General features: G+C 36.7%; 11 protein-coding genes and 2 long non-coding RNA genes across 21 annotated transcripts; 3 read left to right on the plus strand and 10 right to left on the minus strand.

Moving 5' to 3' along the window:
• The first annotated feature begins 6,795 nt into the window (after positions 1-6,795).
• On the plus strand, positions 6,796-16,944 carry LOC113038761 (LIM/homeobox protein Lhx5-like). The gene is made up of 5 exons (XM_026196401.1): positions 6,796-7,217; positions 9,329-9,552; positions 11,738-12,015; positions 14,889-15,054; positions 15,994-16,944. Exons 1-5 carry the CDS (start codon positions 7,045-7,047, stop codon positions 16,356-16,358), a joined length of 1,206 nt encoding a protein of 401 aa, XP_026052186.1. The 5' UTR covers positions 6,796-7,044; the 3' UTR covers positions 16,359-16,944.
• A 4,748-nt stretch (positions 16,945-21,692) lies between these two features.
• On the minus strand, positions 21,693-36,918 carry LOC113038762 (soluble lamin-associated protein of 75 kDa). Its single transcript, XM_026196402.1, has 13 exons — positions 36,589-36,918; positions 31,220-31,356; positions 30,649-30,748; positions 30,412-30,497; positions 29,451-29,622; positions 28,354-28,533; positions 28,031-28,153; positions 27,774-27,868; positions 27,361-27,403; positions 27,137-27,254; positions 26,010-26,169; positions 25,609-25,773; positions 21,693-24,069 (listed from the first exon to the last, which is right to left on the minus strand). Exons 2-13 carry the CDS (start codon positions 31,352-31,354, stop codon positions 23,137-23,139), a joined length of 2,310 nt encoding a protein of 769 aa, XP_026052187.1. The 5' UTR covers positions 31,355-31,356; positions 36,589-36,918; the 3' UTR covers positions 21,693-23,136.
• A 614-nt stretch (positions 36,919-37,532) lies between these two features.
• Positions 37,533-46,114, minus strand: LOC113038763 (beta-1,3-galactosyl-O-glycosyl-glycoprotein beta-1,6-N-acetylglucosaminyltransferase 4-like). Of its 2 annotated transcripts, none has more exons than XM_026196404.1 (3): positions 46,071-46,114; positions 41,260-41,347; positions 37,533-39,265 (listed from the first exon to the last, which is right to left on the minus strand). In XM_026196404.1, exon 3 carries the CDS (start codon positions 39,262-39,264, stop codon positions 38,005-38,007), a length of 1,260 nt encoding a protein of 419 aa, XP_026052189.1. In that variant the 5' UTR covers position 39,265; positions 41,260-41,347; positions 46,071-46,114; the 3' UTR covers positions 37,533-38,004. The 2 variants fall into 2 exon arrangements, with proteins under 2 accessions (XP_026052189.1, XP_026052188.1); XM_026196403.1 differs by lacking the exon at positions 46,071-46,114 and adding an exon at positions 41,838-43,183.
• A 935-nt stretch (positions 46,115-47,049) lies between these two features.
• Positions 47,050-48,463, plus strand: LOC113039209 (uncharacterized). Its single transcript, XR_003274900.1, has 3 exons — positions 47,050-47,106; positions 47,877-48,050; positions 48,185-48,463. It is a non-coding gene; the product is annotated as an uncharacterized LOC113039209 (long non-coding RNA).
• Positions 48,464-50,113: 1,650 nt separating this feature from the next.
• LOC113038766 (uncharacterized) lies at positions 50,114-52,177 on the plus strand. Of its 4 annotated transcripts, none has more exons than XR_003274814.1 (5): positions 50,114-50,414; positions 50,916-50,989; positions 51,111-51,431; positions 51,555-51,660; positions 51,778-52,177. It is a non-coding gene; the product is annotated as an uncharacterized LOC113038766 (long non-coding RNA). The 4 variants fall into 4 exon arrangements; XR_003274816.1 differs by having other exon boundaries at positions 50,116-50,414; positions 51,111-51,180; XR_003274815.1 differs by lacking the exon at positions 51,555-51,660 and having other exon boundaries at positions 50,116-50,414.
• A 2,177-nt stretch (positions 52,178-54,354) lies between these two features.
• LOC113038765 (beta-1,3-galactosyl-O-glycosyl-glycoprotein beta-1,6-N-acetylglucosaminyltransferase 4-like) lies at positions 54,355-61,872 on the minus strand. 4 transcript variants are annotated; one of them, XM_026196407.1, is made up of 4 exons: positions 61,403-61,869; positions 60,726-60,810; positions 59,600-60,638; positions 54,355-58,473 (listed from the first exon to the last, which is right to left on the minus strand). In XM_026196407.1, the coding sequence occupies exons 3-4, from the start codon at positions 60,635-60,637 to the stop codon at positions 58,300-58,302; spliced, it is 1,212 nt and encodes a 403-aa protein (XP_026052192.1). In that variant the 5' UTR covers position 60,638; positions 60,726-60,810; positions 61,403-61,869; the 3' UTR covers positions 54,355-58,299. The 4 variants fall into 4 exon arrangements, with proteins under 4 accessions (XP_026052192.1, XP_026052194.1, XP_026052191.1 ...); XM_026196409.1 differs by lacking the exon at positions 54,355-58,473 and having other exon boundaries at positions 59,027-59,734; positions 59,840-60,638; positions 61,403-61,872; XM_026196406.1 differs by lacking the exon at positions 54,355-58,473 and having other exon boundaries at positions 59,027-60,638; positions 60,726-60,765; positions 61,403-61,867.
• A 6,758-nt stretch (positions 61,873-68,630) lies between these two features.
• On the minus strand, positions 68,631-70,243 carry LOC113038772 (progonadoliberin IIA-like). The gene is made up of 4 exons (XM_026196415.1): positions 69,779-70,243; positions 69,560-69,699; positions 69,054-69,137; positions 68,631-68,920 (listed from the first exon to the last, which is right to left on the minus strand). Exons 2-4 carry the CDS (start codon positions 69,695-69,697, stop codon positions 68,882-68,884), a joined length of 261 nt encoding a protein of 86 aa, XP_026052200.1. The 5' UTR covers positions 69,698-69,699; positions 69,779-70,243; the 3' UTR covers positions 68,631-68,881.
• A 1,429-nt stretch (positions 70,244-71,672) lies between these two features.
• LOC113038767 (receptor-type tyrosine-protein phosphatase alpha-like) lies at positions 71,673-95,188 on the minus strand. Its single transcript, XM_026196410.1, has 23 exons — positions 94,809-95,188; positions 84,087-84,133; positions 83,036-83,123; positions 82,009-82,374; positions 81,834-81,848; positions 81,287-81,371; positions 80,949-81,022; positions 80,461-80,597; positions 80,197-80,287; positions 79,971-80,047; positions 79,710-79,746; positions 79,518-79,615; positions 79,212-79,331; positions 78,460-78,626; positions 77,523-77,658; positions 77,283-77,432; positions 77,071-77,164; positions 76,451-76,527; positions 75,599-75,733; positions 75,293-75,418; positions 75,046-75,197; positions 74,065-74,200; positions 71,673-73,804 (listed from the first exon to the last, which is right to left on the minus strand). The coding sequence occupies exons 2-23, from the start codon at positions 84,105-84,107 to the stop codon at positions 73,730-73,732; spliced, it is 2,457 nt and encodes an 818-aa protein (XP_026052195.1). The 5' UTR covers positions 84,108-84,133; positions 94,809-95,188; the 3' UTR covers positions 71,673-73,729.
• Positions 95,189-96,125: 937 nt separating this feature from the next.
• LOC113038769 (isocitrate dehydrogenase [NAD] subunit beta, mitochondrial-like) lies at positions 96,126-103,758 on the minus strand. 2 transcript variants are annotated; one of them, XM_026196413.1, is made up of 11 exons: positions 103,621-103,758; positions 102,780-102,953; positions 102,264-102,384; positions 102,079-102,139; positions 101,854-101,986; positions 100,927-101,060; positions 100,746-100,848; positions 100,505-100,651; positions 100,275-100,369; positions 99,859-99,919; positions 96,126-96,450 (listed from the first exon to the last, which is right to left on the minus strand). In XM_026196413.1, exons 1-11 carry the CDS (start codon positions 103,660-103,662, stop codon positions 96,373-96,375), a joined length of 1,149 nt encoding a protein of 382 aa, XP_026052198.1. In that variant the 5' UTR covers positions 103,663-103,758; the 3' UTR covers positions 96,126-96,372. The 2 variants fall into 2 exon arrangements, with proteins under 2 accessions (XP_026052198.1, XP_026052197.1); XM_026196412.1 differs by lacking the exon at positions 96,126-96,450 and adding an exon at positions 97,331-98,413.
• A 112-nt stretch (positions 103,759-103,870) lies between these two features.
• p2rx4a (purinergic receptor P2X, ligand-gated ion channel, 4a) lies at positions 103,871-107,906 on the minus strand. The gene is made up of 12 exons (XM_026196411.1): positions 107,439-107,906; positions 107,192-107,339; positions 106,247-106,318; positions 105,927-105,999; positions 105,711-105,807; positions 105,453-105,533; positions 105,225-105,366; positions 104,982-105,118; positions 104,803-104,896; positions 104,639-104,704; positions 104,295-104,390; positions 103,871-104,100 (listed from the first exon to the last, which is right to left on the minus strand). Exons 1-12 carry the CDS (start codon positions 107,576-107,578, stop codon positions 104,080-104,082), a joined length of 1,167 nt encoding a protein of 388 aa, XP_026052196.1. The 5' UTR covers positions 107,579-107,906; the 3' UTR covers positions 103,871-104,079.
• A 454-nt stretch (positions 107,907-108,360) lies between these two features.
• LOC113038770 (glutathione S-transferase theta-3) lies at positions 108,361-110,863 on the minus strand. Its single transcript, XM_026196414.1, has 5 exons — positions 110,629-110,863; positions 110,159-110,246; positions 109,607-109,757; positions 109,212-109,388; positions 108,361-109,095 (listed from the first exon to the last, which is right to left on the minus strand). The coding sequence occupies exons 1-5, from the start codon at positions 110,738-110,740 to the stop codon at positions 108,895-108,897; spliced, it is 729 nt and encodes a 242-aa protein (XP_026052199.1). The 5' UTR covers positions 110,741-110,863; the 3' UTR covers positions 108,361-108,894.
• An 813-nt stretch (positions 110,864-111,676) lies between these two features.
• LOC113038774 (D-dopachrome decarboxylase-A-like) lies at positions 111,677-112,817 on the minus strand. The gene is made up of 3 exons (XM_026196417.1): positions 112,638-112,817; positions 112,388-112,563; positions 111,677-112,308 (listed from the first exon to the last, which is right to left on the minus strand). Exons 1-3 carry the CDS (start codon positions 112,743-112,745, stop codon positions 112,236-112,238), a joined length of 357 nt encoding a protein of 118 aa, XP_026052202.1. The 5' UTR covers positions 112,746-112,817; the 3' UTR covers positions 111,677-112,235.
• Positions 112,818-113,303: 486 nt separating this feature from the next.
• Positions 113,304-115,683, minus strand: LOC113038773 (coiled-coil-helix-coiled-coil-helix domain-containing protein 10, mitochondrial-like). Its single transcript, XM_026196416.1, has 4 exons — positions 115,472-115,683; positions 114,733-114,964; positions 113,700-113,841; positions 113,304-113,499 (listed from the first exon to the last, which is right to left on the minus strand). The coding sequence occupies exons 1-4, from the start codon at positions 115,513-115,515 to the stop codon at positions 113,480-113,482; spliced, it is 438 nt and encodes a 145-aa protein (XP_026052201.1). The 5' UTR covers positions 115,516-115,683; the 3' UTR covers positions 113,304-113,479.
• Between the last annotated feature and the right edge of the window lie 6,793 nt (positions 115,684-122,476).

Here is a 122,476-nt window from a genome sequence, read left to right on the forward strand (position 1 = left end):
TCACTATAATAGAGTAAATCCTAATAATATATTATATATATTTATTATATCAGTCAGTATTTTGTAAAAATAAACTGATATGTTTGAATAGCCATCAATGGACAAAGAGGTTCACTGCAGCTGGATGGTGCATTAAATGTTCATATATGATGTCAACACAAACACAAAGTACTTTTCTATGTCTATAACATAGATTTATAAAAAAAAAAAAACATAAGATGAAGCATGTAATACTGAATTGTTTAAAATAGCGGTCTGTGGGTGGCAAACTTCAGGGGGTCCACCTATTATAGTTTGCTTTCCAATCAATTTTGTGAAGAAAAAAAAAGTGTTTGTTAAAACATAATATTCAACTAACTTCAACCAAACCCTAGAAGCTGGAGTTCAGCTTAGTAGCTCATTGTTCCTCGCACATAATTTTAATTGCTTTTTTTTTAACTCGTGTCACACAGAACAGATCTTACAAGGTGTCATTTTCTTCTTGTTGTTATTTTTTTATTTGCAGTTGTTGGTGATTTTTTTTCCCATCATCTCACTCTTCTTATTCCTTCTCTGTATGTCATCCTGCCATCCTCTTCCTCTGTCTCTCACCCTACTCCTCTCCATCATGCTAAGCAGTCAGAGCCATTTAACTAAATGCACCTTCAGTCAGTCCATTAGTGTGTTATGGGGGTGGGTTGGGGCTCTGGCCGTGGTGTCTGACCCCCCCAACCTGCTCTGATTAATGGAGTATATGAGGGCAGAGGCAGAGCGCCCCCCTCCTCTCCACTCATTACCTCATTAAGATGGACCAAAGGCTGCAGGTAATCTCTCTCATCATGCCTCAGTGACAGGGTCTGTACCCTATACACACACACAAACACACACATGCTACAGGCATGCAATTCAAATACTCTTATAAACACACGCACACTACTTCAATATAACTGCCACTATGCTTTATAATCATATTAATTGATTTGGATAACACTTCTGTTCAAGCATTTGATATTGGTAAGTTTTTTTTAAAGAAATACTTTAATTCAACAAGTATGCATTAATTTGATTAGAAGTGACATTAAAGACATTCCCTTATATATATATATATATATATATATATATATATATATATATATATATATATATATATATATATATATATAGTTAAAAGAAGTGCTTCTTTTAATATTTATATTCATCTGAATACTGAAACAAATGTATCATGGTTTCCATAAAAACATTAAGCAGCACAGCTATATCCAACATTCATAAGAATTTTTTCTTGAGCACCAAATAAGCTGAATTCTGAAGGACTCAGGAGTAACAGCTGCTGAAAACTTAAGATTAAATTAAATTTTAAAATATATTCCAATACATTCAAAGAAGACATTTTTTAACTTAATACTATTCACAATATTGCTGTTTTTACTGCATTTTTTATCAAATACAAAGCAAACCCTGTTTCTCAGAAATTCTGCTAAACTTCTTATATATTATTGCACAGAAAAAAAGAATGTAATATGGCTTTTATATGACATGAAGATGACTACATGATAACAATTTTAATATTTGGGTGAACTATTTCTCTTAAATACAGGTATATGCATTGTAAAATGGCTTATTTGCATAATTTATGATGCTTACATTACAAAGTCATTAAATTCATTATTATTAATATGCATTCTTAAGCTGAAACATTTAGATGAACTCTGAACTTTAGCTTCTAAAATGTTGCATTGTTTTCATCATTTATATATAATGCATATTTTTAAAAAAATGAATTGCCGGACCTTCTGTGAGAAGACATTTTACCCACTTTAAACCGTCAATCATGGTCATAACAACTGACAGCTCAATTGCATTTCTGACCAACTGGTTTCCACCAAAACTGTCTGGTGGCTTTTAATATGTTTCTTGACGTTTCAGTGGCTGTGAGAGTGTTGGAAGTGTGAATGTCTGAGTGTATTTATACTCATCAGGACAGGGGTCTTGCATTGGTGTTCTGATGGTAGTTTGGGTGTAAATGGAGAGAGCTTTGATTAGAACAGGTAAGTGAGATGGACAGGTCTGTCGATAAAAGGCTCTGTGAGAATGCAAGTGTGTGTTTGAGTGTGTCTGCACCTATTCCACTCAGATGGATCAGCTCTTCTTCAAAGTCTTTCTCCACAGAAACACAGCCTCATATGCATTCACATGTTTTTCTATGTGAAAATTAGCACGCATGTGCATGCCTGTAAGAGCTGGGCCCCCCTTCACCACCCCACCCTGTGGTGTCCGGCTGTGTGACGGCTCCCCTGACAGGCAGCAGTAATGCCCTCTCTGATCTCTGTGAAATTGCCGGGCTGCTTTCAGCAGCTGAGGACTCGCTAGAGACAAACCGCCTTTTAATTCCCAGCGCCAGAGGTGAGAGAGAGGGAGGCCCCTGGGACAGCTACCAATCAACCATCCATCACACTGACCGACCCCCATAACCGCATCCCGGCTCGCAGGCCCCTCCAGGCCTACCCCAGCCATGCTGCCTCAGCCCTGGGGAGTCATGTACCCCTTTGGTGGATGGATACAGGAGGGGGGGGGGGGCTGGGGGTTCACAAATCGGAATGCTTGAGATGCCTGTTCACCTCTTCTCCCTTTTCCTACCTTTCAAGACTAATGGCACTTTGGGCAGAGAGTGTGTCTGTCTGCCTGTCTGCCTGTGTGTGTGGTGGACTGGGTGGATTGTGGTGCAGCATAGAAAACATGCTGAGATGGCTTGGCCCCTCCAGGCTAGTTCTGGCAGTGAATGAAGGTTTGTGCAGGGGAAGTGGAGGTGTGCCACTCACTGCAATGTCTCCAGGGAGATGTGTTTTGAGTGGAGCTCATTTCAAAGTGTGTACGTTCGTGTCTATCGTGTCCCTTTGTCTATTTACATGTATGCCTTTCCTTCTGTGCATCTTCTGCTTTGCATACGTTTGAATACTTTGAATATTATTTTAGTATTTAATAATTAATTTTGTTATTAAGAATATTAATATTTAAAATAATATCATTTAGAACATTCAATGCATTTTCAGAATGAAAAATTATTTCTTTTTTTGGAATATATGCTCTTAAAATTTAAGGTTCCAGTGTCAGAAGAATGGTTTTGGTCCACAGAGTACCAGCTTTGAATGATTCTTTAAAAAAAAAAACACACACACACTTTTTCTTAGTATGAAGAACATTTATTTAATCTGAAGAACATTCTATGGATGTTTAAAGTTCTTCAAGGAGCCATTGATGCTAATAAATAACTTTTAATTTTAAGAGTCCCTGGTATTTATAAAATTCATCCTGAGAAATGTGCATTTATTTTCTTTCTCCTTCTGTGTGTATTCATTCATGCAATGTGTGTATATGTGGAGATGTCCACTAAATAAAGCATGCACATATTAGGCCCTCTAAACTCTTCTGTCTGTAAATAACACAAAGAACACTGAGGCGTTTTATCTACCATGCATGTATTCATGTCCTACTTATGCAAAACTTGAGAGATCACAGTTGAATGATATCTTTGATAGACACCCAAAGCCTTTGAGACCAATATAATAAGGACATTTGCCTTTAAATGAATCAAATAGGCTCTGCTCTTCCAGTTTATAGAGCTTTGCAAAGCTTGTTGCATTTAACTAAGTGTAAGTGCATTAAATATGTAATTTGTTCTTTGCTTCTTTTATACATGTTATATGCCAATATGCATTGACAGCAAAATTTGTAGATTTGATGCTGATCGTCAAAATACTAATCATTTAAAGTAATTATGTTGACATTGAATTGAACAGTAATGAAACAGGCTTTTTGTGTAGAGTTTTCTGATTCTGTCTCTTAGATTTTAATGATTTAGGTGAATGTAAAGTTCAAAATGAGAGAGAAGTAAATACAAGAATCACTATCCACTCATTGAATAATCCATAATAACTATTTTTCTTAACTTGGGGTCTGGTGTTGAATGATTAAGGTCTTAGTGTATCTTAAAGAGGATTAAATGAATGGCTTACCAGATGTTTAGGAGAGTGGATAATGTGTTAATATGTAATAATATTTCATAATTACAGTCAACTAGTGTTCATATATATAGGTCTGTTTTTCCCGCATTATTTTTTCATACATAAATGTACACAATGTTTACAGCGTTTCCAAATGTTGCGGTTATTCTCAGAACGCATATTCCATTGATGCAAGCCAACATAAGCCACATTTCCAGAGGTAGCTATAGAAACAATGCATTTATAAACTTTTCCTTATGATCGGTTTTAGGCGGTACATGAATAAACTCATTGCATTTCATTTAATTATAAATTTACATATATGGTTTATTAGCTTATCAAAAAAAAAAAAAGACAAATTGCGATCTGAAGTAATATTAATGAACTTAAATTTAAGCAAAAAAGTATTTAAAAACTTATAAATATCCAAATATGTATATAATATCCAGCCCTCCTGAAGTCATTGTATAATTCACACACTGAGTCACTGCGAGCACAAATCCCTCCCGCTGTTTTCAGCACCCTGGACAGTTCCTGTATCTGCACAGGTGCTTCTGCACGTTCCACTAGCTTTTGTTTGCTAGGACCTTTTCTCTTAATCTTCATAGCACTGTAGCCTATTGATTACACATGGAAGAATAGGCTCTCAATAACAGTTTCTAGTCCCAAATGTTAGCTTTCCCATACATCAAATCATCGTATATAATGAAAGAGGGAAGGGAGTTGTTCACATAGTTGTGGGTGCATATGTGTATACGCACAAGCTGTGGGCTGATTCGCTATTTAACCAAAAAGACTCGACAAGGTTAGGCCAGCCTGTTAATGGCTCTTCTGTCAGGGCGATTGTAAACAGATGGCACCTTTAATTTTAGCATTTAGCTATTTAAAAATATGCAAATGACTGGAAGTAGCCCAGGCGTGCATTTCACTCATATTTGCTTATTCGCGGAGGGTAACGTCAGGGGGGAAACTGAGGATTTCTTAAATGGGGAGTCAACAAAACAATACTTAGTGAGAAAATAAATAGCGTGCATCGCGAAGGGATTAGAAATGTAAGCGAAGCCAAACTCGCTGCCGTTGTTGCCTGCCAAGAACAGCGGGGGTCCCGAAACTCGCCCTTGGCTCTCCTTTTTTTCCAGCATGCAGCCCACCGGCATCCCCTGACTCCAAATATTACCAAACGCTATTTAGTCACTGCTTAAGCCTTGCATGTTGTAAAAGGATTATTAATTTCAGGAGATAGATAGATAGATAGATAGATAGATAGATAGATAGATAGATAGATAGATAGATAGATAGATAGATAGATAGATAGATAGATAGATAGATAGATAGATAGATAGATAGATAGATAGATAGATAGATAGATAGATATAGATTTTGTGTGAAACCCATTTATAGAAAGTTTACAACAACAACAATAATAATAATAATAATAATAATAATAATTATTATTATTATTATTATTATTATTATTATTATATTTTGTTTTGTTGTTTTAAATAGTCCCAGAGATGTTATTTAACATTGGGCAATGGGTTGGTTAAGGTGTTTGCGTTCTAATCATATACACTAACACAACTGTAAACTACGTGCTATTGTTTACAGAGAGGGAAGCAGGTAGACAGACCACGGGTGACCTGATCCGGATTTATTCCAGTGAACAGACATGTCTGGCTTTAAGAAACCGTGAAAACACAGCTCTCCGACAATGGGCCGCAATGATATTACTGCACAATATGTAACGATAATGCTTAATCAAATGTGGGCAATCATATAATTGCCTAATAATAAAAATAAAAATAAATCGTACGCTGATATTTTAGTTGTTTTACTTTAAGTGATGAAATAGGGAATTCCGTGTGGACATACACGCAGCAGTATAGCTACCTGCAAAAAAAAAAAAATTAAAGGTTTACATTTTAACAATAGGTCTATATGATATGGAAGTATTTTCCGCTTAATGATAAAAAGCTCCTGAAGTTTGTGAATTCAGTCTCTAATGCACTCGAATAAATTGGAGTGTACGTAATGTTTGCATTTCCTCGGCTAACAAAATGATTACCTGGGTAAATATTTAAAATCCTTTCGATTTGAGGCTACTTTGTCAAACCGCTGGGCGATCCGGTACTCTCTATTGATGCGAGCCAGTATCTTAATCCAGTGAATTTCCCTGTAAATAGCTTTATGCATGAGAAAAGAACGGGATCCCCCACCGCGCGCACAGATCACTCCTTCAGAATTAAGACGCAGCGATGTCTATTTGGATTTTCTACACTTATTTTCCTTAGACATCATGCAAAAGACGTGCAAACTTAACGTCTATAAATCTGTCTCTATTTATCGATCATTCTAACAATTATTTACCTTGAGGTTGCCATTTAGATTTAAGTCTCAAATGCTGCATAAATGACACAGAAATAAATGGAGTCACTATCGTCTTAATAAAAACCATCTCAAAAGTCTATGAAGAAATCGAACAGCGTTTTCTAGTCCAAATGTGCTGTCCAAGATCCAAGTCTGGTGAGGCCAAATACGCAAGCCTTCTAAATAAATACACATAGCACACATTTTCTGATTTTACTGGTCGAGTCCAAATTCGGTAAGAAGATAAAAATAGGACGTCGAAGAAATGATTAGCCTAGCTTTACCACCCTCAGCCTTTATAGACGTTTTTACCAAACCCAAGGTAGAACTTTGGTAGGAATCTGAGAGTACCAATATTTAAACCCGTTGCCATGGCAACGTGTCCGCGATTGGCCACCGCGGCGTAAGTACAAGGAAAACGTCATCAAAACCTGAACGCGGATGCGAGAGGCTCCCGCGAACTGGAACAGAGTGATGCAAAAAGTGTCGGTGAGGTGAGTGGACACGCAGGTGGATCAAGGGCACAGAAACAAACTAGGAGGACAACTTGGAGAAGCCTTTTTGTTAGCAAACTATCTGCAACGAATACATTTATTTTCTGATTCTGTGGATTTCTGGATGCCCACAGGTATAATGCATAACAATCACGTCCGGAGTGTTTACCTCTAGGTCGGCTCTCGGTCCCCTCCAGGGCGGAATGATGGTGCACTGCGCGGGGTGCGAGAGGCCCATTCTCGATCGGTTCCTCTTGAACGTTCTCGACCGCGCATGGCACGCCAAGTGTGTCCAGTGCTGCGAGTGTAATTGCAACCTGACCGAGAAATGTTTCTCCAGGGACGGAAAGCTCTATTGCAAAATGGACTTTTTCAGGTAAGAAGCTGCTTGCGTTTGGGCTGCCTCACCTCGTCAAACTTCTGGACTAATCCTCATTTGAAGAATGTCGTGTAGGATTTACCTACCCTTGTTTTCTTCTTATGTGGAGGAGGCTCATTTTGTGGATTAACCTGTCTAAAATGTGTAATGTACTGTTAAACCTTTGATCCTCCGTCGTTCATTAATAGCTTTTGATTGATGAGCCATTCATTGCTTATTGTATTCACACGCTTTCGACGTGAGGATTCCTCTTGATGACATTTGTGCACACGATTGTGGGAAAAATATCTGTTAGTAAAGTAATTGTAACCAGAAACACTTGATTATTTTGCGCATTATTATTATGCATTAGAATCCTGCATGGTAGGCCATATATTGGATAACTATTATAACTACTGAACAAAACGTACTGCAAAACTTGTTTTTATTTTCCACATTTATCCAGAAATATAAACGAAAATTTCAGCGACAATTATTTATTTTTAACACACAGGAAATATATCATTTAAATCCAGTTAACCTCTAAACTGATAACTAAAATAGCCAAGATAATTTAAATGTATGGTTAATAATTCAGAAACGATTTAATAAAATAAGGGTTTAAAAATAACTTTATTAGTCTCGGTGAAATATTCTAAACAGCAGTCTAGCCTAATTCCATAACAAAAATAAATGTATTTAAATAAATAAAAAATAAATCATCAATAAAATATGCACTAAATTCCTAGAAGATTAGAACCCAAACAAGTCTGTTTCAAAACACTTGTGTTGCGTACCTTTAATGGTATTGTTTTAGTCTCAGAACAGGCCGAGTATTTTCTTAATATTAGTGCTTAATATCGCTAAATGTGTTCTGTCAGGGTTTCTTCTAGTTTACATTTCTCTGAGCTATTTAATGTCATCCTGTGTTTAAGCTTTCATATGTGCCATTGTTATCCCAAACGGCCTTGACCATCTCGTTCTATGGGGCCCATCCAGCTCTGCGCTTGAATGTGAAGCCATTAGTGGGGCGAAACAGTAATCACCCGTAATGCGTCCATTTGTTGTGTAAGTAGTGTTATGGCCTTTCACTGGGAGAGATGCATTTGAAAAGCGCGAGAGCGACTCGATACCATAACAAATGGGGGAAGAGTTAGTACATTAGTGTTAAAATAAACCCGCGGGGAGAAACAGAAGGGAGTAGTGCGCTTGGCGTACCTCACAGCCAAGACCGGCCTGTATACCTGGTCTTTCTCGTCTCATTGTCATTGAAATACGTACTGAACAAACTACACGGACTGTATTATTTCTCCCTCTGCTTCGAGGGAAATAAAAACTGTAGGCGCAGATGAACAAATCAGAAAAAAGAAAAACAACCTGTAATTGGCGAATTATCTCTCAATTCATAGAGGATGAATGTATAAATCTAAGAAATTCAGGTTTTGTATTTGTAGATGCGTATATAAATACAAAAACTTAGTTCCATTTTTATTTTAACGACAACTCTCACTCATGCCAAGTTATTAATATTACAGGTGAACTGACTAGCGTTTATTTAATCCTTAGGTTTTGGTATCTTGTCTAACCCCACAATATCACTGACTTTTTCTTGAGTCTAATGCCAAATTCCTTCAGAATTATGGCATGGTTTATTAACATGCTTATGTCGGTTATAAATATTACATATATATATATATATATTTATTTCCACATAAACGATTTAGAATTATTTAGAAAAAATATAGCCTACATTATTATCTCATAATAATACTTTTCAAATCACTGTCAGCTGACACAGTGAGTGAAAATCGTGTGCGTGCTCCACCAGCATTGCAGTAATGTTAGTGACATAATATGACAATTTTCAAGATATACAAAATTGACAATTTACTTATTGCATGCACATACTACACGAAAGATATACAATTACTTTGAATGGAAAAAAATTGCAGAATTTTTTTGACATTCAGTATGATCCTTTACATTGTGTTTGTGTGTGTGTGTGTGTGTGTGTGTGTGTGTGTGTATGTATGTATATATATATATATATATATATATAAATATATATATTTTTTTAATATTATATATATTAATATTTTTCTGCATTTCATCTCTGTGTCCCTCTGCAGGCGTTTTGGTACGAAATGCGCGGGCTGCTTGCAGGGCATTTCGCCCAGCGACCTCGTGAGAAGAGCGCGCAGCAAGGTGTTCCATCTGAACTGTTTCACGTGCATGGTGTGCAACAAACAGCTGTCCACGGGCGAGGAGCTCTACGTCATTGACGAAAACAAATTTGTGTGTAAAGAGGACTTCATGAGCGCGAGCGCTATCAAAGAGGTCAATTTAAACTCAGGTGAGCACGACGACTGGAGCTGTGCGTTTAATTGTGTGATTGTGTTTGTGTGTGTATGTGTGTGAGAGAGAGAGAGAGAGAGAGAGAGAGAGAGAGAGAGAGAGAGAGAGAGAGAGAGAGACAGAGAGAGACAGAGAGGGAGAAGATTTCCATCTCTCTGAAAGAGTCTGACTCAGTTGTGTGAATTATGGATCAATAACTTTGCGCTCATTTTTTACCTGAATCTATTAAAATATTTCAAAATTGCATTGAAACTGTATTTCATATAAAATGACTTCAATAACATGATTCAAGTTTCGAAATTAATTTAGATTACTATTTTTTTTATTTTATTTTTTTGTATAAAGTATAAGCAAAAACGTCAGAAATCTCTGAAAAATAAGTTTAGCTCAAGTAGTTAGTCATTTGTCTGTCGTTATTGTTTTTTTAAAAAGCATTGAAGCAATTATTATTAAAACCTGATTAATAGTTATATTGATGTCAATATGGAATAACCAGCATGCAGGAATCCATTTTGTTGTCATGTCATATAAAATCTATAAAATAGAGAGAACACCTTTAGACCATCATAACTGTGGCAAGATCATTACATTAATTTTGATGTATAACGTGAAATGCTTAAAACTCAAAATGAATGAAGAAGCGAGAATTTTTGAGATTAACGATTAAGTGTCCAATAACAATATTTTAGGCTAGACATTTTTAATTGATGGTTGCACCATATGACATTATTCATTAAGTAACATATTTTAGATTTTTGTACACAACTGTAGGCCTTTGTTTTTGTTTTTAACCAACGAGAATGCAGACAATTATATATTTTATATAGATATTAATATTTCATAAAATGAATATATTCGTCCTATTAACATTCAGGAAAGCGAATTTAATTTTTCATTTAAATTAATCAATAGGCATACACATTTTCAATTTTTATTTTTTATTTTTGTATATAGGCTATTTTAATGTGTCGTGTTTGTTTGTCGTTTAATCATTATATAATATTATCACGTGCTCTATCTTTCCTATAATGTAAATGCACATTAACCGAGCCTGTGTGTTGTTTTCTAATGTAAAACCCATTCAAAGAAAACAACTAGCCCGATTCAGAGGTGTGTTTGGTTCACTATTTGCGCGTGTCCCCGTGACTGTGATGCTCACGAGTGTTCAGAATCATGGACAGGCTGTTTGTTTCCCAACACAAGATGACATCATTATCGCCTCCACTTGTGGGTCAGTGCTAGTCCAATTAATTTAACAGCGACTGAGTGTTTCGTCCAGTAGCTTTAAAAGGGACGTACAACACTCAGATTCATCAACGCTACAAATGGTCTTTTGAAAACTGTGGCGTGCTATTTTTTACAGTAATCTTGATTTGAATGACTTGTATAAATGCATATTTGCAAGAAAATAAATAAATAAAACAGAATATACAGTCAAGGCCACTATAAGGAGAAATATCCCTGTTTTTTAATTGATCATGCAAAAACAGTTACATTTGAGCTAAATTAAGCTCGTTCTTGTATTTTTAAGAATAACTTGTTTCATAATTCTAGTAAAAAAAAGAAAATACAGGCCTGAAAAAAAGAGTCAATTTTTATATATTGCAAGACGAGGGTTTAGTGTTGTCCATCTATGGAGAAGTGTCCATAACTCATTCTCTTGAGTCCATGCGTTCTTGTCAGATAAACGTCTGTATAGTCGTCTATCCGCGCTTCTCAGACAATGACAAGCTGTTATCAAGCACAGCAGCCTGTCCCAAGAGACGACCAGACTTAATTCCTCCGATATTTTGCAGAAGTGATTCACGTTTAGAACCGTTTTTTTTTTTTTTTTTTTGGTCCGTCATATTAAAGCAAGAGGGCCCGAATATTTGATGATCATGAGTGAAACCCACAATCAGTTTCACAATAATTTTTACACCCAAAATGTAATATTACAGGCCTATCAAATTGAATCGGTTTAGAAATGTGTAAATTAGTGTCTATAGAACCCAGTAGGCCAACATTTAGCGCTCATTAATATATTCACAAAACACATTATAAGATGTGACAATGCACATTTTTACAGGCCTACTACTTAGAGATCTATCTCAAGAGGATGGTTATCGTATATTACACTAAAACACTAAAATATTTTGCAATGAGTCTAATATGTTTCTCGTTGGTCCTTCGTCATACTCAAGTGTCATCATGTACGGACCGGAGTTTATCGCCCGATCTTCCGGATCCGATCCAGGACGACACGAAGGAGACGGACAATTCCACATCCTCAGATAAGGACACTAACAACAACGAGAACGAGGAGCAAAACTCGTGCACGAAGCGGCGGGGCCCACGCACCACCATCAAGGCCAAACAGCTCGAGACTCTGAAAGCCGCGTTCGTGGCGACGCCGAAGCCCACGCGACACATCCGCGAGCAGCTCGCGCAGGAGACAGGCCTCAACATGCGAGTCATACAGGTAATACATTTGGACACATTCATTTATTTAGGCCATTTTTAGTTTGATTTTATCTAGGCCATTTTATATCTACATTTCCGTCAGACAATGAAAGCATTCGCCACAAACTAAATTCATTATTTTGGTCATTTATTTTACACAGTTAAAGAGTACTACTACTGTCATATAGCTCAGTCACGTGTCTATTAGAATACATTTTTTTTAATGTAGACTATTTCTCCAAAGTTTTAATTAATCAGTTGTATTGTACAAAAGCTTGGTTTGACAAGGTTGACATTTGAAGATCATGCCCTACTCAACAAACCTTACAAAATATAAAGTGAAAAAGGGAGACAGGTTTAAATTGTTCAGGAAGTTCATCTAAAGGAATTGTACACCAGTTAATAAAAGAAATATAATACACTTACTTGGTTTGTCATATTTGTAGGGGTGTAATGTTCTGGTACATATAAATTATGATAAAATACAAATATCGTCTGGGATTTTCTCAGTTGTAAAACAGTTAATTAAAGTTGTTAACAGATTTTTATCAGGTAGCAAGACAATGTCAGGCACATGATATGCTTGTCAGTTCCTGCTGAGAAAATATGAATGTGAAAGACAATCTGTTCTGACAGCAGTTACAGCCAAAGGTTTCCATTAACTATAAGAACTTTCGGTTTTTAAAATGCTCAAATAATTGAAGAGGTGAAGTTTAACTGAAAAGGTGTTGGCTGACGAACACAACCATGCTGTAAAGTTCAGGGAAAGGTTAACACGATTAGTGAGAACGAGAGTTTTCACCAGTTATCAGTGAAGCATAAAAGTATTTAATTCTGAAACATTTAGTAATTTTGATAAATCATCAAAATATTAATTACAAGGATAACTTGAATATAAATAAATAAAAAAATATAACGGATTTATCATCAGGAAATCCATATAAAAGTAAATTAGTAAAAGGATCTTGATTCTTGATCTCTGATGACTAAAGTTATCCTGGGTTACATCTGTGAACTCAAGCACACAGCTCATCTTCAAGTTTCACTGTCATCATCAAGAAATCGCAACCCTCTCTGAATCCCAGCAAGGCTCAATGCTTTGCTTCTGAGCCAAAATGGAGACAGCCTTTGCCACACGTCCCCGTTCATTTGTTATGTGTTAAATGTGGATTGCGCTCTGCGCGGGGAGCCCTCCGGAGCCATGCCGGTTCGGCAGCATGTGTGTGTAATCCCTAAGCAACGCTCACTCAGGAGGAGGCAAAACATTTCCATAAAAATGTACCAAACAGTTAGCCGATTGTTCTCAATAAGCAGGTGTTGCCTTTGCTGAGCATGGAGAGGAATGCTTAAGTGGTTTTAGGTAGAGAACATGTTTTGTCTCTCTAATATAGTCTCTCTCACTCTCTTTTTCTCTTTCGTACATGGCAGGATTGTGCCTCCAGAGCAGACTAACTGTTGTTAGCATATATTATGCAGTGGCAATGCAGATTCAGGCATGAATGTGTTACATTGTACCATCATGCATAAAAATGTCATCTTACGGTAGACATTTTCACATCATCCTCTGCTCTTTGTTCCTGTGTAAGCAGTTTATATGTCAACAGTGTGAAAAACGGCCCTCGCAGTGTTTGTTGAAGCACACGTCTCTGGTTCTTTTGACTAAAAGGTTATATTTGAGTTCCACCAGCACAGTGGTATGTCAGATTGCCTTGTTCTTACTAAAAGATTGAAACAATGTTCGACAGTGATGAGTCTGATATTGCATCAGTCACACACTGTTATATCAGGTCTATTTGTAATGAGCTGGCGGTGCCGTGATCAAACGATACTTGTCAGCACCGCAGTGTCTCAGAAATTATGTGCGTGCGTGCGTGCACTAAGATGAGGGACTGGTGAAATCATCCCAGCATATTAATTTTCGCAGGAATATAAATCTTGACAGTCTATTGCATTGTAGTTCGGTAATCTGACAAGACTTATTTAACAAACCGGGCAGGATCAGTTATTAGGTGTTAGTTTCTTTCATTAATGGGTTGAGCTGCAATATAAACATGAAACAAGAGAACATTTGTTCATGCATGTATACACACACACACCTATAGTGTGTGTGATTTTGGTGGTCATAAGGAGGCTAACTTTGGTAAATGTACTAAACATAAACATAAATATAAACATAAACGTAATATACTAAACATACTGCATTTATCCTCTTGGTATTTAGTTAATTTGGTCAAATTATTATATATATATATATATATATATATATATATATATATATATATATATATATATATATATATATATATATATATATATATATATCAAAGCTTAGAAAGTACAGTGGCATTATTTAGATGAACACTGACTAGTAAAATTTGCTGTTCATTTCCCTCATTAAGTTGTTTAAGTGTTTCTTCAAGCAGATGTGCTGCTATTACCATTAAATCGACAGGAGTGTTGCTTGTACATCACTATGAGTATTATTTTCCTCCTGAAATGGATGAAAAAAGTTCAACCCTAAAGGAAAAATTTAATGAAATAAGAAAAAGTCAACTTCATTTCGTTCCAAGGCTGCATAAGATTTGAAGATATTTCGAAAAAATTTTTAAAAAAAAGTCACAGGGTCAAAGTTCTTTTGTGAAGAAACAAAGTCTCTCTAACAAAAACATAAGACGAGTCATGATGAAAGTAAACATCTTGTTTAGTTGTTTTATGTGGTGTTATTACTCACACCACTCACCTAAACCAACAGGTCACCTTGGACAAATGTAGAAAATCAGCCGTTTTCTAATTGTACAATAATGGGAAATGTATAAACATGTGAGGTGCATCTCCTCTCACTTACCTCTTTGTTGTAATTACATGGTGTATAATTGTGGCTTTGCCTTGTAGGTGTGGTTTCAAAATCGGCGGTCTAAAGAACGTAGAATGAAGCAGCTCAGCGCTCTCGGTGCTCGAAGACACGCTTTCTTCAGGGGACCACGCAGAATGAGGCCACTGGGAGGAAGACTAGAGGACCCTGACATAATGGGCCCTGGAGGATACAGCTACTATGGAGGTACATAAACACAAAGAATGTTCTTTTTGTCAAAACACACATTTACACAAAACTACATGAGCTGTCTTTCACACACACACACACACACACATATACCCTGTATCTTCAAGGCTTTCCTTTTACCTTGAAAGCACAAAGATTTTTACAAGCAGTTTCTCTTTGTGCTTCAGAATCACCCTTTTTGAAGTTGTTAACTTTATATTTATATTAAGTTTTGTGTTAAAGATTTACCACAGAATCCAAAAAAACACAGAATCTATCACTCGGCGAGCAAGTGGCGTTTCTTTATAGTAAAATGTCTTTTGATGATTGATTAGCACATTAAAGTATCACAACTGCAGGAAAAAAAATAATGGAATTGGGGAGGAATGTTAATGACTTTCTGTAGCACTAATTATATAGGCCAACCGCAAAGGTATGATGGAGCGAGAGGATGGATACGAGAGTAAAAATGAAGAAACATGCCTCTGCACTCGATTTCCACGTTTATTTATATCCTCTTTCCTCACCTTTCATTAGAGTATTTTCCATTCATTAGCACGGTCTTTGTTACATTCTCCTAATAAATTTGGTCGTAGCCAAACTATTCTGACACATTGTCTTGGAGAATGAGGAAAAACATGAAATTGGGAATCAAATAAAAGTATTACTCATTGGGAGTTAATTAAATGTCATTCATACTTATTTTTTAAAATGGTAAACAAAACAGAATGGAGTGTGTTACAAGAATATACCCTTTCAGTTTTTCTACTTTAAAATTTAACATGTAATTCAAGGTGTTGTCAGTTTGTTTTAATTCTTTGTAAAATTGGATAGCAATCTAACTGCTTCTATACCATTTTTTAATGTACTTACTTAAGCCCCAAAATGTATGCTAAAAAGCATGTTTTCTTTTAAATATCAGAAGCATTACTAATTTTTCTCTGTTTTTCTCTTCAGAATACCAAGGTGACTACTACGGGCCAGTGGTCAACTACGATTTTTTCCCTCATGGACCCCCTTCCTCACAGGCACAGTCTCCAGCGGAGTCACCTTACCTCCTCAGCTCGGGTTCAGGAGCTCTGGAGGGTGGCCCGGTCTCCGCTCACCATCCCTCAGATGACCAAAGGTTCACGGACATGATTTCCCACGCAGATACCCCCAGTCCTGAGCCAGGCATGACCGGACCTCTCCATCCCAATCCACAGGGGGAGGGTGGCTTCACAGGTGGTCCGAGTCCATCCTTCCCCCTGGTCAACAACACCAGTTACAGCGGCCCCATGTCTCATCCTGGTCAAGAGTTGGGGGAGAACACTGTTTGGTAGGACAGAGAGCTGGGAAAGATTCTGAACTATGGACACCAGAGGGAATTCCACCCTAAACTTGTCTGCCTTAGTGCTATAGGTTACTGAGGGAAGGTTTATTGGCTGGTCATGGACCAGAACAACCAATATATGGACCTGAAAGGTGGAAAGACATCATGCAAATGACCTTTTCTTGCGGTTTAGTTTCTACTGTCAAAGGGTGTGTATTGTCAGAGGTTGGTCTTGACCAATCACATTGGTTTGATTCCGTTTATATGGTTTCCTGAGTTCAATATTACGATTGCGACAATAACGCAGATGTTCGTCCAAGGGGTTTTCTACTGCTTTGACTTACTGATTAGTAAAAGCTGTCAAAATGCGTTTGATGATCAGAAGCGAGCAGCTAGTACTTAAAGGTAACACCATTTTCATCATTTCGTTGGCTTTAGTTTCTTCTTTTTCTGAGATTCTGAGACTCAATTTGTTCAAATGAAGAAAAATATATATTATTATTTTCTGTCTTACAACTGGTCCATTTGTAACATTTGGTTCATTCATTCATTAACTGTTGAATTGTTTCATTAAACATTTCGATGAACACTCGGTATACCTGTGTTCTGATGAATCTATGCCTGCCAAAACCCACTTTGTGCTAATCAAATATCTGATACATAATTTGACTTAAGTTCACTGAATCAAAAATGATTACATGTTTCAGAGGGGGAAAAGTTATTTTTAGTTGAAGTAGAACTGTTAACCCTACTATGGTCAAACTGACAATTTGCAGTCCAACAACTAACCTTAAATAACCAACAAGCTAATTGCATTTTCTAATAGAAGTGATATTAAATTCTACACAGAAATATTGATGTTAAGTTGCTGTAACTCTCTGTTAAAGCTACCAGGGTTAAAATGACCCTCACACAGCAAAGAAGGGTTAACTAAACATTATGTTGACTATGAGACCTAAATGATGTTGGGTTTAAAAACACCTTATGCACAATAACGCTTAGCATTCAGTATGTCCTAAAGCTGCATATACATATAAACTTTTGGTTGTTTCAGGAAGTAGTTTGTCAGTACGCGTTTAGCATTTTAACTATGACAATTTGTATATTAATTAAAGTTCCATGACATCACCCCTAGCTTTCGTGACATCACACAAGAGGAAGTTGCCACTTCAAAAGAGGACAAAATCAGTAACTATGGATTTTTTATCTCTTCAGTATTCACACTTAAAAACAAACATATGCACCTGCAGCACATGGAGACATCTGCCTAACCCAAATCACTCCCATCCCCCATCTTATACATAGAGGCCTTTGCCCACACAGTGATCTGTCACTGAGAAGCTCGCAGAAACGCCTGACGAGCCCGTGCGTTGTTCAACTTCATTTAACCTTCGCTTTAGTACCTTGCTTTGAAAAAAATCTTTTAATGGAAATGATTTTCAAAAGAACACTGAAGCCATAATGAAGAATCTCCTTTAACAGCTGAGGTCTCTCTTCTCAATGGGGGGAAACAAAAGGACGGGACAGGCAACATCTGTGACTTACCACTGCACCCTGAACAGCCTCCAGACTGAAAACAAGCGCCATCTGATGGGCTAGTGTAGAAAAACAATAGTCTAGACAAACATCACCTGGACATGGGGGGCATAATTTTGTAAGTATTTAATTATCTAGTATTTACACTAAAGAGGAATATAGAAACTGACACTATAATTTTTAGGTTTTAAGGATTCAAGGTACTCAAAATATATAGTATCTAATCTGTTACATTTCATTTAAATTCTTAAGACATCCCATTGTTTGCCAATTGTTGTTAAACCAAATTTTTCATGTTAAAATGTTAAATCTCAAATTTATCATAACCAAATGAGCACTCATATTAAAGGTTCATTGAAACTTAATTGTATTTATTATTTTTTACCGTTAATAAAAATGATTTAACATGAACAAAAAAAGAAACTGATATTTGTTATGTAAAAAAAAGTTATCTAATTTAATATTTAATCAGTACATTTTATAAACACAAATAATATAAATTTCAAATTTAGTACTACTAGGTCTTTTAGCACAGCATTCAACCAATTTAACATAACAAAATAAATAAATCTCATAGTCCACCAAACAAAAATAAATAACACAAAATAAAACAAATCACAGACGTCACTAAACAAACAAAACAAAAACTAAAAACCTAAGAGCTGACCAAATCTATGAGCTGACCAAACAAGATGAATCGCCAAAATCACTGAACAAACTAAACCACCAAGGAAAATTCACCAAATGTCACAACACACAGTACTAAATTAATCTTAAGAGACCACCAAACAAAACAGTCAAGTTACTGAACAAAACACATCAAACAAAAATTCATAGAGAAATTATAACAAGACAAACTTTCAAACAAATCAACAAAGAAATACCACTAAACAAAACAAAAATACACATACACACACACACACACACACACACACACACACACACACACAAAAAGAGATCTTAGCTGCTGATACTGATGCTAGGTCTGCCATGAGATGGGGACAACCTGAAACATTGTCCCAGAAAAAAAAAAAAAAATTATATATATATATATATATATATATATATATATATATATATATATATATATTTTTTTTTTTTTTAAATCCAATTAATAAATTCTTGAAGCCCCATATGGGTGCTTCCAAAGTGAGGATATAATGTCTGATTTTTCATACATTCCTGTAAATCCATTCAAACTTATCTGCAAAGTTTTCTCTCTCTTACATTGGTGTTGACAGCCATCACATTCAAACAACAAACATGCATTTCACATGTATCTGCTTTCATGCCCAACATGTTTTCAAGGTTATGACTCTTATTACTCATGCATTTAGAGACTTGTAGGTCCCCCTCCTTCCCCATTCCTTGTCTCAGTGGGCTCAGGTGGGCCTGCAGAGGACCACGCAGGCCCCCAATTTTCCCCCTGACTGGTTTTAACATAAGGGGTAATGTGAGAGGAGCAGGCACGGGCTCTTCCACACCATCTCCTCCCCCAGAGGGAGACTCTGAGCCGGGCTAGATCCCGCATGCAGCCCCTCCTGCCGTGGAGAACGTGGTCTTCAGGGCCACCATACCATTACTGCTTGCCATATCCCTGTATTATTTACTTCTCCTCCTTCTCTCTGTTTGCTCCCTGGAGCCTGCCGGCACCATCGCTCGTTCGGCGAGGTAGAATAGAGGTCTTTATCTCCGGGAGGTGAGGACGAGAAGGCAAGGAGCTCGGGGACTGAAAATGTGTCCATATACACATACAAACCGGAGCTTCATGGGCACACTTTTACATCTCCGAAAAAATCTTTACACTTTTATTACCCAAATATATCCGATGTCTTGGTTCTGTGAGCGCGCACACACACACACAGAGAGAGAAAGAGAGAGCAAGGTCCATTATCACACGTGCCTTTTTGTAATGGATTTCCTTGTTTTGCTTCAGTGAAAGGGAAGAGGAGGTGGTGGAGGGGAGAGAAGCCTTCTGTTGTTGTTATAAATCACCTGCTCGTTCTCTCACACCTCTCTCCCTCCCGTGCTATCCCACAATGCCCCCTTCCACCCGGCACACAATCAGCCCCACAGCACAGGAACCCCCTAGAAAGTCTCTTTCACTGCAGAGCCTCTCAGCATCCCTCTTCACTTCGGTTTGCTTACTCTTCAGCCTAGGTTTTATGGTTGTTCTCATCACCTTTTCGTTTCTCTTTAGATATTACATTTATATTTGCAAATTTTCTTTTTGATTTCAGACTCTCTGAAGGTCAAATGTTTAAGCGCAATCGTAAAGTTTTATTCGAACAAACTTGAATATAGCTGAGGAAATAAAACAATTCAAATTAGTTTTTGCTTTAAACAAATTTGTCAATCAATTATTGATTGTGGGCTTTGTTTTTCCAGATGGAAAATTACAATTTAGATTTGTTCTTGTGTATTTTTAGTTCAGCTCAAAATGTCCCAATTGCACATTATAAACCTGTTTGGTAGAACTATTTTAAGAGTTGCTTTTTTTTTAAGAGCACTGTTTTCTATTCTGTGCATATAGTATATACAATAGTGATATTAAATGGTTGTAAAAGTGTCTGGTTACAGTTTATCTATTATTTCAGCTGTTAAGTTGCTGCTACTATGCATTTTACTAGTATTATACTCAAAATTAAATATATGTAAATATTTTAATACATAAAAATACAATTAAAATACTTTTTTATTAAATGAATTATTTTGTAAAAAAAAAAGAAACAAGAAAAATAAAATATAAATAAATAATACATAGTATTATTATTAATAATAAATAGTTTAAAGTGATTTAATTTTTGAATACTATTATGTTTATTTTTATTTTTTTAATATTGATGCAAATATAAAATATACTCTATATTTATACCCTGTAATGCATCATTACACAATAATATAAACATAGCTGAATAAATACCTTTTCATGTTAAATTACGTTTTTTTCTTTCTCCAGAGGTTTTACAGTTTTAACACATTTTCCTTTCCCCACAGCAGCCTAAATTCTCTGCTCAAGCGTGGCCAAACCATCCAGAATCCTCTGTAACCTCTCACCCCCACCTGCTCAAACCTCCTGCGTTGTCACCTCTCTTATCACCTCTCACAATCTGCCTCCCCTCTCCTCTCCTAAACACTTCCTCATGCGCCCAGACTCTCCTCGCTGTAGCCTGGGGCCGGGAAATCCTATTAGCCTTTACCATGGGAGAGAGCAGGAGACACATCATTAATTACACACACAAACCCACTCCTGACAGTGCCAAGCTTAATCAGCCAGGACCATAAAACACACACACACACACACAGACAGAGAGACCAGCTAGTGCACCCACACCACAAATACACAGATGTACATGCAGGTACACACACACTTGCAATTGGTTTGCAAAAACCATGAACAATTCTAAATGTGCGAAATACACATAAATAGGCATCTTTGTTTGGTTTCCATCTATTTCCTTGAAAACCTATCAAAATATTCTCTTTTAAGGTTAGCAGTTGCACACATATAGTCAATGAAAAGCAAAATTCAAAAGATGTAGAAATTGACTAAAATTAGCTAAAATGGATAAAAGCTGGAAGAACAAGGTTGGGTAAGGCAGAAAAAGCCAGCTGGGTGGCTTTTGTTAGAAACACAAAAGAGGCGGCACATGCACTCTCTGACACACCTTGCTTAGCAAATGATTGGCACCGAAATATCATTCAACCCAGCTGTAGAAAATCACTCCGTCTGATCCATATGTGTATGTTTACACAGCTCAGAGCATTAATATACACATTCATGTAAAAAAAAACTGATGAGGACATGGAATATGCAAGAAATTTATTTATTTACTACAGGAAAAGCACAGTTTGAGAAAACTACTCCAGAAAAATATTGCTCAAACACCTAAAATAAGTAAATAAAGTTTAAAGCACTCAAAAATGTCTACTTTTATTTGATTTTCTGTCAACAAAAAGCACGAACTTTGACTCCTTTCAGTTGAGAGAAAATCTGGAAGAATACACATATAAAAGGTCATTTCTGAAGTTCTTTTCCATATTTTCACCTGATATAAAAATGCAAGCCACTGACCTCAGGTGTCAACAATAAGATAACGGCGAAGACAAACAACAGTCTTGAAAGAGTGTTAACAGATTCCCGCAATGGCTTTTTTAACATCCAAGTGCGCCCTCATGTGGTCACCCACATTAAAACTCTAAAACTTAAACGTGAGCAATTTATTTCACAGTTTTAACAAAATACTATTAGACCATATATATGCGTTATTTAATAACATGTAGGTTTTTGGGGGTTGGGGTGTATGGGGTAAAACAAAGATACGCAGAACGAAAAATGTCAACGAGACAAACCATGAGAAAAATGCTAATGGGCGTCAACACGAGTCTTAATATTAAACTACTTAAGGCCGTGATTATAAAGATTAACCACTCATATTTTATGAACTAGTTTTCATCTTAATATATAATCTAGAGTTGGTATTTAAAATAAGACATTTAGATATTTAAACGCAAATCTGTTTTGGATGCTAAACGCCATATATATAATTAACCATACATTAGCCTTCGTGTAAACTTTATATTAACCTGCACTTTTCTCAGGTATAAACATACTTGCATATTTATGTGTGAATACATGTATATGAACGTGTATATGTATGGGCGTGCACAGCAATGCCTTAATTCACGTAATTTTGAGAATAAATTTAATAAACTATCATCTGAAAAGTTGTTACAAATGTGAAAGGACCTCCTTAAAACCTTATTGTGTGAGGTCAAACAAAATCGAAAACAAAGCATTTGTGAGAACAAAATCTGAAATGATAATGGTGAAACTGGATCCACAGCAGCACTCCCAATATAAGATTTTCACATTGTAAATTTGCAAGCTTTAAGCTGCTTTTTTATAAGCAGTTTAAGCTGCATTTAATAAGCATCAGGTAAATCAAAAGTAAAGGAGATTAAAATCACAGTTATAATTGTGAGCAGTCAGCATTGTTATCAAGCACTGTGCTTATGAAATACTGCCCTTTTTTCTTTCTTTTTTTAGTTGTAAAACAAAACCTGAACCAAAACCAAAAACTAGATGTTGTAAACACCGCCTGTTATTAACCCTAACCCAAGTATAAAAGACAATCAATACTTTCTAGTACAGATCGTGGTATATATGTGTACCAAGTAGTGCCTACTAACTTAACATACTATGTTTTTTTGAATGGAGTGTACTGGACCGTCATGAAGAATGTATGAAATCAGTTTTTACTGCGTCTTTTTGCTTTAGTGGGTGTAGACTGGATCACTTTGGTTTTCCTCCGCAAAACTCTCCTGTCAATCACAGGTGGCGGCTCCTCTTCTCCCGAATTGTGTTCGGCAGCTTCATCTTCCTCTGTGCTCCTCTTCTCTTCTTCAGTGCTTTTGACCTTTTCTTCCTCCTCCTCCTCCTCCTCCTCTTCTTCATCATCATCATCAAAATCCTCATCCAGCACCTGTATGACCACTGCTTTGGTCAGTCTACTGGATGTGCGCTTGGGTGTTGGCGGGACGGGTTTGATCCTGCCTCCTCGAAGAACTCGAACCCCAGGAGGAGAATCGTGAGTTTCGACTGAGCTTTTCCCCTCATAATCGTCATCATCATCATCATCCTCAGTGGTGGCAGTGTCCTCTTCATCTTTTTCATCCGTCTCAGCTAAATTCTCTTCCCCTGGCTCTTCTTTTTCAGAGTCCTCTGTTGCAGGTTGGCTTTCCTCGGTCTCAGGTGGCTCATCGGAGGCAGTCTCATCTTGTTGGTTCAGAGCTGGCTCCTCTGTCTCCATAATTACTTCTTCTTCACTTGCTCCACTAGGAGAAGCAGATGTCTCCTCCTCTGGAGCTTCTTGCTCAGGATGAGATGTTTCCTTTACTGCATCACTATCCTGCACAGAGGAAACACACTCAACCAGGTCGGCTGGAATGACTGGCGCCTCAGGAACAGCTGGTGGATGATCAGTGTCTTCAGTTTCCTCAACTACTGAAGCTACATCCTCAATTGCAGAAGCTACTTCCTCCTCCTGTTCCTGCTGCACTTCCTCTTCCTCCTCAACTGGAGAAGAAACTTCTGCATCTGCATCCTGTTTCTCCTCTGTAACAAGTTCTTGGTCGATCTGCTCCAATACTTCAGACTCTTCAGGGGTGTTAATAATGTCATCCTTAACAAGACAAACCAGATAAGGGTTCTGTTTAGGTCTAGTGAAATTGATGCTCTTAATTAAAAAAGAAACACTAGATGATGACGATGCATTCAATTTTTCCTAAAATTTCCCAAGTATTCAGGAAGAGATTGGATAATTTTGTGAGTAGGGTTTGAAATTGTATTGCTCATGTTTGCACCTCAGCTCAATATACTGACCGCTATGCCACAGATTGTTTTATTTTGTTAAAATGTTCATTTTTATTTTGGGAGCATGGTTGATGAATTTATTATTATTATATTATATATACACAATACTGTTCAAAAGTTTGAGTTCAGTACAATTTTTTTATGTAAAAAACAAAACAAAAAAACATTTACAATTTTACAAAATTCTATTTTAAATAAATGCTCTCATTTTGAACTCTTCTTGAGCTAAAAGAATCCTGAAAAGGTTTCCTCAAAATATTTGAAGGATTATGTGACACTGAAGACTGGAGTAATGGATGCTTGTTATTAAGTTTAGCCAACACACGAATAAATTACATTTTTAAATATTTTACAACAGAAAACGGTTATATTCAATTGTTAACATATTTCACACTAATACTGTTTTTACAGTATTTTCTCAAATAAATATGCAGTCTTGGTGAGCATAAGATACATTCTTGAAAAAAAATAAATAAATTACATTGTATACAGATTGCTCAAATCATGTAACAGTACAACCTTGACCTTAAAGGATTAGTTCACCCTAAAATGAAAATTAGCCCATAAATTACCCTCAAGTCATCCTCGGTGTATATGACTTTCTTCTTTCAGGTGAATCCAGTCAGAGTTATATTAAAAATTGTCAGTAAAGTACCCAGTATTTATACTCAAAATGAATCAAACCTAAGCTCAAAATGGAATATTCACATTTTTTGAGATACTGAATTTTAACCATCATAATTAAAACTAAAAAAAACTCTTGAAATATTTCAGTTTGTGTGCAATGAATCTAGAATATAAGAAAGTTTGCTGTTTTTTAATTAAATTACAAAAAATAAAGACCTTTTCCATGATAATCAAATTTTTTGAGATGCACCGGTAAGCATGGAAACTTTGCTTCCTTTGCTCCTGTTAACAGACGTCGGTTTTCACGAGACTCACCAGCAAATGCGCAAAGCTGACCTCTTACGTTATCTGTCTGGAACGGCTTCCATGTACAACAGTGAGCGCAAGCTACATTAAAGTGATTATTACGTTTTAAATATGGTTATTTTTATTACAAAAACGCAACCATTCATTAAAAGAGGATTTTGGTTCAGCCCCCGGAGCCGTGTAAGACACTTTTTTTTTTTTATTAAGGATGGGCCCCCTTTATTTCACTTCTTTTGGACTGAAGCACTGCAACACCTGCTGAGTGCCATGAAACCGAAAGATCAAAGACAAGTTTTAATATAACTCCGACTGGATTCTTCTGAAAGAAGAAAGTCATACACACCAAGGATGAAATTGAGGTCAATCAATCAATTTTTGATTGAACTAACCCTTTAACCTAAGCTTAATAGGTTACCTGTGCTTCTCCCTCTGCCTCCATCTCCTCAGCAGTGCCATTTTGAATGACAGGTTCAGACTCTAGAGGGAGCTCTTGGGTGGCCTGTGCATCCTCTGTTGTGACTGCTGACCCCTCATTCTCTTCTTCTTGACTGTCAGTCACTTCTCCCTTGACTTCCGCCACCTTCACAGAGAAACAGAGAATTCAATACCTGATTTGGGTTTGGGTTCACACATATTTGCATGTGTGAGCTGACATAAAATTTGCACCTCTGGCTCACAGAACATACTGTTTTATGAACCACAAACATGATTTGCATTGGCAACTGTTGTAAGCCAACTTGTCTTGCCTCATATTAAACCAGTGATGAAATAGTGTACCAGATAAGACAACCAACAAAAGAGGCTATGGTCCCTCACCAGAATTACTGTGTCTGCAGGGGCCTCACTGGATATAGCCTCCTCCACCTGGACAGAGGGTGCTGCTCCATCTTCTCCACCTCCACTTTCTCCATCCATGTGTTCTTTAGTCTCTGGCACAACAGCATCAGGTTCTGTCTCTGTTTCTGGTTCAACCACTCTAAATTCAATATACAGGTAATAAAATGACAAAGAACACAAAGTAATTTGGTCTTTTTAGAATTATACAGTACATTTTATGGCACAACAGTTTTCATAATTCATAAGAAGAAACTGCACACTATATCTGCAAAATTATGATTTTTATGCTGTGGCACCCGGGGAGCTGTTGCGGGTTTGGTGCCTTTCTCAAGGACACCTCAGTCGTGGTTTTGCTGGCCCGAGACTCGAACCCACAACCTTAGGGTTAGGAGCCAAACTCTCTAACCACTAGGCCGCAACTTCCCCACAAATTTTCAGCAAAGCTTTAAATTCCCGCTTTGCCATCATAGGATTGTTTAAAAATAAATTATAATAAATTGTTTAAATATATTTTATACAAAAAAAGAAATTATATATTACAATGTTAACATTTCACTATATTGATTATCAACTAAAACAGCCTGTGTGCATGAGACTTAATTGAAATAATTTAACATAACATTTTTTTGAATTTTTTTTTTTTTTTTACATTATTTAACATTATATAACATAAAGTTATTTAACATTATATTAACAGCATCTTAGACCCTAGAATGGTAGTGTAAATTATTTAATAATCTAGGTTTAATGTAAATAATTTTTACATGTACTAATACAAAACTATTTAAATTTGCATAATTTGTCATTAGTTGATGTATTATAAAAAATACGAATCTATAATAAATGACAATTCTTTAAATGTTTCTATGTGGTTTCTAGAGTTTTTTATTCCTAAGATATGGTTTGGTCCCCAAACAGTTTGGGTCTATGGGATTTTTTCCAGTCAGTTTACTATCAGACCCATGGTGGAGGGTCATTTTAAGAGCCCATCTGCTTCATTATGAGATTACATTTTATCTGAGTGGCACACGAATAAATCACCATTAATGTAATCTTAAGGATAACCTCTGAAAGCAACCAGTCATTGATGAGGAATTTTTAGAGACCTGTTGATTTTTTCAGGTCGGTTCTCCTCAGCACTCTCTTCAGGTTCTTCCCGTGGCCTTTTCTTTTGTCTGCGTTCGCTGCTCCGGGTACGTGTGGAAATGGGCAATTCACTAATTTCTACAGCGGGATGAAGAAAAAAAGAAAAGGCTTTAACACCAACTTAAAATGCCTGCATTGGCAGAAAAGGGTGTTTTAGAATGATAAATTGAGCACAAATCCAAACCTTCGGTCACATTGAGATGTTTGTTGACTACCACCATATCCTCCTGTAAAACCAAAATGAAACCAATTCACTCCACTCAGTCAAAGGATCAGATTCTAGAAATACCTTCATATACAGACATCTCATATTCAGAAAAAAAAAATGAAGCAGACATGTGCAGATCTTCCTATTTCCCAAATAAACTAGTCTGTGGTTTGTCTGACTACAGAAGCCCTGTATACTAGTTTCATATCCACCAGAAACTATTTAAATGTGTTTCTTATACTGAAGCTAAACACAAACCTTCAGTTGAGTAACAGATACTCATTTAGGTGTCTCTAAATTCATCCCCTTTAGCTCAACTGCTATTAAAGCTAAAAAAAACACTAAGGAAAACATCTAGATATACTACATAAGGATAGGATCAAATTTACCGTGATGTCCAGGCAGCTGTCCTCAGTCATCTCCACCTCATTAACCCCAACCTCTCCGTTTTTGCTTTCTTCTGCTGCCCATGAACTGTGGTTGCCTGTATGGAGATGGACACAACAAATCTAAACTTTAAATCAAGTAAAGATGTGAAACTGAGCTGGCAGTGTGATACCACTTGCAGCGAACAATGAGATATACTGGTAAAAGCAATCCCACAACTGTTAGGAGTTTCAAGAGGGCCAGTGGCAGTGGCACTTACATTGTAGTGTCATGGAGCCAAGTTTGCTTGCCACTTTCACTTTCTGGTAGGGACCTCCAACTCCTTCCACCTCCCACAGCAGGTCCACATCGGCCGGGTATCTGCTCAGGTACTGTCTGCATACTGGAGCATTTTTTTTTTTTAAATGACTCTTTATATACATTTAGTAAAACATTAAAGAAATGTAGCTATTTATATTTATTTACAATCTAATTGCATAACATATATATTAAAAGTAAACAATTCATTAAATATATAGAGTATAAAGTTACAAACTAATAAAGTGGCATTTAAAACTACAAAAAAAACTCAAGATTTCTGACCCTTTTGCATTGCTGGTGTTAAAGGGTATTTCAAGCCCAGTTCGTCATCTTTAAAGGAGTCCACAAAGTCCTCCAACATCTGCAAGCCATGGCCATTCCCACGGTGATCTTTCCGCACAAAAATAGAGTCCATGACAGGAAGTAGGTAGCACTGGCTCACAAAGCTATTACACAAGCTACCTGTAAGAGAGAATAAACACATGTCTGGTGCAAAATCACTGCATGTTACATCTACAATTCTATCAAAAATATAGTTTATCTTCAACAGTGACAGTTATTTTCATGAACAGTTCAAATTATATTGGATAATAATATTATTATAATAATTATTAACTAATAACAGTGATGATGATGATCATCATCATCATATCCAGGATAATTACCTTCAGAAAATTATAACTCTTCCACTAAATAATTCTGAGAAGGCAAAATGACATAGAAAGCCACATTTTTGAGATAAAAATTCAGATTTATTATTTACAAAACAGTCATAAATATGACATTCAAAACTGAGATACTTAGTCATAATAATGAGATCAAAATTAGTCAGATCTATGTCATAGTTAAAAAGTCTAAATTATGAGACAGAAGTATGATAACAAATGTCTGAATAACAGTCAGAATTACAACATAGCAAGTCATAATTATAACAAAACAAATCCTAATTTTAATGAGGTACCACTTCTCTTTTCAAATTTTTCATTATAATTATGACTTTGTGTTATAATTGACTGATAATATATCATATATACTATAATTTATCAAAGCATGTATTTGTTCCAATGCAGAAATTAGCTTCTATAGGTTACAGCTTCCAAGATCAATCAATCCTTACTTTATATAATAATAAAAATAATAATATGTTAATAGATTTTTAATAATAATTAATTAATAGCCCAAGTTCTTTATTACTAAGCCACAACACAGAAGCTTGTGAGATTGCCTTCTTATAAACAAGACAAGGGCTAGTTGCATATCTCACTCATGCTTTAATGAAGACACTGTAGATTATTTAATGAAGTAAACTTGATTATACATTGGGCAGAAAGAGCAATGCATCTACAGCACTGCCAGACTCACCAAGGAGAAGGACTGACCTTTAGATTTGACCGAGTAGAAGCCCACCGCCTCTCCATTGTTCCAGAGGATTTTGGCAAAGACGTCTTCTCCGTGGCAGAGGAACGGCACCTCATTAGAACCCATTTCCACCGTCCGGTAAATGATGCGGTTTAGCACATACAAGACAATCCTCTCGCCCACAGACCTGACCTGCCCAAATACAATTATTCACAAAACAGATTAAATTGTTTTCTAAACTGGCCCAAGGAAATCAATTTATGTTTTGATAATCACAGGTAAAAAATAAAAATAAAAAAAAAGATTTGGAAAATAAATAGGGGAAATCATCTTTAATGCCAAAAAGAAACAGGTACAATATAAAGCAACAGTCAAGTTCTAAAGATGATATTCCTGCAGAGGAAATCCAGACTGGATAATACAGGATATTAAAACATATGGAGTGTGTTACGCTCCGCAATACAGTGGAATGAGCAAATGCAAGCGTAAAGATAACGTGGGTGCATGGTGCACTTTTACATGAGTGAGAAAAAGAATGGTTGTGTACATTTAAAAATATTTCTAAATATTTTCTAAAGCAAGCCTATGTATGCAAAGCGTGGAACCTGAGAAAAAAAAAAAAACCTCTCACTGATCAGCCACAAACTACTGCTTGTTTGCAATTATTTGTTTGGCCAAACCACTACATTTCATTGTTCAAACATCACTTTTGTTTCCTCCTCTCTCTCTCTATAATTAAACATTCACACACATACTGAAATACATTTTATATATCTAAAAAACAAAAAAACAAAAACACACAAGATCATCGTAGGAGTGCTTGAGAACATTTCCAAGTCCTCAACAAGGCACCAAAGAAAATGCCAGATTTCTGCTTTTTATTGACTTGGCAAAGAAGAGACATTCTGAATAGATGCGGTTCAAAGTCATTTCATTAAAAAAGTTAAATGGATAACCTTTCCAAAAAAAATGAAAGCTTACCTTTACAAGGCCTTCTCTTGCAGTATTTGACGTTCTGAGAATATCTTCCACTGCGTACCATTGATCAGCCAAGAACAATGCCACAGCTAGAATAAAAAAGGGAGGCAAAGCGGAATAAGAGTAAATAAGATGATAAAAAATATGACTTTCTTAGAAGTTTATCCACTATGTTATTGTCAAAAAAAAGCCATTTATGAGGTTATTGTGATGGGTAAAAGGGGATGGAAAGCGGGCTACCTGTGAACTGGTCCTCAGGAGCAAACAGAGCCAGGACTTTGTGTTTAAGATTGGCTCCATAAAGAGGAACAAACCCAACATTGGCAGGACTGATCCGGATCTAAAAGAGCCAGAACAGGATTCTTAAAGGAATATTACAGGCTACAATTTAATTGTTGGTTTAGGCACAATGGAAGTGAATAAGGCCAGTTTTTAAAGGGTTTAAATGGGAAAAAAAAAATAATTAAAAAGCACTTACATATTTTATTTTTAGTAAAACCTAGGTTCTACAAAGTATAATTTGAGCTGTAGAATTGTTCTCAACACATTATGGTCATTTTAGGAGATACATTATATATGCCAAATTATAAAACTGGATAGGCCTATAACATTGCACAGTTTTCGGTATGATCTGATCTGATCTGATATTCTCCACATTATCTGAGCTCTGTTCTCTGTTGTGTGTGTGTGTGTTCTTGTTTATGCTACATTGTGGGGACCAAAGACTGGGTTAGGGGATAAGAAAAATATAGAAGTCTATGGAAAACCCCACAATTCACAGAACGTGTGTGTGTGTGTGTGTGTGTGTTACCTTTGTCGTGTTGGGCAGGGTAAGGTATTGTGTGTTATCTGGGTTGCTGTAGAGCAGTTTGTTCATGTAGCTCTGGGCTGAACTTTCCAAGTCCTCATGTCTGCCAGACACCAATACATCTACAGGGAACTCCATCCCTGCAGTGGTCAGAGGTCACAAAAATGACAACTTCAATGCACTGTCATAAGAATTCAATTTTTCTTTCTGTTTATACTTATTTATTGTTATTACTCTTGTCAAATTTGATCAGAATTCATTCATGACTCATTTCTTTCAAAATGCTTTTTGTGTGCAAGCAAATGAACAAACTGATGAGTGAAAATGCACAAAGTAAATCCTTGCTAATGTTTGTTTTATTTAAACCAAGAGCAACAATATATCGCTTGCTATTGCTTCTTAGTTCTTACGTCATCTTTGCATGACCAAACATCTTTTTAATATCATCAGCATCTGAAACAAAACAACCCACATCATTAATTACTCAAACTCATGTCGTTGCAAACCCGTAAGATCTTCGTTCATCTTTGGAACACAAATTAAGATATTTTTTGATGATATCTGAGAGCTTTCTGACTCGCCATAGATGGCAACACAACTGACACGTTCAAGGCCCAGAAAGGTAGTAATGACATTATTAAAAGAGTCCATGTGACATCAGTGGTTCAACTGTAATTTTTAAGGATGCATCAATGTGATACTCAGTATTGGCTTAGATACTGACAGTCTGCCGGATCAGGTATCGATCAGATAAGATTGATCTAAATCCAATATTGTGCGTTAACTGTTCTGTGTTTTTATATTATACTGTCCCAAAAAAGGAAAAAAATCATTGTAAAGCACCATAAAGTTTTTGTGAACTGTCTTTCAAGTGTTCTGAAGCCACACCATAGTTTAATTTGAGGTACAGATGAATATTTAAGTCAAGTTCACATAAATTTTTTTTTTTTTTTAATTGACTCTTAAAAATCTGTTTGGGTACAGAAAATGTTTATAGTCATAAGGTATGTTTACACATTTCTAGGTGTGCATGACCCAAGATCTCTATTAATTAACTAGATATTGGAGCCAAGGTTTTGCTTCATTAAAACTCAACACTTTAATGAGAAAATGGTTCTCATACTAACTCAAAAGTCCCTGCACATGCAATTTATATACATATTATAGACAAACAAAGCTGAGACAAAACTCAAATTCATAAATACACATTCTCTTTTCGAACAGTGCAGACACTATCCTGAACATCACAGTTGGCTGCTGTCCATCCTCAGCTGGCCTCAATGAATCCCCTACTGTCAACAACTATCTGTGTCATGCTGACAATCAGACCGAACAGTAGCACACACACAAATGCTTGCTCACATATACACACAGCCAAGCTTCACTGCTTTAACATATCTAAAAATGCTGGAATGGGTGAAGGGGTCCAACAGATTACCACTTTTTAGTGTCCAGGGGCCAGGTTTTTGTTGTTGTTGTTTTTTGAGGGGGATTTTAACAAAAACTAATCATTAAAAGTTTAAAATCCTTCAAAACTGTTATTATACTATGTAAGTGATGTGATCTTTCAAACGGAATCTATTGATGGCTGCCGTTGAAATTATGACTGCTAACACTGCATTGTTCTTGCCTTGTTAAATTGTTCTAGATTCTACAGCTGTGTATTTCAAGGACTAGGCACACACAAGAAATCAATATTACGTCTGTCCATGCAAGCACACCCACACAGTCATACACAAGAGCCGTGAGCCACAAAAACCCAATCAGCCACCAAAACCCCCATGACATCCTGCATTCTTCTACTTGGGATGCATGATCTCTTTAAATGCACACAGGACCTGAGGCTCAGAGTGGCCTGCAAACTAGAAATCAACTTAGATTTGGTGCAGAATGCACAAGAACATTTACATTTTTTTGCTATTCTAATTTACATTATTGGTGAAGAAATTTCACTCAACATCTAAAAATACAACTATGGCAGTTGAGAGATTTATTTGTAGCCTATAAACACTTTGCCGTGTTTTGTTAATGTAATAAACATGCATGATCCAATGAATATTATGAATCCAATGAACTGATTTTTAAAATGCTTTTCCTTTAAATTTGCTTGCTGTTAAATGCAACTTTAGCATGAGTCAGTCTAAAAGCTTCATTAGTGTGTTATAGCTGAAGGCAAAAACATCAATAGCATGTTGTGCAGCGGCACATGTTGCATAACTGCTGTCTACAGGAAAAGCAGGAAACTAACGTCTGGGGCCCCCAACACTGTCTCCTATGAGCAAATGCAGACAGAGAGAGCTTTGTCAATTGGAACCTAATATCTGTATGTATATCTATCTCTAGAACCTTGCAAATATATCTAAGCACAGACTAATAATTCAGGGTACATCACAATGCAAAAGATGTGTGTGTACATACATACATACATACATACATACATACATACATATATATATATATACACACACACACACAAATTAGGGCGGGGCAAGTAAATGCGTCATTATCGCGTTTAGGCATTAATTGATTAACGCCATCAATTATATAATTATGAAATTCTGTTTCTCAGTGGCTCTGAATACACATACAGACAAACCATTGGTTACAGGAGGGGACGCTCCCGATCAAATTATTTAGGCTAAGCATCAACATTCACAAACCACTGTCCACTTTTATTTAACAGAAAAGAATGCAAAAAGCTTTTAATCATGACTTTATAAGTTGGAAATAGGACGTTTACGATAGCATGTGAAGACACCAGGGAAGCGCTATCGCTCAACACACCACTAACCTGAACCAGCTGTGAAATCTGTGTGTGAAGAAATCTTTTGCCTCTCTCAAGTGAAATCCATTGCCATTTAAATGATCAAACCTGAAAGCAAAGTGCTTTTTTGTGTCCACACCTTTATGCTCTCCAATATGATCAATAATAAAACATTAACACTGTGAAATATCATTATGATAATAACTTTTCTACTCCTTTGTTAGCAAAGCTGAATTAGTAGTCTACTTCAGTGTCACATGATCGCTCAGAAATCATTCTAATATGCTGTTTTCTTCTCTCCTCTTTAAAATACACACTTTATGTTTTTCATTTAGCACATATGGAGTCCAGCATTCCAAAATACCAGTAGTCTCACTCTGGCCAAAACAAAGTTCACTGAGAGCTTTTGAATCTATTCTGGTCTCTGTTGTAGTATCACGCAAGCAGAGGAGATAAAGCCAATTAACTTAATAAATCCAAGGCCAAAATCAGCAGGGGGTGTTATTAGTGCATCACAGTCACTGCACGTGGAAGTGAAGACAGGTTGGTCTAAGGCTCAGATAAAAACCTTACAGTTACTGATGCATAGCTATTGTGAAAACTAGCCCCAGACTCTTTTATATCAAAACAGCTATGACAGTTCAGAGACCAGAGACAGTTCAGTCGTCTGGCCTGGACAGGGAACGGCTGGCCATAACACTCACAAGCAGACAGTACGCCTGTGTGAACATGTATGTGTTCAACACAGCTATCATTACACAACAAATGAGCCAGTTCCCTCATTCTTTCATATTCACAACACTGTCAGATAGAATTAGCAGTCAAGCACAAAAAGAACATTCTGGAGGCAATGACTTTCTCATAGTTAATCAACACTAATGTTGAATCAGCACAATAAGGTGGAAGGCTATCAAGACTTATGCAAAACTTACAAAAGTCTTACAAGTTCCTAAATGCAAAATTTCCAACTTGTTGGGCAATTTAATTAAGAACTGACAGTGAAAGATGACAACTCAAAACTAGAGTGAAAGATAACCATTCACAAGAGAAACACATCACAGGCGATGGAGAGACGCTGTTCTCATAAAAACAAGGAGGGTGTGTGTGAGATTGTGAGGTTTCGGGGAGGGTGAGTTGTTTGAATTCTGGTGCTGGATTGAACTGGTTTGGTCAAAAAGGACATGACCAGAAAGCAAACTACACAATAACTTGGTTTAACTCTGAAGGTTAAAATGCAGAAGAAAAATATATTTAACCGATAAGAATTTATAGAGACTAATTAGTGATCATGTGTCGATAACGAATACACACACACACAGTTATTGTTAACAAATCAGACTAAATTAAATTGTGTTCTTACTATTCTGGTGGTAGAATACAAATTGTCTACATAAATTGATGTCATTCTCAGTTTATGGTTTGAGATTAAAACTAACATCTGAAACTTATAAAAGAACACCTCACTCTCTCTCTCTCTCTCTCTCGTTCAAAAAGAACACCGTGTTCTCTTTCCATGAAAGAAGAATAGGCTATATGACACGAATACCCCTTCAAAACAAGTTCCAGTCATGGGAAGTCACGAATCGGTTCTTTCGAACAGATCATTTTAAAGAACCGGATCTAAAACGGATTAATCAATTCCATAAAATTCAATATGTTAAAGTTAACATTTTGTATTAAAGTAAAATCTCTTTCGTCTGATTAGTCAGTTTGGTTCACTCATCAGTTCTCGTGTTTGATCGGTTTAATAATTCAAATTGAAGATTCGCATGGACAGCTTCGTGAACACATCGTTATTACTGCACCGCTTCACCCGAGTCATGGAAAAGATCCGTCTTAAGTGACATCGCTAGCTGGCAGTTTGTGAAATCCACTGACTAATTGAACTTTATTCAAAATAAGCGTCACTTTGTCTAGAGAATGATTAAAACGAGGAAAGAAGCATTTTTGTCCGTCACATTTACACAAACTGCAGGGAACGATCCAAAACTCAGGGGGTGTGTCAGAAAACGTTTTCACATCATGCTGATCAACAATAAACTCGCCATATAACGCAACTTAAGCATTAATAAAACTAACGTTACTGCTTCAAAATGTTATCATTGTTAAATAAAATAAAAAGAAGTTAAAGACTGAAGAATCCAAACTTATCTAGCCTAAACAAAACCAAAAGTAAAACAATCCTAAATAATAAGAAATTCATTCTAAAATCTAGACCTGTCAATCACTTAATGACATCAGTTACTAAAAATTTAAATGAATCAAAAAGTAAACACGAGTTTCGCAAAGTGAGTGAGTGCGCGCGCTCGCTCATCTTTTACCCAATATTTGTGCGCCTCACCTGAAGTCGCGTGCACATCTCAGTCGTTCTTTGATTTAAGCAAACTGTCCAGAAATTTAATGTAGCATTTCAGTGCAAAGGCCACTCCTGACACATTGTGAAAGATATCATTTTAACCGATTATTACTACGTATATTTCAACTCGGACATCTAAAAAAAAAAAAAAAACGGAATCCCCAATACCAGGCCGTGCGAGTTCAGTTCTCTTTCTCAATAAACGAGAAACTACCCACCATGCACACGACTGAAAGAAAACTGTCGACTCACCTTAACCCCGCTGACAATGTGGTTTTATGTGTTTTATATTTGAGCAGGTTTAACCAATCGCCGATAGTATCACGGATCCTCCGTTTGTTGTTAATAGCGTCAGCTCGTGGACACGGTTAGCCCTGCGCGCGCACCCGTGGAGCTGCTTTCTACGGGATGTGAGAGGTCTCAAATATCTCCAAAGTGCAGGATTTGATGAGATTACTATATTTCTCTTATGTTTAAGTGTCACGAGAGCCAAACTAGACTCCAATCACTCAAAATTCAATTAAGTGATAGATGAAATCGTGACGGGCAGTCTCTGAAGACCACTATGCATAAGGAGAGGTCTGTTTCACAGGGTGTCATGTGTAGAATGTGACGTATAGGAGCAAGAGGATAACTTTGTCAGAGGAGGTGTAAAAATAGACTTAAGTCTTGCTTTGGCTATATCAGGCTAAAAGCTGTTTTCATTTGTATCAAAATAGCTGGTTTGCAAATTTATTAAATCTGATAAAATAAAGGACCAATTGGTGAAAAATATGGAGTTAAAAAAAAAGTGTAAGCAGATTTCATAAACTTGAAGGAATGAAAATAAAAAAAATGAAGACTAAACTGAGGGAAACATGTATATGGTTAACCATTAATAAAAATAAAACAAGTTAAATAGTTAAACTATAAAAAGCAGATCAAACTGACAATAATATTAAGGAAATTTTAAGGAAAATGGAACAATACTATAAATACTATAATTCTGCATATAACTAAAATTACACATATCAAGAAATAATAATGTGCTGCAAAGTGCAAGTAACACAATTATTTTTGTTCTTTGTGCATAATGACTTAATGTCTTAAGTGGATGTCTTAGGTTTATTCATCCCTAATAATAAGCAAGTTACATGCATTAGTTTCAGTTTCAAGATACTTTATTTGCATGACAAATATTTGTACATTCATGGTGCAAAATTGTTTAATGTCGCTGCGTTAAGTTAAAACTATGCATATGAAACAGATGGTAACAGAGGACTTACTTCTTTTTTCCATTGGGTTAACATTTGTATTTATTGAACTTAAAGCCATGATAGCCGTGATAACAATAACAAATCCTAATAATAATAATAATAATAATGATAATTTTAAAAGTCTCTTTCAAACATACAAATAAATATTCTTAAAACTGGAGCTTGATTTCCAACGGACACAAGATTTAGGACAAGGTATTATTTAGATTTAAAAACAATTTTTTTTTTTTTACTTAAAGCGATTATTTGAATTTGTAGCTATTTTGCACAGGTAATATGGTAAACAATGCAATATTTCATTGATGAACCAACGCATGCTCCATTCTTTTGTTCACAGCAGGTGGCGTCAGAGAATAACTTACATCACACAACCTGACGTCCAGTATTGATCTCCAGACTGAGAATGCATTATTTATACTTCTCTCTGCACACGTTTTTCTGCAAGTTTTTCTTCTAAACATTCCATAAGAACAGGATCCACTTTTGGATCCACTTTATTAGCAAACCAGTGGCCGTAGTTTAGGAGCCATCTTAGCTCAGCAGCACCATAAATACACACTTCTCGCACACGGACTCCAGTGCATGGTGGGTAAAGTTTCTCTTCTAAAGACCACCACTTCGTCAGACGGGTTTTACTTTCTAGTTCTGAGATTTCAGGGTCAGAACTTGGCACTTCCCCTGGTACTCCAGACACACGAATCATAGTTGCCCAGAAATGTTCATCAGGTGAGTATGTATCCTCAGACCAAGCCAAGAAATCACTGGCTATGGAACTCTGGTTCACAAAAACCACAAATTCTCTTGAAAGTGTGAAATATGCACTGCCCACAAACATGGCTATGTTGTGAGGAGGTGGAGATTTCATTTCAGAAGTGATGACAGGTGAGCCGTAATACTCTGAATTACCATCTTTCAGTAAATGATGATAAGTCCAGCGCCATTGCTTTCCTCCAGGCCACTTGCTCTCCACCATGTTCTTGCCTTTCAGCTCTTTTAGATCCGACACCAGCTCAGCGTTTGTCCGCAGTGGAAAGTCCTGACCACACAGGTTGATGACATACTTCCACTTGACCTCAGAATCTAGGAGGTCAGACAGGCAATTCAGATCGGCTTTGAGTCGTGAGAAGCCTGCGTACTGCACCCTCTCCAGCTTTGAGGCAATGAAGACGTTGGGGATGCAGCGGGCCAGACCTTTCATTGCTAAAATAAAGTCATCTGAGGACTTCAGATCATAATGTATGCAGTATATGTTATGAGGCATATAAACGGCCCTCAGCAACCTCTCCACAAGAGGAGCATCCTGATGAACAACCAAAGAATATGCAAGGGGAAATTCATGCTCAAACCCAGTGCCTTGAATCGCATCATAACCTTGTGACACAAATTCATCACAATCAGAGGTAGAATTCACAATAGCCTCATCGGTTGGCCCTACATAGCTTTTTTGATTGCGAATGGCTAAAGTTTTGCCCACTTCCACTGGCTCCATTTCATATATGGCTGTGCAATTAATTTTATATTGTACTGTCAGACGTGGCCTCTCAAACACTCTAGTTTTCTGTCTTCCTCTTTCATTTACAGTTAAAAATGTGACAGAAAAACTAAGTACCACCAGTGCTAAAATAGAAAGGATGATGTTTTTCAGTTTCAGGTGAAGCCACAAGTTTTTCATTCTGTAGAAATAAATAAAGGCTCTTGTTAGACATTAATACATTTCAAATACAGCACACCTTAGAGAGTTATGTTGCAGTCATAAAACAGATCAATGACAAAAAGTAACTTAAATCTTACACTGGGGAAAACATTTTGTTAGTTACTATAAACAATAAGGCTCTGTAATTGTTATGGTAGGTTAATTTAAAAGTATAGAGACAGAATATCAACCAACCAACCAAAAAAAAAAAAAACCCCTTCATATAAAGGTAAGAAATTGAGTGAAATAAGTATTTGATCCTCAAGCAAAACATTACTTAGCAGTCAGTGCAGAAACCCTTGTTGGCAAGCACAGAGGTAAAAGCATGTGGTCTCATCTGACCACAGCACTTTCTCACTTTTTTAAATCATTTTGATTATTTTTTGGCAAACTTTAAATGTGCCGGTACATGTGCCTTCTTGAGCAGAGGGACTTTCCGGGCGCAGCAGGATTTCAGTCCATTGCGCAGTAGTGTGTTACTAATGGTTTGCTTGGTGACTGTGGTCCCAACTGCCTTAAAATCATTAACAAACTTCTCCCATGTAGTTTGGAGCTGATCCCTCACCTTTCTCATCATGATCAACCTTACCCCATCAGACAAGATCTTGAAAGGAGTTCCAGACCAAGGCCGATTGATGGTTGTTTGTATTTCTTCCATTTCCGAATTATCGCAACAAACAGTTGTCTCCTTCTCACCAAGCTTCTAGCTGATGGTCTTGTTGCCCATTCCAGCCTTGTGCAGATCTACAATCTTGTCTCTAACATCCTTTGACAGCTCTTTGGTCTTGCCCATGGTGGTGGGAGAGGTTGGAATGGAAAACACAGATGTGGACAGGTGTCTTTTATACACATAACAAGCTGACATTAGGAGTAACTTCAGGACTAATCTGTGTTCCACATGGGCACATAACCAGTCTGTGGGAGTCAGATGCCTCATTTATTCACATGATGTGTTTTTTTGTTTTGTTTTGTTTTTTGGTGACTTTTTGATTGATATTCTGTCTCTGTTAAAGGGGTCATATGATGTGATTTAAAATTTTCCTTTCTCTTTGGTGTGCTACAAGCTCTTGGTGCATAAAGAATATATGTAAAGACCAAAATCTCAAACCCAAAGACATAGGCGGAGAATGTGTAAGGCTAGGGAAGGTTTAGCCTTGCCCTGGCCATTGGAACTTGGGGCAAAAAATACAACTAAATTAGACAAAAACGCCTCTGCACAAATTAAATCTATTAAATCGGCTGCTAACAAAGTGAAAATGAACTGAGATTGTTGATTATGGCATGAAATTAAGATCTGGTCATGTTGCACCGTATTTCATTTTAGGCGTTTTTAAAGTGTTACGCATTTTAACCAATCACACACAATTCTGTTGAGTTTAGGACTGCAGTAGCCAACCAAAGGCATTCAGGTGAGTCATTATAATTAGTAATTATATCCCCACCGTATGCAACAAATGGCTAGTTTGTAATGGGTTTTATTGTTTTTGTCTTTTCATGCCTGTGTTCTGACTGGCACACGTATCACAGTATGGTCACGTCCGTAACATTTCCGTCAAATTCTTGAGGCATTCGGCCAATCACAACGCACTCGATATCAGAGCACACCTCGCTTTTCAGACCATGCAATGAGCTTTGTAAAAAATTCCTTGTTTCATGAAGTATGTGGAAAAGAATTTATTTATTTTTTTTTTACCTTAAACCGAATAAACACATTTCATTAAACCACATACACAAAGTAATGTTATTTTTAGCAACAATGACATTTCCTCTTTAAAATAAACTTACCATAAAAATTACAGATCTGTAATTTCTTTATACATGGGCAAATCAAAGATTCACTTAACACATATGTATTCCCAGTCACTGTATCAGAGCAATGGTGTCATGGTGTCTTTCTTGAATGTTTTGAACAAATTAAGTTTTTCCATGACTCTCTAAAAAAGACAGTATATTCTTAAGTTGTTAAAGCCACACCTTGAATGTTAACAGAGGTATGCAGCTGCAGTCAAGGGGAGGAGTCAGAAGGTCATTCATTCATAATCCGTGGTTATTGATGCAAGAACTAGAACAAAAGAAAAACATTCAAAAGAACATTTAAATAATAATTCATTTTAATGAAAGTAAAGAAAAAAAACATTATAAAGATTAGATTTTTACATTCTAAAATGTTCCTTTTGTTATTTATGCATTTAATAAGCTTATTTTAATATAATTTAATATGATTCATTTGTATTGACATTTATATCAGATTTATTATATGATATATTTATTATATTATTTATTATATATTTAACTTCAGTGTTGTTTGCTCACATTAAAATTATTACAGGGCAAGGTTAAACTCAGTAACCAAATAAACAGCAAATCTCCACACATCTTCATTCAAGAAAGATTCATATCGTCAACATGGTTTTGTTCCCTTTTGAAGTATCCTGATTAAAATGGTTATTCCTTTAACATAACTTTGTCAAACATTTATTGTCTGCTTATTACATCATGTTTAAACTTAAACATTATATTTAATTATCTGACAAAAAGAAAAAAATACTTACTGTACAAGGCTGAACCCCAATATTCAACAAAAAAAGAAAGAAAATCAAATGATTCCACTCTGTGCCTCTTTTGTTTTTTAGTTTTTTTTTTCTGGGCAATGTGAACCAAATGGGTCAAAAACAAACTTAATCGACTTTTCCTTAAATAACTCAACGAAGTCTAGACACAACTGAATTTATACAGCTTTCCAAAAGGCAGGTAGTACTTTTATCACAGTGAACAATAGCAAAAAAATAGCAAAGGGGACAGGCCACTGATAGTATTCCTTTACACAGTTACAAGAAAATTGACAACCTGTTTTACAGGATTCGATCTGTTTTTCTGTTTCGTTTCCTTCAAAACTGTACTTCCCACGTTCTCACCTTCAGAAATCACCTGTAACAGTCATGGGGCAATTCCATTCCATTTCCATTTCATTCCTTCTTTCTTGTCAAAGAATGTTTTACTGAAAGGTTGTTTGGGAGTGCTTCTTCTGTGGCACCAGTGTTAAAACTCCATTCTGGAACCTTTATGTGTTTAATTATTTACTTATTTTTTTACCAGAGAACAAAAATGTAAGAGGAATGGAATTTATGTCAATAGTGGCATACAGGATATGTACAGTAGGTCAGTAAAATATCCTAACTACTAATTGTCCAAGTCTATAACTTTTATTCTTCCTCCACTAAATGACAACTACATTCTATACAATATACTTTACCTTATAAAAAAAAGTAAGATGTGGTATTATTGTGTTGTCTTAATTTGGTATTTGAAGAATTTGAATTTAAAGCAATTGAGCCGCAACTTTACGCAGGTCCTCATTCTTAACTATTCTCATAATGAAGATAATCTCATGGAATGTGCAAAAACGTGTTTTAACAGGTGTGATCATCAGAAAGGGTTAACAACTTCTTGAGTACTGACTCTGAAAATGTCTAGCTTACAGATTTTTCTTGAAATATTTACACATCAATAAAATTTTAAAGAATTTATAGAAGTTTTATTCAATGAAAATGTAGAATATACTGAATTACATTATACTTTTAAAAGTAAACCACCAGCAGGTGACATGTTTACCGGGAGCCAGAGCGCCGTGACATCGAGCGCAATGACTGGATGACAAGTAATTTCTTACTGCTAAATTCTGAAAAAACAGAGGTGTTAATTATAGGACCTAAAAACTCAGCATGTGATAACCTAGAACGCTGTCCTGATGGCTGCTCTGTCAATTCTTCATCATCTGTTGGCAATCTTTCCTTAGAAAGCCATGTTTCTAGCAGTTGTAAAACTGCATTGCATCTTAGAAATATATCTAAATTATGGCCTATGCTCTCAATGTCAAATGCAGAAATGTTAATCTATGTGTTTATGACCTCAAGGTTAGATTATTGAAATGCTTAATGGGTTGTTGTTCTGCATGCTTAATAAAAAAAACTAAAGCCAGTCCAAAATGCAGCAGCAAGAGTTCTACTAGAAGCAGGAAGTGTGACCATATTAGCCCGGTCCTGTCAACATTGCACTGGCTCCCTATCAAACATCGTATAGATTTTAAAATCTTGCTTATTAATTTTAAAGCCCTGAATGGTTTAGCACCTCAGTATTTGAACAAGCTCTTGTCACATTATAATCCTCCACATCCACTGCGTTCTCAAAACTCAGGCAATTTGATGATACCTAGAATGTCAAAAATCAATTGCGGGTGGCAGACCCTTTTCCTATTTAGCGCCTAAACTCTGAAATAATATGCCTAACATTGTTTGGAAGGCAGACACACTATTACATTATACATCTAAATTAACAGAGACATTAAAAGAGACATATCTCTTTAACCTGGCTTACACATAACACACTAATACGCTTCTAATATCCAAATCCGTATTTAGGATTTTTAGGCTGCATTAATTAGGTAAACCGGAACCGGGAACACTTCCCATACCACCTGATGTACTTGCCACAGTGTTAAAAGAATGTAATCTATGCTAATATTAGTCTGTTTCTCTCTTATTCCGAGGTCACCAAATCCAGTCTGTATCCAGATCAGAGGGTCACTGCAGTCACCCGGATCCAGTAGATATCCAGCCCAGATGGTGGTTCAGCACCTAAAAGGACTTCTACAGCCCTGAAAGACAGTGAAGACCAGGACAACTTCAGCCCCATATACTGTACAGATCCCCTTTATAAGACCTTGTCTCAGATGACCAACGGGACAAGACCACAGGAAACAGATGATTCTTCTGCACAATCTGACTTTGCTGCAGCCTGAGATTGAACTGCTGGTTTCGTCTGGTCAGAGGAGAAATGGCCCTCTGACTGAGTCTGGTTTCTTCCAAGTTTTTTTCTCCATTCTGTCACTGATGAAGTTTTGGTTCCTTGCCACTGTCGCCCCTGGCTTGCTTAGTTGGGGACACTTCATTTACAGCGATATCGTTGACTTGATTGCAAATGAATGTACAGACACTATTTAAAGTGAACTGAGCTGAATTATGACATCACTGAATTAAATGGTGAACTGCCTTTAAAGGTGCCATCTGTAATGTTTGGCAAAAAAAAATCAAGTCATACTCCACATTCCATAACAGATGGGGGCAGTATGCCTCAAAGTGAATTGGTCTACTCTAGAGTAACAAACGAGAAACGGCATAGTCTCTATGCTCCACCCCTACTTTCACAACAACACTACAGCCATAGCTGAAGCCTAACTGTGCGTTCACACCGCCGGCGTCTAGAGCGTCAAAAATCGCTCTTGCCGCTCTGCTCACGATGCTGCAGAAAGATTTGTGAGCGCTCAGACGCTCTAACGTAGATCGAATGCTTATTTTGTATTTAAAGCGGCCGCAAAGCAAACAAGCTTGTTGATCTCGTGCAGACTAACCACAAGGAGTTATAACCTCATTAAATATTGTTGTGGACGAAATATTAGGATCCTTTACTTAAAATGAACAATCTCAGACACCTTGGTCCACTTATCACTTTTAATTTATTTTTTATGTCCCTGTAGGCAAACAGGGACACATCATAGATTAATACAAACGCTAAACAGCAAAAAATTAACCTGTCCTTTATTCTGCTTGAGAACTAATGTGCCAACTCTCAAGCATTCACCGTGAGACACACGCAATTGACTCTTTTCACACGCTTTCACGCCACACATCAATTTTTTTCACGCACAAAAAAAACACGAAGCAAAGAGGACACGGAGACCAACAGACTAGACAGAGCAGGTTAGTTATGATACATAGGGCTGTGCAAAAAATCGAATGCGATTTTCATGCACCTCTCATCAGTAAAGACGCTCCTGTAATTAGAAGTATATCTCCAGCCTGTGCGTTCAGATCAGGGTTGCCAGGTTTTCACAACAAATCCTGCCCAGTTGCTTCTTAAAACTAGTCCAAAACTAGCCCAATCGCGTTTCCGGGAGGTTTCCCGATAAAATTTTCTTCCCGGGGTTAAAATATACATTTTTGGGAAGGGTTTCCCTGGTAAAATTAGCATTTTAGGGGCTAAATATCACGTTATTGGTATTGCTTCAAACCGCGGACATGAAAAACAACCGCAGACTTGGCAACACTGGTTCAGGTGGAGCGGCAGTAACTGCACAGAGCCTTAGTCTACCGACAACTAACACAAAATCGCTTTCAAAATCGACAAAGAATCGCCTGCGATTTTAACATCGATGTTGTGTAGATTGTCAGTGAATTACGGCTCCGTGTAGTAAATGCCAACCAGTGTTGCCAAGTCTGTGGTGGTTGTTTTTCATGTCCGCTGGTCACAGCGACCCCAATACAAATAACGTGATATTTAGCCCCTAAAATGCGAATTATACCAAGGCAACCCTGCTAAAAAAAACTATATTTTACCCCGGGAAGCAATGTTTTATCGGGGAACCTTCTGGAAGCGAGATTGGGCTAGTTTTGAGAAGCAACTGGGCAGGATTTGTTGTGAAAACCTGGCAATCCTGATCTGAACACACGTACTGGAGATATACTCCTAATTACAGGAGCGTCTTTACTGATGAGATGTACACGAGTAAAGACATGCACAGCCCTATATAATAAAATGGGTAACGTTAAGTTATAGCTAGCTAATTATCAAACGCAGCTACGGTTACCCATCGCTAACATTAGCACGTTTATCGAACAGCCTTCGATACATTTCTATGTTATAACTTCCCGAAAACAAATACACAAACATATAAAACAAACTTCTAGCGAAATACTAACAGCATCTAACTTGCAAGTTCGGAGTCAAACCTCATTTATTTCAAGTCCATCAGTTGTCTCCAGCGATTAAAAGCAGTGCCGATGTTTACTCTGGTATTCTTATCGGATTTGATTTGTGATTCCGAGCGCGGTTGTTTCCCTGTAGCGGGTGTTGGTCTTTTGCCAAGGGCTTCAGCTATCCTTCCGCTCTCTTCTCTGAACTGAAAGTAGTGGGCTGTACTTTCCACACGATTGACATCAGGTCCAGGTACGCCCATAGACAGTAAAAGAAATGGACACAGCGACCCCATTGGAACTCAATTGAGACAAATGAAGCCCAGTTTTAGCGTTTTTTAGCACTTCCGTTTCTGACGCGCAGACTCAAACGAAGCTTGACGAAGCCTGTCTGCCATATGTAAATCTTCTAAGTGGCTGTGCGTGCAAACTGCCATCGTTAATCTTGCAGAGATGGCGAGCTTGAGCGTGGAGTTCTTTGTCGGGAGTGAGCAGGAGTAAGTATTCTGATTAATTATTTTGTATAGTATTTTAAAATGTAACGCCAGTATGCCATATTAAGTTAATTGCCTGCGAGCTTCTCCTCCTGTCTGTATGGTAATGCGACAGAGAGCCGAGTGGTTATGACGCAATCGTTAGCCTATTTTTTACAAAAACTGTTTATACGGGGCCATAATGTAACATAGAGGGTAATGGAGACCTTTATACATTGTCGTGTATCTTTAGAAATAAATAATGGACAAACAGAGTCTTTAAACGCCTCAGATGTAAAGTTATTTCGCTGTCAAAGTGACGCCAAAATGAATGGGAGTCAATGGGAATGCTAACGCAAGTGAAGTTCTGCTAAAAGATGGCAGCCCCCACCCGACTTCAACTTCCGGTCGAGTTCCTTGCCCCTTGGCAGAGCCATATAGAGTGAGAGTTGCGACAACTCCATTGACTCCAATGGAACGCTTTTTTTACAGCAATGGCGGCTCGTGGAGCCTCTAAATAGTTCCCGGAAGTAGCAGCAAACCGATGCCGCGCCGTAGAGATGCAGCAGAACAAACCGTTCGCGACGCACTTTTAACAGGTAAGACGTTTAAAAAATAAGATTGAATATTATCAGTACATCTTAGTAACAATAAATTGCAAATTAAAACCTTCTAGTAGATTATCACTCATTAAATGAGTAGATTTAAGGTTTGTTATCAGATAACTAACAGATTAGGCTAGGATTGGAGCTGAATAAAGTGAGTAACGAACACCCTAATAATTGTAAAATCTGTTCTCATAATTCAGTTTCATCCATCGTGTTTGCAATTAGAAAAAAAGGAGTATAAACATATTTTTTTTGCAGGGTGGGGAAAGTTACTTAACGTTACATAGCCTATTACGTTAGTTCAATATAACGTGACAGCGGTGAGTGGAAGTGGTAAAAATGAGGTTATAAAGTTTGTTCCTTATTACACATATTAAATTACTTAATAATAAAATGCACCCTATTGATATACATTTAGAGTGAATTGAGTTTGCAAAAACATGGGTGGAGTGTTTTTAGTCATTGTGATTCATTTACTATTACCTGTCTATATTATATAATAATACTGTATTATATACTTAAACTTGTTAGTGTATAAAAGTAACATACTGTAACATTCTGTGGGTGCTGGTGGGTGGAGGATTAGTGGTGCCACTGCACTGTTCTGTGATGGAGCATCAGTGAGGATGCAGGTCAGGAGAGCTGAGGGGACCTTTTTTTTTTTGATAGCTGAATTTTCATTATTTTTCTTAGTGCTGCCTTTGCATTGTTTGATTTTTTTTTTTTTTTTTTTTTCTGGTCTCTTACATTTTTTTTAATAGACCCAGGTAACTGGCTGATGGTTCAATGGAATGCTGGCTGACTTGCTGCTGGTTGACTGGGCAGTGTCAGCTGTCCCTGTCTCTCCTCTCTAGCCATGTCCTTTTTCTTCACTCTCACTTTCCCTTCTCTGAGTGTCCTTGTTCTTTTTTCCTCAACCTTTGAAACTGATAGAGGTAGAATACATGGTTTTGCTAATTTTAAATATTGAAAATATCACATCACTTTACTAGTACGAGTTTGTACTTATTATATATGAATCACCTGAAATAACAGCTGTAATCAGTAGCCATTTCTTGTATGTTCACAGGTCTAGGGGTGCATCGTGGAGCAGGGCCCTCCTCTTTTTGACCACAGGACGATGTACAAAGATTGTGGGAATAGCATCTGGTCTCAGCCTACTCTTGAATTTTTTGGTCATGACAAATTGCTTTGCCGCAATTTTTCTGCATACTGACTTCAGTTTAGTTTCCACACACACCTTTTTTTTTGTCTACCCACATACAGTACATATCACATGGTGGTTAAATGCACAGTTATAGGTAACACTGATGACTCCCTGCAATGTCTCACCATGAGTCTCAGCTCCTTGGGTTTTGCAAGGCTTTGCTTGTTCCTTATTTCTAGTAAAACATTGTCAATGTAAAAAAGTGCAAATAAATGTAAGTATAATTACCTAACAATTTTTTGTTGTTGTAATTTTTATTTGTATTTAGATTGCTCCTGCTGACTTGAGCCAACCATTATTTTCTCCTCTCTATGTCAGCGGGGAAGCCATACATTCGCACACCTTTCTCTGACTGAGTGGAGCATCCCCATGCAGCACAGTAAACCACGGTGGAGACTATGCAAGGACAACATGAAAGAAAGGACACATACAAAATGCTTGTCATGCTATTACATTTATTAGAAATGTATTCATGAATTGCTGTAAATAGTTAATTGTATAATTACAATTTAAAATAACTGTTTTCTATTTTAAAATGGAATATACTCCTGTGATGCCAACCTGAATTTTCAGCATCATTACTTTTGAATGGCAGTGTACATGTTTATATACGAGTATGCTTAAGTTGTTTTAAACCTGAATATATTGTGTACATGAATAAGTATTGTAAGAATTATACTAGATATAATAGGTATATTATTTATAATACATAATTATATTACTATATGTAATTGTAAGAATTATAAAAGCTTCATTTTACATTTATTTAACATGCTAATTACTGCTGGTAACAGTTAATTGACCCATAGTGCGGTGCCAGCTGAAAATCACCTGTCACCAGCCTGTCTCTGTACTACCTGAAAGTCATCAATATGACATGAGTTAACATTAGATCAGTGAAAAAATGGACAATATGTAACGTAAAAAGGCAACAGGAACCCGTGTTTATAAAACTTAACGTTAGCCTGAAATACGTTTTTAAAATAACGGTAATTGAACACTAATCCTCAAATATTACCCGATTTGATATTTTAAAAACAACATCGCTGTAACTACATACTCATGCTACGTACATATGTCAGTGTGTTGTATAAACATATAAAATAAATGCATTTATTGACTCCTTATTACCAGAAATCGCAGTTCTGTCCCTCTACTCTATCAATTTGAATGGCCGCCAAAGCACTTCCTGGAACTATTTGAAGTCTACACGAATCACGTGACAACCAAACATTTCGAACTTCCGTTGTCGCAACTCTCTCTCTATATGGCTCTGCCCCTTGGGTACGCCCTACGAGTTATTCGTGTATTCATTGCAGGTTGGCTGGTGGTTATGTTGTCCGCATACCGCCTCCCACGGCCGAAACTGGTATTACGACACCTGCCGGGCCGGGGCTAGTAATGCTAATGCTAATTAAGGTTGATATCTCTGCAGCACTATAACTTGACATTTTTTTAATGACATCATCGCCTTTATTTCTTCTTATTCTTTTGATGCGTGTAGGTCATGTTATGGATATTTTTACCTCAATTTCTGCATATGGCACCTTTAACTGTCATTTTGTATTATTGACACTGTTTTCCTAATTAATGTTGTTCAGTTGCTTTGACAAACTTTTTTGTTTGAAAGGGCTATATAAATAAAGGTGACTTGACTTAACAGTTTTACTGAGTCATTAATTCAAACGAAACGATTTTAACTGCAATTATTTTAATTGTACTTGTTTGCAAGCGTGTACGTCTGCAGACTGCAAGACGGGGGCGTAACTTGAAGTAGGAGGCGTAACTTGAAGTTGTCCAAATCACGCAGAACCACGCGAGACCTCAAAACGATAAGTTATTGGCAATATGGCGGCACAGAGTAGAATATTGATTACGTTTTAAGGGAGGCAGGGGTTTTAGGCAGGATTTGATTCATGATGTGTGTGTAGATATTAATGTTAGGGGACAATGTGAGAGTGTACGTTCTAGTAGGAAAACGTATCATCTGACCCACACTCCGGAACAGAAGAGGGCGGTAATGCACCAATAATGCCAACCGCAGTTAAACTGGAAAGAAGACGAATATGACAGCTTGCTGTGAGAGACAACGGTGAGAATCTTATTTTTTTCCGAAATAATTATTTAAATTGAAGTGTATAAGTCATTTTCATACAGTGGTATTGTTACTAACAGGGGAGCTCCATTAAGTACACGACTCAATAGTAGATTTACATAAACTATATATACTTCTTGAAGACTAGTACTAAAATGTCTATTTATCATCTGACTGGATAATGTTTGATAAGTATTGTAGATGAGCACATCCAACAGACATGAAACAGGTGTCTGAGTGATATGTGTGTGTGATATTGTGTAGAATTCACTTTTGTCAACACTGCTATAGATGAATGTGAGTCATGTAAACAAACAAATCTACATAAAGTAACTAAACATAAGTTATCTATTTTATTTGTCCATTTGCAATATTGATAATTTAAGGAACATTTGTGTTGGATAAAAAGTGAGTTACATCAGTTATTAGTTCAACATGTAAATGCAGTATATCACAGATATATGACAGAGGAGACTGACTCTTGTCTGGATGTTACAGGGACAGATGAGGCACATATGTGTTTATCTGCTGTAGAGTAACTGATGAAGGAATGCTACCATCAAAGGATTTGTGTAAGTACACTACAAAAATAAATGAAACATTTTAAATCTTAAGTTGTATTTTATTTTAATGTAATTTTAAACAACTATTACACCTCCTTTCTTATTCTTGATTTCTGTGCATTTGCTGCAGATCTTTTGTGGTGGAGCAGGACCTGCAAGGAAAGGTGAAAAAGAGGGGAAACCTGAAACAAAGGAATAATGTAATGACTTTTTGTATTGTGTATTTTTGTAGGACATGAACATGTCTGTAGACTGGTGTGTGCACTGAGGATGGAGAAGACCACAGCATCATCCTGGAAATGATCGAGAGTCACAGATGAGATGCTCCATCACTCCAGCTCTTACCGTCTCATCAGGACCAGATGCTGCTGTGGTGTCTTCATCCTCAGTGACCCCAGAGCCAGTGAGAGCATCTAGAGAAAGACCACAAGACACTGAGGATGTGATTTTGGTAATGTTTGTTCAGCTGGTTAATGTTTAAACAATGAAGGCTGACTTTCAGAAGCTTCAAAAGCATCATCAAAAAATGTGATGGAGCTTTTATCTGAAGTGATTGACAGTGCTCTTATAACAGGGGCCTACAATCCCCTGATCAACCTGGAGAAGAGAGCCTTGCAGTGCAAGGTTGTGGGTTCGAATACCAGGGAACACATGGTAAAAACTGTTAGTCTGAATGCACTGTAAGTCACTTTGGATAAATGTATAATTTATTTATATATTTGAACCACTTCAGTGGTTTAGCCCACTACAAAAGTAATAAATCATGTACTTGTAAACTCTGTGTAAATGTTTTTCAGGTAGTCGTGCTCATGGGGTGCAGGCACACGAAAGTTTGGAGCAGACACAGCAGTCAGATTGTCCTGCACGTGTTCCCCTGCTCTAGCTTCAAGGTTGTGTGGTTCAGAGAGCCGTCATCAAGGTCTTCCTCATCCTGTTGCTCAACGACATCCCCATTGAGAAGAGTGAGATTGTGAAGTGCAGCGGCAGAACTGTATCAGCTGTGTTCAGATGGCAGGAGGATGTTGGGTTCACCATCTGTAAATACTTGATTGTTAGAACAATAAGTTTGAATGAAGCTTTGTATCATGTGTTGTTGACTTGTGCATGTATGCATTTATTGTGATGCTAACTTTTATACATTATTTTAATCATTTAGACATATTTTTGGTTGTCAGTAAATAAAATATAAATATTTTATCCATTAATGTATTAATTGCTTGACTGAAAATGGATGTATTCACATCGACTGCATTTATTTAACTAGTGTATATATTCATGTATAGCTGTGTCACAAAAGAAAATACATTTGGCTTCTTTTACTAAAATGTAATTTTAAGAAAAAAAATTATATAATTATTGGTTGGCATTTATCGTTATTATTGCATGGTAAATGTTGGGGTGGGCAAAAGATGCAATTCATTATGGGGTAATGTTAATTTTCGAGTAGTAATACTTACATTTTTAGAGTATCAAATCAACAGTCTTCTCCAAAGATGAGATCTTCAAGCAGCTGATCAAAGTACCCTTTGTGCAGATATTGCAGTCGCTGTGAGGTGTTTGTGCACCTGACCTACTTTTTTTATTATTATTGCCAAATTATTACATAAAAGATCATGGTAAGAGGTTGTATCTGATAATAAACAATCATAATGCCATAAAACAGTAAATAAAAAAATGATGTGTTCATAGTATGAGATGCTATAAAAGAAAAACGTTTTTCACGTAAAATTATTTAAAAAATATTCAAGAGATAAGGATTTTGGGTTTTCTAATAAAAAACAAATGTTTTAAGGATAACACGTGATCACATTAGTGGAGTTAAAAATATATATATTAAAAAAATCAACAGTATTGACTATACTACAATCACAAAATAAAAAGGCAGCCGTTTCTGCAACGTTCTTCATTATCAAGTTAATTACAAATACAATAATTAAACCTTTCACTTATATCTTTTACGTTTTTGTGCTTGTTATAACTTTGTAGGTCACATGATCAACATAGCGGATGATGATATACAATTTGGATTCATACTTCATACATAGCATTTAGGCTGTAGAGTATAAACTCTTTTAGCGCTCCTTAAGTTAGTACTTATTGAAATTAAGTGCCTAATTAAAGGGTATGCGGTTTCGAACGCATCCCGGCAAAATCTCGTTTTGAGGTCTCGCGTGGTTCTGAACAACTGATTTGAGAAACTTCAAGTTACGCCTCCTACTTCAAGTTACGCCCACTTCAAGTTACGCCCCCGTCTTGCAGTCTGCAGACAGACCCTTCTCCTTGTTTGCGCAGGTATTGTGGACAATGCATTGATATTTTGTATACAGCAGGGGGCGACAAACTGAATCGGAACTGAACTGAACAGGCTGCTTGAGCTAGCTCTCTGCAATACAAAATAAACACTTACATTTGATGAGTATAACGAACACTTCACTTAATATCACATACAATGTATTGTTGGCTATTGCTACACATATACCCATACTTAAGATTGGTTTTCACACACACATACAAATGGTTTCTTCATGAACCACCTCACACTACTCCAATCACACACAAAACACACACACACACACACAAACCACTGACATGTTTTCTCTGTCATGTGTTTTCTTATGAATAAAAGGTAATGTGAGCTTGTGATTTCAAACAGGACATTCATTTTTACATAAAAGGGATTATAGTGTTCTTTTGTGCCATTTTCTTTTTATTCACTATTGTGCCACATCCTTATTGTTAACAGCCCAAGACAATGTTGCTTACGTACATGTGTATTTTGTATGTTATTACTTTACAGTACAACTTTTTGAATATCAACCTTTCTAAAACAGTCTAAGAGAATTAAGACATATTTACATGTGTAGCAGACAGATCAGCATGAACACAAGTTTTTATTTTATTTTTGTCGTTCCAAGAATGGATCCATTAAACATAAACAGATACTCTATCATAAAAAATCATTTGTCATTAACTCATTATGTTGGTGTATAGCCACATTTCTGCTAAACTATATACAGAGGGGTACTGAGAACAATCCATATCTCTAACTACAAAACAAGTGCAAATATCCTTGAAAAGGATATGATATAAAAAGGATATATTTCAATGCATTACAACAAACTATAGTTTTTTTTTCCCTTAAATACTCCATCACTTTAAGCCTACTGACATAACTCACATTTAAATTATAAAAACTACTCTTTGAAGATCGCGATTTATGTATTACACCAAACTTTCCTACTTTCTTGCCTAGGTTTTTTTTATTTTTTTATTTCCTCTTAAACACATTTGGTTCCTTCTGTTGCTGCTAAAGCCTCTGAAGGTCTAAACTAAAATACAATAAATACATTTTATATAGACATAGACAACTCATGTGAATGTGAATGATGATGGTTTAATGAGTAAGTCAGAACCCCAAAAATGGGTGGCAAGTTCACAGACATCAGGCAAAAAAACAATCTTAAACAAACCAAACTGCAAATAATACAACACAACCAACCATGACCAGTTATACAGTAGCATAGCAAAATAAACACTAAAAGGGAGAAATTGCATTGCATAACTTTTGTTAATAATAGACTGTGTTTTGGCAAACAATGAAGTAAGCACATGCCTACATGGACAGGTTGACTCACAGGGTGAAAGAAGATTAATGTTCATAACTCTGGCCAATGTTGGTCATAAATCTGAAATCACTCTTCATCCATCCCTATTGTTCTAAATAATTAGTGCAATTAGACCATTAGACAGACCAAAGTAGTATCTTCCTTCCTCCATGTTGAGTGTCATTAGAATCTAAAATTCAGGCCTTAACAATTAAACAATTCATTCACACACAACAGAGCAAACTTAAACTGATGAATAATGTATTTAGGATATATTGGCATCCTTTGCCATAAAGCATCAAATGGAACTGTCAACTCCAAAAGAATTAGAAATGTTAAAAATGCATGTGCGTTGGAGATACTTGTGTTGAGTTAGTGAGTTTCATGACATTCGCCAACATTCATCAGACATCGGCAGAATAAAACGGACAAAATATTTTACTAAAATTAAAAACCTTCTTTCTACAATATGATATTTTGTATATATTTATAAAATCTAAATATATTGTAAATTAAATGGAATAATGTGCATATCTGCTTCTCTGAAGCCAGTCTAAGGAACAGTAAACAGCTGCATTTCTGTCACCACTCAAAAACAGGACGGGACCGCTCAACACACTGCATGTAACAATAAACAATTAAAAGCATGGTATTACACAGAAAATTAATGCACTGTGAAAGTGGTTAACAAATTAAATTAGAAAAGAACATGTGAAATGAAAAACATTGTCATTAAATAAATCAATACATCAATAAACCAAATATGATTATTAAAGGAATTAAAAAACAATAAAACATTGTAAACATACCCTTTCAATTCGTGAGCAAATAAATAGGTAGAATAAAGTATGCATTAAAAAAGCTTAGTCAATCTAAAGAAAATAGTTTAGAAAATAATAATTTTATAATTTAGAGTAAATTCTTAAGTATTTATATTTTGATAAAATCAACAAAAAGAGTTTAATGCTCAGGGGTAAATTCACAAGAAATTCCATGAGTTTTTTTTTTTTTTCAGGTTTTGCAGCCATTCCTGGAAAGGGTAGCATTTATTCATCCGTCTTTTAAGGCAGTTTTGGCTGTCAGAGCCTAAAAACTGTGAAGTTCTTCAGTACGACAAAAATTTGGTGGTTGCTGTTGTATATTGTCTACAGAAACCAAATTAAGTATTTTATCAATGAATTTGCTAATTTTTTTAGGAGGAATTGTTACACAGTTTGACAGACTCTTGATTGTTGGGGATTTAAATATTCATGTTTGTTGTTATACTAATTCCCTTGCAAAGTATTTTATTGACTTATTGATTTGGTCCAAATGGTTAAAGGTCCTGTGACCTGTGAATTAAGTTTTGCTGATCATAAGCCTGTAGTGTTTACTTTTTATCAGAAATAAAAATTCCCCTATGTCCCTCTGGCCTGCAATTCCGCTTTTAGTGAATTTGAACCAATTTCTATAGATTCTCTTTGAGAACTTACTAGGCATTTAAAACCACTACGTCTCCCAACTGATTTTATTCTAACACATTTATTTATTAAGATTTTGGTACTGTTGGAGCATGTATCCTGTCTATAATAAATTCCAGTCTCTCTGAAGGGACTGTCCCTGAATATTTCAAAACTTCAAAACTAAATTTCTTTAAGACCAATCAAACCTCTCTTTAAAAAAAAAGAAAAGAAAAATAGGGAAATGAATGTGTTATCCAATTTTAGGCCCATTTCCAGTCTACCTTTTATTTCTACAATTTTAGATGAAGTTGTTTTTAATCAATTGCTAAGTTATTTAGATTCAAATAGTGAGTTTGAAACTTTTCACTAAGGTTTTAGGAAACATCTCAGTACTGAGTCTGCCCTTTTAAGAGTGTTAAATGATATCTTGTTATCAGTTGATACCGGTAACTCTGTAGTACTTTTGATTTTAGAATTAAGTGCAGCATTTGACACTGTACAGTATTCTTATTTCCAGTCTGGAACACTTTGTGGGTATTAATGGTTCTGTGCTAAAATGGTTCTAATCTTACTTGAATAATACTTCTAATAATACTTGAATAAAACTTTCTCAGTTTGTGTGGATGGGTGCTCATCCTCTAAATCAGTGTTGAATTGTGGAGTTCCTCAAGGTTCTATCCTTGCTCCAATTTTATTTTCTTTGTATATGCTCCCGTCTGGATCCATTTTTAACAAGCACAAAGTGTCGTTTCATTGTTAAGCTGAGGACATGCAAATGTATGTGCCTTTTAAGCAAAATGACAACCAGAGTTTGAGTGCTTTAACTTCTTGTCTGTCTGGTATTGAGGCCTGGATGTCTCTTAATTTATTTATTTTTTATCTAAATTGGACTGAGGCCATTGCGTTCGGTTCTTTAGCTGAATCTGGCAAACATACAGCAAGTGCTGGCTGTTCTGGCTGAATATGTCAAGCCCTCTGTAAAAAAAATTGGGTGTTGTATTTGATTCCACTTTGACTTTTAATAAGAAAGTAAATACAGTAGTCAAATCCAAGTTTTTTTCAGCCCAGACTCCTTGCGAAGGTGAAGGGGTTTTTAACTTGAAGGGTTTTTTAACGTGCTGAGTTCAAGAACTATATATGCTTTAATTTCTTCTCGACTAGACTACTGCAATTCAATGCAATTCTATTTACTAACTCATTCCCTCGATTTGCTACATCGTGAGCACGATGTAGCAAATCGAGGGGACGCAATAGTAAACATGTGCATGTTTTAGTAAATTGAGGGAACAAATTAGTAAATCGTGCACAAAATGTATTTATTTTTTCTTGCATGTCATGTGCGTGGCTCCTTAACTCTCTTTGCACTGGCTGCCAGTCAATTTTAAAATAGAGTTTAAATTTTTACTTTTTGTTTTTAAGGTTTTAAATGGACTGGCACCTTTGTACATGTCTGATCTCTTGAGTTTACACAGTCCAGCTAGATGTCCAAAATCAGAAACCATAGCCGGCCCTAAATTGTGGAACAGCCTTCCAATCTCTATCAGAACAACTGCAATAGAATCTCTTTTTAAAACATGGCTTAAAGCCTACCTATTTGAGAAGGCTTTTAATGTATCAGAAAACAGGAGTTTATAATTTATAATTATTATTTGTTTGTCTTGTCTTACTATTTTATGTATTTTGATATTTTCAAACTATATTGTTCAGCACAATTGTCAACCATTGTAGTTTCATTGTGCTTTATAAATAAATAAAAAGAAAATAAAAAAATACCTGGGACTTACTAAACAACTGGAATCCAGTTTAACCAAATGCAAATAATAATTCTAAAAATGGCAGCAGTTATTCATCAAAATATAGTTAAGCACACTTTCTAAATGTTAAAGAGCTATTTATTCTAGGGGCCTGGATTGTTTTGGAGCAATGCTAAATAGCCCCAGTACAGTATACCAGTCCAGGGATGTCTGCTGCATTCTTACAAGCCTTCAAAACTAGCCAGCACAATGAGAAATTGCAACACGCAAATTGTGTCTAGTTTTAGGGTGTTTTGTTTACTTGATTTGCATTATTCCTTCTGTGAATCTGGCCCAATGGCAACCCAGAGGGCACATGCAAATCCATTCCCTGCAAATTATTGCTTAAGTTTCATTGCTCTGAACTAACATAAAGTCTTCTCCATTTGAGATAGACGTGTGTAAGATCCAGTGATTTTAAAGCTTGAAAAAAAAAATTCCCTGCCATTCTAATGTTTTTTTTTTTGTTTGTTTTAAGATTAGTTAGTGTAAAAATAAACATTTGCTGAAAATGGCCTCAGGCCATCCTGAGAGTGAGTTTGCTTCTTTATCAGAACAGATCTGTAAAAAATTGCATTACCAATGGATCCTCTGAGGTGAGTAGGTGCCATAAGAATAAGAATCCAAACAGCTGATGAAAGCATCACAATAACCTTGTGAATAGAAAAGAGGCATGTTTAAAATAAACACATCAATCATTAAGACTCAAACTGTTAAAATTCCTCTACTTTCCAAGTCCCCCATCCATAATATGGCTTTCTCCAGTAAAATGACCTTTTCTGAATCAGGAGAGAAATATGCACAGATCAAGTACCATTTGAAAGCGAACAAGAAAAAAAATCTAAAACAGTTCTAAATAAATATGACAGTGGATCTTGATGCGGGAAGGTAACAGTGGATGGACTTTTTCCACTGGAGAAAGCGTTATTATGGATTACAAACTATTTTGTCCAAGTTAAAATACCTTGATGGATTTGTTTCTTACAAGCACAAATTCTTTGGAGGAAGAAACAAACTCATTCACATCTTGGATAGCCTGAGGTTGAATACATTTTCCACTAATTAGTTTTTTTCTGTCTCTCTCTCTCTTTGTGAACTATTCCATCATAACATTTAATCAGAGAGACATAATTGATGTTTCATCAGCAACAAACAAATGTGTACCACTTTACTTGTTACTACATTGTTCTTATGAACTGGGCAATGTTTTTGTGCTCCTTCACTTTTCTTTAATAAAATTCACATTTTGTCTCGCGTTACATCTCATACGCAACAGAACAAGTATTCACTTATGAAAAATTAGAGGACTGGCATGTTAAACCAAAAAATTATTGCCAAAGGATTGCTCAAATGCTGGCTGAATTGCATAAATACAAAAACATTTAAACCAAAATAAAAATAATTTTCAAAGTATAATATTTTTTACCAGAAACCCCAAATAAAAAACAAAATGTAATATTGATTTCCCTAAAAAAACAGCACAGTATTCTTTTTTTAACATTAATCCTAAAGTCTCACCAGTAAAATAAAAATCTTTTATAGAACTTTTTACTACAGTTTTGGCCTCAGGCGTTTTTCTGAAAGCATCTCCTCTAAACATTCCAGAAGAAAAGGATCCACTTTTGGATCCACTTTATTAGCAAACCAGTGGCCGTAGTTTAGGAGCCATCTAAGCTCAGCAGCACCATAAATACATACAGCTCGTATACTGACTCCAGTACATGGTGGGTAAAGAACCTCTTCTAGATAAGACCACTTCACCAGACGGGTTTTACTTACTAGTTCTGAGATTTCAGGGTCAGAACTTGGCACTTCCCCTGGTACTCCAGACACACGAATCATAGTCGCCCAGAAATGCTCATCAGGTGAGTATGTATCCTCAGACCAAGCCAAGAAATCACTGGCTAGGGGACTCTGGTTCACAAAAACAACAAATTCTCTTGAAAGTGTGAAATATGCACTGCCCACAAACATGGCTATGTTGTGAGGAGGTGGAGATTTCATTTCAGAAGTGCTTACAGGAAACTCATAGTACTCTGAATTACTATCTTTCAGTAAATGATGATAAGTCCAGCGATCTGTTTTTCCCTCAGGCCACTTGCTCTCCACCATGTTCCTGCCTTTCAGCTCTTTTAGATCCGACACCAGCTCAGCGTTTGTCCGCAGTGGAAAGTCCTGACCACACAGGTTGATGGCATACTTCCACTTGACCTCAGAATCTAGGAGGTCAGACAGGCAATTAAGATCCGCTTTGAGTCGTGAGAAGCCTGCGTACTGCACCCTCTCCAGCTTTGAGGCAATGAAGACGTTGGGGATGCAGCGGGCCAGACCTTTCATTGCTAAAATAAAATCATCTGAGGACTTCAGATCATAATGTATGCAGTATATGTTATGAGGCATATAAACGGCCCTCAGCAACCTCTCCACAAGAGCAGCATCCTGATGAACAACCAAAGAATAAGCAAGGGGAAATTCACGCTCCAACTCAGTGCCTTGAATCACATCATAGCCCCGTGACACAACAAACCAATCACAGTCATAGGTGGCATTCACAATAGTTCTGTCAGTTTGCCCTACGTAGCTTTTTTCCTTGAGAATGACTAAAGTTTTGCCCACTTCCACTGGCTCCATTTCATATATTGCTGTGCAATTAATCCCATAGTGTTCTGTCAGCCGCAGGTTCTCTGACAGTTCTGTTTCCTGTCCTCCTTCTTTCACTACTGAAAATGTGATTGTGAAGCAACATATAACAAGTGCCAAGGTTAAAGTGATACATATCACAGTTCTCAGTTTGAGGCGGATCCACAACCTTCTCATTCTGTAGGGAGAAATGAAAGCTTATGTAGTAACGTAATGTGTACTGTGTGAATTTGATGGTGAGTCGCTATATGTAGTCCAGCCATACCTTTGTGATGATTTGAGACCAGCAGCATTGGCACTATTCTCTGAATGAGCAGGAGCATGAGTTTGGTTAGCATGAGCAGCACCACCTATTGTCATTAAATAGACACAATGTAAAAACTTTTTCAAACCGGTCCTGCAAGCACCCCTAGCACATTGCATTTTGTATGTCTCCCTCTGTCTGACACACCTATTTCAGGTCATGCAGTTTCTACTTATGAGATGATTAGATTAATCGGGTGAGGTAGATAAGGGAGACAAAGTGCTGGGAGTGCTCGCATGACCGGTTTGAAAACCACTGGCTTAAACGAAAGCTTCAGCTTTTTAAATATTTCAGAATGATTGAAAAATCTTATGAATATCCAAATATATACATTGTTCTAGAATGGATTTTAGTCTGTGCAAAAATAAAAACAAAAAAACACAAAGTTACTGTATTTTTCATTCATAGAACTTGCATATTTTTGTGTCACTGGATTTCACAACAACATTGAAACCAATTTATGTTTTTATCGAAAGGAAGTGAATGTGTTAAGAAAAAAACCTATTGATTAACGATCACAAATTGTTACTGTTAACTCTAAGAGCCCTAATTTAATAATAATAATAACAATAATAATATAACACGCATTTTATTGGTAAAGGTAATGTAAGTAGACAATGTAAGTATTTTTATATTACCTCATTCTTAGTCTTCAAGAGTCAGAGTCGGAGCGTGAGAGTAAGTCTATGCCTTTTGTTCGACTGAACTTTACAATATAGTCCAGGATGGGTTGGTCTGATAAAGCTGCATGCTTCTTCCCGAAATGAAACTTCTGCCATCTTTCTTCAAATCCCGTATGAAATGAATTCTCCCGTCGAACCAAAAATAGATGACAGTCATCATTCACTTCGCGTGTAAAAGTCAATGGTGTCTCTCAGCACGCTGTCATTTCTTCAAATTCTGACGTTCGTGATAAAGAAAGATAGTCGCACGTGGGTGGAACATGAGGGTGTGAACATACTAGGAATAACTCACATTTTATAACTCGCGCGTGCACATACCTAACGCAAGGTTAGCCAATGTGTCTAATGTCTAACTTCATGTTGTTTTATAGGTTTTAATCAGCTCGTTGACACAATAATATTGGCCTGTTCTCCCATGATAATCCCAAAGAAAAAAATAAATAAATTAGTGTCTACACTAAGGGTGTATTAACACCTGTCTCGTTTGGTTCGATTGAGACGAACTCTGCTTCGTTTCGTTACCCCCTTTGATGTGGATCTTTTTGGCAGGTGTGAATACAGCAATCGCACTCTCGTCCGACCTCAATCCAACCCACACATAAAAACATAAAAAATGCAGATGTGGTCAGCAAGTTCAGCGAAAGTGTGAAGGAGAGGGAATTTGAGCGGTCTCCCACTATTTAAACTAACTCCACCCTTTGACTCGGCTAGTCAACACTGCAAAAGACAACTGTCAATTATCAGATCTAGCGGCGTAGATGGTAAAATGTGGGTTCGAATTAGCCTTTTGCTTTTTGCCTTTTTTTAAATAATTTGTATTAAAATTACAATTTACACTCAGTAAGTTAATAGGCTATTGTATATTGTTTTACAGTGTAGGCCTACTACAATACTGAGGTGCAGATAATCGACACTATTTGCAATAAGAAGTAAAAATTTTAACATAAATATAATCTATAGCTATTTGCAGTGTAAACAGCATATCACTATTTCACTATAGCATCTAATTTCTATTTACACTTAGTGTAAATAGCATCTATTGCTATTTTCGCTTAGTGTAAATAGCCTCTATTGATATTTACAATTAGTGCAAATAGTCGCTGCCAAAATTAAAATGCTTCATTAGAAAGATTCCAGAAACTCTGTATGGACTACATTTGATCCAATTCTGGCTCTTGAGTAAAATTTAAAAAATGTAATTGGAGAACAAGTAAGAATACAAAGTATAAACACAAGTAAATTCGATAGAATTTGCGGTCCGGGGGAAATATATGGCATCAGCGATTACAGGGGAAGAGGCTCCAGCAATTTAACACACAGCCTACTTGCTCACCAATAAATGGGTGCCACTGCTATCAGAATGAGAGTACAAACAGCTGATAAACATCCACAAGTTATATTCCATAAAGTAGTCTAATATGTTTTTAAACTTCAAACAATTACTACCAGCTAAATTACAAGATGTTTTTTTAGGGGGTGGGGGGTGGGGGGGCTATTTCTTTAATTGTGCAATAGTTAAACCACACACCTCTATATACACAACACAAGAGAAAATTAAAAAGTCATATGTATTATAGCAGTAAATATTCTAGTTACCATAGTGAACAATTCTCTCAAGGTCTGTCCCTGCAGTCAGAAGAAATGAAAGCTGGGTGCTTGCCATGTTTAAAGTGACTCATTCCTGCTTATTTCATTTTTCATTTTATCATTAGATACTAGTAATCATATCAATAGTGACTAGTATTTAATTATACTATATTTAATTATAATCATGCTAGTAACATTTTGAATAATTACTAGTATCTAATAAATATGTACTAGTACTAATGAATGAGTAGTAGTTTCTAATAAATAAGCACTGGTACCTAATGAATAAATACTGGTATCTAATAAATAAGCAGTAGCTAAAAATACATACTAGTACCTAAGGAACAACTACATAAAAATACTACATACAAATTAAGTACTGTTCACTAGTGGAATACATACTAGTCAAAACTGAATAGAACTAGATATCTCAATGACAGATCCCTATAGAAGTCAATGGCAAAAATGTAAAATTTGTTACTAGTAACAATATGAAAGTTACGAGTCTCTAATGAATAAGTAATAATATCTAATGAATAAATACTAGTAAATAATCATAAGTACTAGTATGTAACAAATAAGTACTAGTATTTAATCAATAAGTATTTAATAAGAGATTACAAATTACAGGAGCGAGGTGGAGAAAAACGAAAGGAGGCAGTGGTATTTTATATCCTATTTCGTTTCATTGTAAATACAGTGAGGAAAACTGCAGTAGCCAAGGCGAGATGACTGATGTTATCAACTACGCTGGTATTTGCAGAATTACCGGATTTGTGTCGTCGTGAACAAACTACCGAGGATGCAAGTCCGAAATTTGCATACTTTTTTGTATTGAGAAATGCGTGCAGACGTATGTCACCAGACTATTTGCCTTATATTCACGGTACTGTAGACAGCGGTGGGAATGCAGAAATAAACAGGTTTGGGGTGAAAATAGTTCCTGGGAAAAATTGTTCATGGTATAATTGTTCTGTGTAATTTTGGTGGAAACGCTGCATTTGTGCAGCATCGGTCTGCTCACTACTTCATTCAGAACTGACATCATTCTACTACCTCTTCAGACAGGTCAAAAAAAGAACTGCTCTCTGAGCACTTTGTCACTTTAATCAGACTGAATAAGGTTTTTTGCACTACAATCTTCGTTTGTTCACTTCACTGGTTTGCACTATGTCTGCCATGTGCCTTGCACTGCTTTATTTAACTTTATCTTTTTCTTTATTATTTTTTTTACATGCCTTTATTTGTATACTTGTATTTTATATTTTATATTTGATCTGTATCTATCTGGATTTTTAAGCTCTACTGTTAATGTTATCTGTATGCACCATGTGTCTGAAAGTAACACAATTTCAAATCTCTGTATATACTGTATGTACTGTACATGTAGAAGAATTGACAATAAAGCAGACTTGACTTGACTTAAACTACCAGTATCTAATGAATAAGTACTAGTATGCCTAATAAATAAGCAATAGTATCTAATGAATAAGTACTAGTAACTTTACAAAAGACACTAGTACCTAAAGAAATAGCAGTAGTACCCAAAGAATTAGCACTATCAGTTAATTAAGTGCTAGTACTTAATGGAAAGATAGTAGTATCTAAAAATATAAGTACTAGTAACATTTAATAAGATACTAGTGCAGTTTATAGAGTTAATGTTAAAACAGCTTGCCATACTACTGTAGTGATTTGGTAGTTATTACATAAGACAAGTAAAAAAACAGATCTGATTAGTAAAATAAGAATACGTAGTTACTAGTAGTGATTACAAAAGATACTAATGTCTAATAAATAAGTACCAGTAACTAATGAATAACTAATATCTATTAAATAAGTACTAGTATCTAATGAACAAGTACCAGAATCTAAAAAATAATTGCTAGTATCTAATAAATGCTTACTTGTAATATTTAAATAGATTCTACTATTGCAATAATTACTAGTCAGAATTTACGATATCAAAAACGTCTGCAGCACCAGTGCTTTAATTTATATATATATATATATATATATATATATATATATATATATATATATATATATTAGGGGTGTAACGGTTCACAAAATTCACGGTTCGGTTCGATACGATACACTGATGTCACGGTTCGGTTCGGTTCGGTTCGGTACGTTTTAGATACAGCAAAATGCAAAAACATCTCAACTTTTCAGAATGCCGCAAGCGCACCGCGGGTCATGTGACAAGAACTAACCAATCAGCTTCATCCTTTCCCATAACAACGTTGAAAACTCAGCCAAGATGAAGGAACAGCTGATCATAGTTGTATATGGATTGCAATTTTGAAATAAATTTAGTAGCAGAGCTACTGCAAGCGATTTTTAGAGCTGCAAATCCATTTATCCTTCGCTGAAATTTCCGCGTCTCATGGAGAGAGCACGTCATTGTTGCTTAGCAAAGACAGACGCCTCATGAGCGCTTCTGCCCAAGCGCTTTGGAAAGGAGGAGAAAGACGCGCTTAGCGTTTTCCACGCGTTTTTAGGAGCGATATGTGAACGGACCCTAAGGCGCTCGCTCACTCAGCACGCGCTGAAGGCTCATTGCAAAATGTCTAATGCATTTAACAGACCAGAAATATAAGATCCTAAAATAACCAACAGGTCTGGTGTTTGGGTGCACTTTGGATTCCCTGTAAGCTATAATACTGGTGTCTAAATGCTGCAGCCATAGTTTGTTGCGTGCATGTTTCTCCTTTTTTTCGTCTTTTCCCAGATACTGACACAATAAGGTGATGTCGGCGTAAATGAGTTGACATGTTTCAAGTATTCACGCTGGTGTTTTTTTTTTTTTAAAGCAATGAAGCAACCGCGCGAAGCCCTCACTATATAGGATTTTAGAAAGAATGCAGAGCACTAGTGTAGTGTGCAAACTTACCACAGTGTGGATTTCAGAAAGTGTGCAAAGACTTCACGTGCACACTTACCATAACATGGATTTACAAATAATGTTCTAAGGAGGGGCTCTCATGTCACTCTGATCGAGCAGCTCATAGATGGAATCATGCATCTCAAACAATATGTTTGAGAGTCATCTTCTTTTTCTAGTCTGTTAAACGCATTGGCCATTTTGCAACGAGCCTTCAGCGCGTACTGAGTGAGCGAGCGCCTGACTGAGTCATAACATAACATAAACATAAGATGGTGTTTTTTTCTTCTTCGGGAGTGTCAGGGGCGTTGCCTGTTACGTCGTTTGGGTTATTGGGCTACCTTGTTGAACGCATATCATTATATTTCTCTTTTTTTTTTTTCCAAATATAATTAATTAGTCCAACGAACCGTTCGGTATGCATAATGCGTACCGCGTACCGAACCGAAAGCGTCGTACCGAACGGTTCAATACGAATACGCGTATCGTTACACCCCTAATATATATATATATATATATATATATATATATATTAGGGGTGTAACGGTTCACAAAATTCACGGTTCGGTTCGATACGATACGATACACTGATGTCACGGTTCGGTTGGTACGGTTCGGTACGTTTTAGATAAAGCAAAATGTAAAAACATCTCAACTTTTTAGAATGCCACAAGCGCACCATGGGTCATGTGACAAGAACTAACCAATCAGCTTAATCCTTTCCCGTAACAACGTTGAAAGCTCAGCCAAGATGAAGGAACAGCTGATCATAGTTGTATATGGATTGCAATTTTGAAATAAATTTAGTAGCAGAGATAGCCTACTGCAAGCGATATTTAGAGCTGCAAATCCATTTATCCTTTGCTGAAATTTCCGTGTCTTCATGGAGAGAGCACGTCATCGTTGCTTAGCAAAGGCAGACGCCTCAGGGGCGCTTCTGCCTGAGCGCTTTGGAAAGGAGGAGAAAGATGCGCCTAGCGTTTTCCACGCGTTTTAGGTGCGATATGTCAATGGCCCCTAAGGCGCTCGCTCACTCAGCACGCGCTGAAGGCTCGTTGCCAAATGTCTAATGCATTTAACAGACCAGAAATAGAAGATCCTCCAATAACCAACAGGTCTGGTGTTTGGGTGCACTTTGGATTCCCAGTAAGCTATAATGGTGATGATAGAATGAATGGTAAATAGTAAGGTCTCATATCCGCGGCTATAACGTAAATGAAGCCTACCAATTGCCGCGGTGATGTCTTTTGCCCTGTTTGAGTCAGTTGGAAATGTCTGTCTAAATGCTGCGGGGATAGTTTGTTGCGTGTATGTTTCTCCTTTTTTTCATCTTTTCCCAGATACTGACACACTAAGGTGATGTCGGCGTAAATGAGTTGACATGTTTCAAGTATTCCCGCTGTTGTTGTTTTTTTTTTTTTTATTCCCGCTGGTGTACCCTATTGTCATGTAGCAGATGCGACATACCGTTGTTTTTTTATCCACCACTCTCTTGCCATCACCATTATAGTTTACAGGGAATCCAAAGTGCACCCAAACACCAGACCTGTTGGTTATTGGAGGATCTTCTATTTCTGGTCTGTTAAACGTATTGGCCACCGCGTACCGTGCATGAACTGCTCGCTCACTCAGCGCGTACTGAGTGAGCGAGCGCCTGACTGAGTAGCCTAACATAAACATATAAGTTGGTGTTTTTTTCTTCTTCGGGGGTGTCAGGGGCGTTGCCTGTTACATTGTTTGGGTTATTGGGCTACCTTGTTGAACGGATATCATTTTATTTCACTTTTTTTTTAAATATATATATATATATATATATATATATATATATATATATATATATATACTAGCACGGCTTATAGATTAAATGTTAAAATGGCTTTCCATACCATGTGAATGTGAGTCTTGTAAGGTGTTACAAATTAATCTGTGTGTGCTTAAGAGAGAGAGAGGGAGAGAGTACATGATGGTAACATAATGGTTTCAGTGTGCTTTCATGCTCAGAATAACCCAGGGAATGGACTGAGGTCTGAGGGAACTTGTCTGGATCAGTGGATGTTTTTTTTTCCTGCTACACTACGTCCCTCACTATCTCCTGTAAAATCTACAGCCTCAGTACTGGGGTCCACTTAGAATTAATGAGTTATTTTGTCTACACTGATCATTTCTATTCTTTTTACTGGTGATGGCAAGATGATCTTTGAGTGGGATCATTATATTCATTATGTAAAAACCATAGTGAACATAAAATCCAACTAGACTTGAATAATACTTTCACAGCACAAGCTTGATTACATACATACATAAGCAAACCATATTTGCTTCATCCTTAAATATGAACAGGTCTTGCATTGCATTAAGTTTGGGTTTACAAGACTGTCAATATTAACTTGATCATTCCAGGGCAGAATTAATTTTGATAAGTATGTACGTTTACGCCATCTGGTGGCTAAACAAAAATAGTTTAAAATTAATATAAATTAAATTAAAACTAAATGTATTTTAATTTGCAAAAATGTAATATGTGTGTGTCTTTAATATACTAAAATATTTTAAAATACATAATAATGAAACAAAATGATAAACTAAAAAGGTTATTTCCCTTAATAAATAAAGACATCTGTTTTTATTCATGAAGTTGACGCCTCGCTCGTCTTGTGCAAAATTGGTGAACGTACCTACAACTAATAAAAAGACACTGAACAATTAAAACAAAATACCAAAATAAAGCCTTTATTGTAGGAACTGCTGCAAATTGTTACATAGTGCTAGCAGTATAGGTTCACTCACAATGAATTTGAGAACAGAACGAATTGCAAAACATATATAAAAAAAAAAAAAAAACATAAAATTCACAGATTTACAAAATAATTATATATATATAATTTGGATGGAAATGCACTCCTAATGTGTTTGCTGGAAATGATTTTTCTTTGGACACAGGCTGTTGCGTCATCTTGGTGTCATTTTCTCTTTTGGGAATCCCGTATGATGGCATCCAGCTGTTAAAGCCAATAAGTTAGTCAAGTTTTAGAGCAATATTCACAATATCCTGTCATGACTAGCTTATGTACTGTAATCACTAGGCTATTTGCTGATGGAAAGAAACCAAGCCAAAACCACACCTGTACCCACCAGTATTGTCTTCAGAATGTTTCTTCCCTGGGGTCTCAGGTAGCTGCATTTTCCTGCCTCACAGAGTTTAATTTCCCCTGAAACCTGATTTTAAAATAAAATAGAAAGCTTAAAGCCCAATAATATAAACCTTTAAAAAAAAAAACTCAAAATAAACCTTATAAACTTGTAAAAACAGTACAGAACCTCGTCGACGTGGCAATAATACAATGATATTACAATACACATTATTTAAAAAGCAAAACTTAAATAACAGTAAAGACATTTATAACATTACAAACAATTTACAATTTTAATAAATGCTATTATTTTGAAAAATATATTGATCATCTAAAGAATTTATTCTTAATTATGTGTATTTTCATTTTAAATCTAATCAAATTTCCAAAAATCTAATAACTAAACCAACTTACCATACACATGCATGTTCCAGTTAACATTTGTACATTTTGCGCCACTTTGCATAAAGACTGGCAATAGTTCTTTCTGATAGACTTCATACACACCTCTGAGGAATCGTAAACGTCTATCTCTCTCTTTCCTCCAGGATACCAGCCATGAGACCAGTGCTGAGAGCTGGCAAACTGGGCACTTAGACACAGCAACATCCCCATCACCACAAACAGCCTGCAGATGTGCACCATAACTGAGGGAAGAGAACAGAGACTGATGAGATGAACAAACGCCTAAAATCAGAACTAAACAAACTAAAACGTTGTGCTTACCTTGTATCTTTTGGCAAGTCTTTTCCTGAAGGATCTTCTCCTCTACTGTGAAGTCCTGGTCTTGGTAATCCTGATATGGTCTCCTCTCCCTCAAGTCAACGGTTCAGTGAGCTTCTGAGATACGTCTGCCACTCATTCTCTGTAATCTTCCTCCTCCTCTTCCTCACAATTTATGTCTCAGACCAGATCTCCCCTCCCTTTCTAAACACACACACACACACACACACACACACAGACCTCCTCAGTTCTCCAACACTTTGTGTGGTCATTGCGGTTCTAATGGGAGGTGAGCATGTGTATGATGAGCTCAATTCCAATTATCATCTCCAAACACTGTTGACCCTCACAGGACAGTGTCCTCTTTCTCCAACAAAACACTTGGACACATCATGAGTTACATCCAGACACATTTGGCAACTACGTCACGCGTGTGTACATTTGACGCTATTCAGATTTAAGCTTCAAAACAATGGCCAAGCATGTGCCAAAGTGCTAATTAAGGAAAAGAGAAGCACTGAATAAGATTTCGATCGATCTTTTTTTATTATTATTATTGTACAGCTGAATATTCTCATGGAATTCATGATGCATTTCTTTTAGGATTTTTATTTTCATTGATTAATAGAAATTAATAGAAATAATAATAAACAGCAGTGTGGGCTTTTAAGAAATTGTAAATTTGTATCTATATAAATCTATAATAAATCTACATTTATTGTGCCACTAGCCATCTACACTGTTGATTTTTTATTATATCTGTAATTTTTTTTTATATATATTTTTTTTTCGAGCAAAGGCAGCTCTAGTGTCCCCAGTAGCACACGTTCTTGATGAGCATGTTTTATTAAAAAGTCAAATGTCTAGCTCGTTTCCTCTAAGCTGTAAAAGGTGGCCAGCGTGACCTCACATCCGTCATTCGTGATCCCCTGACCCACACGAAACACACACTGGCCCAGAGAGAAAAACACTGTGCAAACACTCCTGACTGTGTTCTTAATTACACAGGAGCTGTCCCTCGGGGTGACCGGAGCAGACAGTGTGACGGACAGAGTAAGACTGACTCATCGCAGAGTTTCAGGTTCTGATTGAGTTCCTGTCAACTGGTGTTTAAACACGTACAGGGGTCTGTGGTGATAATCCATCCACATCTCAGGTCTGAAGGACCAGGAAGGATGGAAGACAAGGTGACATGACACTCACCCTGATTTTCCCCTCAGGGATCAAGTCTCACCATGAAAGAAGTCTCACCGAAGCGACATTTCTTTAAAAAAAGGCAAAACAGTATTTAAAACAGGTTTCTATTTTAAAATGTAATTGATTCCTGTGATGGCAGCTGAATTTACAGCAGCTTTAGTGCCACATGGTTTTTAAAAATCATCAATTTAACCCGATCTCATTTAAGTGCGTATACAAATAGTACTCCAAACAAAGACTAAAATGTTTTTTTTAGGTTTAGTGTTGCGAGTAGATGCATATCATATACATGCCAATAAATTTCGTATCATATGCCTGCAGAAACTGCATATTTTAATGTACACCGAACACACACACACACACACACACACACACACACACACACACAAAGAAGTTAAAAAAAAATACTTTGAATGATAGTATATTCCGACATTATAATTACATGAGATACACAAAGTAAAATGACTGCAGATAAAATCTCAAGCACTTTTATTAGGTTTGGCCGTTTGGCATTATATAATTATATATAATTTGCATCATATATATAATTATATATACATATATATTCAAATTTGTATAACAAAACACTAAAAATAAACAAATGCAAATTAAAAAATTAGATTTTAAGACAATAATACCGAATTAAAAACTGAAGAAAACAAAACAAAAACTAATACATTTCAAAATGGTCCCAGTACAGTTTAATATACAAGTATCTTAAAAAAAGATAAAGATACAAATAAAATAAAAGCAAAGCAACAGATAAGAATGAAATATAAATATCCTTACATTATGTACAAGAAGAAAAATCAGAAAGGGTAACATTATTAGGATTTCTGAAACATAAAACAGGCTGTAGTTTGAAATTTAGGAACAATCCAATCAAAGAGAGAGGTTTCAGATCCAAAATTTCATGTTTTCTTTCTGGATAGCAGAATCTTTTATTTTTCAGTCTTTGTCCTTTCGCTTATCCAAGCAAGCCGTTTCAATGTCACATTCAACTGAAGAATGAAGTGAGCCCCCAGATACGTGGCTTCCCTTCTTGATTGCTCTGCGTACATTAAGAGCTTGGGTTTTGAGGGACTTGTCCTGAAGTCTGGTGCTTCCTTCAGGATGGTTTTATATGGCATGTAAGCAAAAAAGGAAAAAAACAGTGTGAAAACACACCAAAAATGCAGAAAAGCAACCGTTTGGGTTCCATTACAGATTATCATACGCCGTACAGGCCACAGTGTCCCAGCGGATCGGGAGAACATGGGCTACAAAAGAGCGGGTGGGAATATGCTTGAAGCTACAGGAACGCGATGAGGCACTTTCCCACCTCTGAAAAAGGATCCTGCCCCCGAGAGGCTGCTATTGGCACGGTGTCTCATGTGGAAAGAGTTAGTCGACTTACACAATACTCAAGCAAATCCGTCAGCGTTTTATGGAATACCTTAAGATGAAGCCCACAGCAAGCTGTAATAGAAATCTGCAATTCATCATTCGGAATATCATGGATCTGAAATAATAACAGTTTCAAGAACCTGGTTATCTGAATGACAGAGGGGTGATAATATAAAATGATAATACATGTCCTCATTTTAACCATCTACCTGGTCTTTATGCTAGGACTGAAGCGTCATATAAACTGGCTCAGTGGAGCTGGAAAGGGCTCGTTGCCTTCGGCACCATGAAGTCCTTTACAGGGGCAGGAACAGATGATCAGGGGATCATATGTCATTTCTACTAGAACTTTCTAGATCAACTTTGCACCAGTACCTTGCAACTAGAGAAACCGGTGGGATCATCAAATGAAGATAAGCACAGTTGTTAAGGCCAATTATTAGACATCTGAGCGAGTAAATACATAAATTCTTTGATTATAATCACAACTACAGAAGGTGCTTTTAGAGCGATCTTGAAAAGAAAAGATGTTTGGGCATGGAATGAAACTTAAGTGGAATTAAGTGGAATTTCTCTGGTCTTAACACTCTCCTGTTTGTCCTACCATTGTCTAGTTCGGACAAAGTCGGCACACTGTAACACAACGGACAACACAAAGACACACTTAACATCTTCAGATCTAAGCGAGACCTTAGTCACGGCCCAAAAACCGGTCCCTGTTTAAAAAATGGATTCAAAAATTATATCTGTCACTCCAGTAAACACAATCAAAAAGCACAGTGAAGTGTTTTCTGCGAGGGCGCGTGTTTACAGTCGCTGATGCACCACGGTTGGTTGATTTTGCCGCGTTATGTAGCTACAGGCAACAACATAGTGGTATTGAGCTGCCATTCAAATAGTTTCAGTCACTCAACTGCAGAGAAAAAAGGAAGTTGTTGTTAAAACACCCAGTAAAAAGCACCCTTTTCTTGCTACTGCTCTGTCTCTATAGCGCAATTCACGTATGCATTTATATACCAGTTAACTATATTAAGGTCACTCTAAAAACCGTAACAGAATGGCTTCTAAAACCAAACAAATTAAACAAAACAAAACAAAAATACAAGAGCATATTTACACTGAGAGAAATGGGTAAGGGCCTTATAAACAAGAGCAATATTACAAAATATTCAAGAAGGCATCTCTAATGGTGTTTTCTTTGTTTGTTTTCTTTCCATCTTCAGCACCGACGTGTTCTCGCTCCTAGCGGCCAAAAGTTTTTTATTCCCTTTTGCTTTGCGCTGGCAGTCCGTCTCGTTCAGCGGTGTTTTTGTGAAAGTGTGGGTGCGTGTCTGGGAAAGTCTGTCCGATCTTCTGCGGGTGGGTGTGGCTTTACTTGAAGTTGGCGTAGTCAGAGAAGGCATCAATGTATTCCTGGACCACTTTGTAGCAGAACTCGTACTGCTCCTGTGGGGAAAAGCCGATGTAATGATAAAAACGGCTGTAGGAATGTGAGATAACTTTTGTTTGGGTGATTATTTTTCCAAAAAAATAGAGGTACAAACATAAAAATCTATAGTGAAAATAAAATATCACCCTCTACTCTTCATGTTCTAATGATGTTTTACCAGGACTACACGATTAATCAAAATTGAAAAGGATTTAAGGCTTCACACAATAATCAAATAAAGTCTGTGATTTGTTTTCGATGTGACGTGTTTTCTCACCAGTGTCTGCACCATGTGCGGTCTCTGTAGTCTTAGGCTCTTCACCGTCTGAAAAACGTCCAGAATGCCCTCTGCCTTCACCCGCTCCAGGACCGTGCTCAGAGCACAGAACGTCCCTGTGCGCCCCGCTCCGGCACTGTTACCACACGAAAATCAATTACTCACCGCTCTGTGGATATTAATGAGTCTGTTTCTGGCTTTGCTTAATTGGCTGACCCTGAATTCCCGCTGGACACTGCAGCTCTGTCTGTTTCATCATTCATCATTGCTTTGGAGATCTAACTATGGACAGGTTTTGGTTAAGTCATACCGAGCACCCATGGATGCCTTCCAGCTTTACAAAACCACTAAACCTTACTTAAGCTGCCAAACCAGTGAGACCTATTAAAGTTGGCATTCCGGTCTAACCAAAATGTCCTTTATCCAATTTATGGTAAGATTTATGGTATGTCTGAATAACTTATGTAATAAGCCGAGTAGTATACAGCTGTAACAACCACAAATGCATTAAATAACTTGTCATTTCCTGTTTTTGTTTTATGGGTTATTTACTTTTCACTATCCAACAAAGGGAACACTGAATTAAAGCTGTATATATATATATATATATATATATATATATAGATGTGTGTGTGTGTGTGTGTGTTTCTATTTAAAAAAAAACATTGAAAAAGGTTCCATTTTGAAAATAATCTGTACTTTTGAACTTTACATTTTTTTAATCTTTTACTGTATTTATGGACAATAAATGCAGCCTTTCAAAAACATTTAAAATTATACCAACCCCAAACTTTTGAATGATGGTGAAATTTAAAAATTTATGTGAAAATAGGTTTTGCATGTGGAATGTGAATTATGCCTCACAAAAAGCCACCAAAGTGAATGTGAAAACAAAATAAAAAAAAAAAACATATCTGTTGACATAAAAAAAGGTTTCATGTTTCAGCTTCCTGATTGGCTAGAGGAGTAGATGTGGCTTACCTGCAGTGCACAGTGATTGGGTGGTTTCCAGACTGCTGCTGCTGTTTCTGAACTGCAGCGATGATGTTGATCATACCCTTCCCATCAGACGGGATGCCCACCTCTGGCCAGCCATGGAAATGAAACTGCCTCACAGCGCGAGCCTTATTTTCCTGCAGAGCGAAAGAAAAAGAAAAATGGCAATTGCAGCAATGGCAAACATTAAGATACAATGCAGCGTTTCAGGAGATCCTATGAATGGACTTACTCTGTTATTGGTAACGAGAAGGTCTCTGACAGTGTAGCTTTCACTTTCCTCCTCCCTCTTCAACTCGATGGACATGTCTCCACAAACCATCACACCGTCACTAGCCCAATACTGAGCGCACTTCTCCTGCAGAGAGTCGGGGAAATTCAGATTTATTTTTCTATTGCCTCAATATGTCGTGGTTGAAAATGCAACAATGTTTCTGTTGCTAGCCAAGATCTTTAACCACAAAAAGTCACCTTTGTAAGTGGAGTTAGCATATTTATAGATGTTACAAACAAAGAGAAAGGAGGCAGGTGAACTCACCTGTCCTCTCTCCTCCAGCTCGGTCAGCATAACGATAGAGCAGCTTCTCCACTCCCAGATCATCCTCCAGAAGTCTTCAATAGTGTGCTGCAGCGGCCCCTGACATGCCATGTACGAGTCCTTTTGCCTATAACCCTACACACACACACACACACACACACACACACACACACACACACACACACACACACATATATATATGACTATATCTGTATACACTAGACATTTTCCAGCTTTAATCATGGATATGCCACCATTAAAAAGTTTGCCATCATTACAAAAATCTCTTATTCTCACCAAAGCTGCATTTCTTTGATTAATATTACATTAAAAACTCTTAATATAATGGAATATTATTGCCATTCAAAATTTATTTCTATACATTTTAAAATGTAATTCATTCTTGCGATGCTACTTATCATCAATGTTGAAGACAGTTTCAATTCTTAAACATTGTTTTCAAAACAGATTTTTGATGAACAAGGTTCAAAAGATCAGAATTTATTTGACATCTTTTGTAACATAAATATCTTTGATGTCACTTTTGATCAATTTATTGCATCATTGCTGAATAGAAGTAATCGTTTCTCTTTCCAAAAAAATTCCAGTGAGCTTGTCACTAGGTTTTAAAACACCGCAATGGTCAGCGTCCCAGGCTCCTAATCTCAGCATGGGCATCCATATAACTTCATGCCAGAAAAATGTGTGTTTAAGCCACTCCCAAAAGAAAAGCATGCTGTGTGGTCTCTCTACAGAGTGTGGAATATTGTAGCATTCCCTCCAGGCTTCCCTGAACGATATCTCAGTGAGTTGCGAGTAATTGTTGGCTGAGGTCAGACGGGTTTTACTCACATCTATAAAAGAGGCGTTAATGTAGTCGGTGTTCTCCTCCCCTCGTTTTACAGGGATGATCACTCTGTTAAACTCATCTGGAAGAAACAGTGAAGGTTCAGAAAGTAACCAAGGAATGCACATGCTGATAAATTTACTACAACAAACTTTGGATAAAAGCAACTGCCAAATAACATGTAAAAATTAACATGTATAAATTATAATATAATTATATACAAAAAAAAAGTATAAACTACATAAATGTGTTTTTTTTTTTCACACTACCGTTTAAAAGTATGGGGTCAGTAAAATTTTTTAAAATGCTTTTATCCTTCAGAAATCATAATAATATGCTGATTTGACGCTCGAACCATTTATTATTAGTAGCAGTGTTGAAAATAACAGTTTTGCTACTTAATATTTTTGTAGAAACAAGAGATAAATGTAAAAAAAGTAAAAAGAACATCATCTACACGAAACACTAAATTTATTTCCTGTCACTTTTATTCACCAAGGACACATTAAAGTAATAAAAAAATAATAATTGACCTCTAACATATTAACGGTAGTGTGTTTTTAATTATTCCAAAGTTATTCTCTCAATTCACAGTCTGATTATTAACCAGTGATATACAACTCACATGGAATGATTTGCAAAACACGGTTTTTCTTCATGTTGGCAGGCAAGTTCCCCGTTCTCATCTTGTCGTTCTGGATTTTAATGGAGGTAAGTTTCTAAAAGAGAGAAAAAGTTAATCAATAAAACAGAACATAAGAAAAAATGTCCTACACTTAAACATGGTCCCAGTTATTATTTCCAGAAAAGCAAGAGATAAAAAAAGCTGTGTGCTACCTTGAACTCTGCCTCCATTCCTCCACAGCCGGCTCCAGGTAAAGGAGCGTACAGCTTATTCAGGTGTGACTCCAGAGACGTCACTTCTAACTCTGTGTCTCCGTACAGGTAGTGCTCTAGCAAAGCTTGGAAAATAAACACATACTGCATCTGTAGGGAGAGATGGAGGGCGGGAGATGAGGACTTGGAAACCGAATACAGCTGTTTTATGGCATTAATGAGAGGTTTGTATGAGCTCACATCAGTCTGGACCATCTGACAGCGCTGGGCTCTGATCCGTGTGACAAATCCGAAGACGTCAACCTTTCTCTCTGCCCCCATCATGTCCAGCATAGCATCTATCACAATGAAGGTCCCTGTCCTGCCAACACCAGCACTGAGACGAACAGAAGAAAATCAGTTACTGGAAATCGCAAACTTTCACAAAAAAAAAAAAAAAGAAAAAAAAAAAAAAACCTGCTCAAAAATACTACCAATAAAAAGTTAGTTTTTTTTTTTATGTTTAAAAGTATTTTAAGCTACTAAGGCTGTTTAGTTGATCAAAAAATAAAGAACAATTGTGAAATACTAGTACAAATTAAAACAATTTGTATTTTAATGTATTTTGAAAATGTAATTCATTTCAGTGATGGAAAAACTTCATTTTCAGCAGCTGTTCTTCACTTTCACATGATCCTTCGAAAATCATTTATAATGCTGATTTGGTGCTAAAGAAACATTTATCATCATCAATGTTGAAAACATTTGTGCTGCTTGCTATTTTTATGGAAATCTTTTTTTTTTTTTTCAGGGCCTTTGATGAATCGAAAGTTCAAAAGAACAGCATTTATCTGAAACAAATTTTTTGTAACATTATAAATATCTTTTGGTTAATTTAATGCATCCTTGCTGAATAAACAAGTCGTGGAAGAAGTCATGGCCTAATGGTTAAGAGATTCGGACTCTTAACCCAAAGGTTGTGAGTTAGAGTCTTGGACTGGCAGGAATTATAGTTGGGGGGGAGTGAATGTACAGCGCTCTCTCCACCTTCAATACTCATGACTTGAGCAAGGCACCAAACCCCAACTACTCCCCGTGTGCTGCAGCATAAATGGCTTCCCCATTGCTCTGGGTGTGTGTAAACTCTTAAACTCTTGAATGGTCGTGCACATATACACAAGATAATAAAGCTCTTTACCTGCAGTGAACCACTATGGGTCCAGCATACTGTGGGTTGCAGTTCTTGACCTTCTTAAGGAACTTCAGCATGCCAATGGGAGTGAAGGGAACCCCGAAATCAGGCCAGCTGGTGAAGTGAAACTGTGTGACCAGCCTCTGAGGCTTCTTACCAGACACATCACCCACCTAAACACACACAACAGAGTTTGTCATCCTTCAACAAACTCAATTTCAACAATATCCATCAAAAGCTTTCTTTTTTTTTGAGACCACTTAAAAAGTTTGCCGTATGTAAATTTGTAAAGTTTTTATAGTGATATACATTTTTTGACTTTCTCAATTACAGTGAGGATTCTCCAAAGTCAGATTAGTAATATAATATGGGCTGCTTAGAAGATTATTGGTAGTGATCTCCCCACTATTTTTTTTATCTATGTCTCACGTTTGCAGAAAAAAGGTCTAACAATCCCTGTAATAATTACCCAATAATTCACTCCCTGTAATTGGTAAGTTATATATATATATATATATATATATATATATATATATATATATATATATATATATATATATATATATATAGATGCATTTATGTATGTGCATCAATGTATGTTCTCATTGTCGATGAGCTCACCTAGAAGCTATCACTTCTTTTAATTAGCTAAATGAGTTCATTCATTGCCCACTTTCAAATTTCAAAATGGCAAAAACAACGTGTCCAATATATTGGTGGACCACGAATGACTGCAGAGAAACATCTGAGCTTCAAACCTGCTGAATGCAGAACTTGCGGATGGTATAGTCAACCAGAACCATCATGTCCTCCACCGACACGCGGATATTTCCATAGGTCCAGCATCCCTGGTCAGGCCAGTACTGAGCGCATTTACACTGCGGATATGAAGCACAATCTATCATAATCATCATCGCCGCAGTGATCGTGCATCTTTATTAATGGCCATCCTCCTCGAAGTTGCACTCTAAAACCATTATAAGAGCCGAGGCTGTAAAATCAAAGATCAGCTTACTTCTCCTTTGACACTAGACTACATCTAATATATTTCCTGTGGCATTTACCTCTTTCCTTTCTTTCAGATTGGTTACCATTACGATGGTGGCAGTGTTCTGTTCCCAGATCATCCTCCAGAAGTCATTGACCGTTTCCTCTTTTGGTCCTGCAATGAACAATCTTGGGTTTAGCTCTCTGTTGATTAATAAATGCAAACGTGTTTCTATATTTATAATAGCAATTAATTAAAGCAATTTTACCTTGTGCCGCAATAAATTTGTTTTTCTCCTGGTATCCCTAAAAAAATAAAATAGTGAAAAAAGTGTCAAGGTCTTGTTTTTATAACGGATTCTTAAGAATTTAAGCATACATCCCCTATTTTTTACATTTAGATGACCTTTCATCTTACATTCGCTTAAAATGTATCTTTAAAAAAACTGAAAAAGGTTAATTGCAATCTTCAACCAATCTCAAAATATACATTTTTCATACTGAAATCTGACTTGCGCTCGTGGGCTTACGTTTATGTAGGAAGCGTTGATGTAGTCGGAGTCAGGAACTCCCTCCAGAGAAGTCAAATGCACCCTAGAATGATCATCTGAGAAAAGGCATACAAAATAAAATTGAGATTAAGGCTCGCAGCATTATTTATTACAGCCATTTTCACATAATGAACTCATTTGTAAGCTCTGGTATAAGCATGCTTTATCAGCTGTGGCTTGGAAGTAAGTTGTGGGAATGCCTTACAGGGCAGGATGTTGACATATCTGTTCTTCTCTTTATTCTCCTCCTTCGAGGCAGCGTCACATGAGGCCTGAATGGGACATACAGGCAACGACTGCAGAGCAAAAAAACAACCAATCATGCATGGGCCGAGAGCATGACGAGGAGATACACACCAACCCCACAAATATATATTATGTTATTCTTAAGATGGTGAAATTTCGAGTCATGACTCTGATCTGTCCATTCATGATTTGGAGCACTACGGTTGTGTGTTTGTGCACATACGTTGAATTCTTCCCGGAAGAGTTTATTGTCATCGGCCATTCGCCGGTTCATTTCCTCCTCCAGCTTGTCGACATGAAGGGGCGGGTACTTCCTGTTGGTACTAGGAGAGCGGGCCAATAGCGGCACACTCTGAAGTTCTGAGAGATGGTGCAAGGACAAGAGGCGTAGGGAATGGGGTAGAAACATAAAGTTGGAAAAATAGAAACATAAGGATGCATGTTAGAGACAAAAACTTTCTTACAAAAGGTTGTCTTTTTTTATTTTTTTCATTTTAAGAATGACTTGCAATTTGTCCTTTATCTATGTTGTGTCCGGGACAACCAGTAGAGGGAGACACAGTACAATTCAAAGTAAAATGCTTAAGTAATACACAAATCTCTCAGTCAAGATGTAAAAGCAAAAAGCTGACAAATATATTTGCTACTCTTAAAAACAACAATTCCCAAGTATGGTCACAGAGATGCACACACACAATCTTTTATTCGTACCTGTGTCGTCAGCTCTGCCGTTGGTGAGGCGGAAGGAATTGGAGTGGCTCCCTGCCTGCTTGTACTTCTTAAACCTGCCACAAAGGAGAGGAACAAAAAGCCAATCATTACCATGGTAACTGGACAATTCAGTCCTGTGGCCCCCTGCTGCCCTTGCAGGTCTCCTGATGAATGGAGCTTTCTGAACGCTTTCTCTCATCCGTTCTACTATGAAAGTGCAAGTGTTTGCTGGCTCTTCCGCACTTATAACTTTGTCATCATGTCGTATTTTTGAACTGGAATCTTTGTCGTAAGCACTTTTTGTACTAAATGAGCAGCTTCTGAATCCTGGGGCTCACCTGAGCATATACAGGATGATGATGATGAAGACGATGACCAGCAGAGAGGACAGGGCGACCATCACTGCCATTATAGCCGTGTCATCTGAGTTGAGGACAAAATGAGTTGTTAAACCCTTTTATTTGTTTTTGAACAAATAAATGCAATTTTGGTGAGCATAAGAGAGTTCTTTCAAAAGCGCCAACCCAAAACTTTTGAACGGTATGTAACGGTTATGTTAAAAAAATAATCATTTTGGAATTTAAAGATAGTTAACATGGGTAGCAAAGTAAAATAGTTTTTTTATGATATTTCATGTCATTTTTATGTATGTATGTATATATTTATTTATTTATTATTTGATATCTTAAATCTGACGAATGGCCTAATTTATTGCCAACAGCCATTTATAAAACCTCATTTTGTCTGACCACTAATCAATTCTTCATTCCTTCGAACTGGTAATGTATAAAAAACTCTGAACAGGTTGTGTAACAAATGGTTACTTCTATAAAAAAAACTTCATTCTGCCTGAAAATTTAAGTGAAAATGGTAACAGAAACTTACCTTGCCCACCATCATCTTCATTACATGAGAAAAACAGAAAGTCACAATAGGAATCGATTAAAATGACAGAACACACACTGGAAAAGTGTAAACCATTCTTTACAAACAGTTGGAAGATACTAGGATAAAAGATCAGCTCAATCGGTTTCAAAATGAACAAAAACACAAATGTTACCTGGAGGCTTGGTGATGTCAGCTGTGGTGGTCTCTGCAGGGGCAGACGGGGTGCCCGTCTCAGGCTCTGACGTGGATTGAGTGGGTGTCAGATCAGGTGTAGGGGGCTCTGTTGTAGCCAAAACTCCAGTGGTGGTGAGGGACGGTGGTGCAGCAGATGGGGTTGAGGGGGTGGCTGGTGCCTTGGTAGAGACAGCTGGAGGGGCAGGAACCTCTGGGGTCACCACGCCTGCAGAGTCATTGAGTGCTGTTGTTGCAACAAGTTCAGGGGACGGTGCTGAAGATGGGGTGGATGATGGGGGTGCCTGGGTGACTATAGAGATAGATGTGGGAGGGGGTTGTGTAGGTTTGGCGGTCACGACTGCACCTGAGAGAGAAAGATGCGTCATGGTTTTCACAAATATATCAAGCAACACAAATTGTCAGCATAGATATTAATAAGAAAGATTTATGAGCAGCAACTTTAAGCATTTAAGAATGATTTCTGAAGGATTGTGTGACACTGAAGACTGGAATAATGATGCAAAAACTTTTTTACTGTATTTATGGTCAAATAAATGCAGACTAAGTGAGACTTTAACAACTACTTTAGCAACATTTTAAAGTTCTGACCAACCCCAGGTGAGGTAAGTATCTCACAAAACAAAAGTAGGTGTGCGAGGAAATGCCATTTCCTCCGGGCCACTCCTAGGTAATTTTCTGGGCCTCAAATATTTGACATTCTTTAGTGGGAGCAGATGGATTGCAATGGTACAACTTCATGTACTTAATATAGAAGGCTTGCTTTTAATGTTCTATATATGAATGTTTCAGGTTAAACAACACTTATCTCAATTTAATAAGCAGACATAATAAGTTACTGAAAGTTACAAGCCAAGGCCAATCTGAGGTAAAGTGGCTCTGCAGGAAATGCATCAACACTAAAGAATAACTAGACCTTCTAAAGGATATTAGTGTTTTGTTTTTTTCTAATGCAAGCAAGGTGATTACCTTAACCAAGGAGTTTGTGTTCCTTACTGATGCCTTACCTGAAGGGTCAGGGAGTATCTGGGCCGTGCTGAGGGCCACATAGGCCACATGGAGTAGCAGGAGCAGAGGATACACACCCATACTGCCCTGAAACAGAGTAAACAAAACATGAGCCAAAAGCAATCTATGCCACGTCTCAGTCTTATAAATGAACGCTATTCAAATGTGAAGGGTGTAAGATTTTTCTTTTTGCACCAAAACACCATTTCTTAACCAAGTTTATTGTCTATAAATATGCCATTCATGGTTTTATCTCCCCCAAAAGTGTGAATTGAGCCTCCCATGCTCCATCAAAATACATGGTGCTCCGCCAAACATTTAGAGATCCATCAATATCTTTCCAGCTCAAGGTGTAACAGGAACATGGCTGTCGCATTACACAGGAAAAGAAAATTCAGATTTGGTTACAGAAGCACAAACCAATTTAATGGACTTTTTGGGTTTCAGTCGAACCTGTCGAATGGCAAATTTGGAGATTCATAAAATACAAGTCAACCATCACTTGAGGGTCAAAAAGAATATACAGGCATTACAAAATCAATACCCATAGCTCCTGATGATATATTGAGGTCTTATGAAGCGAAACAATCATTCTGTGCAATTATTCACAACATTATCATCTGTAATCCACAGCCTCAGGCAAACAGTCCAGAGTGAAGTCTTGTTCATGAATCAATCGTTGTTTAGAACTGTTTTTTTTTTTCAGTGATGAACAAAGTTCACCAAATCAGACAGTAATACTGCTGTAAAAAACATTACATTTCTTGCAAAGACCATTCGTTTCACTTCATAAGTGCCTCAATATATCAGCAGGAGCCATAGGTATTATTATTTTTTTTAACTCTCAAGTGATGGTAGCTGTTTCCTATGGTAGGTAAATTTTGAGCAATTTGTAATTTTGGTTACCTATTTGGTTTGGTTAACTATTCCTTTAACTTTTTAACAGCACCAACAGAATCCTATTATTATTATTATTATTATTATTATTATTTATTTTTTTAAGGGACTGTCCTCATAGGAACCTCTGTGATTTTCAAATAATAGACTTACCTGTAGAAACGAAACCTGCATCACTCACTCATTCGCACAATGATCTCCTGTAGATGAAAAAAGAAAAAGAGGACTTACACACTTACAGAGTGACAACATAATTTACATTTACAATACTACACATTTATGATACTGCTTGCATAGGAATGTCAAAAATGATTTATTCTTTATTATTAAAACTTGAATATTAATATCCTTACAATTAATATTAAAAGTTTACTTTAGAATGATAATGAAATTGGTTTATTTTTTTATATTTAAATTAATTTTATTTTGGTAATTCTAAAAAAAAACAAGACAACAATCATTAATTAGCTTTACTGAATAGTGCAATTTGGCTGATATTGGTATCAATAACTGATTTTCAGTATGATGGCAACCGTGCTGTCATGCCATTCATAAATGAGTGCATTACAGGCCTTTCATAATTGTGCACACAACCTCTAAACTGAGACAGAAAATTAATCACTGCTCTCAGACTAACACATCAAGCAGAGATATGATGCTCATTCTGTCAATGTGATACATTCTGATTAGACTGGGTTTTAAATTCATGAAAACATACACCCTCTTTTTTTAAAACATCAAAATAAAACAAAAACTGACAAAGATTTGACATTGCAATTAGGAAAAGATATACAAGTGAACCCCCCCCCCCCCACACATGATCCAGCCAAACCCAGCAGCACATATGGTCATGTATCTAGACAACAGCAACAGATATTAGACGTCCAAGTGTCTTTAATTCATCCAGCAGATGCCTGCGGATTTGGTCCGAGGGGATTAAGCTTTTAGTTGTGAGATGGTTTGATGTGAGGAGTGAAAATATAATCATACCATCTGAAGCCAGGATCCAGAGGGTAGCAAGCTGACCGCTAACCCATGCTGTAATCTCAACGTGTCTCACTGACTAAACTGTGATAATCCTCATGCCCATCTAAAGGGTCAGACCCTGAAATAATCCAGCCCCGTCTGCCACTCATCTAGCAAAAGCATCCGTGGTGCTGCTGCTCTTCAGATGGGCCAATCAGCTTCCAATTTCATCTTAGCAACGAACCCGTGTCATCCGAACATCAGCAGGCCGTGCCCTATAACCGCCAAGAGCTTTCAGTGGATCATCAAGAGTCAGTTTGAGCTGCTTACATGAGAATTTCAATAATTACACAACAATTCGAAAAAAATGGCATTGCGAAGACTCGTATAAAGAAACCTTTCATATGGAAATAGCTCATCCGAAATATGAAAATTGTGTAATTTGTTCACCCTCATGTTGTTCAGAACTCTAACAGAGCTCAACAATAAGAGTTTTGTCTGCCAGCCCAGTGGGGTGAGTGGTTCAGATTTATACTGACCCTGCCAATATTGTCACATATATATTTAGAATTAATATTTATTTTAATTCAACAAAACTTTACTTTAGAAAAAAATACATATTAAAAATTATAGTAATACTGATGTTCATTTTAGCCATTTTTGTTTGCGACTGTAGTGTCACCTTCTAAAAGCTATGAATTTATACAAAATATGGTTCTCAGTTCCATTTTTTCCCACATCTACACAGCGTCTATATAATCACTGGGGTCAAGATGCCCACAATTACAACCCTGTTTTCTGGGGCACAAGGCATGTAAACCAAACAACTTAACTGGTTGTCTTGGTTAAGTGTGTGATGCCAAATTTCAAACCATGATTCTTACCATGATATTTTTCTTAGTCATTGGTGTCGCTTGCTAAACTATTAGTATCATTCTGACTTGGAGTTATTGATTTGAATGAACGGCAAAAAAGGCAAAAAGAAAAAGTCCATACATTTGGACTATTTTTTTATGTTTGGAAGAAAGTCTCAGTATAATAAAATACGTGATACAATTTATTTTCAAGACTCATCGATAGAATGTTTAAATTAACAGTTTTGTTTAATTTAATGCACACATTCTAAAAAAAAAAGTACTAATTTAATTTTTGGTGAAAAAATTTGAATACCCCAATCCATACTGTATATTGAAGAAGTAACCTGAAGCCATAAGAAATAACATAGCAATCACTGAGAACACCTTAGCAACCATGTATCGATGCCCTGCAACCACAAACAGCGTGACAGCATCATGTCAGTGATTTTTCCCAAACAGTGTCTCTGTTTGTTGGCTATCATTTCAGTTTGTCATGCTGCCTTAGCTCATTTCAAGCTATGAATGGCTACATGTAAATCTGTGGCCCTCCTTCGTTAATTTGGATGGAAATCTGCAGTTAGGTAATGCAAACAGCTGACCATTTCCATACAAAGAAGTTACACTCACAGTCACATTAATCTCTGACAATTTAATCAAATCAGCTTCGCCACAGCGCCCGTTCACAGGCCTGTTATTCTACTGCCAACCACAAGAATTCTAGAAGCTCGTTGTCAAATGTAATTCGTTTAAAGTCTGAGCATGCACACGGCTAAGCATTCTTCAGGTGGAGGGCAAATCGGAAATGATTTGCGCCTTTTTTGGCTGAGCCTGCAGAAACCCTTCAGATGGGAGGGACAGATAGTCCATCACATCTCTCCTCTCCCGCTCTATACATTCACTGTCGGCCTCTATCTGTTCCCATCTCCATTTCTGGAGCTGGCAGGAAAGCCGTAACCCAAGAGAGCACATTGCTTTCTTCCTTCCTTTGCCGCCTGTCTGATTGTCTGCCAGATCCGTCATTCAGCCCAAAAGCTGCCACACCCTCACCTAACTAACACACCACGGAAAGCAAAATAGTATTTTGGAAAAGTGCCAGGCTGTTGCATAACTTTACTTTGTGTTGAATTGGTCAAATATGCATATGCAAACTGCCCCGTCTACTTGATGAGTCAGGCCTGGGTAATTATCTCGGCGAATTACATAGGAAATGGCACACCTCTAATAGATGATACCCATAATAGGGGGTTTTCCTCTGAGATCTGACATCATTTTATTTTTAAGTGCACAAATGGCCTGCGTCCAGCTTCACCAAGAGCCTTGTTCCTAAAGGACGAGCATGCAGAAGTCTCACGTTCTCCAGGCAAACCAAAACACAGACTTGGGCGTGTGCAGAATATCTGCATCCTATCGGGAGAGTTACGTCTCGATTGCATTAGATTGCACCGTGGAGTGAAAGAGCGTTTTCAGAACATGAACATGAAAATGCACTACCACTGAGGTTGCGCGTTCATCTCTTGCACAAACTGTTAAACGTTGCACCAGATTAAAGTCGAGATAACTTTTCTTGACCTTTACAGATCATACTATAATGATGTGTCTTGCGTAAGCAGTCACAATGGTTTGGAACCACTTTCCTTTAAAATACACAGATATGTAAATAAATGTAAACTGTATGTGTGTGTATTTATATATGAATAATAAATATACACTCACTGGAAAAGCCTGTTTTTTTTTTAACCCAAATGCTGGGTTGTTCCTTCTGGGTAATTTTTGGGGTAATTTTTTCAGTGTTTGGGTAGTTTTTGTGTAACCCAGCTCTTAGGTCAAATGTAACGACCCAATGTTTGGGTAGTTTTTTAGCGTTACCCAGCTCCTGGCTCAGACATAACAACCCGATGTTTTGGTTGTTTTTGTTTTCTTTAGATCCTGGGTCAGACGTAACACAGCAGTTGAGTTATTTATCGAAGGGATTGTGCTTCCTCTTCTGGAAAAAACGGTTCTATATTTTATAAAAAATTATAAAATAGTTACTGTGCTGTATATCATTCATTTTCATGCAGAGCAACATACGGCAGCACGCGGTGTGAATCACCTAAACATCAGTCTTATCGTGTGATGGAAAAGCCCGACACTGCAAATAATAACCGATTTAAAGATACAGATTACAAATACTTTGGATGTTAAAATATTTCCTCAGAGCTGTTTACTGTTAATTTTTGGACAGGTTATGAAGGCAGTCGCAGCATGGCCCTGTCCGAAATAGAACACTTCATGCGCAATTTCTGTCTTGCAGACTTACGATGGCCGCTGTGTCACATATCCAGTCCAGTGGTTGTGTGGAGTATTTTACAAAAGTTTAGAGGATTTAATTTAATCTGTAAAAAGTATTTCATGTATAAAGTAAAAAATAAGCTATATTATAATAAAAATTAACCAACACATTAGCTGGGTTTAATCAACCCATTATGATGTGTTAAATACACAACCTAGTTTGCTGAGTAAAATTAACCCCAAATGTGTTCTGTCCTGTAGTTACCCAGCCCTTGGGTTAAAAACAACCCATCGTGTTTTTTAGAGTGCAGTAGACACATATTTATGTAAACAAAAACATTTATTTTGGAAGCGATTAATTGTGATTAATCGTTTGACAGCACTAATTCATTCAAATGTTTCTTCGCAATAAGCAACATACATTACCGTTGAGGTTTTTTTTTTTTTTAAGTCTCTTATGCCCACCAAGGCTGCATTTATTTGATCAAAAATACAATATAACAGTAATACTGTGAAATGTTATTATAATTTAAAATAACTTTTTATTTTAATATATTTTAAACTGTGTTCTCCTGTGATGCAAAGTTGAATCTTCAGAATCATTACTCCAGGCCTCAGTGTCACATGATCCTGCAGAAATTATTCTGAAATGCTGATTTTGGGCTCAAGGAACATGTATTATTATCATCAATATGTGGGAATCCGTAAAACATTTTTGATTCAGGATTGTTCGATAAATAATAAGTTCAAAAGAACAGCATTTATTTGAAAAAGAAACATTGTAAATGTCTTCACTGTCACTTTTGATTTATATAATGCATCCTTGTTGAATAAAACTATCAATTTAATTCAAAAAAAGTTCTTACTGACCCCAAACTTCTAACTGACTTACATGAATTGCATTCAAGGAAAACATTTACACAGTTATGCATTCCCTGGGAATCGAACCCATGACCTTAGCACTGCCAGTGCAAAGGCTGACAATAGAGGAACAAGAATGCATCCTACAGTTGAAATGAGGAAGGAAAACATACCACAAAATACATAAACTCATTAGCTAAATTCAATTTAAATGTAGATGGATAATTTTGTTCAAATCCATCTGGTGCACTACTTTTCCCACTTTTTATTTGTGATGCCTGCAAAACTTCCTGTGCACCGCTTCCAGCGACTCATTCAGAAGAGGGATCGAATGATTACTCAAGTTACAAAATAAGTTACAAAATAGCTAAAGGTGAATTATCATTCACACCAAAAAATGCAGATCTCATTAAACAACAAATACAATTTACCATGTTTACTACTACTTATTCTCATATTTCCCACCAAAATCAGCACAGAAAATGCAACAGAGATTCTGTCTTGGCCCGGCTATGCATACTTTTGTTGATGAGTTCACCAAAATTTGACCTGTGTGAAAATCTGTCTTATGTACAACTATTTCTGAGTTCTTAGGCCTAATTTGAGCTCTATTATATAATTTTTCTTACATAAACTATAGTACATAAAAATTTGTACAAAACTAACCCTGTTTAAAACAGTTCCTTTTTAGGTAAATGATATACCATTGTTATGATAACATTTACTTCCATAATATGATGTATTTTCTGTATGGTAAAATAAGACCACAATATTGGAAATTAATAAAAAGAAAACAAGTATAATAGTATAATACATGTTTTAAAATAAGGTTTAAAAAAAGGTAATTTCAAAGTTTTGTGATTAATACTCTTTTTTTATTATTAATGCTTTTATTTAGCAAGGATGCATTCAATTGTGCAAATATAACAGTAAAGACTTTTATAATGATACAAAACGTTTACACGGTTGATATCAAGCAATGCTTTTAAGCACCAAATCAGCATATGACAACGGTTTCTAAAGAATCATATGACAATGAAGACTAAATAATGACTTATGAAAAATCAGAATTTTAAAATAGAATACAGTTATTTTAGTATTTCACAATATTACTGATTTTAACTCATTTTGATCAAATAAACGCAGTCTTGCTTAGCATTATAGACAGCTTCCAAAAACATTGAAAATTCTTTTTCACTCCAAAACGTCTGAACTAAGTGTACGGTTTATGTATTAATTGAGATTATATAAGCTCATATGTCGGTTTTACAACAAAGCCATTAGCAGTGACTTTAATTTAGACATGATAAATACAAAAGGCAGGCATAAGAAAACTGGAATGTTGATTAACCTGAGAGTCACATACAATAGCTAGAGATAAAAATCCTTGATCACTCACACAATCTTACTTGAGAAATTCTGTGCAAAGTGCAAAGATTTCAAGGTAAATGGATAAGTTTAACCCACCGGGTGGGGGGGGGGTTGTGGCAATCTTGTGTCAGGGTTTCCCAGAGAATGCTCTGGTCTAGCCACATCACACACAGAGGGCAGGAAGTAGCAAAGATGAGGTCAGTATTTAGCACACAGTTAGCTTGAGCCACACCGTGAGTCCACACATACAGTGGATGTCGAAAGAGCGCTCTCATAACTCCTGTTTTTCTCTCACTCAGATCTGACACAGAATCTGAGGGGAAAACCAACAACAACATAAAAAACTGGTCATGATTTACTCCCTCTCATGTCATTTCAAACCCACACGACATTCTTTCTTAAACAAAAGGTACAATATCCTGGCTCAGCTTTCAACATAATTAAAGTGAATGAGAACTAGGGCTGTCAAGTTTCAAAAGCAATGCAGAATCACCATTTAGCCTAAGTATCATAAAAGTAGTTCCCAGGACTTATATTTCAAGTCTTCTGAAGCCTTATAACAGTTTTTTTGTCATTCATTGCTATTCTTCCATTCCACTGATCTGTTAACTTTTCTATCTGATTTGTGAGTGATTTTTCCAGAGAAGCTAAAAATGGATCATCTGATTTATTTTGTTTCCATTCTTCAAAATTTCAAAACCTTTTACTTTAGACAAAAGAAAGGCAGTCACGCAAGTTTTAAATGTCATTTACACTTTTTGGGTGAACTGTCCCTTTAAGAAGACAATATTAATTTACTCCATGACTCAAAGCAACAAAATTCACTTCCTATCATGTCATCAAACCCGAACAGCCCGAACAGTGAAATGTCTTGCAAAATCTCCCAGGATCCTTTGCTAATATAAACTGGCATGTATTCTGCCTGGGCCCTTTTGCTTACTGAGAGTTAGGAGGAAAACAACGCCCAAGACGCCACCCTCTCCACTGATCCAGTGGCTTATCCTCTCTGACATCTGTAGTTGGCTAAACTGTTTCTGAGGACAGCACTTCAGAAGTCTCACTTCAAAAAGAAGATGAACAATTACTAATCATAGAAACTGGATCAGAAGTTCATCAAGTCAGAAAAAGCCTTCAGGTCTGTTAGAACACATGATTATTCTACAAACAAATTTAACATAATTCACAATGCTTACAAAGGAATAGTTCACCAAGAATGAAAATCTGAAAATGTATTTACCCTCAGGTCATCCAAGATATAGAGGAGTTTGTTTCTTCGTCAGAACAGACTTGAAGAAAGTTAGCATTACATCACTTACTCACTAGTGGATCCTCTGCAGTGAATGGGTGCCGTCAGAATGAGAGTCTAAAAACAGCTGATAAAGACATCACAATAATCCACAAGTACAGGACTCAACCAACTGACGTGGATAAATTTAGCTTTTCACTACACATCAGTTTTCATGAAGAAACAAACTCATCTACATTTTGGATGTCCTGATGGGGAGTACATTTTCAGGAAATTTTCATTTTTGGGTGAACTATTCCTTTAAGACTCTGTGACTGGATTATTCCAAAACAAATCTCTGCAATCAGTGCAATCAGAACACACGTGCCTTCATGTCTATTCTGCTTTACCTGACAGTGCATGTTAAATGGACGCATTATGATTGGAATGGATATGATGACACTACACAGAGCGTTCATACCAAAAATGGGCATGTTCATACTACTACAAAATAATCTCTCAGGAATTACCATAAAATGTCTATTTTTCTAACTACCTAACTACCATTCAGAATGCACTTTGTTGTGAATTGTGTCAGAATGTATGCAAAATAATGCCTGTGATAATTACACTGTAGGTATTGTGGGTGCTGTAATGCCATCTAACTACTCACATAGACACTTGGATCAATGCAAAAGCAGTGGGTTCTGGTTGCCAAAGGTGCAGGTCTATTTCATAACCTCGTTGCTTGCAGGGAGAGCTAATAACAGGTCCAAACAGGATGAGTCGATAGAGAAAACCAAGCAAGGTGAGACTAGACCAATGACATCAAATATACTAGGACACCTGCTGAATTGTTAAGAATGCAGAGAACAAAATGTACAAAATATGTTTTCCTGATTTGGAGCGAACTAAGAGCACTGCAGGATTTCATACAATATTTCACACATTTGCTTGCCCAAACACTGCATCCATAACAATAGGAAGCATATATAGAAAAGAATACCAATAGAGTTTAGATTCAATGCCATTTTCGCCTTTTGCTTACTCAATTGATGATTAAAACATATGTATTCTGATACTATCAGATGAGAACACAAAAACTTAAACAGAGCTAGATAATAACATGTCAGTCTTCTGCAAAGCTGCTTTTAAATATATATATATATTTTTTTACTTTGCAACATTGACACTATGATTGAGCTGAATTGAACAAACTACACTGAATTTGAACTGAGCTGGATAATGACATTATTGCCTTCTGTAGAGCTGCATTGCAGCTAAATTCATGTTTTAAAATTGATGAATTTTGCAACATTGAGACATTGCTTTTCGTGTTTATAACTGCAAAGCTGCTATACAGCACTAAATGCAACTTGACAATAGTCTCAATATTAATGCATCAAAATTAATATTTTAATATTTAAATTCTAACCTGTCCTGTACACCCTCCATGGTTCAACAATAACACTGAGGTGCACTCCATCAGCTAACCAAAGGTTCTCTTACACATTAAAAATGTAAAAACAAAGTCTCTTCATTTAGACATATTACTTTTTTTTCATACATTCATACAAAACACATATTCAGTGAAAGACTAAAGCTATAGTGTGTTGAGTGACTAGATTCAATCCAGTATTCTCTAGGCATGCTAGCACTGCAGTGGTAGGGAAACTAAAAAATTAAGATTCATAAAACAGAAAACTTATTAGCAAGATAAGACAACGGATAGCGCACTTGACTGGACGTCTGAGCGACATAATTCCTGTGTTTGTGTCCCTCGCGTTCCCCTCCTCTCTCCACACACACACACACACACACACACACACACACACACACAACCTACTCTTTAAAAACATGTAGCGACAAAGCGCTGATCAATATGTTCACTTTCAGCGGCCACAGCGCGCGACGCGAACGCACTGGACTCCCATTGTCTTCCCATCTGTCATTGTTAACAGTGTTTAGAATGTATCCAGTCTGGGATGATTAATAGTGCCACAATGTATCCAGACAGAAAGAATATGCATACCTACAGTGTATCTGGTCTGAAAACATTAGCAGTTACATTTTATCCAGTCTAAAATCATTTATATACAATGCAAACAGTCATTTGCTCACTCCTAACATTACAAACCATCCAGTTAGGTAGCATTGACTTGCAATTTACAGGCCTGGAACCATTAATAATTCAATTTATCCAGTCAGAACACATTCATATTTTTACTAATAAGGAACTATTGACATTGCCACAATACATCTAGTCTGAGACCATTAAAAAATTGTTTATATATCCAATGAAAAAATTAGTACATGTACAATTTACAATGTAAATGCTTCAACATATCCACTTAGAAACTGCTACAATGTATCCAATCTGAATAATAATATTAGTATATATCAAAACAATATTCCCTGTCAGAAAACATTCACATAGCCACAATTTATCTGGTCTGGAAACATTAATAGCAATAATTTATCCAACCAGATATATTCGTATTGCTATAATATATACATTCAGAACTGTTTTCAGAAAAAAATATAGCCTATTGTTATTGAAACAGCAATATCAGTGTTCTCAGACTGAATATATTGCTACAATATATTCAGTCTGAGAACACTGATATTGCTAGGTGTCCAAAAAAGGTTTGATATTGCTCAAATATTTCCTGTATTTTATCTAGTTATACATTTATAATATTAAAACAATATCCAGTCAAGAAGCATTGTTATCTTTATTATGCATCCAGCCTAGCCCTAGAACCATTCACGTCGCAATTATTAATCAAGTCACAAATCAGACTACTACAAAGTAACCAGTTTGGGATTTTTTTTTTTGGTCATCGAAACATAAATTCTATTTTCACAACGTATCCAGTCTGAAACCACTAACACTGGCACGATGCATCAAGTGAAGTATTGTATCCAGTCAGAAATCACGCCTGCGTTCTGGCGCACAATCTGCCTGACTTCCACTAAAAGCTATGCGTGTCTCTCTTCCTCTCCCCCTCCCTTTTCTCGGCAGACCCCCCCACCCCAACCCCCTCATTTTTCCCTCCTTGCCTCCCAGCTAGTTCGGCAAATGTTCTCGTTGCTTCAAACATTATTGGGTGCGCTCCCAAGACATCCTTGCACGGTGCGTTAACGTTACATAAACCTGCGCCTGGGTCTCGGTTGTGCCACAAAGGGCTTTGCTTACTTTGGCTAGACGACCCACTAACGTGAAAAAAACCTGAGCGAAAAGGCATAGGTATCAGACAAACTGAGGCGATGAACAGAAGTTTGCACTGTTAATATACTCCGAGAAGCAGCGATGTAACTCACCTTGACAGCCCTGTCCCGCGCCACGGAGCCTGGTGTTCCAGATAAAGTGCGATTGTTTTCCTCTTCCCCGGCCCCTGTCTCCACACCCCAGGAACCAAGAGTGTGTTCGGGGTGGGGGGCCTGGGTGATAGGAATGATCTCGGACAGACAGCCAATTTGGAGTGGGGCAAAGCAACGAAGGCGCTCACTGGTATCTGAAATGCATGTCTCGGGAAGTCTTAAAAGTTGTGCGTGAGCTTTCCAAAAAGCCTATATTCCTGCCTTCTCCGCGACACGGGGAATCGGTATCCCACGATTTGTTCGTTGTATCCGGGCGCGTAGCTCGCCTCCTAATCCGCCATATTGTGCCCCTGCGCCTGGAATGGGAAGCAGCGGATTCCCAGGCCAGGCCCCTCCTCTCCTCTTCCCACGCAGAGACGCCGCGACATCTGGCGGACGACTTGCTTCCAGGGAAAGGGGATGCACGGGAGGGTCTTAGGTGCAATGCGCCGCTCTGCGGCCGGTTGTTGTATTGCGCGTTAAAAAGCAGTCTGACACAGGTGTTCTGGCCAAGGATTAGGTGTCAATGAAAAATAAAAATAATGAAAAAATTTAATATAAAACCTCTCAATCACGTCAATCAAATTCAGCAAACCAAACTTGTATGACGCTCCAGGAATACATCTTAGGCTGTTATTAAAAGACATTAATATATTGATGATTTAAAAACAAGTATTATTATTATTATTATAGAAAATAATACATTAGTTAATTGTATAGTTTAACTTAAACATTGAAAAATAAATGTAAAACATCTTAATCTTAGTTATTATGTTCAATATTTAATACAATGTTAAAATCAACAGTTGTATCTGTTATTGTTATTAAATGAAGCTGAGCTAACATGAACCAGAAGTAATTATATTTTCATTAAGTAACATAATCAATGCTGTGCAAAAAACGTGCTTATTGTTGACTAATTTTAATAGCGTCTTATTGTCAATTGTTAACATTCGGATATTTTTTTAGGGAAACTTCACAGTTTTTAATAACAATGAGCCAACATTCTTAAAAGGAAATATTCTGTCTCAAAACCATTTCTTTATGATTTTATGATTGATAAAACAAACTAAATAATCATATATATAACATTATTCTGCCATATTCATTGTTGTTTTATTCTACAAATGTATACTTACGGTATTTATAACATTTCAACCATGTAAACAATCATTGTAGCCGAATAATGCAACATTTCTCTTGTGGGAGTGACATCATTTATGTACAGCACAGATTTATTTAGTGTAATAATATCACTGGAAAAGACAACATGCTTGCCAGAATATTCCATAACCTTTTATTAATAGTAATGTTTGAACAGGCAGCATTTGCAATTAAGTAATGAATATCTAAATAAATATAACCAAGTTTTTAAGATGCATCATAAAGCAGTACAGTCGGTAACATCAGTGGATCTGCAGAGAGACAACATATGAATGTTTCAACACTTGTTAGGCCACTAGCAAGGCTTGAGGCAAGGAAATGTGATAGGCAGGATCAACAGAGTTTAACTGAGATTTGTGGTTTAGATGGCCAGATTAGAGATGACAGCCCTGGTGAACTCATCACTTGTCGCGTAGCCTCCCAGGTCTGAGGTGCGAACCTACACCAAAAATAGCAATAAAATATTATACACCATTTTTATATATCATATAATATACTCTTCTGTCTGTTTGCATGGATATATATAGTGCACCTAATATACAGTACAGACCAAAAGTTTGGACACACCTTCTCATTCAAAGAGTTTTCTTTATTTTCATGACTATGAAACTTGTAGAGTCACACTGAAGGCATCAAGGGCTATTTGAGCAAGAAGGAGAGTGATGGGGTGCTGCGCCAGATGACCTGGCCTCCACAGTCACCGGACCTGAACCCAATCCAGATGGTTTAGGGGTGAGCTGCACCGCAGACAGAAGGCAAAAGGGCCAACAAGTGCTAAGCATCTCTCGGGGAACTCCTTCAAGACTGTTGGAAGACCATTTCAGGAGACTACCTCTTGAAGCTCATCAAAAGAACGCCAAGAGTGTGCAAAGCAGTAATCAAAGCAAAAGGTGGCTACTTTGAAGAACCTAGAATATGACATATTTTCAGTTTTTTCACACTTTTTTGTTATGTATATAATTCCACATGTGTTAATTCATAGTTTTGATGCCTTCAGTGTGAATCTACAATTTTCATAGTCATGAAAATAAAGAAAACTCTTTGAATGAGAAAGTCCAAACTTTTGGTCTATACTGTATATATATATATATATATATATATATATATATATATATATATATATATATATATATATATATATATATATATATGTAAAAAATCCATTTCCTCACACGCACACTTCTCAACATTCAGCACATTTAGAGTATGATGATTGTTATTTTGATTTCCAGTTTGTGAATGTTAAATGAGGATGAAGGCCTTCAAACAATGCAAGCGATCCACATTAATACCAGAGACTACAACGTGACACTTTTCAATCCTTTTGGTTTCACGTATTTATTTTTTTTGGCAGTAAAAAAGAATAAAAATTCACATTTGACAAAACATATGTAAGTTCATTTAAAGCATGAATAAACCTTGAGATGTGTGTAATTGAAATGCATGGTTCCCAAACAGAGAAAATACTAATACTGCAGGTGCGGAGCTTAGAAATATATGAAGACAATTAGATCGGTACCGCAATGACTGAGGTCATTAAAAAATGCCTGATAGGCAGAGAGATATCATTTTTGGTTTCAGTCAGTCATCATTTTCACAGATAGTCAGCAATGGCACGGAGCAGACTTCCTGTCCAGAACATCTGCATCATGAAATCAAGAATTGCCCGTCTGACTCATGGAAGCAGCAGATTTGATTAGTGAGGTTTACATTAGTAACATTAAGAAGGTTAGAAAAACACCACTGGCACTTCAGTCGCAATATGCCTAATGGCTTTTGCAAACTTGCTGATACTAAAATTAACAGAGGCCCTGGAATCACAAAGGCAATTCGACGAGGACCAGCCTCAAACCGACATTCTATAAAAGCAAGAATCAGAAAATAAGGTTATCTATAGGACTAAAACTTAAATTTAAACTTAAAACTGGAGTGAACAAAGAAGCACAGTAAAGCCATGTCAGAAATAAACTAGCATTTCAAAAGTTTGGGGTGACTATTTGAAATAATTGCTTTTAAACTTTTCTCTTTTGCAGAATTTCACTGTATTTTTATCAAATAACAAAAAACTATTAATCGTGTTGAAATAATACCAACCCCAAACTTTTAAACAACTATAATTCAGGTTAAAGATTCATACAGTGACAAACAAAAATGAAAATAAACGTATATGGATGCATTAAAAGAAAAAGGAGAGAAAATGAAATGAGGAAAGATAATGTAGGATATGACAGGGCTGCTTTAAAATCATCTTTGAACATATTCAGATCAGAAGTGGCATGTACAGGGTGGTCCGGGATAGATAATGGCAAGCATCTTCAAACAGTCCGATGGCGCAGGTTGTCCACAACCGCACGGACAAAGTCACCAGTGGTGCTGTAACCCCCCAGGTCTCGCGTCCTCACCTGGGACACACACAAATACACACAGACGGTCACATACACCCAGAACGGGATGTGACGGCAGAGAAGCAAAAGTGGAGAAAGGGAAGGTGAAGACCACATCAGAATTAAAGGACAAGCACAAACCTGAAGCCTAGAGTTTGACTGCATGACAGAGTTTGTATTAGAGGAAACGCGTTAGAAATGCCGAAGCTGGAGCTGAATGTATACACCGAGAGACACCCGTGTCAGTGAACTGAATGTATGATAATAAATTCAAGACCCCATGAAATCAGATTTGGACTTGTGTGTTGCCGCCATTCCTTCATTATAAATACCATGTGTTTCAACTAGCAAGAGCAAACCATAAATGTCTTCAGTTGTGCGAATGCAATATTATTATAATTTTTTTTGGTAACACTTTACAAAAAGGTTAATCTTTGTTGTTAATTAATACAGTAGTTAATTTTTTTGTTCATGCTGTTCATGCATTAACTGATCTAAACAGACACATATTAAAAAAAATGTATCAGTACGGTCAATGTTGAATTTGGGAATTGTGGGAAGTCATGGCCTAGTGGTTAGAGAGTAGGGTTGTGGGTTCGAGTCCCGGGCCGGCAATACCATGACTTAGGTGTCCTTGAGCAAGGCACCGAACCCCCAACTGCTACCTGGGCGCTACAGAATAAATGGCTGCCCACTGCTCCAGGTGTGCGTTCATTCCCTTTCTCCACTTTTGCTTCTCTGCCGTCACATCCCGTTGTGCACTTTGGATGGGTTAAATGCAGAGCACGAATTCTGAGTATGGGTCACCATACTTGGCTGAATGTCACGTCACTTTCACTTTCATTTAACATTAAGCTTAATAAATGCTGCAGACCTACTGTTTATGATAAGATAACTTTGCTTTGGTTTTAAATTGTAACAAATGAGACCTAATGATGAGCCCTTCGATATATTCCACACAAACATACTCTTTCAATACAAAAAAAAAAAGAAAAGAAAAAAAAAGTGTCATATCTAAAATGAAAGACTATTACATGAGGTCTTTAAATGAGATGACAGTCAAAAAATAAGGAAAGATGATGTCTGATAGCAGAATTTCAACCCACAAAACTAACCAAAAAGCCCCAACTGTTCACATAAAAAACTGTAATGCAGAAAAAAAAACTGGAAGGGCTAAAACTCTTATTTATTAAAAGTGTTTCAGGGTTAAAGATATAGTACTGTTCTTTGGTTAGGATCATTTATCCCAAGCCAGGTGAATAGGAAAACCAACCAATTAGGATGAAAACCAATGCCACCAAGAGTATTCAGACATCCATCACCAACAAACTGTGCATCTTGAACTCATAGATAAAAAACCTACACTCACACTCATGTAAGCTGCATATAGTATCATCCACACAACACACCTCTCTCTCCCATTCTGACTTGAACACACAAACAGACACACAATCATCTCTTACCTTGCCCTGCTTGATAACTTTCTTGACAGCCTCAGACACCATGTTTGAGTGATATTCAAGACTGAAAAAAAAAACCCATTCACATCAATACAATTACCAAGACTGGACAAAAGTTTTCAATAATCAACACAATCTTTGAAAAAAGTCTCTTATGCTTACTGAGATTGTATTTATTTGATCAAAAAAGCAGTTAAAATCAGTAATATTGTTTTCTATTTGAATACATTTTAAAAAAGTAACTTAAAATGTAATAAAAGTGTAATTCAGATAAAAAAAATAGCTTGAATTAAATCTGAAAACCATGATTAATGGGAACAAAAAGTCAAAACAGCAATAAATGGTACAATTTAAAGGTTAAACACAAGATATGAAGTAAATATGGAATATCAATGCTGGATTAACAGTGGCAGACTCACTTGAGGTGTCTCAGCATGTTGGATGCACTGAGGAGCATAGCAGTAGGGTTTGCGATATTCCTGCCTACAGCCTGAGCGAAGGGATGTCTGGCACCCTGATTGAACACACGAGAAGACAGGAACACTGTTAAGTCTTCATACACACTGCAAAGCAGCTTATTCGGAGTGTGAAACCTTTACGGTTCATGTCTAATGAACGAAGGAATGAAAAACAAGATTTAGACACCAACCGTTTCAAACACAGCATATTCTGCACTGAAACTCTCGCCTGGAACTACGCCGGCTCCGCCCACCAGCCCTGCTGCCAGGTTATCGATGATGTTGCCGTAGAGATTTGGCATCACTAACACATCAAACTGATAAGGATTCTGCACCAGCTGTGGGCCACAGAGCAATATGTTAATTAAATATTATATATATATATGCCATTCTAATTGCTGGTCATTAATAATAAAAGACTGGCAACAATACCTGCATGCAGCAGTTATCAATGATGATGTTTTCATATTTAATCTTGGGATAAAGTTCAGCCACTTCTGCACAGCTCTGCAGGAAGAGGCCATCCCCGAGTTTCCTGCGAAGAGAATTCTAGATGAGCGAGTCTGTGTGTTTAGCTTTTTACCGAATGCTGGAATGATCCCTTCATACTTACATAATGTTTGCTTTGTGTACAGCGGTCACTTTGCTGCGGCCTTTCTTGGTGGCGTAGTCGAACGCAAATTTAGCGATACGCCGAGATTTCTCCCTGGTGATGATCTTCAGGCACTCAACCACTCCTGAAACACTCTACAAACACAGAGTACGCAGATGTACACAACAGGTTTAAAAGCAAATACTTTTATTAAAGCATTAACGTCATATTAAAATTGCATTAAATTGATCTGAAGCAGCGGTTCTCAATTCCCAACTCACGCCTCACTGCTCTTCATATTTTGCACTTTCTCTTTGTTAACACACCTGATTCAGATAATCAGCTCTTTAGAAGTGAGCTTCATGCATGACCTGTGTTCCCATTGTTCATTGTTCCCTACTCCCTGAGCAGGGGAAATCATTCATTCACTGATTCGTGCTGCGCAGCGTCTTTACACACGGACAACTGTGACATCATATACCTCTGTAAATTAATACAATTTAAATTCACGTCTTGCACACTTCAATGTACTTTGAATGGAACATACTGTATACGTTCACTTTGAACTGGAATCATGGCGGAATATCCTGTGATGTCCACTTTGCAGGGCACTTATGTTCAAATAGAACAAACGTCTGAAGCGCTAAGAGAAACGTTCAAAATGTGCAGAGGAGTGGGGCGCGAGGACTGGAATTGAGAACCGCTGATCTAAAGTGACAAGTTAATCAAAAGTGATTTTGGTTTCAAATAAATGCTGTTCTTTCTAAGTGTCCTGAAAAAAAATATCAGGGTTTTTGAATCAATTTGATTCAAGAAATTAGCACTGGTTCTCGAGTTCAACTCAATGTCTGAAATCTCTAGTCAACAGCCCACAGGAGGAGAAGATTATCAATAATATAAATACTGTAAAAGAAATATGCATCACACGTGAGATGTGAGAACAAGTACCTCATGCTCCAGAGAGCTGTATTCTCCCTCCGTCTGCTCCCGTATGATGACCAGATCCAGGTTATTGTGGCGAGTGATGTAGCCAGGCAGACTGTTCACATGAACAACATTGGCAAACAGGTCCAGCTTTCTCCTGCACAACATACCACAAAAAATATATCGATCAAAAACTAGCAGGAGAACCATGAGCAGCACAAAGCAGCAATGATAATATCAAAGAAGTACCTCAGTCTCATCTCATATGATGTCAGTTCACCCTTGTACTCCATGGGAGTGTGAATCTTTCCTAAACAACATTTATTTTAAATGCCAAATTAGCATTTGTAAATACATCAATAAGCCTGTACAAATTTAACATGCTAAACTGACAGCCAAAATAGAATGAAATGTTCGGCAGTTAGAAATGTTACCCTTGATGGCGACTCTGTTGTTCTTCATGGAGGACAACACCTCTTCCAGTTTCTCCTCGCTGGCCATGTTCTGCACCTCGCTCAAGTGAAACTCCTCAAACTCCACAGGAATATCGGCTGCCTAGAAAGTGAGGTGAAAAGGGCGTTAGGAACAAGTGAGATACAAATATAAGACACGAGAGAGGGATGAGCTGGAACACAGGAGGAAGGAGGAGAAGACCACTAAATATCAGATGTTTAACCCTATAAACTAAAGCGTATCAAATCATATTCACAAAATAAGATTTTTCCCTCGGCGCCGCAGCATAAATGGCTGCCCACTGCTCAGGGTGTGTGTTTACGGTTTGTGTGTGTGCACTTTGGATCGGTTAAATGCAAAGCACAAATTCTGAGCATGGGTCACCACAACTTTACAACTTTGCTGTATGTCACATCACTTTTTTTACTGTCACTTTTACTTTCAGAGTTAAAAGGTTTACTCGTGTCGGAAAAAAGACTGAGAATGAGCATCAGTACCTTGAAAACCTCTTTGACAGCAGTCATCAGCTCCGGTCCAACTCCATCTCCAGGGAGCATGGTGACCTTGAAGGTGCTGTCGGCCCGTGCCGGGGGACTCTCCGAAACATTCTGACTGGAGGTCACACTCAAAGAGCGGACACACAACGGCTGCAACCGGACAACACTCAGACCCTGAGGGGTTCAGGAATCAGATCATAAAAAATGGTGGTTATTTCTGAAGAGTCACAGATACTTTTTGGGGGTGTGTGTGAACCACTTGTATGGTTGGAAAAAGTGCCTTACAGGTGGTGACAGGTCAATTTGTCGGTCTGGCCAATTAATCAGCCAATATTTTAAAATGTTAGGTTTACTAATAAAGAGAAAACATCTCTTTGCATCAATCCCAAAACTACTGACATCCCTGTCAATAGATGATTTCTGTTATTCAAGTTTCATCATGACATTATATAACAAAAACGTAAAAAGTAACTTTCTGCTCATTCACGCATATCCAAAATAGGGTTATAAGGATAATTCATGTAAGATGTTCAATGACATATCAATGTATTACCATATAACATCGTGTACCACCGTGTAAGGGATATCATTGAAGTCTTGGTGAATTGTTTAAATCTCTACATCCAGAAAACTTCTAACGGAGCTCTCCTGTGAGATATCATCTGACTTTTCCTTATACTGTTATAAAGTTACACCCAATGTGTTCAAGTCCAGACTTGCCTTACGCATCTAAACAACGTTTTTTTTTTGTATTTGGCCGTATGGCTCAGCCAAAAAAAAAAAAGGGATATGTGTCATTGTAATCTTTGAGCAAATGTCAGAATCGCTTTTCAAGACTCACCTTGGCCAGTGTTACGAGACTCCCTCTCAACGCGGCCGCCATCGTGCATTAAAGGCAGGAGGAGAAAAAAGGCCGCTGTGATCTTCCTCCTGAACTAGGAACATTGAGGCGTGTGTCTCTCTACTGACCCCTGCTGGATGCGAGCTTTACTCGTAGTGCTTCACGACCAACACAAGGGGTCCTCGGTAAACTTCCAAGGGTGAACAAACGACAGCTCGACAGTCGATGGATCTAAAACATTAGTTTTTGCTTCTTTTTTTCCAGAGACATTTATGTGTCTTTTTTTTGCCCACAGAACCCACAAAGCTAGCGAATAAATCAATCACACTGATAATTTCATCCAAATATATTTTTTTATTCACTATAACGTTGATCCTTCATTTAGTAAACCTGAGAAATATATCTCTTCATGATGAAATTTACAAAGAATTAGTTTTGAATCGGTAGCCTGAAGATCTTCTATGTTTCTTCATTGGATAACTAATTGAAAGAAATACCTCATGTTAGTCTCTTTATCACAAAACAACTACTACTGTATGAAGAACAAGAACTATTTTAAATAACAAATTACAGAAAGTTACCTTGGTTGGTGTATGTTAAAATACCAAATATATTTATTAAAAAGTTCGGTGTAGCAAACATTTTGGATGCCCAATGAGGCCATAAATACTCACAAGTCCATAGTCATCTACATATGTATACTTCTGCTCTTTGTAATGTTGCTTTCTTGTCATAAATGTCAGGACAATCCAATCACAGATAACATTCACCTGAAATGCACCACAAGTCTGTTAGACTGCGACACAGTAAAAACAGTAATATTGTGATCAATTATTACAATTTAAAAGAAAATTATTTCTATCTGAATGTTTTAAAATATAATGTATTCCTGATTGCTGCTGAATTTTCAGCAGTCATTACTCCTGTCTTCAGTGTCACGACTCTATAGATGCATAGATTGAGATGTCACTGAAATATACACCGAAAAGTTTTTACTTACTTACTAAGACATACTTACCAAGCCTAAAAGTGCCAAGCCTGCACCTATGTTCAGAAGTGTTGGTATGATATTAAATTTTCCGGCCTGTATTAGAAACAAAATTACTTTGTATGTGTTAAACGACTAAGTTAATGCTAACCTGCATAACTTGTAACATTAGAAAGAATAAAGAAGTGTCTCACCTGGCCAAATACCAAGACGTCAAAGCGAATTCCATAACCCTTGATAAGTGTCCTAGTCTCTGTGCCATCGCTGTCCTTGTAATATTTAGCAAATCTGTCGAGATTTAATCAACCTCATTTAAAATTGAACCTTCACTTTCTCTCAGAAACCACTTTTAATAAGTGCAAACACCTCCTACCTGAAGTTGTATCCGGGGGCCACGTTATTTTCAGGGTCTTTGTTATCTAGCCTGCGGAAAGTGTAGCGAGGCACACACCAGCTCTGTGGCATGTCAAGGTCACAATCCCACAGGATCTGCACTCCCATCACTCCCCCCTAAGAAAAAAAAGGGGGGGGGGAGTGCACAAAATGCTGTTAACAAATTCTAATATTAGCCGATTTAATTCAGCAATGTCAGATTAACATAAATGAAGTCTCTAACATGGACTGCCATGGTCTGAAAATCCTCATTAGCCTCTTCAACGATGTCTTTGAGTCTGAAGATAGGGCAGTCAGGGTCTGTCTTACGGCTGAACACACACTGTGTCAAGTAGGAGCTATTTACATTTGGTAGGATATTCCTTCTGTAAGGACACAAGGAGCACGTTTCATTCTGTTAAGACAATGGCAGACATCTAAGTAGAAACAATAATGCATTCGAAAAGCTTACTTGTTGAAATTGAATTTGGGATAACGAATGCTATTTTTTATGAGTACTGTGAAGTTTTCAGCATCTGCCAGAAGTGGTGGACTGAAACATCAAGAAGAAATCAAACTTAATTACCAACATTACATAGTTTCAAATCTAAAGAAAGGAAATGACACAAACAAACACATACATTAACAATATATATACACACACACATACATACATACATACATACATACATATATATATATATATATATATATATATATATGATTTTACTTTGGGGGTTCAACAATCTTCTCTAAAGGACACCAGGACAGCACTTCACAACTCTTCACTGTGTCATTGTAATCGACACATCTGCCTGTTCGAACACCTAAAGAAAAAAAATGCATTGTTATAGTTAAAAAATTATGTTTGCTGTTTAAACAGATGGGACTGCAAAAATCATTAGTCACAGTTAGAGTCATCTTGCATTTAATGTATGGGCCATACCATCTCCACGAGCATCATTGAAGCCTCTTTTGCAGTCCCTGTGAGAAGTGCATATGGATGCTGGGGTCGGATTCTAAGTTACAGAAGTTAACATGAGTTTAATGAGATACATGATACCAGATACTGACAGAACATTTTAGCAGTATTTAGTTCTACTATTTATTAGTTTAGCTGACTTTTTTTCTCCATCATTTCAAATTATTTAAGTGTACAAGTGCATTAAACTCAGTTTATTAGTATTTGGTATTTGATTTCAGCCAGTAATGTTTGTTTGAACAGGTTAGTGACAAAAGAGAACTATGCCACCCATTATGACTCACCTCAGCACATTTTGACTGTGTTTGATTTGGTGTGATGATCATATTGGTCAGCACAAAGAATGATCCATCCTCCTAAAACATTCAAAAGCATGTGATTTGAAGTAATACCTAAAAATATACTTCCTCATACATTGAATAATGCCAGAGGCATGAACACTTTTAGTTTCCTTAAAGATGGTGCAAAGTTTTGATGAAGTAAAAAAATTAACAGTAAAAAGAAAAAACAACAGCATATAGGACACTTATCAAACAAATGTCTTGACATTATTTCAAATAAATTATATTTAAATCCTTAATAATTTAAATGCAAAATCTAATAGTCAGGAGAAACTCAGCAACACTGAGTTATCATTGACATTATTTAAAACCACATGCAACTGTTAGAAAATTTGTATAGGCAAATTGTGTGGTTTATTTACTCTTCAAAACAACATGATATTTACTCATGTTGTTTCTTTTGAAACATGAAATGCAAGTTGGGCTAGTTGAAATGCTTGAGGGGTGCAAGTTGACATATTTATTACGCTTCTCGAACTTAAAAAAAAAAACGATTTGAAATTACTTTAAAAAGTTTAATTATTTGACAGCCTCTATGATTAAATGGCTATGAAAGCAAAAACGTTTAGTGTAAGCTGAAAAATATTGACTAAAGTCTGAATGACTTTGGACCTATAAAGGTTAAAAAAAAAAAACCACTGGTTTAAGATCATTAAAGCATACTGGTTACACCCAACAATGAATTCCCAAGAAACATTGTTCAAAATCTGTGTGTATTCCAAAAGATTGCACACAGCCCTTGAGTAAAGAGTGAACACAATAGAATGTCTGAGCATGCAGGTGCAACCATGTCCTCTTCATAACCCATGAAGGTGGTGGAACCAGTGAGGTTAGTGGGCATTTAATTCGTCTAGCCTGTACCTCCTCTTCGTCAAATCGACGGACTACCTGAGGTGGGATGATGTAGTCAGCCACATCCCAGATCCTTTCACCCAGCTCACTGGTGTTTGTCAGTGCAATGCCTTTTACTTTGGTGCTGACAGAGCTGAGGACGGTGTCCGTGTCCTGGTAGCCTTTCTTAAGAACACACACATACCTGTAATCAAACCAGGAAGTTATTTAAGCATACGGTTTCATCACACTAAAGAGTAAACTGTGCTCTTTATGTATTTACTATACGAACAAGTTGACTTACCCGATCACGTAGGCTATGACTAAAGCTTGAGTGAACCGATTCAGCGTTCCCACTTTCTTACTTCTTATTACCAATATTTTTGACGTGTGGTAGTCAAAAAAACACTCGCCTACTGAATCACAGCAACCCTTTTCGCTCATTATGCTCGCTTGAACGAAATGGTATACTTCTATTTCCCCGACTGCTCACTCATAGTCACAAGTTTTGTAGGTTATTAACCACGACGCCTCAGTGCGGTCCAAACTTTACACACTTCCCGCTGAATTGTCGTTTCACTTTCTGAGAACGAAGATTATATACTACTCAAGAACAGTTTTAAAGGAATAGTTGGCATTTTTGTCACTATCTACACTGAAGGTGGTTTATTTTCTCTTTTCTCAGTTAGTTTTTATTGAAATGATGACGCGGCTGTTTTCTGTACAATGAAAGTGGACGGTGTAGAGAGGAAACTGTATCTTTTGGTCAATCTAATCAAGGTTTTGAGCTACCACTGAGCTCTCTCTCACTTGACTATTGTTTTACTGCAGAATACAGCTGCCCAAAATTAAGCCCATATTTGTATAGGCAAATTATGTTATTCCTAAAGATAAAAAGTGAAGGTTTACTATTGCCCCTCTCAAACTAAGTACAATTTTAACAAAAAGAAATACAACTGTACAACTCATGGCCATTATTTCAGCTTTCCTGAAGCCATATGATAGGTTTTTGTAAAAAAAAAAAAAAAAAGAATGTTTACTTATTTTTTATTTTATTGTTCCAGTTTTTACTATCTGTTCCTCTTAACTAAAAACCACAAAGCCCTGCAACTTCATTCAAATTTAGTACTATATAAATATAGGGAAATTAAATACAAATAAATTAGAAAAATAAATCTAAAAACAATTAACTAGTAGAGAAAATGGTAAATTAAATACACCACAGAGACTGATCACAAAAGATTTATTGACAGTACTGGAGAAATGGAAATGCTGACTGAATGTACCCCTTTTCTGTACATGACATTAACTAAATGTGCTATTGCTTATCGAGCAGAGTATATTTTACAGGAAACCATATACTATCTGATTACATTCCATGAACACAGAGGGAGGAAACATTCCTCCCAACTCCTTCCCAGGGGTGTTAAGTAATTTTCTGAAACAAGCTGTATTGTGTGGCTGTGTTATTGCCTAATTTTTTCAATGATATGGTCACAGTGAGTGCAGCAATTCAGAATTTGAGAGCGAACACAGCTGGAAATGTGCTATTTCACAGTTTGCTTCTTTTTGAGGTTACACAGAAACATTGATGGTCATTGGATTCACTGAAAATGAAAAAGGTGTCTATATGTTAAACAATTTAAGCTAATTAATTTCATTCTTACTGATTAAACAAAATGGAAAGCGTAGTTAGAAAATTATGAAGTACTTTTTCATGAATAACTGACTGTTTTAACCAACAGTGTCTACCAGTTTGTTTATGAGAGGAAATATCTCAAAATTTTAGGTTTGAAGTGCTCCATCTTTTTGGGGTCCATGGTTTTCACAGTCTCCTGGGCATAAAGAATTGCCTGGTGGGCCTCATCGAACAGCTCATCCCCAATTTCTGCTCTGACTCGGTCTTTCCATGCCTTGAGTTTGGGTCTGTTCTCAAACACATCCATACCAGCACCTACAGGCTGAAACAAAAAGGTGTTATAAAGTATAAAATGATGGTCAGATATCATCTGCCTTAAATTCTCAGATCATTATATTGCATCATCCGACACAGGATATTTTGCATACATAGGCCTACCTGCATGATTTCCACAATAGCAACCAAATCAGCCAGTGAGATCTGATCACCGACAACGAACGGTCTGTCTTGCAGAAACTTCTCCTCAAAAATGTTTAGTGATGCATTGAGATCATCTACTGCATTGTCCATCTTTTCCTTAGTGATCTCAACTCCTAAAGCTTTTGGAATCAAAAGCTACAACAAAACAAGGAAACGACTTAATTCCATTTATAAATAATCACACTAAGTTAGCAGTTAACTGTGTTGCAATTCCAAAATCTAGGTAGGCTTCAATCCCAAGGTCAAAGAACAACAGGAGGGAACCATCAGCTTGGGAGCTGCTGAAATCTAAATGCTGATCCGTTTACCACAGACACAGTACATGTGAACGAGAATAAATTTACTTCACTCACCTTGAACCAGAACATCTTGGATCCATGCATCCGAATGGCAGAATGTTGCCATGATAGGTATTCGTTTACTCTAGCACGCTTCTGCAAGTCAGCTGGGTACCAGTGGTCTGGAGTGTGGAACTTCTCAGCCAGGTACAGCATGATCGCAACACTACAGGAAGTGATACTTTGTTTACGCAATGAACGGTTTCACAAGAGACACAAAACAAACAGTTGTCTCTGATTCTAACGTTTTAGAACAGTGGTTTTCAACCAAAGCACTCCAGAAATTTCCAAAGGGCCTCAAAATGACTTAAAATAATAAACGTTTTGAAGATAAGATTAGATAATTTAGATTATTTAAAAAAATATTTTATTTTCTTAAAAAAGAGCTTTAACTATATATATATATATATATATATATATATATATATATATATATATATATATATATATATATATATATATATATATGAATGTCATAGAAGCAAAATTAATAAAATTCTGGTAAAAGCTACTTTTTAAATCACTATTAAGTATTAAATTAAATTGAAACCCTGCTAGACCACATACCTTTCAGCCAAGCAAAAGTCTCCATCTTTGAGTGCTGGTGCTTTTCTTAGCTGGTTGATTTTTCCATATTCTTCACTATACTGATAACCTGAGGGACAAATCTCATGCTTATGTTTTGAAAAAATAAAATAATATTAGGGTGATCACTGTGTACAACTGGCCCAATGTAAAAGCTCAAAGACGTGCAGGAATGCATAACTGTCTGCCAGATTAGTGACTCACAGCATTAAATCCCGAGATACCTATAGACACATCTGCCTATATCAATAAAAGATTACATTCTGTAGTCTAATCACAACTTCTCACACAGAAATAGAACAAAAAGGGGAAAAGATAAAATAGAGAACTATAAAAAAATAAATAAAAATAAAGAACTTCCATAAAGTCTATAAGATTTTACTAATTTTAAAGAAGTTTCGGTGAATGCTGCAAAACCAATGTAAAATGTTTAAGATAACACAATATTGTACCTTCAAAAAGCGAAATCTTCTTGTGGTCGAACTGGATGTTGTTTTTCTTGGCAAAAATGTAAACAGAGCGACATGGCTGCGAAAACAGATCCAAGTAAATTTCCAAAGACATTTTCTGAAAAGTATCTGACTTCTATTCTAAAACACAACCCAGTGGAAACTGCAATGAAATGTATGACTATTCCTCGTTGCACAGGAATCGACTACTACTGCTTCACCACACCCCGCTGTACTCTGTTCCTAAAACCCCCTGCCAACTGGGGGAAATGGCATTACATATATTTGTGTGGAATTTTATCACAAGGGACACAGAATGACTTAATTGTATTACCACTTTAAATTAACCAAGCGTTTAAGCACAATAATCAGACTATAAAATTAGAACTTTGTTTAGCTATAAACTTTGAAACATTTTATTTTCTTCATTCTTCTCTCTTGCAATTAGCGCCATCTGTCGGAACTCGAGGGTATTTTAATCGTGGCAGTTCATAAAACGTTCATCTCTTCAAATAACATATTTGAATTTGAAGAATTGCTATCGAAACATCGTTTTCTTATCTAAAACTAACATATTGAAGATATAACCCTAAATAGCTTACTAATAAATATTTTTTTATGAATCTAGAACCTATTTAGAAACTTGCCTTTGTGGTAAAATTGTCTATACTTATATATATAAACCTATGATTTCCAAAAATGTATTGTACATTTAGATAAAATGCTGAATTAATTTAAGTAGTGATTGCAAAACATAATCTTGGAAGAATCAGTTTTCACAGTATCACTAATAAATAGTATGATTTCACAACAATGTATTTCATGTTTATTTGTGTGCAAGAAAAGTAAGTGTGCTTCTTTTCTTCTTGAACCATGAAACGCATACTGTAGATCCACACTGCTTGTCTACCCTGAAAGCAAATGCTACCCACATAATCCCAAAACTCCTGAATGTATTACACAGATGCTTTATTCAAGAGCGTTTTTATTGTTTTTCCATTTCACTTTTAGCACATTTCTGAATCCATGTACTTGACAAACACAGCTGATGATTGTTTTTCCATTTCACTTTTAGCACATTTCTGAATCCACGTACTTGACAAACACTGCTGATGATTGAAGACAATCATTAAAAAGACATTTTGTGTGCACTTATACTTTGTGCTATGGAACTGATATGTGTGTAAATCAAAATTCACTTTTGGTCCTCAGCTGACTACATGGTTATGGATATCTCGATGACTTTTGTAAGTTGATTTGATCCGTAGATGTGTTTAACAGGTAAACCGATTGTCTGAATATGCCATGTTCTCTGGGAAATTGATTAACACTGAGCAATTCATACAATTAACTATAAAATATAACTTCATCAACTTATTTTCCTTATTGTCTAAAAATAGACACATTAAACCCAATATATTGATTTCCTATCAAAATGCTAAATGCATTTTATATTCATTTTAGTAAAGTGATTATTGTTAAATCACAGTCTACTATTCAAGAAAATCAGGAAATATTCGTATTCCTATAAGAGCAAAACTGCCCAGGAGCAATGCATGTCCAGTTAGTTGAATCCCAAACAGGAATTACATATAAAATAATATTAAGTCTTATAAGAAGCTCATCACTGTTCCTTTCTTTCCAATCTGCCATGGCTCCAGAGGGTAGAACAATATCAAAATACTGCAAGAGCGAACACAGAAGAGACATATGTGAATTTAGGTAAGTAACCAGCACATTCAAAGTGTGTTCATTAATTTACCGGTCATCGCTAAGCCCAAGCTCTCCTTTCAGAAACTGGAAGATTTTTGCGCTATGCTCCTTATTTTTCTCCGCTGTATCAGTCACTCCTATGGCAGACAAGGACATCAACAAACACGGGGAGCTGGACCCCGCGATCATCATCGGCAAGTCAGTCTTCACCACCAGATTCATCCTCTGAAGACATGAACCATTGCGTTACATGACGGCGGAACTTTAAGATCTATGATCAAGGTCGCTACGATACTCACGTCTTCCGGTTTCCCCAAAGCTGCAGCCAGTGTAGTACAGAGTCTTTTCAGCAAGTCTTCTGGAAACTTGCTTGCAGGTAAATTGGTTTCTACATTTATGAACGGCATTATTATTTCACAGTTACCTCTGCCGACTAGTGTAAGAATGACCCGGTGTGGCTGTATGTATCCTTTTGATAAATCGCTTTCTCTGATTGGCTGAAAGACAGAGACGCCTGTTCACCGAGCTCTATGATTGGTCAGCGTACCGCATTCCTTTCACGCCTCTCGAGTTTTCAAGTATTGTATGAATGAGTTTGAACTGTTTTTTCAAAATTAATGGTACTTGAATGATAATTGAAATTTGTGTTCTTATGCTGCATATTAAATCAATTCCTTTGTTCTTTTCTTGTTTGTGTGTGTGAAGTTAAAAAAGCTATCACTGTTTGTGACAAAAGGAGAGATTGTGTTAAGACCTGCTGTGCAAACTTAGTTTGGAAAGACTGATATAACTAGTTATCAGGCTTTTGTTTTGTAACTCTATTCGATACTTGTAAATCATAAACACAACTATATCAAAATGGATTCTACATGCACATAAAATAGTGTAATGTGACTAAAAGATTCACAAAAGAGCAGGGTGATGACATATAAATGAGGTGTAATGCTTAAATAACAGTCAAAGAAAAAGATAAATAATAGCTTTTTAATTGTACAACCTCATTTACATTATCAGACATTCAAAAGTACCAATGTGCATTTCACAACTATAAACATAAGTAATTCGCATTAACTGCTGGAAATATTGATATTCTGGACCAATATTCGACTACATTTAGTGTTAAAATCTTCCATGCTCTCCATCACACCAGAGATGTTGCACCTAAAGGGACAAAAGGTCATCTGAAGGTCATTACACATTTTTTATTAGTAATAGTACATTAATGCATGAATATCTCTCATTCTTAAGTATTTCTTACACTCAACCACTTGTGTTGTCTGTGAGATTCACACAACTGGTTGGATGTAGTAAAGTCCTAGATAAGGATCATCATGTAAGGTCCGTGTTGACGAGAAGCTTACCATGTGAGAGTTTGCACTGCTTAAGAGCTTCATTAAAGCCTTCACACAAGCTCAGATCAGCCTGAGTCGTGGCACAGTCCAGAAACTGCCTCACCTCAAAGAGACATGGGCCAGACTGAGAGGGTGGAAGCCGTGAGGGCTCCTGCAAGCATAAATAAAAGACAGGGGATGTAGCCACTGTAACGCCGTTTCGTTTTTTCCATATTCTTCATGAGAATAAAAAAAATGCATCTTTTCGCCACCACATAAATGCATGCCAGGGTTGTATTTTATGGAACATTGCACTCCTTTTTTTCATGATGTTGTCAGTATGAACTGTTGCTACTAACGACTGCAGAATAAATAAAAAAACACATTCACTTTCTCTACAGAGAAAAAGATTTTTAACTAACTTTTCACTAATTGCTAAAGAAAGACCTACTGTGAGCTACGGGCTGTAAACAAAGGATGCATACTTTTGCTAAAGCGGTTAATCCACATTATTTGATTTTTAAAACAATCCTGTATAACAGTTTTTTTTTAAATCCCATGATCCTGCAAGCAAATATCCTCCAATTAATAAATCAAAACAAGCAAAAGAACACTTCAGTGCCCGCCCATTCCCAAGAAACACTGCAAATGACATAATCAGCCTCCCTTCACGGTCAAGTAACTTAAATACAAGTACTGTATATTATTTTGCATGTGAATATTTTGCAATAAATGTAAAATATACTATGTCTATCTAAACAATGTTTCATTTGTAATGCTCCATGTTATTCTAGCTCTTTCCCTTATTAAAGTCTGTTAAGTACACTGTCATTTACAGTTTATATCCAATTCTTTTTTTTTTTTTTGCTTCAAATCAAAGTTTGTAATGTTTTGCTTCATCTCGTGGCTAGTTAGTTTGGTTCATGGCTTATACATTTTTTAATAAAGACTTTTAAAAATCCTTATTAATGACAAAGTTGCCCAGGTCAAAAAGTGCAAAATAGTTGTGTGATGATTCATTAAAATATTTTTCCAGAGAAATAGGTATTTTTATAGCTATGACCTGATATGTGGGTGCTGGTTTGGGCGCCTCTGAGCTGCTGCTGCCTCCACTGAAAGCACCTGTGATGGCACTGCCCATCACGTGCCCTACGGCCGAGCCGACTGCCACTCCAGCAGCTGTGGTGGCCATCTGGGCCATAAGACCTGGCTGCTTGGGCTGGGCCGTGGCAGGGGCCATTGCCATCGGAGGAGGGGGTGGTGCGTGGGCTGGAGCGTAGGATGGGGCAGGAGCACTGAGAAGAATACAAGGGGAAATATGTTATAAAATAATCAAGTTTAAAACCCACTATAAAGTCTATAAAAGCAGCTCATCTTGGCATATGCGTTGTAGAGAATATACATAGAAAATAGGATATAAAGAATACATTTTACATTAATCTGAATTAGTATCACATGATGCAGACAACTTCAGATGGAAAGAAGATAAAGTCTTAAACCTGGTTTGCGTCATATGCTAATGACAGACATTACGCATAAATAAATACATTTAAATATATAAATAAGCATCTATTAATGGTTTTCCACTAACAATGTCATGTTTTTGGATCGATCTTTCACCTTCTGCTCTTGATGTATTTGGGATAAGCAAACAAACAATCAAGTATTCAGTATTATATTTTTTATGAGCAGTCTAGTGTTTTTCTTCAGTACTGCTGAAATATCTAACCTCTACAGCTTGCAGCTCGCTCACACAGGTTTACAATGCGTTACAAAACTATCACCCAAAATGTCACTAATACCTCGCTGGAGCCGGTGAAGGACGACTGCGACTTCCTCTTGCCATTCCAAAAGTAGATCGAAACCGCAATCAATCCCCAGTTACTATTATAAAGTCGCAAACAAGCGCGAAGGTAGTTAAATCCACTCTCTCCACGCACTGACTCCTGAATGACAGACAGCCGGTAGACGCACGTGCCTTTGACCTTGTGTGGGTCTACAGTCGTGTCCTGGCGCATGCGCGCGTCAGTGTTCTAAAATTTTCTACGCTACCATGCTAGAACATTCTCTCTTATAAGATGTGTGACGTTCAATATGCAAGATTTCATGTAGAATGATTTAAGTCTTTTAAATTCACCTGTTTGCAAATCCGAAAGCATTCCTTATATTTGACTAAACTTTTTTTTTTTTGCTGAACAGGAACACATTTGAAGGTGCTAAATCGTCTTATGACACAAGCGTTCCCACTAGATGGCACTGAAATATCGGTTTTGGAAGCATCGTTGTGAACTCAGTGCCCTTTGAACTGTCAAAATGGGGCAATTTCAGTTCTGGACAAAATAGAGAGATTCTTTGGTGGGGTGGGGGTTTACAGAATCTGTGGATGTTTTAAAATCTATTATGTTTTATTGCAACATCTGCTTTTAGAGAGATTTTATATAAGATTCTTTTGTTTTATTGTTTAAGAATTCTTAAGAATTTTTATTGTTTTGTTTTTCAGTTATAAATAACTGGAAGATTACTAGCTATTTGTATTTTTGGGGGTAATAGAAGTTGACCTTTGTAGTATTAACCATTCTGTCAACATTTACCCTGTGTAATTTCATACCCGTATAATGACAGTCTTTCTTGTGCAGCAAAAGTCTTCTGATTTTCATATTTCATATGACAAGAAAGTCATACAGGTTTTGGAATAATATAAGGGTGATTAATTAAAATAGGTATTTTTAGGATAACTGTTCCTTTTAAATTCATACATCACACATGGCATCTACTATAATCTTGTTTTTGTCCGAGAAGAAATTGTAATCTGAAATGGAAAAGTGTAATTTGCCTAAAATGCTTTGCAGGGACATAAACATGTTGATAAAAACGGCACAAATATTGTGCTGTGGTTGATAATTATACAGCTGGCCTGATCATTTCTGCTTAGTGTGTGGTGTGGGGGAGCTCAAATTTACTTAAATTGGCATGATTCACATCCCAGTCTCAGATGGCAGGCAGTGATTCAGCATCCATTTGGCTTTGTAAAAGGTTCTGCCTTATTTCACTATGATAGGTGGTCTGTTGCACCTCTATATTAGTGACTTTATATGAGATTGAAATGAAAGAACCATTAGGGCTCAATAGGAATACTGTGTCCATATGGTCTGTGATGAGGCAGGCCGTGGATCTGATCTCCACAGGTGTCCCTGGTGAATTCCAGAATGATTCACATGGTCTAAAAAGCAGTTTCAAATATAAAATCCCAGACCTGAGAATACCTAAGGGAACTGGGAATTACCTGACCACAGTGACTTTTGGTTGTGTCAGCATTTATTGTTCGTACTTGTTAAATACTTTCAGTTAAATACTTTGAAATATTCTGATAGAAGCTTATGGCTGGAATACACTACATAACTTACATTGTGTAATGAAATCTTAACAGAGTTTAAAACAGTCATTATACACTTGCCAAATTTTAGATGGTTACAATAGGAAAAACTGTGTATCAAACGCTAAACATCTGAGGATCACACACTACCAAGCTTTCAGGTTGTTTAGGAAATGACAAACTCACTCAGAAACACATTCCTTGTTTCTAAGAGATGCATGGTGAATGAAAAATAACATGTTCTAAAAGAAAAAAAAGTCTTGCCATTTTTTTTTTTTTTTTTTTTTTTGCATACAAACAACAACATCATCAAAATGATCCCTATTTACACGGATCCATGAAAAAAAAAGTAAAGAAAAAGATGGAAAATGCTTAGTTATGCATGCCAGGCAATGTCACTTTGTAAAGAAACGCTATGTGAAAATGTTATAAATACATGGGTATGACTGTATTGTTTTCAAAAGCTTGCACTTTGAAACACATTTTCAAAAGCTTGCACTTTCAGTCCCCTAAACACTGTTGTCGTGTAAATGAACAGCCAAAGCTCATAAAATTTTCAGTTCTAAGTTTAAAAAGACTGTTGTGTAAATGTCACCTTATATTCTTTATATTATAGTCTGTGTCCACCTCTGTGATATTCTGTAAAATCTGTCAACATTGCTGACAAAAGTCGTGTAGTATATTGCAACCTTTAGATAGCACACTCTGGAATTATTCTGGAACCTTAAAATCTCTCATATAACGCCTCTCTCTCTCTCTCTCTCTCTCTCATTTGGTGGATATTGAATCACAGTGATCCATTTCAATTACCTTATATGAGTTCAGCATTAATATAACTAATGCATCGCAAAATATCGCAAAATAACCGCTACTGTCAGCAGTCAGGTTATACTTGCATTATATCTTTATAGATTCAACTTTTGCTAAAGAGGTTTATTTTATGCATTTGAAACAAAAACTTGTTCCAAATACAAAGACTGATGCATTACCACACAGAAATATCATTGTCCCAACAATTGCATCTTGCATCACTCCTAAATGACAAGCTGCACAAAGCCAGCGTGTGTTTTATAACCTCCACTCCTTCTCCACCATGCTCTTTCTTGTGGTTATAGGCACATGAGATGGAGGGATCAGGGTGAGGAGGGGTAGAGGCTATGATTCATTTCCACGGGGCTTTCTTTCATGTTTCCACTGAGTGACGTTTAATAGAGCCTCAGGGGTCTGGTTGAAGCTGCTTCCATGGTGGAGTGTTTGAGGAGTCTGGCTCGCATTTTATCAGACTGAGGGGGCCCCGCACCCGAGAAAGAGGCTGACAACAACACAAAAGAAGCTTGTTTTGAACCTCCCTGTCCTCGTGATCAGACTCTTAGCTTTATTGTTCTTAATCAACATAGTTTTCACAAATAAACACATCATTAACAGTTGCATGCTGGTATGGAACCTATATGGGCCCCTGCTGTTCGACTGGTAAAGAATGGCACATGCTTTCTGATCAAATATATACTGTACCTTGAAGTTGAATGCATAAATGTAAAGCAAAATAAGAGTGCTAGATTATTATTTGCAGCACAACAAATATGAACTATACACCCACTTATGCATTCAATAGGAGAGCATTTTGTTGTTCATTAGAGGCTTCTAAATGCCATTCTTACCCCAAAGGTTCATGATCCTGGTGGGATGTGAGGGTTCCAGCATTGTAATTTCTTCACAGGATTCCTTTTTATTGAAAAGTCCCATGGGGCACAGAGGAAGAAAGGGGAGGCTTCAGGTAGTTTTGTTTGTATGATCTTTTTCCACCGCTAACTTTCTCTCCGTGAGCGTCATTAGTGATACCCACCTGTTACAAACCACTGAATCTTAAATAGTTGCACTCCCAAAATATAAATGCTTTAAACATTTGGCACAGAAACAAAGAACTTGTCTCTATCAGTAACACCCGTTTAACCCCCTTATAACCGCAGACACAAGTTCATTCTACTCTGTAATCAAATTTCACAATGCTGTGGGTGTTTTTTTCTTTTTTTTTTGGCGATAACATACTAATTTAGAAGGAAAACTACAACGAGTCATCATTTGCTGTATTGAGAAGACCAGGGCCAGTTATCACACTTTTTAAACACTTTTATTATTCCTGGCTATTTTGTATTTCACTTTTAAAGTGTTTCTATAATTATTACTGCCATGAAAAATTAATAATTAATTGTCACAGTAGAACCTGTCAAACCGTATATTCTAGCTTTTTTCACCCAAATGTAAACCTTGAAACAAATATGAAATATACACTGATGTCTTATTGTTTGTGGTCAGCAATTTATTTTAAGGAATTTATTCTTGTGATGCAAAAATCAATTTTCAGTATTATTACTCCAATCTTCAATGTCACATGATCCTTCAGAAATCATTCCAATGCTGATTTTGTGCTTAAGAAATATTTCTTATTATCAGCGTTGAAAACAGTTTTGCTGCTTGTTTACTATTTTAGTGGAAACTATGATACATTTTGGCAGGATTCTTTAATAAACAGAAAGTACAGCACTTACTTGAAACAAAAAATGATCACAAAGTAAATATTTTTACTGTCATGATTGATCAGTTGAATGCATCCTTGCTGAATAGAAATAACCATTTCTTTCTAAAAGTTACTTATACTGACCCTAAACTTTTGAGCGGTGGTGTAACTGCATAAATTCTGTTTCAATGTGTTTCTAATATACACTTTAGTGTCATTTCAGGTCTTACACTGACACACCAAAATCACTTGTGGAGGAGAACCAGCTTGAAAAGTTATGAATTGAGATCATGTGCTTAACATGAAACATTTGCAGGACACGGCAGATCTCCCATCAGACCTCTTCAAATCTGTCTTTTACCACAAAACATGCATTCCCTCCTGGCAAAAACCCAAAGCTGTCTCTCACAATACATTTATTTTGACTCAACCAGACTTATTTTTGGAGGAATAAAAAAAGGACTATAATTCATGGACGGGTGAGACAATAAGTGCTAGCAGACACCTTGTAAAACGGAGTTCAAGTGTTTTATGTCAAAAGGCACATTTGTATTCCATTTACTTTTAAACATTAAAGGCTCGGGTTACATTATGAGCCAGCGGCTGATATTGGAAATGTCCTTGATACGTTTAAATGTTTATGACTTTGGAAAAGCTGTGGGAGTGTGTGTACAATGGTATGATTTGTATCATTAGACAGTCCCTCTCTTAAATGGATCAATGTGGCTGGGTGTCAGTGATTATGTGATTCAGCCACAACTTACTGCAGTGATGGGAAGCCTAAAGATCTCCTTCCTAATGACTCCTTGCAGATGCTGACTTTGATTTTTGCAGGTGTGCACATGAGAGAGAGAGAGAGTAGACATGTTTACAGCCAAAATATAAAGTAATAGTGTAAAAAGGAAAAAAAGGCAATCTGAAAAGCATCTCTAGAGATTTTCCTGTTTGCTCACTTTGATAGATCCCGCTGTAAATGTGCTTTGAATGTTCAGTAGCAGAGATTTTACCGCAAGGAGGCCCTTAACTTTACAGCTCTCTGTATTACAGTTAAGCTCACAAAACGGCCGTCGCAGCAAAGTGTGAGTACGTCTGAGGTAAATATTAGGTGCTGTTAAGTTGGACGTACCTTTGGTAGATGTGGTAGAGTCTATTGACATGCTATATTGCGTTCACACTGAGCTGACAGTGCAAATAGAAGTGAATTCACTATCTGTCCTTCTGCTTTTTCTGATATCTACAGCTTTGCACACTCTAAACAATAAATGTTTTTATTGGCATTTTCCACGAAGAGCCTTTAATATCCATGGAATCTTTCCATTGCACCTAATTTTCTTTATAGTAAAAAAAGGTTCTTTAGATTATCAATACACTCATAAAAATAAGGATCCAATTGTTGTTCACAGCAATGCCATAGAAGAACCTCCCCAAAGAACCTTTCGGGTTTTTTTTTTCATAGTGTGAAGAACATTTTAAAACTCTAAAGAACCACTATAAAGAACCTTTTGTGCAATGGATGTTAAAGCTTCTTCATGAACCCTTGATGCCAATAAAGAATCTTTATTTTTATGTTCTTCAGACGAAGGGTTTTTAGTTTTTTTTTTACTTTTGAGAAGTTTTCACCAAAAGGCTCCTTGGGGAATCCAAAATGTTCTTCTATGGCTGTGAAAAAACCCTTATATTTTAAAAAATTGTGTGGTGCCTTGCTGAAAAACGAGGTAAATGAAATGTGTTTTTACCCCCTGCCCCCATCTTCTGGGGGTTTACAAGTAACTGTTATTTGATATGAGTCTGTCTCATTGTGGTACTCTCCACTAAAGTGAGGAGGATTGATGGTTGTTAAAGGAAGTCTGGACAGTCTTCTTTTGTTTTCCAACAGCTATCTGATGACATAATTGATTATACATGTGTCTCATTGGCTTTGTTGTGGTTGGCCCCTCTGGTGGTGTCAAAGGGTTAACAAACCCTAGCGTTTAGTTTGGGAAAAGTGGCTACACAAAAAAAAAGTAAAATAAAGATTCCAAAAGGGCAGTGATGCCATAAAAGAACCATTTGGGTTCCACTAAGAACCTTTCAGGGAAAAGTTCTTAAAAGAACAATTTTTCGTAATTTAAAGAACATAACTTTTTCCAGGTTCTCCCTGGAACCACAGGTGCCAGTAAAGAACCTTTATATTTGAAGAGTGTATGTGAAATCCACTCAAAAGGTTTGTTGGGTTCAGGAGACTGAGTTCAGGCTGAGTTTATCCACAGGATGGTTATAAAATGTTTTAGAAGGATTGGACGGTTCATGTTTTATGTAAGATTGAATCTGACAGTGCAGAAGCTACATCTTAAAAAAAATACATGAATAACTCTGATCGATTTGGAGATTGCTGAAGGAAAATACAGTTGCAGTAGGTGATCATAGGGAAAATGTTTTGAGAATAAGAGTAACATCTAAGATTCAAGCTCTCTGAAATTCCTTGATATATTCAATGGAAAAATTAAAACATAACCTTTAGTGATTAGTTCAAATGAAGTTTACAACTGAAAATTCGATCTCTAATGTTGTTTTTATCAAAGAAGCATGCATATCCCTTCAAGGGCAGCTAATGAAACCATCATCAGCCTACTCTTACAAAAACTGCTGCGTAGCAATTTTTTTCTTGGTTTCCATCCAAATGCGTGGAGCAAAATTAAACAAGGCTCTTTGTTGCAGTGACAGAGACAAAGAAGCGTCTGACTCATTTGGCAGGAGTTCTAAAACAGGATATAGATATAGTTTCAGCATTTTCCCTATATCCTATTCAGCTGTGATATAGTAATTATATCAAAACAAAAAATCCTACTCAAAGCATAGGAGAAGAAAAATCAAGCTCGGTAATTTTCAGTGGTCCGAGTCCAAAAATAAGAAAGCTGTCCGTCTCAGTCAAAATGAGTC

This window comes from Carassius auratus, chromosome 21 (genome assembly GCF_003368295.1).
Source record: "Carassius auratus strain Wakin chromosome 21, ASM336829v1, whole genome shotgun sequence".
Taxonomy (NCBI): domain Eukaryota; kingdom Metazoa; phylum Chordata; class Actinopteri; order Cypriniformes; family Cyprinidae; genus Carassius; species Carassius auratus.

Excerpts from the sequence above, each read along its gene's own strand:
- p2rx4a (XM_026196411.1), bottom strand. The coding sequence starts at position 107,578 with ATGAGCGAAAAGGGTTGCTGTGATTCAGTAGGCGAGTGTTTTTTTGAC. Across the intron at positions 105,367-105,452 it reads CCCAAATTCAATTTCAACAA|AAGGAATATCCTACCAAATG; the intron begins GTAAGCTTTTCG and ends GTGTCCTTACAG. Across the intron at positions 105,119-105,224 it reads TTCAGACCATGGCAGTCCAT|GGGGGAGTGATGGGAGTGCA; the intron begins GTTAGAGACTTC and ends TTTTTTTCTTAG.
- LOC113038772 (XM_026196415.1), bottom strand. The coding sequence starts at position 69,697 with ATGGTGCACATCTGCAGGCTGTTTGTGGTGATGGGGATGTTGCTGTGT. Across the intron at positions 69,138-69,559 it reads ACGTTTACGATTCCTCAGAG|GTTTCAGGGGAAATTAAACT; the intron begins GTGTGTATGAAG and ends TTTTAAAATCAG. Across the intron at positions 68,921-69,053 it reads ACATTCTGAAGACAATACTG|CTGGATGCCATCATACGGGA; the intron begins GTGGGTACAGGT and ends TGGCTTTAACAG.
- LOC113038761 (XM_026196401.1), top strand. The coding sequence starts at position 7,045 with ATGATGGTGCACTGCGCGGGGTGCGAGAGGCCCATTCTCGATCGGTTC. Across the intron at positions 7,218-9,328 it reads TGCAAAATGGACTTTTTCAG|GCGTTTTGGTACGAAATGCG; the intron begins GTAAGAAGCTGC and ends GTCCCTCTGCAG. Across the intron at positions 12,016-14,888 it reads TCAACATGCGAGTCATACAG|GTGTGGTTTCAAAATCGGCG; the intron begins GTAATACATTTG and ends TTTGCCTTGTAG.
- LOC113038763 (XM_026196404.1), bottom strand. The coding sequence starts at position 39,264 with ATGAAAAACTTGTGGCTTCACCTGAAACTGAAAAACATCATCCTTTCT.
- LOC113038774 (XM_026196417.1), bottom strand. The coding sequence starts at position 112,745 with ATGCCGTTCATAAATGTAGAAACCAATTTACCTGCAAGCAAGTTTCCA. Across the intron at positions 112,564-112,637 it reads CTTTGGGGAAACCGGAAGAC|AGGATGAATCTGGTGGTGAA; the intron begins GTGAGTATCGTA and ends TCATGTCTTCAG. Across the intron at positions 112,309-112,387 it reads CTTGGGCTTAGCGATGACCG|TATTTTGATATTGTTCTACC; the intron begins GTAAATTAATGA and ends TCGCTCTTGCAG.
- LOC113038767 (XM_026196410.1), bottom strand. The coding sequence starts at position 84,107 with ATGCAGGTTTCGTTTCTACAG. Across the intron at positions 82,375-83,035 it reads GATACTCCCTGACCCTTCAG|GTGCAGTCGTGACCGCCAAA; the intron begins GTAAGGCATCAG and ends TTTCTCTCTCAG. Across the intron at positions 75,419-75,598 it reads AGCTGGAGGAGAGAGGACAG|GAGAAGTGCGCTCAGTATTG; the intron begins GTGAGTTCACCT and ends GACTCTCTGCAG.
- LOC113038762 (XM_026196402.1), bottom strand. The coding sequence starts at position 31,354 with ATGGAGTTCCCTGTAGATGTATTGGTGTCTGGCAGACATGAGGACTTG. Across the intron at positions 30,498-30,648 it reads TCCTGAGGACCAGTTCACAG|CTGTGGCATTGTTCTTGGCT; the intron begins GTAGCCCGCTTT and ends TTTTTATTCTAG. Across the intron at positions 28,154-28,353 it reads AACACCAGCAATGCAAAAGG|TATGCAGACAGTACCTGAGC; the intron begins GTCAGAAATCTT and ends AAAATGCTCCAG.
- LOC113038770 (XM_026196414.1), bottom strand. The coding sequence starts at position 110,740 with ATGTCTTTGGAAATTTACTTGGATCTGTTTTCGCAGCCATGTCGCTCT. Across the intron at positions 110,247-110,628 it reads GAAGATTTCGCTTTTTGAAG|GTTATCAGTATAGTGAAGAA; the intron begins GTACAATATTGT and ends TTTGTCCCTCAG. Across the intron at positions 109,096-109,211 it reads CTATTGTGGAAATCATGCAG|CCTGTAGGTGCTGGTATGGA; the intron begins GTAGGCCTATGT and ends TTTTTGTTTCAG.
- LOC113038773 (XM_026196416.1), bottom strand. The coding sequence starts at position 115,515 with ATGGCAAGAGGAAGTCGCAGTCGTCCTTCACCGGCTCCAGCGAG. Across the intron at positions 114,965-115,471 it reads CCTTCACCGGCTCCAGCGAG|TGCTCCTGCCCCATCCTACG; the intron begins GTATTAGTGACA and ends TATTCTTCTCAG. Across the intron at positions 113,500-113,699 it reads GCAGTGCAAACTCTCACATG|GTGCAACATCTCTGGTGTGA; the intron begins GTAAGCTTCTCG and ends TTGTCCCTTTAG.
- LOC113038769 (XM_026196412.1), bottom strand. The coding sequence starts at position 103,662 with ATGGCGGCCGCGTTGAGAGGGAGTCTCGTAACACTGGCCAAG. Across the intron at positions 102,954-103,620 it reads GTCTCGTAACACTGGCCAAG|GGTCTGAGTGTTGTCCGGTT; the intron begins GTGAGTCTTGAA and ends TGAACCCCTCAG. Across the intron at positions 100,652-100,745 it reads TTGATAACTGCTGCATGCAG|CTGGTGCAGAATCCTTATCA; the intron begins GTATTGTTGCCA and ends TGTGGCCCACAG.
- LOC113038765 (XM_026196406.1), bottom strand. The coding sequence starts at position 60,637 with ATGAGAAGGTTGTGGATCCGCCTCAAACTGAGAACTGTGATATGTATC.